The 118,181-nt window shown below is 38.3% G+C and overlaps 1 long non-coding RNA gene across 1 annotated transcript; it reads right to left on the reverse strand.

Moving 5' to 3' along the window:
- Positions 1-22,667: 22,667 nt before the first annotated feature.
- On the reverse strand, positions 22,668-91,121 carry LOC112541863 (uncharacterized). Its single transcript, XR_003085811.2, has 3 exons — positions 90,879-91,121; positions 24,404-24,495; positions 22,668-24,191 (listed from the first exon to the last, which is right to left on the reverse strand). It is a non-coding gene; the product is annotated as an uncharacterized LOC112541863 (long non-coding RNA).
- Between the last annotated feature and the right edge of the window lie 27,060 nt (positions 91,122-118,181).

The raw sequence follows: 118,181 nt of genomic DNA on the forward strand, positions 1-118,181 counted from the left end.
ACACAGCAAGGTGGAGCAGGCTTTGCCAGGTAGACGGGCGGTTGCCTAAGAGAAGCAGGAAGTGACACACCCACTCATTTACTGTGGTGTTGCAGTCAACAAGACAGTTGAGGTTTTTTTTATATTGTGGCAGTGAGAGAGAGAAAAAAGTGGGCTGCTAATTGGAGATTGGACCTAATATTAGTTATCACATTCTTTTCCAGGAAAAATAAAGCAAAATACTGGGACCTATGCTAACATTAGGCATAGCCACTGACCAAGCTTATTCCATAAGCTTTTTTTTTTTTTTTTTTGGTAAAAGCTGTACCCTTGGCAAAACATATTGTCTCACTTGTGTCCTAAACGTAGCACATTTTGACAACACCCATTGCCCCGTGCCTATTAAAAATCTCCCCAGCTGAAAAACAAGAGGCCTCCTTCAAAAAAGTCAATATGGTGGCCATAACAACGCAAGTGAAGGTCTGTCCCCTTTTATACATTTGTTGGAATCTGTGACGCTCTTGGTAAAACTACAAAACATTTTGAAATCACCTAGTTTGATTTGTTGCTTCAGAGTTGATTTCTACTTCGGTTTGTAAATCTGCTTCAATGGGAAGATTCTGTCAAAGTTTAGCTGGACCAAGGCACATTTTCAAAGCTTGGCAGAGTCTTGATCCTTGCCATAGTGCAAACTGTGTTTGATATTTCTCAGTGATGGCAATGCCAGTTAAGGAATTCTATGTATTAAATATATTACTTTCAGACTTTGACAGACAGATTTTTTTTTAAAAAATCACAGTGTCCTTTTAGGTATAGGCCTGAATGTAACCTTTTTAAATATGCTGACAAATGATTAATGATCTTAATAAATATGTAGAACAGGAAAGTTGGAAAGGTTATATGTTAAAATCAATGTTTGCCTATAAATGCAAATACTATACTCACCATAGTGCTGGTTAAGCAACTATGATTGATTCATTAATATTTGCAAATATTTTTACTAATCATATTCAAAACCCACAAATGCCATACACACTGAGTGCAGATTATGAGATAGATAACCAGATTATGAGACTGAGTGGAGAGTGGGCTGTATTTAGACAAGCAACAATCCGGACTGACACTGAAATCCATCATGTGCTGCTGGTTGAATACAGAATAGGATTGAACAGTGCCAGTCCTCACCATCACTCTTTCCTGCAAGTGCAAATGCTAAAAGGATCAGAGCATTAAAATCCTGTTGGTAAGGTTTTTAGTTTTTGATATGAAAATATGCCTCCCAGCCCCACTGTCCACAAATCACAGGAATATTGATGAGTCACCAAAGTACAACAAACTCGCCTTCATAAAGCTAGGGGCTCTAGTGATGACGATGCGATCTTACTTTCAGCAGTACAGATAGTCCCTAGTTTAAGAACAACAACTTCCATTCCCAAGGTCAGTCCTTAAGTCGAATTTGTATGTAAGCTGGAACAGTATTATTATATAAGTAGTATTGTGTAATGAACTCGAATCATTATGTATTTAACTTGAATTTTGCTACAATGGGGTGCATTCTTAACTATGGGTCACCAATGATACCTTGCAGTTGTTTTGTACTTTTCATTTATTTAAGAATAGGTATGAGTCATTCTCTGAGCAACAAATATTAAATACAAACATTATTATTTGTTTGCTTTAGCATATAGCTTTATGGAAAGGCAGCACATATGTCAATTTAATATGGCAGGACTATTAAGATAATACAAAAAGCATGAGAAAAGGATAGAACTTAAATATATACCAAGTCAAATGGCTTATTAGTACTTGAATAATATCAAATGAATTAAAACATTATGACTAAAGCCGGTCCACTGAAAATTGTTTTTAAAAATCCCTAAAATTGAGCATCTGGGTCTAGACGTTGTAGAAATGTGCAAATTATGCAAGTTTTCAGAGTCAGACCATCCTGTCATGACTCCGTTTAGAATTTTCCAAGATGGATTCATAGATCCTTATATCTGCAAAGATTCTTAAAGAGGGAATTCAAGGTCCAATTTCCCACTCTGAGATCAAAAGTTTCCCAGATATCCCCTAAATCCATAATTTCATGTCCATTTTGGGCAATGTCTGTACACTTCTCTCCTTGGTCACCCAACCACCTGGAGTCCATTATGAGAAAGTAGTATATACAGCTTTGATGAATAAATAAATATCCTGCCTTCCTGCTGCTTCCCAGAGTCAGAATTGTGCAGTCAGCCAGGTGCTTTAAGTTTGTGAAGTTAATGGAAAAGGAAACAGAAGGACTCAGGGTGTGTGTACATTAGTCATAGCCATCCAGGAAATTTCAATGAATCAAATGCTCAGGCCAGCTCTTCCCTAGCCAAGAATTCAGAATGTGCTTCATCTATAACTCAACTCTTCCTTCCCTATTATTGAGATTGGAGGGGAACCAGGGTAGCTATGGATTCCAGGCAAGCAGAGTGTTCCTAAACCAAGAGGAAATAGTGGTAAACTGTATATATCTTTCAGAGACTACAAGCAAAAAGCCACTGGATTGACATGTCATGACAGGGAATGGTCCACTAAATTTGGCATCCAGTTTTTTAGATCACTGCATAGCAGGGAGATATTTGATAGAAAGTCTGATGTGATCACTAATCATGATGAAGGGAGCCTTCCTACTGAGCAGAAAGCCTTGAGGAGGCTTTGGCATGGTCTAGCTATTTCTGAAAGAGACATTTAGCTGCTAAAGCTCCTGAAGGAATCAGGACGCTTCTGGGAGACATTGGGAAAACCACTGAGGATGGTAGCCAAAGTTGGCCTCAAAGTGTGACAGCTGGGTGGAGGCATAAACTGTGTTGTTGTTGACTGTTTACTCAAATTCTGCCATGAGTAAAAGGTCAGCCCAACTATATTGCTGGAAGTTAACATAGGAACAAACCTATTGTTCCAAGGTGCCATCTGTCCTCTCAATTTCCCCATCCAAGTGTTGATGGTGGGCTGAGAACAGGTGGAGTTTAACATCCATTATTTGAAATAAGTCTCAGTAGAAGCATGCTGTAAATTGTAGGTCTCTATCATAAATCAGATGGTTGGGCAAGCTATGATTTCTGGAAACATATTAAATAAATGGACAGGCCATTTCAGGGATGGCAGGGAACAACCAAGCCTAATGGAAAAGAACAGTTGTTTTAAACTGCTAGCTGACAGTGACAGAGTTACAGAATCTCTTCCCTCAGGGGAGGAGGCCATTGTGGTGCAACTCTCTCTGCTCTCAAGAAAATGTGGAGGACAATGGCAAACGAGTCTCCTGAAGGACATTCATCCTATCCCTCATGTAAGGGTCCCATTATTTCTGGCTATGAATCTGGCTGGCTAAAGAAGACATTTCTGTTCCAACCTCACAGGGAGAAGGATGTGTCAGATGGATCCTCCAAAATTTCAGTGTGCAGAACAGAATCTGGAAGAGGATAATAAAGTACAAGATATAACAGCCATTCACTGTTCTAGTGGAGAACACCAATCCTGAAATCAAATGTAATTGCTTATTTAGTTGCTTTTGTTCAGAAACTAGTGAAGGCAACAACTTGTTCTTCATTTCAAGTAGAAAAATGTCTTGAGTCAACCTTGCCTAGAGGATATCACTTCCTCCAGCTGGGGACCACTGCTAAGAAGGAAATTGAAGTGTGGTATGTCTTCCTTAGGGATTTTGTGTTTTAAGTCATCTGCCTCTGCTAAAATTCACCTTTTTGGTTTCTGCTGATTGTTTCTGTTTGTCCTCCTGAATCCTGAGTCTGTCCCTAAGGTGTTTGTTAGTCCTCTTATCTTTGTGAAATCTGCAAAATTGATAGTTTAATAATCATATCTTTTGATGCCTCATCCACATTAATTCTAAATACGTTAAACCAAACAGATGTTAGAGCAACCTTGTCACATGCCACCTGACACTTTTTTCCAGCCTGATGCAGAGCCATTAACATGCACACACTTTGCTATGATTATTCAAGCAGCTCTGTTTCCATGTAATGGTAGCACAACTCAGCCTAGATTTTGTTATCTTCTCTACCATAAACCTATGGAAGATTTAGTCAAATGTTTTGTTGAAAGTCAAGATACACCATGTCTACCACATTCCCAAGGTCAACAAAACTAGAATCAATCTATGATTGATGCAACACACAAACTGAGAAATAAACAAACTGATCACTGCATAAAAATAGGAGATCAGATTGGTTTGGCATGGTTTATTCTTAGTAAACCCAGGATGATTCCTGACAAGCAGTGCATTCTTTTCCAGCTGCCCACAAACTGATTCCTTAAGATTAAGCAAATCTGTTCCATAGATTTGCCTAGTATTTGCCTGGAAGGAGTGTGAATTTATTCTCCATGATACCTGAGGGTAGGATAAGAAACAGTGGGTAGAAGCTTTATAGAGGAGATCCAAACTTAAAATAAGGAAGAATTTCCTGACCATTGGTGCTTTGAAGGATCGGAACAACCTACTTCCAGTGAAAGTGCTCCATCACTGGAGGTTTTCATCTGGGATGAGATGAGGATTCCTGTTCTGGGCAAGAGGTGGGACTAGAAGATCTCTAAGGTCCCAAGGTCCAATGACTGATATCAACTTGACAGATTGCAGTTATCCAGGTCTTCTTTTTTCTTGTTTAGAAGATAGGAGCAATATTTGTACTTGCCAGGCCTTTGAATATAAAGGAGTTTATATTAGATCCTCCATGATTTATCAAAGAACTTAAAAAGGCAAGTTCCTTCAAGACTTTTGGATGTAATTGGAACATCCTAAAGCCTTAAATTTGTTCATGGCTACCAGGTGCTCCCCAATAATCTCTTCACTTATCTTGGGTTGCCACTCTCTCTTTTGATCTTAGTTCTGCTTAGTTTAATTTGAATACAGTTCTCTTTTGGGAAAAAGATTAAAGCCTAATAGGTGTTGAGCAGCTCTGCCCTCTCGCTTTCACCTGTTCTATACTACCATCCTCTCCTAGCAGTAAGTACAGTCCTTCTTTTTTATTACTGACATAGGCAAATAAGCTCTTGAAAGCCTAATTCCTTTTGTGCTTTAGCCTTTCTAAGGTCTATTATGCAAGCATTTGTCCTTTGCTGGTACACCTCTATGGTGATTAGAGGCTACTTCCATTTCTTATACCTGTTCTTTGTAACTTTGTGTGTGTGTGTGTGTGTGTGTGTGTGTCCTTGAGTCAGTCTTGACACTTAGTGACTACCTGGACAAGTCCCTGCACTTTTCTTGGCAAGATTTCAGAAGTGGTTTGCCATTGCCTTCTTCTTCCTAGGGTTGAGAGAGAAGGACTGGCCCAAGGTCACCCATCTGACTTTGTGCCTAAGACAGGATTAGGACTCACAGTCTCTTGGTTTCAAGAGAATGCCTTAACCTCTACACTAAACTGGCTTTATTGTAACTCTTAGCTGAGTCAAAGCTCCCTACACGTCCACAGTAGTTAATGTAGATTCACAGAGAATAATTGTTATTAGGTAACAAGTAGAAGGAAAGCCTCCCCCATACAGATCTTGGAATTTAAAAAGTCAAGAAGTTCTCCTGAACAATGTAGAGGGGCCACAGGAAAAGAAAAGAAAAACATGCACAGCACAGTGGACAGATCTACATCTTTCACAGAAATCATCTCCTGACCTTCTAGACAGATTTTCAAGATGATATAAGTGGGGTGGGAGGCAAGAAACTTTCCCTCTGTGAAATTCATAACTTGATCAACTTCAAATTGAAAGCAATTCCACGTTGTGGAGTTATAATATTAGATAGGAACAGAGCCATCAATAGTATCTGGAATCTTACCACAGGGAACAACCACACTAGCTTTTTGAATGTTGTGCTTGTAAGGAATCCCCCGTTCGTCAAGAGAAACTCCCGTGACACAACTGTATCATAAAGAGGTTTACTCAAGCGTAACACAACAGTTACAAACAAAGCCAGGACTGGCTTGGCACATTTCGTGGTACAATTTATAACTCTCCCCTTCCCGCGTTTCGCCCCATCTTCAAGTTACATGTTACGGATTATCGATACCCCGATAATCCCCCTTAATGTTCCAAATGGCAGGTTCAGCCCGTTTTCCATTGTCCCTAGGTTCCTCTGCCCCTCCGGCGTGGTCTTGTTTCCCTGGGGTTCTTTCCGTTGCACGCAAAGCCAGGGTTTTCTCGATTGCATGGTGATTGCCTTCCGCAGCCCACGGCTTTGCCCTTTGTCTCGGTGCGCGCCGCTCATCAGGGTGGATACAATCCATCCACTCTGCGGCCTCCTTGTTAAGTGTGCGCAGGTGGCCCATTCATCCGCCGCGGCTCTCACTTCCTCTTTTTCCCCGGCTTGCGAGCGGTAGAATTGGCTCAGCGCGGCTGGCCGGGTTTCCTAGCAGTGCCGCGCCGGCTGAACCTGACAGTTCTAGGGCTACACAGAAATATACAGGACAAGGTCAAAACTAAATTTGATTTTACTAGTTTAATATATATGCTTCAAATCATCTTTCTGTCACATTTAAATTATATTTTATTAGCAAAGTATGGAGGCAGTCCAGGTTTATCCAAGGTTCATAGCTCAGAAAGTGCAGGTTGTGTACATGCATTCACAGTAGAGAAAGGAAGGGAAAGATTACAGATGCAGACTTTGGTAAATATTTCAGTTTCCTCAATGGAAGACAAGAATTCATTACTAATTTCAATAACTGACTCATTTCTATACACTCAATAAATTCAACACAAATGCCTCAAGGTAATATAATAATAATATAGCTTTGTATACCTGTATATATTTTAATAGCCATTTTATTTAGGGAATAAGGAAGAAGAAAAAAATGTTATCAACATGTAAAAAGGAACCAGTTTTATTTATCTAATGAATGCAATAACTAGATCTTACAAATCTTCGCTAACACACTTGGCTTAATAGTTATACAGTTGAAAGAAGGGGAAAATGAAGGAAAATGATAATCTAAACAAGTTTAAGAAGTTTGGTAGGTACACACACACACACACACACACACACACACATACACATGTGGTATACCAAAAATCAGGCCCCATAGGCCACACACAATATGTATTACCAAGAGAGGCGAATATGTGTAGCTCAGGGTTGAACTATGGAGTCCTTGGGGTTCTCTGAGCTTGATTCTTTTCTTGCAAATGTTTCATTACCCTAGCTGGGTAATGAAACGTTTGCAAGAAAAGAACCAAGCTCAGAGAACCCCAAGGACTCCACAATATGTATTATTAATTAATATTTTTTCAAATACAATGTTACTGTACTTAGGAATGTTTAAAGGTTATACATCAAATGAGTAAGGAAGTTTTTAGAAGAAAATGGCTACTTATTCAAATACTTAATGTCATGTAATATAATTTATAATAAATAAATAATGTATTTATTAGATAATATGTAATAAATTGCCTACAGGGCCTGACTTTTGATACACCATATACCCACACATATACCCACATATATACAAGCATTACTAGAAAGCATTCAGAATTACTGGGGCTTGTTAAAATTAAGTTATCAAGGACCGACTCTTCTCACAGAGCGAAAGAATTGCCCTCCTTTGTTCAGACAAAAGAAAATCAGATCCCTCACATCAAATTTTAATGTCTATCACTTTGTTTTTTAGACTGTGCTGAATCCTAACAGGATTACTATCTGAATTCTATTTTCTAGTAAATGAAGATGGTCAGTGCAAATTCAAAATGACATACAACAGTATTGAATTCTGTAATGATTTTGAAAAGGCCTAATTGTTACACGTGAGGGCATAGCCAACTAGTCCTATTAAGTTCTAATGAAAGTTCTTTATGGAATTTGTACTGCTAGGCAGTGATTCAAATAACCAATAATGAAGGACTGGTATAATTATAGAATACTATTATGCCATAGATGGGAGAAAAAAGAAAAAGAGAAGGACCTTGGATATAGTGCGAAAGTTTTGGAATTAAAAAAAAAAGGGGGTCTGCAAGATCAAAATGGCTGTGTTTGCATGGCACAAACAATTCAGTCATCTCATCCCCAGAAAACAGACTTACTGACCCTTGATGGCTGAGTCTGTCATATGGCATCCATTTTTTAGTCCTCTTAGCTGCCATAAAAGGTGTCCATCCCACTTCCTGTCTTTACTGTTTTTATTTGTTTTTCTATCAGGGAGTAGGATTTTTTTATTTTTTTTTTAATGTTGGTGGTCCACATGGGATTGGCTTGATTCTGAAGGAGATTTTAAGTCTTGTCATTGCTAAAGATTTCAAGTCACTTCAAGCTCCTTTGCAGGGAAAATGCTAGATTTGGGGCTGAATGAGTATCATGCTTGTGAGCTCTGTTACACTCATAGGCATCCATAGGAGGGGGACAAAGGACAAACCATGCATTGTGACATTGCAATGCAATCTCTGGCCTGTATGTACTTGTGTGTGATATCACAAGGCAAGTATAAAAGGATGGAGCTTGCATCATGATGTCATGACACACTTTTCCTTATTTTGGCATCTTCGTGGGGTGCCAATATGCCACTAAGTTCTGTTGGACTTGCTTAAATAGGCTTAAGAAGTTCTGAAAGGCTTTTTTTTTTTCATCCAAAATTTCTATCTGAAAACAGCAATCATCGTTTCAGCAGCTTTGACTTGTCTTTTGTGAATTACAGTCTGCTTCTTATACAGCTTTTAAATATTTGTTTAGCTTTGTAATTTTAACTGCATAATCATATATTGGGATAACAGGTTTTCATATTTTAAGTTTCCTTCCTTTGTTCCTTTTCCCAGGCTAACTACTTTCCGTTTTGTTTTGTTTTTTTAAGTCTTTTAAATTAGCAATCTGTCCACAGATCCTTAGTTAATAATAAATAAATAATAAAATAATAATGTCCTATGACATTTAGTTAAACGGTAAATGAGCCTTCACATTGTATTCCACTTAGCATTCTGGAAAGTAGATGGAAATTTCACACTGATTGCAATGTTGATCATTTATGTTCCAGAACGATGGACCTGACTTTTCAATGAACTTCAGAAGTTGTTTCTTTCCTGTTCTTCAGAGCAGTAACCCCTGAGATTATTTATTTGGCCTTAGTGTTGTCTTGACTATGAATTGCTCCAGAATTCTGTAGCTGCTAAGAATTGTCTTATATTCTCTTCAGGGAGAGAAGTGTCAGTTTGTTGCTGAATTTCAAAAACCAATTGGTTGAATTATGGAAAGCTTACAAGCTGAATCCAGTATCAATCCAAGAAAATAATTACTTGAGAAAGATTCCCAAGAAGAGTGTATGGTATGAACCTTTATCACAAGGGCATTAAACAGTGCTTTTAAGCAGAGGGACCATCATAAGGTCCCTGTTGTTTCTCTTTTTTGCTGGGCAGAGCAACATGGACACACACTGCATTAGATCTATCAACCTGCACCTCCAATATCTCTAGCTGCCCTCTCCTCTCTGCATACCTGCTAGGCTTTTCAGATGAGGCAGTACTGTAGAAGAAGCTACAGAAAACTACAGAAAAAGAATATATAATATTATTTATATAGCTATGCCAAGATTCTGTTGTGAAGGCAAAATGTGACTTGGAGTGCATGTAGACAAGGACATGAGCTCAAAACCTATTGTTTTAAGGTTTCCTAACAGATCGCTCATGTCTGCCCACACATGCCCTGAATCACATTCAATGCTTCGTGTCTGGATCTCAGCATAGCCTTATTATAGATCAGTGTTACTCATATAATTCAAAGTGAAGTCTTAGGTGCAATCCTGGTATTGGGATGAGCTGAGCCCCAATTTATCACTAGATGTCATAAATGGGGACTTGCAGGTGAACCGTTAGTGTTGTATCTGGGAATAAGGAAATGTCATTTCAAAAAAGCGACTGCTGTTTCAGAGATGGCAATGTGCTGAAGGGGCGATCTGTACTTCAATTGGAGAGGATTCTTGGTTCATCCCATTTCCCAGATCCTGGGATCTCATCCAGCATGTTGGCATGATTAGGTAAAAAACCCACATGCAGATCTGCCACTATGTCAGTATTCAAAATCTGAAAGTCAAATAAAATTTCCCAATGTAGCAAGGACAGAAATAGGAGGAAATACAGGTTATTTATTCCTCTTTATTTCTGGGAAGAAGGAATGGATGTGTGTTTAGGCATTGATCTGAAAACAACTACTGACCAGAAATAGTGGTTGACTGGTTGTTGGTGATACTTGTTGGCTGACAGTTCTTTGTGTTTCGCTGTTGGCCAGAAAGGACAAGCACTGACGTTATAAGGACAAGCACCGAAGTTATACACATACAAGGATATGAACACAAGCTCCTGACATATAAATAGATATAATAATAATAATAATAATAGTAGTAGTAGTAGTAATAATAATAATGACTGAGATCAATTTTGGGTGCTTTTTAAACTGAAGTCAGGAGAATTGGGACACAGAAAAACCTAGTCCAAGTTGATTTTGTGTAGGACTGCACTTACTTTTCCATACTTTTAAATTCATGATACCTCTTCTTTCTGGTAGAAAGCCTCATTTTTATGCTTTTTTGCATTACTATAGTGTAGCAATCTCATCTTTATATTGATTTTTTTTCCAGTAACTTCATTTTGGGGCCTCACATAGCCAAACTGCTGCATAATGTGTCTCACATACAAATAGAGCAGACTGGTTGTGATTTGTGACAGCTCTGAAAGAGGTCAGCCATGTCAATTATGGTGTATGTTGTGAGTCTCTGTTTCTTTCAAAAAGAGACCCAAGAATGAAAGAAAAACACAATTTATTATAATGTCAACCTCCTTTCCAAAGCAGTGGGCAGAAATGGACTTGAAAGCCAGGAGCTAATTAATGTGGAGACAAGAAAATATAAAGGTCAGTTAAATCAAAAAGGTGACCTTAGTGTCTCTGCTTCAGTGATAGCTATGACTCTTCTGGGAAAAAGAATATTGTTCCAAACAACATGGCTAGTTGTGTAAATATCAACTAGATTTGAGCCCAATTGCTCTCTTGCTCACAACACCATTGGCTGGCTGTGAAACTGGTGTGGGTTTTTGTTTTTTGTTTTTTGTTTTTTTTAGATCATAGTAAGCTGTAACTCCCATCTCCCCTCATAATAAGCTGGGGTGGAAGTTGTCACTCAGCAACCTCTGGAGAACCAGAGCTATGTGACGAGTTCTCATAGGACAGTTTTCTGTTTAAAAATACACTTTCTGAAAGAACATCAGCCTTCAGGTTGCCTGTTAATGTTTAGCACCTAGAAGAAAGGCTGAGCAAGCAGAAGGGCTAAAGAGTCTTCCCAAGTGGGGTGAGTGGTACTGTGTTTCTATTTAATTTATAATAACCAAGTCAAAAGGCAAAGATGCCCTTGAGTCTAGCTTAGATCCTGTCAACTTCATGGATGTACCTATGTAATTGTCCTGATAACATGTGGTTGGCTGTTGCTTTTCCCAAATTGTTTCTTCAATGCCTAGGCTATACCTGGCATCCCTGGGAATCTCCCCACCACCCAGGTTGTTACAGACAATACGCAACCAGGCAACTTCACCTTCATTTGTGGAGCAGTAGCAGACGAACAAGATTCATCGTTCATTAAATGATCTCCCTTTTGGGATGGTGAAGCTAACACTGCTTTGTGGTTGATCTCAGCTCTCTGCTTTGTTTTTAAATGTGGGCAGTTTTCACTTTGCTTTCTCTTGGGTTAGCGGAATGCTGTACATCTTTGCTAGTCCTACCCACACAACAGGGACCTCAACTTGGCTCTCAGCACTCTGAATATGAGCTCATAGGTGACTCTTGACTCAAGTGCACACTCTTGTGTGTACGTGCTCTGCATTATTTAAAGGTTGCAACAATGAGGGCATAGGTGTGCCCCTGAGGCTTATAGGAAGTAGGCCAAATTTTTCCTTCTTTTGAGATTAGGAGGTGCCATGGCTACAAAAGGCAGATTCTGTATGCCAACCTCTTTCTCTGCAGGCTGCTATCTCTGTGGCATTGTATTTCACTGAGCCAGCCTGGTTCTGCTACTTCAGCTAAGTAACTACCTAACAAGCACAGCAACAACCCAGATACAACTGAGGCCTATCACTGATGAGGAACCCTTCCTAAGAGTCTTGAGCTTGCAAGCCAATATGCCCACATTAACTCTGTGATTAGAAGCAGCAAAGCTCATAACCCCATAAGGCAAGCCAATATTCTTCAGTCCTGCCTAGAAGAGCCTGAGCTTTACCAAACATGCCCTTCCCAACCTGCTAGTCCACTAAAGATTAGGACTTCAGAGAGGGACCAGGTTTGTCACCCCGCTATGCCAGCCCTTCAGGCACTCCCCAAAACATAGTGATCAGAACCAGCATAGCTCACCAGCATACAAGAGCAAGTCAATGGTCATCCTTCAGTGTCACAGCAAGCATGACATCCCAGAAAACAAATGGAAAAGTAGAAAATGTTTTAAACTTTTTTTTTTTTAATGTTGATTTTCAGTTGGGTAGGATGCTTGCTTTATTGCTTTAGTACTGTGTAAACTCTGCACTGGGTAATTTGGAGGCTATTGTGCCATCATTTACTTTGCTTAAAAGGAGACCCGGGAGGTATATTTAAAAATGTGGTAAAATACTGGAAGATATTTACCTGAAACTAGCAGGATAGATTCTGTAAAGAATCTACCAACTCTGTTGTTTTAATCTCATTCTTCCAAAATTGTAAGTTTTGTAAGGATTTTGATTCTTCTCCAATATATTCTATGGATAAATCTTGTTAAATTGAATCTCAAATCAGCTCAGATGCATCTCAGATAAAGGACTTGAGCTGAATCATGCCTTCTTTAAATCTTGAATCCCCTGTATGAATAAAATAATGGCTGATTCATGCAGGTCTAGCAAGATGGTTAATTGCTAGATTCATACAGGTCTAGCAAGTTCAGTTTGGACAAAGAGAACTATTATTTATTTATAACATTTATATCCTTTCTTAGGTCTAAGAACTGAATGTCCTTTTTGGATTAGAGTACTGATAAAATAATCTCTATTATCTATCTATCTATCTATCTATCTATCTATCTATCTATCATCTAATCTTGTGTAAAGGCAATAGAGTAAGGTATTGATAAAAAGAGCAGCGGTTAAGAGAAAGGTTTTGATCAAAAGTTATGTACAAAGATAATATCATGCATGGATCAGTCTAATCAGGTCTGTAACCATATGGCATACAATCATTTAAGGACTGTCTCATTCCAACAAAATGTCTTTTTAAAAATGCAAAACAACTAACCAACCTAAAATTGTTATTGATACATACATTTTTACACGAAACTGTTCTTCATAGATTCCTTCCTTCCCTTGCTCCCTCCCTCCCTCCTTTGTATGCAACTTCCCCAATGTATATTTATTTGAACACAGGTGTGTAGTTGTGCTAAGAAATGATTTCAGATACACATGAGCTAGTGGACATTGTAAATTTCATACTAGGCCTGTATAAAGCTATCATGCTTTGTCTGGATGAGGAAATGTAGTCTGACTAATCAAGGAAGTGCTTCAGTTTGAGAAGTGTACTGCTTTGAATCAGCTCTGGAATTTCATTCTTTTAGAAATGCCAGGGGACTACACAGTGTTGCATAGTCCCATGATATTTCTGAGAGAAGCAATGAGAGAAAGAATATTTCTGTCACCATATGGAGGACTTTTTAAAAAATTTAAAGGAAGAGACAGACCATTTACCACTTCCCAAACAAATGATTTTATTCCCTGTGAAAGAGACAGAAACAAACTTTTTAAAAAAAAGGTAAACTCAAGGAGCAGGATTTGACTCAATTTACATGGCAATATCTAAAAGTAGATATTGTGGACTATTGCTGATGCTGAAAAGACCAAAGTGTCAACACACATGGAACTTAACAACAAATGATGCAGGAAGGGAAGTTAGCTGATTTTGATCAACATCTGAATGAGAGCTGCTCAATACACAATCCTTTTCTTACATTATTTTTTTTGGTAATAATTTTATTAAAGTTTACAAATACAAAGATAAAAGAGTAAAACTAAGAGAAATATAAAAAGTGAGGAAAAGAAAAGAAAAGAAAAGAAAAGAAGAAATATAAAAGTGTCTCCCCCTCCCTCCAGACAAGTATAAACAACTCCCATAACTTAACACTTTCTCTAGTATTTCAATAATAAAAAAATCTCTTCTTGCCATAATTAATCTCTTATCAATAAACAAATTATGAAAACTCATCATTCAGTCCTATTCAGCAAAAGTCCATTAAGAGCTACCAGAAATAATAATGTATATATTTTAAACTTAAGAAAATAAATCTTATCACTTTGTCTAAGAGATAAAGCAAAAGAAATCTTTCTTCAGTTGTAAACAAATCTTTAAAGCATTGTCATTCAGTTCTGGTCATAAAGAAATTCCATTAACAGCTATCAGAAACCACAACATATATATTTTAACCCTGATCAAATAAGTTCATTTTGTAGTCCTTCTATTTACTTTTAAAAAGCTTAGTCTTTAATCCCAACAAATAGTGTCCCACAAGTTTCTTTTCTTTTTCTCTTTGTCTCCTCTCAGAAATAGCTTCAGTAGTTTAACATGTCCCTTTTGTAAGTCCAAAATGAAAAAGCTAGGCAAGTCACTCTTCTGATTTATTATTTGTATGTCCCTTGTAGTTATTAAAACATCAACCAGTTTCCTTTGTAAATCCACTGTGGGATCTTTTTCCATGTCATAGTCTGTCATTTTTAAAACTGTTTTCAAATCCACATCAACTTCTTCTATATCACTCTTGTACTCTGTTGTTTTATCCATTTTCAAATCCCATTTAAATCAGCCTCAGTCTCTATTTTATCCTATAAAATCTGTTCCTCTTCTGTAACCTGTTTAGATCCATTTCTCTAGTGGCAGACAATCTTAAAAGTAATTTCTAAATACATTGTTCCCAGACAGCTTTAATGTCTTCTGTAGTCAAATAATATTGTTTCCATTGTATTAATAGGTCTCTTCTCCTTTAATTGTAATCTTTAGTTCTCTCTGGTTCCCTCTAGTCAACCTTCAAAGTCACCTTTTATCATATGTTCATTCTCCAGTCAGCAAAACCCATGGGAGGATTTCTTACAGTTAATTTAAAAACCTTTATACATTTTTTTATACAATTTTAATCAATCTACAGGAAATATTCCTTCAAGTCCATCTGGTCCCTTAACTTTCCAAAATCAACATTCTAGATGCTTTTTTCTGTTTTCCCCAAATTAATCCCCCCCCATTTAATCTTTAAGCTTACATAAAACTTATTTCATCCTGGATAGAAAGAAGCTCTCCCAGTGTGATGCTACTTGCCCTCTAGAAGGTTCTTAATATTCAAGAGATTGATAATAAGTAATTTTCTAAAGTATTTAAGAGAGGATGTGGGTGAACCCAGTGTCCCTTTGAAGGTGCCAAACCACAGCCAAGGCAAGATGATTTTCACCCAGCTCCCAGAGCTCTCAAACCCGATGGAGATTGCTATTCTATGATCTTTTCATGGGCGAGCCTCTGTATGAAGTAAACTTGTGGGTGATCTTAGTCCTCTCCTTAATCCAGAGATGCATTCCGAGGAGCTGAACAATTCACCGTCTCCTGTTTCCACCACAGCCATCAGCTCCACTTGCATGGAGCTGTCCTCAATCTGCCATTGCTTCCCTGGAAGTCCCTTGATACACAATCCTGAGTAAGGCAACTGGTCATATACATCTCAGCATTTATATAACTGGCAATATCTCCTTAAACTATTGGCAGTCAAAAGGTAATATGCAGCCTTAATTTCTCTTCTTATAGTGATATTGGCACTAATTTTGCTTGTACAAACCAACCATGTATGTATCATTTCATCTTTTCAGTGTTAACTAATTTTGTTACTGGTATATGATAGCCATATTTCCTTTATTGATCTCAAAGTATTGAATTTGCTCTGTTGTTGCTTCCTTGTGCTTACATAGTAATTTCAACAATTACATTTAATCTATATCATTATCTGTACATATTTCTAGACAGTTTTATGAAAAATTTATCTATCTATTTCTCAATATAGAGAGCCAGTTTGGTGTAGTGATTAAGACACTAGGCTCGAAACAGGGACACTGTGAGTTCTAGTCCCATTTTCAGCACAAAGCCATCAGTGTGACCTCGGGCCAGTAATTCTCTCTCAGCCCTAGGAAGCAGGCAATGGCAAATCACTTCTGAAATCTTTCCAAGAAAACTGCAGGGAGATGTCCAGGCAGTCTCCAGGAGTCAATACTGATACAAAGACACAAGGAGAAAAAAAAAAATCTCAGTATACAATGAGGAAGCTATTATTAAATGGTTAATATAGAATGAAATTGCCTTTGAAAGCAATATGTTTAGAAACATGCTTCGATACTAAACATTTCTGACAAACTGAACTGAGTCTCAGGGAAGTTAGAATTTGCATAAATGGTTTGAATTTCCAAAATCTCTAAGTAAACCCTTGGATTTTGAAGATTAATTAGAACCAAAGTCACACAGGAGAGAAGACACTCATTGTTTAGTAATTTAAACATGGCTTGCTTTCTTTTTTTAGTTAATAAGATGACTCTTAGGTATGAATCTATCTTAAACTAAGATATGGATTTAGATATCTGATTCACAGAATTAAAATAGCTTATAAAGACAGCATTTGCTTATTGAAAATGGGGGAAAAGATAATGTCTGGCTTCAAATCTAGGTATTTACTATTCAGGTACAAGTCATAAATACTTCTTTTTGTTCTCATTTGGAAAAAGCAAAACTAAAATTCAAATACATAAATATGTAGAAGGGGATGGATTATAATTCAATTATATTCTATTTTTCTAACTGCACACAATGTATTTAAGTCATCTGGAAGTAGCTGTGCCCAGGCAGCAAGAAAGGCCGAGATATAATAACTTCTATGTGCGCTGAAGGTTGACTTGCACATTAGGAACTATGTTTCCTTCTTTGGCATGATGTTTCTTTCTTTCTGCCTATTCACATCAATAGATACATCTATTGATGTGAATAGGCAAGATGGTCCCTACCATTGCACAGAGTGATGTGGTTGCCCTTGATGCTAGGCAATGTTTGATGACATTGGGGGACATTGGTATTGGGGGACATCAGTTCTCACTGTGACTGTCTTGCATTCTGTAAAGGCTTATACATGCAGCAATGGCAAAATTCTTTTCTACCATTTTTGAGATGCTGATTAAAAAATGTCCCCATAGCCTACTTTTATCATGACACGGTAGGGAGGCCAGTAGTGTTGTAGCTATATGCAGTTCAATACAGGGTAGTTTTAAGGCTGTGATTGGTGGGCTCCTTGCTGTCTTTTCCATACTACTCTCCATCACCAGCAGTTGTTCCCCTGTATGCACCCTGCAGACCCCAAGCATAGGAAACAACAAGCCACAGGAGACTAGACAAGAAGGGGACTAGAGGGGAGTCAGTCCCTCACACTATACATCTTTAAGCTGCTGTATGGCAAAGGCATCTGGAAGCATGTGGAGTGGAGGGGAAAAACTGCTTGTTCCTGAATAGACCACACTTCTTTGACTTGAAAGAGGAGATTCCAAATCAATCTGCACAATGAAGGGAGCAGAAGCCACAAGATCTCCCTTCTACCCTACTGTAAAAGTCCCATGGGGCACTCTCTCAGAAGACTGCTAATCTCTGAAGGCTCCATCTCTATGTATACTAGAATGTTTACATGGGAGGACTTTGGGCAAATAACTGGGTAATCAGGACTAAACACAGAAATTCAGCTTTAGCCTGCCTTAGCAGTCATGAAATAAAGGCAAAATGTTAGAGAAGCATCTTCATGTAGAGATAAGCAGACTGTGTAGATGACCCCTAAGCTAGCTAGCTGTCTTTAATATGGTAGAAGGCTGAGTCCCATCACCAGCGTTAAAGAAAACTGAAATGCCTACTCAGCTTTTGAATATGGACCAGGAGGATATGGACCAGGAGGAAGACTGGTCCATATTCTTGGTCTTCCCTTCAGCCAACAAGATATTCTTAGTGAGCCCTGTGAATAGGAGTTATGATACACAAACCATTTTGTCTGGATTAACCATTGTGTTGTAGGCAAAATTACAACACAGTATTATTTTGCAGGTATAAAATAAGGCAAAATGCAGTAAAATGGAAAGAAGCAATTTCCTGCCATTATTATTGTGCCTTCAATCATGCATATTTTGCTGCTTTACCATTCATGATGTCTTGCAGGCCTGACACTTTTAATATTCTCTTGAAGCATCCAGAGCATCTTTCCTCTATTTGCTTTGCTTTACCAAGAAAAGAAAAAAATCTTTTTTCTCCTTAGCTTGGGAGAGAGGAAATCATAAACTGTACTTATATACTACACAACAATATAAAATAAAACATACTGTGCCAAGAACGCCAGACCATATCTTCTGGGAATAGTCCTGTCACCTTTAGTGGAACTATTACAGAACTGGTGATTTACAAAGAGCTACTTTTCAACTACCCACTTTAAATACTTCATTGGCCAGTCAGTTGGCCTGAACCTTCCAAGTGTATTCTAAACCAAAGTAGCTACACTTTCTTTCCCAGCCACTGATAACAACAAATAGCTAATGTCAAATTGTCAGGACAATGAATTTCGCAAAGCTAACTAAGAGCATATCAAGTTTCTTGATGTGTTGACAGTTTAACCGAGTAATGATTACTGGAACATGTTAACCATATTCACAGCATATAAAAGTGGCTAAGTTGTAGATCTTAAAAGGTAGTAGATGAAAGAAAACTAATTCTACAGAGCAAAAAGCACATCGCTCACAGTGATTAAGGGATAATGACAATCTAATTTTTTTATACAATAGACTAAAATGTACCTAATAATAATAAAACTTAAACTACAAAATCTTCCATTATAGTACAGAAAGTACATCAAGATCTATTGGTAGTATATCAGCAAGCATTTCTGATTCTGAAATATTGAACAATACCTAAACATTGGATTTTTTTTTCTCCCTCCTAAATTATGCTGTACGTGCAGTAGCTCAGATGAAGACTTGTACTTGTCTAGGGTAACCATGAAATATAGTAGGAAACTGTCTGATTCTTGAGCCACCATTTTATTTATGGCTCCAAACATACATATTTTTGTGCCTAGATCTAGTTGGGATTCTAATAAGACAACAAAATAGATTCCAGAATCATGAAGGCTGCCCACAACGAAAACACTCCATAAGACCAGGCACCAGCCCTCTCCTTCTTCCCTAGTCAATACAATTTATAGGTGTCCACCTGTTTTCAAAGCTGGAGGCAGCATATAGCTATGGAGTCCTTGGGGTTCTCTGAGCTTGGTTTCATAATGAAACATTTGCAAGAAAAGAACCAAGCTCAGAGAACCCCAAGGACTCCACAGTTCAACCCTGAGCTACACATATTCACCCCTATTGGTAGCATATAGCTATTGTACTTCATAGCTGTCATTAAGCGAGGACCGTGTGGGTCATTAAGCAAGGACCTCATGTGACTGTGAGTTCTGATTTCCTGCTGGCTTTTCCATTGGCTTTGCTTGTGGGAATCCAGCAGTGAAGGTCACAAATTGCAATCAAGTGACCACGGCTTGATGCAACCATCATCATTGTAAGCTGATTGTCAAGTGCCTGAATTGTGATCACATCACTGCAAGGGTGCTGTGATGGCTGGAAATTTCAGGACAAGTTGTAAGTACCACTTGTTCAGTGCTGTTGCAGATTTGAACGGTCACCGAATGAGTGGTTGTTAACCAAGGACCACCTGTAAACAATTCCTTGTATTCTGTCCCAGAGCCATCCAGGAGTGTGAGTGTGTAGGTCTGTGTGTGTGTGTGTGTGAGAGAGAGAGAGTGTGTGTGTGTTAAGGGGAAGTCAAATGACAAAAGCAGTGTCACACCACCGCAAGGAAAACTTGCATATGCTTTATTATATTGTGTACCACAAGAGGAGTAGAGTTTGTTCCATTTTTGATAAAAGCATTGAATCCTTAAGATCTCTCTGCTCTGTTTCAAAGAGGTTTCCTATCCGTTTTTCTTATGTCCATGTCCCATTCATCCTTTAGGGAGATTTATCTATATTCTAACGTTTTTCATATAGGACTTGTACTTCTCCTTTTGTCATTCTATTTTCACTCTTGTTTCTTTCACTTTTTCCTCCTTAACCTTGCATTTGAAACAAACCTTTTTCCTAAGTAGATAGTCATAATTCTCATTCAAGCCCAATTTCTCATTCTCAGCCATCCATTCATGTCACCATTTATTGCAGGACATTCACCTTGATTTTAATGGGACTCTGTGTGTGTGTGTGTCTGTGTGCATGTGTGTATGTGTTTTGTTTTTAACCAATTTGGAACTTGCTTGCAGTAGCAAGAATTCCAGTAGCTTAGAAATTCAGACATGTTTTTATACATGGTTCCTAAAAAGTGGGAAGCTAAGATTTGAAAACTATCAGAAATGGAATTTAAATTTTAGTTTAAAAAACGAGTTGAGAGAAAGGATGCAGAAAATGTTCTTACCATATGCTTCCCATCTAAAAAAAAAAAAAAAGATTTTATATAATCATTGATAAAATCTAAAGTTCCTCCCAATATTTTAAAGAGAACAGAGGCGGGGGGGGGGGGTAATCTAAATTTTCTCTAACACTTCTCCTAATTTTGCAAATCTTGGATTGTATACAGATGCACACACATGCGCGCGCACACACGTAGTCCACTGTAATTTCTAAATGTATGCATTAAGATTTGTACAACTCTCTTAACTGTGGGAAATGACACTGAGTTAGCATTTGTCTTCTTTTGCTTACCTTGCATCAGAGAATAGAACATTACTTATTTTAAGCATCTGTCTCATTTCTATCTAGCCGTCTTTCCTGTGGAAATTTTTATATTGGGATTTGGGTGGGGCAAGTTAAATGTGGAGGAGAAGGAAAGAACATACATGCATTCAGATATGAACCTGTGATTATGCACACCCTTAGTTAAATTACAAGGTAAGTGCAAAATTGGTAGATACCTGAATACTGCATGCACACATACATCTCACTTATATAAGAGGGTGATAAGAAAACTTCTTCAAAGGCAGACATAGCCAATTAATGATCCAAAAAGGTCCATCCATGGATTCACTTCTTAAGGCTTCATAAAGCCTATATTTTATTATTGCTCTGAGTTTTATATGTTATGCTCTAACAGCTCCTCAGCCTATGTTCTTCTTAGCTGTGAAGCTTTAATTAGATGGTGACCCTGGCTTTATTATGGATTCACTACATCCAGGACGGGGTCATATTTTCTAGTCATTATTTCTTAAAGAGGTGCTATTGGTTTCACCCCCAGTATGGAATCATTTTTCTTGTTTTTGGTTTTGTTTTCTTTTTAACTAATTTGGAACTTGCTTTCAGGAGCAAGAATCCCAGTAACACAGAAACAGAGAGATATGTTTCTATACTCGGTTCTTAAAAAGTGGGAAGCTAAGATTTGAAAAGTATCAGAAATGTCTACATTTAAGAAAGAGTTGAGAGATGGAATGCAGAAAATGTTCTTACCGTATGGCTTCCATTATTGTTTTTTAAATAGATTTTATATAATCATTGATCATATCTGAAGTTTCTCCCAATATTGTGAAGAGACCAGAGGTGGGTGGACAATCTAAATTTTCTCTAACACTTCTCCTAATGTTGCAGATCTAGGACTGTGAAGGTAGGACTGGATGAATCAGCCTGGATAGCCAAGTTTTTCTTGGTCAGCTCTGTAAAGGTACATCTCCCTGTCCCTGAAAGGATTGTGATAACCTGAATTCTTGTGATATTATGCCAAGGAGAGGAAGGCCAGCTTGCCTATTGATTTTGTACTAGCATATAGGAAAAGGGAGCAGCCAGATACTTGGCAAGAATTGTATGATTCCTCTGGAACCCTAATGAGAAACAGGAAACAAATGGGATGCAAATACCCCAATCCCCACAACTTATACTCAGCTTGCACATAACGGTAATTAAATACAATATCACAGAAATACCATCAGTTTCCTATGACCGCTTGCAAGAAACTGAAACTGAATTTTAGATAAGCCCTGTTCCCTCTCAATCGTTTCAGCCCTCATTAGATTTATATTCCACACTATACAGGAGCTCAAGGAGGCATAGACTTTCGCCTCCATTTCCTCCCCCCCACCCCACAACAGCAACATGGTAAGGTAGCTTGGGCAGAAAGAGAGTATCACTCAGGATCTTCCATAGCTGAGGGAGACTAGAACCTGGGTTTCCTTATTTTTAGTCCAACACCTTCAACCTACCTCATGCAGACTCTTGGACTGAGAATGTAGGACTGGCCCAAAATTTCCCAGGGAACCTCTATGGCTTAACCACTTAAGCACTACCTTAACCACTGTTCACACTGGCTCTCCCACATACAAAGTATAGTTAATTAATATACGTATACAGGTAGTTTGTTTTTTATATAAACTCTAAGCCCTTTTGTCTGTACTTTGAGACAATGGCACTGTTTTATTTGTGTCTCATCTACATTTATATAAATGAATAATAACTACTGTAGTCCAGAGAAAGATATTTGTGGAGAAAAGTTACTTCAGGTTTAAAAAGAAATAGATTTGTTTGCTAGAAGGTAGAAACTTTCCAATGAAAGTGGAAATTGTTGAAATCCTTTTCACTATATATTGAAAAGAGGACACAAATGTATACAAACAAAAGTTTAATCATTCATGCTAGCAGCAATGTCATGCTTCTGATCTCCCACCCCCAGCAGCATTTGCTGGGTTCAGTCAAATGTCTAATGCATCTTCAGTAACTAGACACAAAACATAGTAGTACCAAATAAGTTAAAGTATCAAGTTTATTAGATGCATTGTATTAATATTTATCAAGTTCATTAAAATATCAAGTTTTATCACAGCTACTTCTATACATGGTGACAAAAGCAAGTTTAAAATAAACAATGAGAAAAATTCATCAAATGTTTTCCAGGTACACTGCCACTTAAATGGCCAAATCTTTTTGTTTAGCAGGAAAAGGACAATAAATTTAATCATTCTTGTGATCCCTTTTTGAAATATAGATTATAAACCCAATCTATCTCTGAATATTTTTGAGGCAAAACTTGCCAAAAGTCATCCAGATGGATAGACCTATTTTTATCTAAACAGGGAGGGTAGACCAGTCATTAAATTGTGGTCAATACAAATGACAGAATTGGGTGGGGGGGGTTTTTTTTTGTTTTTTTTGTTTTTTTCATTTATCCCAAAGACTGAAAGCTGAATCATTTGAGAAATGGATGGAGAGAATTCATGAAATAGCTTGGGGATCAATGACTATTAATTTAAGAGCAGGACATTTTCTAGAATGAAACAGTTTATGTTGTAATGTGAGATAATTACAATTTTCAACTAACTGACATTTCACACAGCTTGGGGACTATACTAGACAATAACCCTCAGCACCTAATACAACTCTGTTTTTAGCTGAGTCTTTTGTCAATAATCCAGTGGTGTTATATCAGTGGCAAACCCAATATCCTGCAAGCAATTACTTTCTTTGTCATAAAATTCTAAGAGCTATAGAGAAGTACAGTTCACATTAAGTTCACAGAAGACTTGTATCGATATATAAAATCTGCCATGTTGACTTTTCTTCTAATAATGAATTTCAGAGACTAAGAGAAAACATGCAAAATTTCTAGAGCCTTCTTCCATTAAGAATGGTAATTTGGTTAGGGGCTGACTGTCCTCATCCAGGGTTGATCAGCTTGCTGTAGTAGTAGTTTATTAATTGATTGGTCTTATGACCATATCAAAGAAAATAAAGTAAACGTAAGATACAGGTTCTAATTTCAAGGTAAAATAGATAAAAGAAAATGCAATAATAAAACACGTATGTAGTAAATACAAAACATTCAGATAAATGCATCACCTTTACATGGTATCCCAATCAGTCCAATATAACAGGTTCTTAGCTGAACTGCCTTGTCTATAAACTTAGCAGTTCTGCTCACAATGTATACATGAGAGCCCAGGAGGAAATAGGACAATCTGTGATTCAGGTTCCAGTGGGCTGCTCTTTCAAGTAGGGATTTTAAATATCTAGGCCTAAAAGGGGCATGGAGCTGACAGTCAAACAAAACATGAGCAATATCTTCGATGGCTGGGGCACATCCTCTCTTCATATGGCAGGTGATGGAAGCGCCTATATTTGGCCATGGAATCCAGCAACTCAGCTTGCTGTAGTAAAGGGAGATACCGAAAGAAGAAGAATTGCTAAGCCACAATGTGGTTGGTTGGTTTTTGGATAGTGTGACTTATACATAGTTTGTATAGCATGTTACACAAAATCAGTCATTTGTAGCATATCAAGGATGAAGCAAACCATGGATTAAAGCAATACGTGCACCTAGCTTTAATCAGAACAAGGCTGAAAAAAAGGTTGCACTTACATTTTCTATTCACTGATTCTTGCTTTAATTTGTCCTTAATTTACAGATCAAATTTCTGGCTATGCCAATTCTCTTTTTTTCTTTTTTATCACCTAAATACAAAAAATAAAGAAAAAGAATACACAAAATTATAAGGGAAGTGGGGGAGCTAAAAAAAGAAACAAAAACATACAGGATATATATTTACAGACATATATACATCAATAAATGGAAGCCATGATTTGTTACAGTCATTCATAGCTAATCTATATTCATCAATTCTAGAGACCACTGAATAGCTGGATCCATATGCTTGTCTTTCCAATGAAGAACCGCAAGTCTTTTGGCTATGCGGTACAGAAGATCAATTTTCCTTGTCCAGACGTCAACTCCCATGGGATAGAGATAAACTTCAAAAGAATATAGAATCTGAAAATATTAAATCTCAGAGTCAAGTTAATGCATCTGTTGACTTCTTTCCCAAATGGAACAATATCTTTAAATAAAGAAATTATTTTACTGCTTCTCCAGCAACATAAATGCAATGAGGTCATTTCTAAAATATTATTTCCTGTTGAGAAAGAGGTAAACCTATTGAAAATGTTGGGTTTTTTAAGCATCTCTCTCTTTTTTAATTGGTTAAACAAAATGTGTAACCAAAAAAGCAAAAAACAAAGAGAAAGGAAAAATATTGCATATACATACATAACGTTTTTTGGAAAAAAGTAAAGAAAAAAGAAAAAAAAGAAAAATAATTATTAAAAAGGCATTTTGTTAGTCTCCCTCCCCCCTCCCCCGCCCCCCCCCACGGTTGCTACTTTAATATTTTTATATTTTACTTTGGACACTATTACTTATTTCTGTTTGGATATAACATATCTCATTATGTGTTACTTCATGCACCACTCCTCTTTGACATTGCTCAAAATGAATTTGGTGGTACTGCTTAATGGTACTATTGATAGCTCAAAGAAGTTAAGGGGGAAAAAAAAACATGATTGGGGTTTTCTGGTACATGAAGCATCCTTATGGATGAAGAAGTTGTGGAAGTTCTTCCTTGTGGCTGTATAGTTGAAGAAATAATTTGCTGCACCATGTGCTTTATTGAGGAGATCATAAGCTCAGGATTGATAGAAAACATTACATGTATCCATTAAGGTGACAGTCTGGGCTTGTATGGAACATGGGACTATGCTACACCTGAAGATGATGTGGCAACTTCCATTGCCGCAAAACACAGTGACCTGCTTTCCAAATAAAGTCCAAGAATTACATTGAAAGTTTGCTCTACCACTTCCACAGATTGTCCATTGCAGAATCTGGGAACTTCCAACATTAAAGACTCTCTTACCTGATTGAACTGATACACTCACAGGCTAGACTGATAGTATTTATGCAAGTGTGACACAAAGCAAAGATTTTATAGTGACTGTTCCATATTTGCCAAACACCTGTGACAGATGAACAAGGTCACCCTTTGCTGTCTCTCTGAAAAGTTTATAAGTCATAGTAAGCTGTTGTGGTGATTTTATTTTGTTTTGTAATTTTTTTTTTTACCATGAATTCCTTACTCTGTTTGCTGTTCAGTTTTGTGCTATGTTTAAATTGCTCTTATTTTTGTTTTGTGGGGCTTCCAGAGCTTGTGGAATTTATGTGCTGTGCCAGGGGGCTACCCTCCCTTTCCTGCATAAATTCCCTGATGTAATCCCAAAATCCTTCTTTGGAGGATTGGAGGATCTGTGGGAGAAACTGGGATGTGACAAAGACAATTGCAAAGGCAACATAGGGAAACAACAGAGAGCTAGCACAAGATATAAGGCTTCCCCCCCTCCCCGCCATTCACCTGTCACTGTGTACTGATTTATATTTTTGAGGCTGTGATTTGATGTGAAGATGAATTGGTTACATCTCTGAATTGAACCAACTTTCTAAATCACATTGTTGAATTAGATCAAATTGTTAAAATGAATTTATTGTCTCTGAGTTGATCCAATTACTCAATTCTGCATCTGCAGACAGTCTTTTTTCTCCCCCAGTTGAACTGATTTCCCAGTAAGATCATTCAATTTCACTATCTGATTCAGACATCCAAATAGCATCAACACAGATTATATTATTTAATTTTTTAAATCAGATTGATTTGATATCCAAACTGAATTGACATTTTAAATAGGATTGATCCAACCCATACCTTCCTGATATTTAATACTAGCTGAATTAGTTTGAACCAGCACTACTATTTTCTTTGTTGGTATTTTCTTGTTTTACTCTCACTTTTGGAGAAGGAAAAGTAAGAATCCTTCTTTTGCTTTTTGAACTGCTTCTTATCAATCCCTTAATTATACATATCTGATTCTTGCTGTAATAAATTGCTTTCCATCTATTTATGAAATAATTTTCACTGTTTTAAATAGTACTGTAAGAATTTTCATGTTTGTATTTGCATTTTATCAGACAGAAACACCTACCATTTATTTTCTAACTATTTCTAATTGCTTTTCCCCAATGTAAATATATAATGACGATGTGCTACATTTTAATTTTGTTACATCTTTTCCACTTAGATCTTTCTTTGATCTTTCTTCTTGTTTATAATTTAGGTCCTTTGATGAAATACTATTTATCCTTCTTTGTGGTCTATTCATCCATCAATTCTTTTCATCTTATTTTCAGAAATTGACTTTTTATTCAATATATAAACATTATCCTAACAAATATTTCATTTTTTTAAAACACCTGATTCTATATACTATTAAACAAATGGTCATTTCTTCAATGTTCTAAATTTGCTGTTGTTGTTGCTGTTATTATTACAGATAGTCCTCAGGTTACGATCGTTTGTTCAGTGACCAAAGTTACAATGGCACTAAATGAATGGTACTTATGACTGATCCTTGGAGTTCCAGTCATCTCAGCATCCCTGCAGTCACATGACCAAAATCCAGGCACTTGGTGCCTGGCTTATGATTACGATGTCGGAGCAAGCTGTGGTCACGTGATTGTGATTTCTGGCATTCCATGCCAGTTCCCACAAATGAAATCAATGAAGAAGCCAGCAAGAAATTGGAAGTCATGATCACATGAGATCTTTGTTTAATGACCTGCACAGTCCTCAGGTTATGTAGGCAGCTGGAACTGCTGGAATTGCCATCGCTAAGTGAGGTGGTCACATGACATTGTGCTTTATGGCTGCATCGCTTAGCAATAGAAATTCCAGTCCCAATTGCCATCGTAACCCCAGGACTACCTGTATTACTACTACTACTACTACTACTACTACTACTACTATTATTATTATTATTATTATTATTATTATTATGGCATGGAGTCTTGTTTTTCTTTTCATTGCTCAGGTCTTTCAGTTTCATGTACTTCTTTGTATATAATGCAGCCATTCATTCTTATTTTCAGGTAATTTTCCAAAAAATTGGAATCATATTGTTGAATAATGGCTAGATATGCAAGGTTATAGTTTCTAGGGTTAATTGATGAAATTGCTTTGCTGAAATTCTACCCTTTGCTTTGTCTCCTGATGATGATATAAGGCATAATTAAATGTTGACTTGGTGTGTATGTGTGTGTCTACCCTATATGCATTGGAGCTAATTAAAATGTAATTTGCTCACATTCAACTTTGCTTACATTCCGCTGAAAGTAAGCTGCCGGTTCCCATACACCAGTGTTGTCCAAACCTGGCCACTTTAAGATGAGTGGACTTCAACTCCCAGAATTCCCCAGCCAGCATGGCTGGCTGCGGAATTCTGGGAGTTGAAGTCCACTCATCTTAAAGTGGCCAAGTTTGGACAACACTGCCGTACACACATGCCACTTGCTAGAATCCCCTTTGCAGAAGTATGGTGACGTGGTGGGCTTGGAACCTTTCCTCCTGCATGCTTCAAATTTCAAAGCAAGCTTTCTCTGCCATCAAATCAATACGTTTCAAAAGAAAGAAAAAAAGCCAGCAACACAGTACCTTACATATTTACTCTATGAAGTTGAAGGCAGATACCAAAGTTTGAAATTTGTCCTAACTGCTATAATTGCCACTATATTTGATAAAACACAACTGGTCCAAAAGTTAGTCATATATAAAATAAGGAGAATAAATAGACTGCATCCTTACATTAGAGATCAAATCAGCGAAGGTTCAATTTGAACTTAAAATTTAATTTGAAGGATTGGTTTAATGTGATCCAAATTTGCAAATCAAATCATGAGATCAATTCACTTCAAAAACTCTATTCAATCTGGCCTGCATATTAAATCTCTGAATCAGTTCAGAGGCACCCAATTCTGTTAGATGTGAGGAATCAATTGGACATTTCATTTGGGGCATTCATTCCGGGATTTGTTTTAACTGAGTTCTTAATGGCTTTTCAAAAGTTTAAATGAACTCCCACACAATTTTTAAGGTTTGTTTGCTTGTTTATTTATTTATTTGTTTATTTATTTATACTAGGCTTAAATGTGGCCCCTATCACCAACCAGGTTTACATTTCTACCATACATAATAAGGCTAAAATAACAATAGGGTTTTTTTTTCTCTTTCCATTCTCATAGCCTTTAACAGATAATTTTTCTCAGTATTCTTTATTTCATTGCCATAATCCCCTGTTACAAATACAGGTGGGCCTTTCAGTTTGAGAGATTGAGTGGCTTGTCTGAGATTACCTACTGAAATCAAATTCAGTTACATTGCTAAATCAATGACATTTTAGTAGATGCATTAAAGCCATAACCACTGATGATGATCTTAAATTCCATTTGCAGATTTGACATCCATGGCCTGAGGAAGCCAAAGTCTGGAAGCTCAATGCTGTCAATTGTAAGCAAAACTGCCACTTGCAGCAAACTACTTTTTATGCTGTTTGATATATAGATTAATGAGCAATAATTCCCTTGGGGGCTAAATTATTATTTTTTCTTAAATAGTGATCTTGTAAACATTGCCATTGCTTGGTCTAAAATTTCTCGTCACTTATTTTTAAACAAACAAGTAGCATAAGAAACTGTATTTTACCAAGTCAGATTATTTGACAGCTTACTGTAGCCCTGTACTGTTTCCAGTGTTAGGACACAGACAATATTTTCTTGATTTCTGCTACCTGCATCTAATGTTCTGGCTGAAAATGGGCAGGAGCTGAACCGAGACATTCCCCAAGCAAAACGTGGGCTCTACCACTGAACTTTTAGGCATAGATGACAACATAAACAAGATCCAATAGAAGAAACAGAAGGAGTTGCAAGATCTTGACTACACTTTTCAGTAGATCTGTCAGTTAGTTCTGCTGACTGCTGCTTTTTTCCTGAGCTTAATTTGGCTCAGAATCTTAGCAGGGACAGGTCTAGAGAGGACTTGGACAGCAAGCTGCCAGACAGTCCAAGATCTATAGTCTATTTTGGGAAATATACATATATACATACATAACAGAAGGCAGCACTGACAAAGCACATTGCTGCCAGGAAAATTGCATGGATGTGTAGTTTCCAAAAATAAAGCCTGAGGTGAAGGGAACTTTATGTTTGGCTTCTACTGCTTTCCAGCTGAAATAAAGCTTGCAGACCTTGGAGCACTGAGACTAAGAAGCCCTCTTCATAGCCTTGACTTTCCCTAATAGTTCTTTTTTTGGGGGGGGGGGGACTACTTTTCAGTTTTTAAAAATGCACTGGGATAAAGCCTCAAAATGGATATATTCACATTCATTATTATGTTTTCTCTGCTGAGACAATCAGCAGAATGCCATATAAGGAGGTTTCCTCCAGTTTTTGTTGTAAGACATCTGTTAGTTTTCCATTCATCTGTCAGTATAAGTCACAACTGATAAAGTATTAAGTAATAATTTTAATGTTAGCATTAAAGGAAGCCTTTGATATTAATGAATGTCAACCAGTTAATGTGTTAATTTCAACTCTGGCATCATGACGTTGGCAAGTCAAAGGGTTAATAGCTCATATATAAAAGGAAATCTATTGCAATACTAATAGATAATATGTAAATAGATGTTTAATTAGCAGTTAAGTGGTAATGACATCAATTAATCAAAACACTCACCTTAGAACAAACCCAAACAACTAAATTCTGAAGATTAAAAAAAAAACAAAAGACACCCTGAAATCATATTAGTAGGACAAAGTCATGTTTTCACCCCTTTCACTATAGAAGCCCTTTCTTAGTTACCTTCATAGTTTCCTCACAATCAATATTATGGACTTTGATCTAGATCATTTCAAGAATATCTCAGATGCAATTATAAGACTCTGTTACAAAAACAACAGTCTTGCATCAGAAATTAATGTTTTTCAGATAAAACTTTTGGTGGATAAATATTTATTTTTACTGAAAAATATTCAATTGGCATAATAACATATAGTAATAAACATCTATCCAAAGAGAAATAAAGAGAGGAAACAACTCTTTGATATTTTAAAAACTACAGACAATTTATTTCTGACTGCATGTTGAAGCAAGGACAATGTTGCTCAGGGCACTTGCACATCCTGACCACTTCCCCTTCCCAATCTCTCAGAAGCATTTTGAAGAGAATCTGTAATTGTTTTCCAATCTGCTAACTCAAATGACTGAGAACAAGGAACAAAAATCATTGCCCTACCCCAAGCTGCTTGCATTGCAAAAACTCCCTCGTTATAACCCCTACAAATAATAATAATAATAATAATAATAATAATAATAATAATAATAATAATAATAATAATAAATAATTTCCTTGCACTTTCCCCCTGTCCATGTTCATACTTCATAGAGTGTGTGTTTGTCAGGTTGTATGCAAAAATACCCAGAATTTCTTAGAAGGGAGAGCTTGCAAAAATGTCAAGCTGATTTCCACTTGAAAATTCTAAAGCTCAGAAGTGTGGTGAGGCAGATCCTACCCATTACAGACCTTTAAACTTAGTAAATTGTTAGTAAATTATCTACTAGACATTTGTGTTGGAAGTTCTGCGATTGTCTTGATCAGCTGAATATACTTGTCCATGATCAGGCAGGTTTCAAAGCAGGAAAATCAACACAGCTTTGGAATGGTCGTTAAAGGCAGTAGTCTAACCATGTGGTAATAACGGCATGAGTTACTGTAGGTAAGGCTGCAACTTGTAAACCTGCTGAACCTGGGCAAAGACCCCTCTAGTCATAACTTTCATCTGCCACACTAGCAGGAGCTGTGAGTCTAGAAGACCTCCCAGTTGCCATTGCCAACCTGCTCCTTCAGGAGTAAGCCTGCCCATCTAGACCATCGGTGTTGTTGTTGAAGAGTCTCCATGGACAAACACTACTTCCATCTGGTTTAAGTTCAGCTCCAGACTATTCTGCTCTATCCAGCTTCTGACAGCTTCCATGCACCAAGAATCTTCCCTTTTCCCTAGTATGATTATACAACATTGACTGTCATCCATATACTGATGCTACTACATCCTGAACTGGAGTCACTTGGATTGAGATGGGCGGCTATAAAAATTGCATAAATAAATAAATAACCTAATCCAGTGGCTTCGTATAGATGTTAAAAAGAAGGGTCCAACCCCTCTGAAACACCACAAAGCAGGGGCCATTGGACTGACCTCTCATTCCCTCACTACCATTGACTCAACCCACTGAGGAAAGAATGGAACCACAGCAAGGCAGAGCTGCAATCCCCACCCCCGTAAGGCAATCCAGTAAGGTACCATGGTCAATGATATTAAAGACCCCAATACAGCTCATCAGTGTATGATGGAAAAATAATAAAATAAAGCTGGAAATTCTCCCCGACCCTCCCCCTTGCCTCTCCTGCAGCAAACTCCTTACTCCCCCTCCCCCTAGCCTCTCTTTCTGTCCCCCTCCCCTTGCCCCTCCTCCAATCTCTTTTCTCCACTTTCTTCTGCCATTCTTTGCTCATGCAAAACAGGATCAGCTCCAAGCTATTGCATGACCCAAGAGCGACCATGTTCCACTGCCAAAAATAGCCCTCTTAACACCATCATACTGAAACAATGGGAGGGCCATCACTTGCCTGCTTAAGGGTTTGCTGTGGTTCTTATCTCACAATAGAAAAACTATTTATCCCCCATTTAACACCTATCCAAACTTATCCTCGAATCAGATCCCTCAGATTTCCAGCCTCTCAACCTCAAAAATGTATCAATTCTATGCTTTTCTATTGTTCAGGATCCCTCTTTCTTGGAAAGCAGGCACCCAATGATCATTGCAATAAACATGGTTCTTCTCCTCAACGTTGTACTCCTGTGTTTGGCAAAACTTTCACAACAAGTGAAAGCAACCAATGCTGTCTCTCTCCTATACCCAGGAGAACTTCTGCTGAAAAGGATGCAAATGATCTGCTTCATCTGGGGTTCTCCATAGTTGATTATCCATCGCTGTCTCAACCACCTTCCACTTGTTGCTGGTAACCGTCCAGGTCCATTAGATAACTGGAGCAAACAACCTGAATGGGTCTGTGCATCCCACAGAAGTCCTGGGACCAATCAAATTTAGTGAGATCAGGGTATGATTCAGTATAGCAAAGAGGTGATGGAAATTCTCTCCATATCCAGACCATGGAACATTTCCTCAGAGGAAAAATGAAGTCTAATATATGATATACAAAGATATATAAACTTTATGATGATGCAAGATTTTGTGTAGGACGCACATGTGCCAGACACCTGTATAATCCAACCATGGTGATTAAGGAGATAAAACAAGGCTTAAAAACAAACAAACAAATAAACAATTTCATTTTTTGTTTAGTAGTCAATTGCCTTTCTGAATGTATGCAGGAGTTAAACCTAAACACTTCCACCCTGGCAGATCAATATTTTGTTTTATTCTGATGTTATTTTGTAATTGAAACATGTTGTGGTTAGTTGCTTAGGACTCTTGTCCAGCTTTGCAAAGAGGAGCAGTTAGTTATTAACTATCAAAAAAATAGAAGTCATAGTACCAACGTGGTATATAAACAGTCATGACATAAAGTCTATGTGTGAGCGTGTGTATGTGTGTGTGATTTCTAGGCATTATTTCTCAAGCTTTGAGCAGGATAACTGTGTTAATAATCTACTTCCATGGCTCAGAAAACTGCTGCAGCAATTTGAAGATTATTGGATGCAGGAAGAGATGTTTATTCCAGCTGCCATCAAATTATTTGTTGTGAAATCCTTTTCACAATTAATGTGCAAGGTGCAACTAGGACCATATTCCAACTGTAGATCTTTTGAAAAAGGTACAATTAGATTTTTTAAAAAGATTTCTCTTTCTCTCTACCCCTCTCCTCTCTGTCTCTCTCTCTCTGTCTCTCTCTCTCCCCACAAGATCTGTTCCTAATGGGGGTTGGAGGCTACAGACAAGGCTACTCTGAATCAGAACCAAAATATGGCCAATCATCTTATTTGCTTGGATAAGGCTTAACTTGACTCCAACTGGGCTACTTTCATTAAAACCACATTATAATTATAGTATGGTTAGTGGAAGAGTATTATATAAACTACTCTCCTACACAACACCTTGCCTGAGCATCTATTATTCCTTGGATTAGAAAAGGCTAATCAAATAGTGGATTGGGACGCAGAGTCTCAGAATGAATCAGTTGCATCTAAAAGATTTATCAACTCTCTGAAAATCCCCGAGATACTTTCTAGCAGTTTACTTGAATTCACATATCCCAAATATTGATGGGTATTTTCTATAACCTGTTTTAATGCTCTCCCCTTGGCATTTCTAGAGGGCAGACATCATAAGATCCCAGTCCCCCAGAGGTAATACCCAAGTGAATCAGGCAAAACTAAGCCAGTTCTATCTGTGCTTTGATGCTGCAAATTTTATTCTGAATCTTGGTGAAAGTTAATTCAACCATTATTTGTAAAAAAAACATCCAGGCCACTTAGATGAATTTTATAATCAATATTGATTAGATGACAGAAATTCTAGCTGCAATTTTTTTGTTTCTTTAGCTAGAAGAACTTACCAAATTTTTACAGGTTTTGTATTAATTATGTGAATTGACATAATTGACATGTTGATATGATGAACAAGCCAAAGCATTATCCTTCTTACTATCCCACTAGCATTGGGACATGCTTTATGTATTATTTAATTAATTAATTCCATTTCTTTGGGTTACTATTTCTTACTCCTCTTTTGTGCTTTGCATAATATTACTTACCCCAAAAGGGAATAGCATGGTAGGTAGGTATGAATGTAGGAAAAGCTATAGCAAGATACATCTAAGAGTTGTCTTTACCCTAGTTTAACATTTGACATTCACTGTATTTTATATTTTCTTACATTTTATAATATTGAAAGCTGCAGTTATGGAACAGATGGTTAAGACTTACTTTCCCCATTATTATGATAGCTATTCATTCACTGAGGTAGAAAATTATTGTACATCATTCATTTTCATTGTGCGAAGTCATTTCAAGCACATGGACATTATACACACAAGGTATTACAGCAAGAACAGTTAGAGGGCTTGCAGACTGACATTCTGTATTATTTTGTACAGAAGAGTTCCATTAAATATCTTTTCCGCAAAGAAGTATTTGATTTTTAATACTTCCTTTAAGTGTGAAAAAGGCATGTTTTGGCAGATAGGAATCTGAAACAATGATAGTCTGATAAACTTTAGTGTGAAATTTGTCACTTTTTACGATAAACCTTTTCATCAAATATCTTGCAATTCAAAAATATCTTCCAGGCATCTAAAATTCTTTTGTTACCAAACCGTCACACATCCTATGGAAAAACAAAGGCAGTAGTGGCCTTGCACAGGTAAGAGAATAAGCTGCTACATTGTTCATGCACATACAACAATTGGTTTGATATCTGAAGTCATCTCCAGCACATTCTAGTAAAGCAAATTCACATTTCCAGTAACAAATCACACCAAGGATATCATCACAAGGTATTGAGAAATATAGTATGCTTATATTGATGGCTTCATATTGACAGATCATTGCTTATAACAGTTGCCTAAATTATTGCTATCTTTAATTCTATTCTAGGAAATGACAGTACATGGTCTTCCAAGTAAGGCTGAAGTACATCTTCTACCATTCCTTAACCATAACTTTTAACCCTAACCTAACATTTGCTAAGCTCTCTGAAGCTCTATAACAAAACATAACTCAAAGAAGGGCTGCATATTCTCCACTATTGTTTCACACACACACAACCATACACACACACACACACACACACACACACAGATTTACTCATGGAGTTCAATTTCAATAGAACATTAATAAAATGTTGGATGAATTCTTGTATCATATCAAAAATGTTGACAAGCTTTTTTTTTTGGCTGAAAGTAGGTGTGTGCTTCTGAGTGAGGTTCCATGGCAGATTAGATACCTCCGAAGAATTGAAGAATCAATAGGACCACTTATGGGAATAGTTAAACAAATTAATGACAAAGTGGAAATTTTAGAAAGTAAAACAGAAATAATAAATAGAGATCTAGAAAAGGATTTAGACAATCTGACATTACTGGAATTGACCGAAAAATAACTTTGCTTGAGGCTTACAGCAGTTCCAGAGGATTCTGGAGAAGGCACCAGAGAAAAGGTTGTTGAAGCTTTAACAAACTTTTTTATTTGTAATATATGTAATGAAGATGATATGGAGGCAGAAATTAACAAAGTATATAGAATCAACACATGATTTGCAAAATTAAGAAATGTACCAAGGGATATTCTTGTGCACTTTGTCAGGAGGAAGACTAGAGACCATGTTTTGCAGCAGCATTTTATTTTATTTTATTTTTGTTTATTTATATTTCAAATTTAATCACTGCCCATCTCATTCAAAGATCTTACTACCAGACTAAAGATTAACCATGCAGATGTGATTGTACTTAAAGAAATCTTGATCAGAATACTGTGCAAATGAAAAGAGTATTTTTTTTTTTTTGACTGACAAGCTCAAACAGAAAAAGATACCATTTCAGTGGGATAAATTGGAAGGAGCAATATTGACTTTTAAGCAACAGAGGTTTAGACTGAATTCAGTTCAAAAAACAAGAGAATTCCTAGGAAAAAATTAGAGGGAAATTGGAAGAAATGCAAATGGAAGTGACAGAGGGCTCTAAGCAACAGCCACAACAAGAAATTGAAGAGGAAACCACCACATTAGGCACTACAGGTATTGAAGTTTCTAAATTTTTGGTTTAAATATGGATTTTAAATGCCTAATGTGAAATATAAATGGAACAAATGCTCCTCAAAAAAGAATAAAATTATTTCACTACTTAAAAAAATTTAAACAAGATGTAGATTGTTTACAAGAAACACATATGGGGGGGGGGGGGGAAGGATACAAAATACTTGACCTGCAAAAATTTGGGTGAAGAATTTATTTCAGCGGGAGCCAAAAAGAGAAATGGAGTTGTTTTGTATATAAACCCCCAGTTATAGCAAGAAATAGTACTGACTAATGATTATGGTAGATATGTGGGAGTTGAAGCTACTTTGCATGGGACCAAGACTCTGATAATGGGAATTTATACTCCATATGAGGATGAAGTAACATTTCACAAAGGATTTACGGATAAACTAATGGATTTACCATATAAAAATTGGTGTTTAATGGGAGATTGGAATGGAATAATTTGTCCATAAAAAGATATTAAAATGACACAAGGTAAATTACCAATTTTTTTTTTAAATATGAGGGACAATTTAGAGCTTGTAGATGCATGGAAATACAAATATTGTGAATATACTTATTTTTCTGAAAGACATAGACCTTTTTCAAGAATTGATATGTTTTGGATATCTAAGAATTTGGTTACTAGTGTTTACAAAGTGGAGATATTGCCAAAGACCTTTTCAGACCACAACCCAGTGTGTTTAGCATTTAAGAGGAAAATCAGTTACTTTAGATGGAGGTTAAACAAAACATAGCTGCAGAAGGAAACAATAATGGAAGATTGCAGAAAGAAGTTGAAAGAATGTTTTGATAATAATCTTAATAAAGGTACAGACATAAGGATGGTTTGGGATCCAAGTAAAGCTTTTATGAGGAGACATTTTATACAACATAATAGGAAGCTCAAAAAAAAAAAAAAGAGAGACAGAGACAGGAGAAAACACAAGCGATTTAAATGAGATGAAAATGAAAGGAAAAGAATTAAAGAAAAGAAAGACTATTTCAGAATAGAAACTATTCTACTCAGAAACTAAACTACTCAGAAAAGAAAACTATTTCATAACAAATTAAACACTTACAACAGCAATTGTCCATGTTAACAGTAAGGCAAATGGAAGTAAAAATGAACTATGCAAAACAAAAGAATTTTGAATTTGCAAATCAGCCAGGGAAATGGTTGGCATATAAATTGAGGCAAGAAAAGGAGAAAAAAAAATGATATTAAAATAACAAAATGGAAATGTCATAATAACAGATAATTCAAAGATGCAAAAATATTTCATCAGTATTAGTCTAAATTATATAAAGGAGAAGAAGTTTCCCTAGAAAAGGTTGATGAATATTTAAAGAAACATAACTAACCAAAGATCACAGAAAAACAGAAACAATTCATGAATGGACCTATAACAATGAGGGAAGTTTGTGAAGCCATAAAAAGGGCAAAAATAAGGAAAGCACCTGGATCAGATGGTTTACCAGCCTCTTATTATAAACATTTTGAAGATGAATTATTACACCTGTTGCAAAAAAAATGATGAATTCTGTTTTACAGACTAGAAAGATACCAGACAGTTGCATAGAAGCTAATATAGCATTAATACCTAAAGAAAGTCAAGATTTGACTTCACCAGAAAGTTACCATCTGATATCATTATTGAATAAAGACAATAAGTTATTTATGATGATTTTAGCTGAGAGAATCAATGTGGGGTTTTACCCAAAAGACAGTTGAGAGATAATATCAGAAACATATTGGATATTTTGGAATACTTAGAACAACATAATGAAAAAGAAGTTGCATTGATCTTTCAAAAAGGCCTTTGACAATTTGAACTGGACTTCCTTGTTTAAAATTTTGGAAGATATGGACTTTAGTGAGAATTTATTAAATGGGTAAAATCGATTTATACCTCACAAAAGGCACAGATAATTGTAAATGGAGAATTAATAAAACCTTATGAGATACAGAAAGGGACAAGACAAGGATGCTCCTTGTCACCATTGTTATTAATCTTAGCTCTGGAAGTATTTTGATAGAGACATAAGACAAGATGAAAAGATTGATGGAATGAGGATTAAAAAGAAAATATATAAATTATGGGTGTTTGCCAATGAATTGTTGATAATTCTGGAAAATCCTTTGGAACAAATAGAAATATTAATGGAAAAATTAAAGGATTTTGATGCATTGGCTGGATTTAAAATTAACAATGAGAAAACAAAGATGTTAACAAAAAACATGAAGGTGGAAGAGCAAAAAGAATTGATGGAAAAAACTGGTTTTAAGATTGAGAAAAAAGTGAAATACTTGGGTATTACCATGACTAATATGAACTGTATGTTATTTCAGAAAAATTATGTTAAAACATGGAATGAAATTAAGAATATATACTAAGATGGAAGAAATTATAATTGTCATTGTTGGGGAGAATTTCTCTGATAAAAATGAGTGTATGGCCTAGAATTATGTTTTTGTTTCAGACAATACCTATTTTGACAACTGATGTACTATTTAAGCAGAAAGATATATTTAGGTTTGTATGGCAAGGGGAAAAGCCAAGGATTAAATATAAAATCCTCCAAGATGCAAAGGAAAAGGGAGGATTGGGACTGCCTGATTTGAAACTGTATTTTGCAGTGTGCAAAAAGTCAAGATGGTGGCCGGGATGATGTGATTAAAGCTCTGCCTGGTTTTTTGCTTGCTGGTTTGTTTTTGTTTTTTGGTGCGTTGCTGATATGCTGCAGATGTCTCTCGTACATAAGGTGAAAGGAGAATAGGTTCCAGCAGAGGAATGTCTATTGCCTTCCTATTTTCAGTTAGTGCTTTGGGAGCAGACTTACAATATTACACCGTATGCTTATGAGTTTTCTCTGTTCTATCTGTCACTTGCTGACGTTGTCAAGGTAGAGAGAAACCAGAGATCTGGGGCAGGATTGGTCCCAAAGCTTCAGTTCCCCTCATTGCTAGAAGGAAGGATCAGCTGGCAAGAAAACTCTAGCTATTGAGTCTTTGCCCTGAATTGTTGCTCCCAGTCACAGGCAGAGCCTTTTGTAAAGAATGGGGGCAAAGAGGGCGTTTCCATCAGGATCCCACCTGAAGGGACTCCATTCATATTTGAAATGGTCAGATGCATCTACATATGTCATGTGTGGCATTTAAGGGAATCTGCTAAAAATGGTATGCTAAGACTTATTTCGTGTTTCCCCACATACTTCCAGTTGCTAGGCTGTTGACTTCAATGGAGGAAAAATGTTCCAGGATCCTGGATGCAGAAAGAAGAAAATGTTGCTGCGGGGGCTCAGATGTACATTCCCACCTCAGTCTTTTGTAATTATAGAGAGGTCCTATAGACCACAAGAACGGCATAGATGGACCAAGGGAGCTTCATATTCATGTGAAATCCTATCTAGTATTACCATGACAAAGGAGAGAAGAGGGGAGAGAGTCTGTCTTCTGGTGTCTAGTTTTCTGGGAATCCCTGGTGTCTCCATCATTTTATACATATTGCCAATAGCATTTTTGTTGGTTTCGATGATATGTTGTCTCTTGTTTAGGGGCATATAGGCATTAGTGGGACCTCCCTTAATTACTTTATTTGGATTAGCATTGATTTTTATGCATTGGTAATTTAATGTGAAAGTTTCAAAATATATTTTTTTAAAAAGCCTATAGAAATTTAATTCATTATGCCATTCTCTCATCAGAGAGGTGCACCTGACATTTATTTTTTCAAAATAAATTGAAATATATATTTAGGGCTTCAAAAACAATTGCTGTCCTGCAGAGCATTAAAAGGAACATAGAGTCCAGATCATGGAAGTAAATATTCTCTTTAACCTGCACTGATGAGACTCCATTTGGGCAGCACCTTTCAAAAACTAGGGCAAATTGGAGCATATTAGAGGAAGGCTACCAAGATGGTGAGGTCCAGAAATTAAACCCTATGAAGAATGGCTAAAGCATCTGGGAATGTTTAGCCTGTAGAAAAATACGATAGCAGTCTGCAGATATCCGAAGGGCTGTCACACAGAAGAGGGAGTAAACTTATTTTCTATTGCTCCAGAGGGCAAGAGCAGAAATAATGAGTTAAAACTACAAAAAAGGAAGTTCATAGTAAACATCAGGAGGAACTTCCCAACAGTGGAACACGTGATATGGTGAGTTCTTCTTTGCTAGAAGTCTTCAGACAGAGGCTGAGTGGTCATCTGTCAGAGAATTTCTAGTCAATCTGCACAAAACAGGGGGCTGGAGTAGCTGATTTCTAATGTTCCTTCCAATGATTCTTTGAGTCTATGGTCTTTCAGATATCAGAGGGTTCTTGGTTATTTTTATTGGAAAGCCTGATTTGCTTTGAAATAAGATATTTATTTATGAACACTAAGCAATTCCATCTTCCACATCCAAAATTTCTCTCTCTGTTCCTGACCCTTGTATCCTCTTCATTCCACCTTTCCCCTTGCTCCCAACAACTCAATGAAGTTCCTCTCTCAGAACTACACTCCACAGAGCTGATGAACTGGACTGTAATCCAGAATACCTTATGAGACAATAAAATAAGATTGGCTCATTTAGAAGTTTTCACATGTAGCACAGAGTTAAGCTTTTGCTATAAAAGACTCTAGTTGCTATTGTTTTGGCAACATTGTCCTTTCAATTCCAAGCACATACTGATGTCTTTTCAACTCCAAGCACATCTATTTTATTAACCATATTTTTGGTCACTAAATTAATTTTTTCATTTAATTTATTAAATGAAGTTTAATTAATGTTGCATTTAATGCTCTATTATATTTTAATTTTTAGAAGCAATGCTACTCCCATTTCAGGCATAGAAACTAACCAGATGTGGGACTGAATTTTACTTGAATGCTAGCAATGACCAGTAAGTTTTATTATGAGTATCTAAGGGCCATAAGCTAGCTCAGGGACCACAGAGCAAGCTGTGTGGCACACAGCTCAATCCTTCAATGTCCTACTACCTTCCACCCTCATTTCCTGAGGCAGCTGTCTCACTTGGTTAATTATAAGACTGGCCTTGCTGCAAACATGATGGCCTCAGGGCTTACTCTCTCCCTATCACAATTTTTGCAAGCCTTGTCCATAGCTATCACCTCCAAAATAGGCTGCATGATTAATGTAACTTTAAAGTAAACATTCCCTTGACTTGAACTCGATTCCTGGTAACTACACAGACATGTCCATGTAGTTTCCTTGACACAATGAAGAGTGGTTTGCTACTGATTTCTTTGGTGTTATTTTCTTTTCCCACTTTCCCAGTCCAGCCTGTAGCCCTGGAATGTCCTGGAAGTCTTCTATCCAAGTACTAACCAGGTCCAACCTTGCTTAGCTCTCTCTGAAATCAGCCAAAGTCATTTTCCACTTGTCTGGGCTCACATCCTTTGTAATTCACATCAATGGAATAAAAAGAGCAGGCAAATTCTCCATCTCCATGTTAAGGAAAAGGGGGCTCAGAAATAGGGCCTTGCTTCGGGCTCCCCAAAGAGTCTGATTGGAGTGAAGTTTGAAGCCAAGAGTTCCAGTCTCACTGCTCACATTTCAGTAGCTGTATTACAGCACAGCTTGAGAAATAGATGATCAAAAAGGCAGCATTTGATAAAATGTCTGCCAGTAGGGGCAAGGAACAGAAGTCTTGGGGGAGACATTCTCTGAATATATGTTGCAAGAATCACAAATTCAAGAGTAGCTTTGGTAAACAAATATTTACGAGGCAAACGTACCTGTCAAAGAGTACGATTCAGAGCCCGGGCTTTGTGAGAAACAGGCTTATGGGCTCTCAGGTTTAGCTGGGAGTATATGTTTATTTTCATGCTGCATTATTAAAAAAAGAAATGTATGACATATTTGAGAATAGAGATTTATATGTATTTTGAGCCAAATAAAGGGAGTGAACTGTATATCACTGGAATCAATCTGCAGAGCTCTTTTCTGTCAGTCTGCAGGGGCAATATTGTTAGAAAATGCAGCTTTACAGCTAGAATGGGGCATTATGAGAAGAGAGATCTGTGGTTCCCACTGAAAATAATGAGTAATGCTGCCTACTTTGGGAATTTAAAAAGAAATCAAGAGGAAAATACTCTATGCTGACACTGGTGAGCCCAAGTCTCACTGAAGGTCAGACTCTTCAGAGAATTAACTCAGTCCCAACAAAAGCCACCATCTCATCCTTTGATTTCTACTGAATCCTTCAAGTAGTACCAGTGGTGATAAGGAAGCTCTGGCTGCAGTTCTCATTAGGTAGTAGCAGCACAGAACCTTTGGCAACTGGGGGAAATTTAGGACACCTGGGAAATTCAAATTCTCATGCATTCTAGGCTCCACATTAAGTCGTTTCTGAGAAAATTCAGTTGCAAAATGTGTGCAAGAAAACCTGGGAAGAAGCATCAACAGCTAGGGAGTAGAGGTATTATGGTACCTGTACCTCTGATCAGGGAAAGCACAGGGAGTACTCACTTACAGTATATTGCATTGCATAAGGATGCTATTGAGCATTCTGTACTGATTAGATGAACCAGGGAGAAGTCAAAAGCAAGATGTACATCTGAAGTCAGCAGATGGTCAGAAGACATAAACTGGGCCAGTAAAGACCCAAACTAGCACTTGGACCCTCTGAGGCAAGCATGCTCAGGCAAACATTATGGAAAACTGCAAGTAATCCCAGGTGAAAAAAGGAAGATTGTTCAATCAGGAGCTAGATTTAGGATGATGGATAGTTTCCTTAGTTAACTGTCCAATCAGATGGGTTGTACCCATCAGAGTCCTGAAAAGGTACAAAAAGACCAGTTTAAGAAGATGAACAGGCACCATTCGAAACAATACTACAGAACCCAGTTTTTTCTTCCTTCCGCTTATCACTTTACCTGCCTTTGTACTCTTCAGGTTTCTAGATGTACCAGCCACCAAGCTAGATCCTACTATTTATGTTCAGAAATATTTGATCAGTTTCTGTCTTGGTAAAGCTAACATGGATTTTTCCCTTTGTATGTATGTATGTATGTATGTATGTATGTATGTATGTATGTGTAAGTATATATAGAGGGGGGGGAGGGAGAGGGAGAGGGAGAGAGGGAGAGAAACTCAATTTGGATTTTTGAATCTGATCTTTTTCTTCAGATCACCTAAGCCACAATGAAGGCATTGTGGTTTTGAAATGAGCAGCTGCAGAATTCTGAAGAGTTTTCTTGATGGATAAAGTTGTTACCAGATACATATTAGTAAGCCAAAACAGGAATTTTGGCTCTGCCTTAGTGTACTCTGTGTATGCCCTGAGCATTCTGGGCATCACTTTTCAAAAAAACAATGACAAATTATAGCCTGTTCAGAGGAGGGCTATCAAGATAGCAAAAGGTCAAAAGCTAAGACCAATAAGGAATATCTAAACGATCTGGGTGTATTTAGCCTACAGAAGAGAAGACTGAGGGAAACATGTAGCAGTCTTTAAGTATCTGAAGGGTTGTCATATGGAAGAAGGAGTGGCCTTATTCTATTTTTGTAAGAAACTGTGATGCACGGTTCCCAACGAGAGTGACTCCCCTTGGAAATGATGCAGGTTCAAAGGAAAATTCATGTATTGAGAAGTAGTATACAGCTCTAAGGCATTGCTGGAACTAAGACCCACGCACACCAAAACTTGATTTTACCCCTTTCCCATTTCACCTCCCCCTGTCTGTCCCTGATTCTCTCTTGTGCATGTCAACGGTCCCCTCCTGGTCTCACACTGGTACGGCCTCTCCCCTCCCCTTGCAATGGCAGAAACAAAGCAAGCAAACTAGTAGGTTGGTTGATTGATTGTGAGGATTCTGACAATTTTATTATCCAATTTAGAGGAGAAGAAAGAAAGAAAGAAAGAAAGAAAGAAAGAAAGAAAGAAAGGAAGAAAGAAAGGAAGAAAGAAAGGAAGGAAGGAAGGAAGGAAGGAAGGAAGGAAGGAAGGAAGGAAGGAAGGAAGGAAGGAAGGAAGGAAGGAAGGAAGGAAGGAAGGAAGATGATACAACCAACTATAAAATTTAGTTAAAGGGGACTCCATAGCCATCCTATTTCAGAACAACCACATTTTTTGTGATTTCCTGAATGTTATTAGTGTGAGGGCCATATGAAACTCTGGGACACACACACACACATAATTAGGGACACACACACACATCACTTTCAACCGAACACTGAGGCATAAGAGATTCTTTGTAATATACAGTAAATTTAACACCCAGTGAATTTAAAGTAACAGCAAAACTTTACTGGTTGCAAGGTACATTTGCTCTTTCTCTTTCTCTCTCACACACACACTCATCCACACTTACCCACGTTCTTCCCAACTAGGCTGCCAGGCAGTAGCTAGAGGGACGGAAGCCACCAAGTTTGGATCCAAAGATGACTCAGATGACTCAGCTCAGACAATTCAGAGTGGACAGGCTTTGGGACCCCCTTTTATCCCCAAAAGTCCTTGCTTGGTTGATTTACAAGTTGATGGGATTGGGGTGAGGGGGTTTCCATGTGTTCAGGCCCAACTTCTTTTGTCTGGTTCAGTTCCTTTGTTTCCTTAATGACTTGCTTCCTTCTTATCTACCTCCCCGAAGGGATCTCATAGACAAGATTCCTGGCTTTTGTCCTCTCTACCTTTGTGCCTACTTCATCTTTAGGTTATGGCAGCTTCAGCCTAGTCTCACAACTTCCTGAGTGTATGAGCAGTAAAACAGCTACCACATGGAGTAGACAATTCTGTGCTGGAGATTTTCAAACAGAAGCTGGATAGTCACATGTCAGAGATGCTGAAGTGGACATTATGACATATTTAGTTTCTTCTAATTCTCTATGATTCTATGATAAGGTCAAGGGACATCCAGTTTGGGTGGGAAAGTATATGACTCACAAGACTCTTCCAGTGCTTTAGAGATGCACAAAATGTCTGGTATCTGGCATGTCCAACCTAGTTTTGTGGAGTGAAAATTCTCTAAAGAGATAATCAGCTGACAAGTTGCCAATTCCAGGCATTGCAAACTCAAGCCTGTGTGTCTTCCCTTAGAGAATACATTAAAGAATATTAGGTTTGGAGAACATCCCTCCAACACATAACAAAGGCTGTTTTTAACTACTAAGGCTGTGTAAATACTTTATAAGAGACTTTGCAAAGCACTTTAGCACCAATGAAGTACCTTTCCTTGAAGAGCTCAAGTACACATCTTCTCTTAAAGGTTCAGAATTGCTGCTTTAAGGGATTTTTTAGATTGGTTGTTGTGCATCCACAGGAACACTAACCCACTGGAAATGCCAGTGAAGCATATATAGCTGCTTTTCTCCAAAGGTCCTCAAAGCTGCAGCGCTGAGCCATCCAGAGACAGAGCCTCTTAGTGTAGTACTTTGCTTGCAGTAGTGTACTTTGTGTATGTGAAGCATTCTCCTAATGCCTTGTCTATCCTGGCATCACAATAAATACATCTGTTTGATTCAGCTATATACTTTCAGTGCTAAACTAAAAGTAAAATAACACTGAGGGCCAGTCCTACTTTAGGAAGCTTCCAGATATCAATAAAGGATAAATTGTCACCTATTTTTCCTGTCATCATTTGATTTTTCTGGGCGATTTATAAGCATTCTGCTGTTAATTTAATTCACAGCCTCCCTCCCGTTGTGAACTTGGGAAACTTAGGCTAACAGGCATTTTAGGTATACTATAGTAACTTGTGTTAGCTATGATATTAAACTATAGACATTTATTTTAGCATAGAAAAAGAGGATTCAGTGAAACCTTTGAAGTAGGCCAATGCTAGGCTAAAGGGAAGCTGGGAAAATGCTGAAAGCACACAAAGACAAGGGCAAAGAGAGATGAGAATGTAACAGACCAGAATGTCAAAGCCCACAGGGACAATCCGGGAAAAATGCTGAATAACAAACGGCAAGTCAGAAGCAAGAAGGCCTGCAAGATTCTTTTATGAAGTATGCCAAGCTTATGCAATGGGAGAAGATACCCTGGCTGAGTTCTTGGTTGATTATCTCAGAATCTTGAGAATATCTTACTCAAAAGGAAAAAGGACACTAGGTTTAAGACACTTGTCCCCTGGCCCAAGGTAGAGTAGAGAGAATACAAAATAGAAGACAGAAAACCTGGGTTGCCAACTCCACCTGAAAACTTTTCCTGGAGATCCAATCTTCCAATGAACGTGTCTATGTAATACATGCGTGCATGCGTGTGTGTGTCTATACTAGCACTGTACTCCAAAAAAGGTCCAGAAAAAATAAAGATAATTTATATTAATGGAATCAACTACTAATTACAATTAATTGCCTACAAAATATTTACTATATTTTCAAAGTGAATTGATCCTTATCTATTATACCAACTATACTCTCCCACACAGAGAAACATATTTTCACATTCAGAAACCTGCTACTTACATCAATCTGAATACTACTACTACTACTACTACTACTACTACTACTTATTATTATTATTATTATTATTAAAAATTGGGTGGAAATGAGGTGAGGGGAAGAAATAATTTGACAGAAGGAAAAAAAAAGAAACAAAAGAGAGGTAAGTCTGTTTAGTTATTATAAATCATAACAGAGTTGATTGGCCTATACATTTAATAAACCAAAGAGTTAAATCACCAGCCAAACAGCTCCTTACAAGCAACAGCTAATTTCCAGGCTAATCATCAAAGCTGGAAGTACTGCGCCTCCTTATAGTCCAACAGCTTCTTCTAGTTTAATTAGCAAATGTAAAAAACTCAATCTACCAGTTCACAAGGAATCATAAAATATGTGTGAAAGAAACTCTTGTCATTGTTTTGAGTAAATTTGGTCATATCAAGTAGCCCGGACAAACCAAACAACCAATGAAGATACAGCATGACATCTTTCCAAGCACGTGGCCTGTAAAGAAAAATCTTGACTTATTTTCAAGCAGAAATGGATAAACAACAAAACTCAGAAAGCCAACTTAGAAAGGAAGAAGAAGACTGCATCTGCAACCCCAGCCAACTTGGCATCAACCCATATTCTCTGGTGATGTGTGTGTAAATAATTAAATGAATGGAAACAATATGGCTTGATTACTATTTAAGTGTACTCATGCTCATATTTTGTGCCCTTTTATATAGTAGGGCTGTGATCTGGAGTTGAAGAGAAAAAGCTGACTCAGAGCACGCATTGGCATTCCTGTCAATACCCCTTTAAAGAAACTGTGTCTCTTCCTGGAGTAAAAATTGTATCTGTTCTCAGCATTTATCGGGGATGAATTTTTAATGCATTTTATTTTATTTTATTTTATTTTATTTTATTTTATTTTATTTTATTTTATTTTATTTTATGTTTTGTTTTGTTTTGTTTTGTTTATTTTGTACTTTGTTTGATTTTGTTTGATTTATTGTAAGGGGGATGAATATCTCAATGGGAAAGCATCTGTGGGTCACTTCTTTCAAAGGGGTCTCCTGAAACATGGGGAGAGGTAAAAACTGTTGGCAACTGTTCAATTAACATATGCATGTAAAAATGGTACAACATACAGCTACAAAAGACTCTGGATATATTAAAAACAGGGTGGGGAACTTGCCAAGCTTAGGTAAGAAGAAGTTGCAGCGCAAACAGTATCCTGTGACTCACTTGTTTAGTTTCCAACTTCTCTTCCTCATCTGAAAATCCAGTTCCTCATTAAAGGATGTGAGAGGGGAGGGAGAGAGGAACATCTGATCTTCACTGAAATCTCATGTATTTTCAAACAGACAAATGAATTTTTAAAGGATTTGTAAAACCCTCACTTACCAAGGCTTACAAAAATTAGCAAAAGCCTGGCTCACTGTGAGAATTTGGCTTTTCAGATTTTTGCATGTCACAAAATCTGCTCAGAGGATCCCTAGGTGAAGCCAATTTTCAACATGTCTAACAAAACTGTATGAGAAAAGTACAAGACCTGGAGTGCTATTCACAGCAGCCAGCAGCAATGTAAACCCTATAGTTTGAATTCAGAAGCAGCAGGTAAAAATCTTTGCTGGGTGGGATGGATATTTTTACTCTGTTCTTATTAATACAAGAACAATGTCTACCTCTAGCTTAGTTCAAAGTCTATTTTATTCTTTCTACCTTTTGCATTGAATCCGGGACAATTATCTACCTACACTGATTTCAAATAAAGCAGAATGCTATGTGTTCCATTAAGAGGTCGGAAAAGGCCAATATGTATATGCAAGATAAGATTGCACTTATCAAGCAAAGATATTAACAGTTATATTTTTAACTGACATTTTTTTATCTTGGGTTCAGCTATATTTTTCTATATGGATAAAAAAAGGTCTTTCTTGGTCTCTTTCACTGAAAAATATCTAACAGAAAACAGCAGTAGTTGAATGTGCCTGTGGCCTTCACTTGGAATTGAAATGTCAGAAATTGTGCTGTAATGTAGCATTTATCTGTTCAGACACTTCAGAGTATGAAACCTTAGTGGTGTCGTAAGAACGAGATGCTTTAACGTTTGTCACCACAGATTCTTGGAGACAGGAGAGAAATTCTAATGGCATAAAAATATTCCACCAGAGCATCTAAAAAAGAAGTGTGTGTGTGGTGGTGGTAGGGTATCCATCAGTCAAAAAGTGAAGTGAAATGTTCAAGGTCATGGATCATAGAATTGCAGCCTGTTTAAAAGGACTGGATATTTTGTTCTTCTTTATTTTGTTTAGGGGGCATCCAATCATATCCCTCATCAAAAGCTTTTTAGCAAACTTAGTAGCCATAGGAGAAGACAAGAAGTTATCTTGTAGATCAAGAAAACTGAGGGTAGGAAGAAATAGACTAATTGTACAACAGAGAGATCTAATAGTAGTGCAGGGCCTGATTCTGGTAAGTGTGTTCCTGTCCCATCCCATTCCTATGTGGGACACTTATATTTCCCTTTAATCATTAGAGGAGAGATAAGTGGTTGGGATCACAACACTAAAGACTGTGTATGAAAAGTATTAGCAGGACTTGAATAAATAGGCATATCTGCAAAACTTTGTGCCATTTGTCTCATCTCACCAATGAAAGCATCTGTACTGTTTCAATTATGCACACCCAAAAAAACTCATATGACTAAGGCATACCGGTTGAGGCTGAGTTCTTGGGGGGGGGGGGGGAGGGCAAGGTCTGGAATGAGGTGTTACATTATCTAAGAAATTCACAAATGTCTAAATAAGCAGGGAATGTAATGATAGTGGTGCCCTACTGAACCTCGTTCCAGTTATTTGTTCTTGCATGAATTTTAATGCAGCACCTTTTCTGCAGCAATTGCATCATGCTTATAGCATGGGGATTGGCCTTGTGTTGGGAAAGAGATGTCACAAAGCAGGCACCTTTTACAAGAATGTTTTAGTCAACCAGAATATAAATTAACTATTGAAATTATCAAGCAGTTCTAGCTGTTAGGAAATTAAACAACGGTCACTTCCTTATATAAAACATGAACTAAAGGGCTGATTTGCCTTCAGTCTCTTAAAAACAATGTCTAACTGTAATTGAGGCTAAGATGTCACCATTAAAAAAAGGGGAACCCCAGTGTGAAGGAAAAGGTTTAAGATTTAAGAGGTTAAGCATGGAATATATTACTGAAACTAAGAGGTACGATACATATCCAGCGTTAAAATGAAAATCTTGAGTTTAGAGGTGACAAAGGACAAATCCCCTTTGGCCTGTATTCACCTGTTTTTCCATACAGTTCGTGATAATAGAAATAACCTGTTTTGTTTTGTTTTTTCATAATTGCTTCTTGTGGCTCTCATGTGGCTAATGTCAAACCTAGATTATTTTAGGCTAGTCTGGAACAAATTGCTCTTACCTGTTCTTACTTGATCACTATCTAAGGCATTATTTACCTGACATTCAGCAAGTATACAAAGCAGGAAATTGAGTTTTGATGGGTTCTTTAACAGGCTAATCCAGAGCTGATTACAGACAGAAAGGAGACAATTACTTGATAAATCTTTAAATGCTGGCTCAGCTATGCACAAGCTAATATTACTTGTTCTAAATTTCTTTGTGTGTGTATACATCATTATCATCAAGGCATAGCAAAAGATTGGTATCTCTGTGTTTCTCGCTGATGAAAGAAGATACAGTATTACTGTTGCTTTAATCTTCAAAACAGAACTCCCATTGCTGCAGTGGCCACATTGCTCACCCTCCATCGTGAACAAAAGACCCAAGGTTGTTGTATGAAACCTGCTATAAGATAGGAATGCATTATTGTCACAGAACTTCAGTGTATTTTTATTACGTGCTTGTGAATGCTCATTTTTTATTGTCCCATGGCAAAGATTATTATTAAACTGAACAGCGGCACAAACTAACCCATTTTTATGACAAAGAATGTAATAAAGACAGGGAAAAACAACCATTTCCATCCTTGGAGTGACAGTCAGAAGAGACATGCATTCAAAACGGGAATCAGTTAAAGAACAGAACAAAGAAAAACATTGCAATATTAACTCAGTTTCAAGAACAACTCAGCATCACAATCTTGTGATACTTTCCTTAAATGCTGGATTTCTGCTATCCAAGATACTCATATATATTGCACTTTTAGGTGTTTAATGTGGTAGTTCTGATTTTTTTCTCCTAGAATTGCACACCAGTTCAATGCATATAAAGCAATAAAATAGGTTACATATCTAGACTAAGTAGAATTATTTGATGTAGGCCTTCCTCACTGAATGAATATATAATTCAAACATACCTATTGCTCCCACCTCCTGCTTTTCCCACAGCAGCAATCCTATGAGGTGGGTTGGGCTGGGAGAGAGTGACTGGCCCAAAGTCACCACCTTTGTGTTTCATAATAAGTTCATATTAATTTGCAAATGAGCATGACCAAAATAAAAGATATATTTTATGATAAATATGGTAATAAGTGTCACCTCCCCCTTATGAATAACCATAAGAATTTATTTTTGCTTAAAAAAGGAGAAATGTTGAAAAGCCTGGGGGAAAAAATCCTTTTTTCTCTTTTTTTCTTTTTTGCTTTACTATTATCTGAGCCACCTTATTTGAACTCTCCCAAAGCTCTTAAGTGTTAAGTGCAGAGCTCCATCTTTGCAGGCTGACACTCCTTATTACCATGACATTTTAATTCAACCCCCTCAGGCCCGTGCTTGCTAGCTATGCCTTTTCTTAAATTTCTGAAAAGTTTTCATCTTCTTTTTGTGGAAATCAAGGTACCCTTTGTAATATTCTCACTTGGACTAAAACAGGGTAGCCGCACATTGATTTGGATCAGAAGTCAATGGTCAAACTGCAAGAAAACAGCAACAAGCTTTGAGTGAGACATAGTTTCTGAAATAATGACCTCATCTTACATCAGCTTTTCCCCCTATAGCTTAGCAAAGGAAAATAAAACCAATATCTATTGCTCAGATTTTCTAAAGCTTTCATTCTCCATCATTTGGTACATCGCCTCCTCACATCAGAGTTACTAATAAGTGACATTATAGCTTACAGAGCGGGAAATCTTATCGCAGATGTGTTTTTCCTTAGACCTTCTTCTTTAAGCATACAAACATCATGGTGGCAACTAAATCATTCTTCTTCTAATAAATAATTCCTGGTTCCTTGGCTAAGCAGCAATATTTTTGCCTGCATCTTTATGTTTCTTTAAACCATAGTCAAATGCAGCTTTAAAATAACTCACTGCTTAGTTTTCCAACCAAGTCTTAAAAAACTGTCATTGTCTGATCCATTCATGCTTTGTTGTGAATAGACAACAGGATGTTTACAAAGGTATTCATCTAGGACTACCTTTGCCCCCTGTTTTGTTCTTGATCACAACTCTCAGAATCAAGAAGGGGTCAAAGAAAGTCAAGATGGTGGCCACAATCAAAGCCCTATCCCTTTTTTGTGCATGTTGCATAAATGATGCACATACAAAAGGAGCAGGACTTCAATTGTGTAGTCATCTGTGGAGGCCCTGCTCAGAATCTGACCCAGCATGTATGTTCTAGGAACTGGGCAGTGTAGTTTCAATATATTTGGAAGGAAGGCTGGTTTAAATAGCAATGAAATGATGCTGATATAGTCAAGTATTAGACATAAGCATGCACAGTTAAGTTTTGTGATCACTATAATGAAAACCTATGAAAAGCTTTGGCAAAATAGATTAATAATTAAATTCATTTCCAATATTTAGAAATGAGTTAAGGAAACAGAAAGATTAGATAATGGTATTGGTGCTGTAGGGTTTCTCTTTGAGAGAGGTGCCAGAATCTTGCAGCACTGATCCACAGATGTGCCCTCCAAGTTTTGAGCTGCTCTGGACTCTAAATATCTTTCAGTTCCCCCAGTATTAGACCCCCTGTAAGTAGAAGATGTTTGGTACAACATGCCTATTCAAAATGGCAACAGAAATAACGTACTCAGAAATGGGTAAGTTCATCTCTTGAAAAAAACCCAAATGACTTTTTATTTAGTTATGTATTCATTTATTTGCTGATGTTCTATTGATGTTCCAGCTACTACTCTAGAATCTATTTTGGATTTCAGAGTCCCTAGTGCTACAACAAAAGTAATAAAAGACAACTGGCTTCACAGGTGCTTTCTGCAGAATGTGCATTGATAACACTGTGGCAAATCAGTGACTTTGGGTCTAGGAAACATGTGGCAACATGACATGATTGGATCCAAAATCTCCCTCCTTGCTATCCATTCCAGGCATTAAGTAGCACATTATAAAGCAACATCTTTCAACCATCATCAGCCTGTTTCACCAATTTAACCTGAACATGCACTTTTGCAATTTTCCACAGTTTTTCATTTTACCATTAATGTTTATCTAGTTTTCTATGTTAGCTTACTTTAAAAAAAAAAAAAAAACTACATGAAAAATTGTGCTTCTTTTCATGAATATTTTTTTATACAATATTTATTTTTATATGAAATACTGCCCAGTGCATATTTGTGATACATCTTTCTTCCAATGTATCCATTTTGGTATACCTGGGCTACATTTATACAGCATAGCCTGGTTTATTTTCTGTTTCATATCACACATTGACCCATATACTGAGCTAGTGGGCTGGTTTACACATACAGTAAGCCATAAAAAAAAACAAGGTTAATGCTAACCAAAGTATAGCATGTTGTGTAAATTAATCTGACAGGACAAGACCTGACTGAGAGACTGTGTGACACAACCATACTTGAGTTCAAGATTGGCATCACAACAGTTCAAACAGTGAAATATCAAAGTTTGTTTTGCTTTCCATACTTGTAGGAAGGCACAGATTTATAGAAGCTTAGAGTGGGGAAATGACCCCAGAAGTCAACTAGTCCAACCCTTGCTTGGTACAAGATCCACTAAAGCATCTCTGACAGATGACCACCCAACCTCCCTTCAAAGAACTTCTTAAGAACTTAACGTGTCATGAATTAAAATAAATTCATCTTAAAATGCCAAGTAAATTATTTTTCTCTCATCTCTAAGGGTAGGAAAAATTGAAACACTTTGCAGCAAAAATACTTACCCTGAATTCTGAATTGGATTCCCACCCCTCCCCCACAAGAGATCTTGTAGGAGATGACAGCACTAATTGCTTTCATGCAGAAAATCCTTTTGCTTGTTTGAACTGTTCCCAACATTCTAGCATAAAGTGCCTTCACTTGAAGGGAAACAGGAGCACTGTTTTCTATACAGCAATTAAGTTAATTCTACTGTGTGTGTCTGCACAAACACACACAGTCACACACCATAACTTTTAGGCAAGGAGGAGATTGCCCAAAGATTTCAACAACGCAATGATAAGAGTTTAGATTGGCAAACTGCAGGGCTGAAAATCCTGAATTTTAAGGATTGCCAGAGAGGTGTTTTGAAGAATTAAGTAACAAAGCATGAAAAGAAAGTTAACAGGCTGGTTATTTCATTGTGTGCTGTAAAAATATAAAAAGAATGTTGTTGAAGCAAAGACCTTCTCCAGCTGGGGGATTATCTGTCATATTGTAATGAAAAGAATAATCACATTACATTAGTTTTCTTCATGGCAAAGATAGAAACTTTTATTTTTTTTAGTTCAGTAGCATAATTAGAAGGATTCCCACTGTATGCCCTTGACTTTAAACAAAGCCACTGATCACATAAAACAACACAAACAGAGCCCCAGTTTGAGGTTCTGTTTGATCTAAAAGCAGCCGTAATCCCCTCTGGAGTAAAACTGATTTCTTTTACATAAAGGTGCCACAATTGTAATCCTTAGTTTTATTATACTGGAATTAAACAATGAAACCTTAAAGTTATTTCTTCATTCTGCTAAATACATGTTGTTGGCAGGAGCCAGTTACTAAGGACATGTGTACCCCAAATGGCCAGAAGACTATATTCATACTTCTTTAAAAATATTGTGGGTTGTTCTTAAATATTAAATTAAAAGATCTCAGCACTGTGTTTGGTTAATTGCAACTAATGGCAAGCTCCATGAATTGTTTGTGTGCATGTGCGCGTATGTGTGTGCGTTTAAGTATGAACAAAGTTGTTGAGCCATGAATGCCACTTCTCATTTGTCATATTTCCAACTGGCTAACACACCATATGAGAATGTAAAAAATGAGATCAAACCTCCATAATTCATTCATTTATTTGATACTGAACTAAAAAAAAAAAAAAAAGAACTGCCTGACCTAAAAATTGACAAAATTGAATGCATGCTATTTCATGCAGACAGACCAGTTTTGGACTGAGGTCACTCCCTTATTTCCTACAGGGAGTGAATTCTTAGGTGAAACAGAAATAAACACTCTTAAAAATGCTGAAGAAAGAGAGGTAGAAAAGCAAAATGGGTCAGGAAAAGTAAAGAAAATAGCATTAGAGAAGAAGGAATAGAAGTCCACAAGCAAAATGCCACATTGGTTCAAGGGAATATGGGAATTCCCATTGGAGTTCCACCTAGCCAGTCAGAATATGTTATTTGAAGCTGCACTGCAGAAGGATACAAAATGTGCTCTGACACATGTGTCATGTGCCTTAAAAAGAAGAAAATTAAGTGAAATAGAATCTCTGTATGAACAGCCTTGGGGAAGCAGGTGAAAAAAGACAATAATTTTCTCTGAATCAACAGTTCCTGCAGGTAATGTTGATAATAGAATCAGACTTCATGAATCAAATGTTGATTGTGGCAAAAGCAGTGCAAGCCATGTTCTGGCTGTGATCAGGACATAACAGTTGAAGATGGACTGTGCTATCAATGAGGCACCAAAGAGGCAAAGCTGAAGCATCTTTTTGTGCAAAACCAGTTTTCAGTCTAACCAGAAATTAAGTTAGCAATTGATTTATCTTCTGTGAAAGTTAGTGAGAAATAGCAAAACTGCCATCATCCTCTGGCGGGCATAGCATCAATAGTCTGAAGCAAAATGGAAAGGAAGGGAGGGAGGGAGGGAGGGAGGGAGGGAGGGAGGGAGGGAGGGAAGGAAGGTCCCATGAATTCCAAATGTCTTCTTAGAACAAGTAGTGCCAACTTATTATGACAAAGTGAAGGATATATTCAAAATGCCATTTCCATACTAAATTCCTATGTATTCAGAGTGCCAGTTGGAGTTGCCATTACCTTAATCATTTGGGTGCCTATTGGTATACTGCTCTTCCTCCCTGGGGCAGCCCAGCTCAACTAAAGAGAAGAAAAACTTGCAACTGAACAAACCAATTAACTATTTATTTTTCTAGTTAAACCATAAAAAATGAACCAAGTGGTCCTTAAATGCTTTTGAAGAAGTAACAAACAAAAATAAATAAAAGTTCTTGTTTCTCTTCCAATCTTTGTGCAATTTCTGTACTGTAAAATGAAATTGGGAAGAGTGTTCATAAATTTTAAGTGGTGAAATAGGTGGCTTAACAATCTGCAAGCTGAGGCATCAGCTTTACACCTTAACCCGCTCCAACTGCACATTAAAGTCCAAATGTTTGGTGCTGGGGGCCCAAGCGGCCTGCATGTGTTTAATACATGGAAAAGAGGTTCCACCCTGTTTCACTCCAAGTCCCTGCAAGTCTCTACAGAATTTCAGGTACCTGTCTGGCTCTTATTGCCACCTTTATTTAGCATTAGAAACCTCTATTGCATTATCTGTAAGGACATACCTGCTCTATCTGCAAGAAGTAGGGAAAATGAAAACAGAAGTTCGGATGAGGATTGAAATGCTATCCCTAAGTCATTTCAGTCTTTTAAGAGAACGAAACTTTAGGGATATTTAGCTACTAAGCCTTTCACAACTTCAGGGAATGCAGAAGAATACATACATGCATGCATGCATGCATGCATGCATGTGTGTGTATATATATATATATATATATATATATATATATATATATATACACACACACACACACGCACATATATACACACACACGCACATATACACACACACATACACACACATACATACATACATATACACATGCATATACAGTATGTGTGTATACTGCATATGTGTGTGTGTATATACATACATATATACACACACATTCACACACATGCAGATTAAAAACAGTATGGATTAAGTATATGGACACATATTTTTTCCAGAAATTTTTTTTTTAAAGTATTTGCTCAATAGAGCTTCCAGAAAATGTAATCGGTTTGTTCTGATAATGGATAAATAATGAAAATATGGTAAACAATCTAGCATAATATAAGAATTTGTGGTAGATTTAATTGAAAAGGAAGAGCCTGAATGTTCTTCATTGTCTTCTAAACTGTATCACCAACCACCAGTTAGCAGTGTCTGACTTTCTTTGGCTCCTAGAAAGGAAATGCACTGATGAAAAGGGTTAGGAAGGCATGACTTGAGAATATGCTTTTTGTTGACATGTCAATGATTTCAACATTTTCTGCTTGCCAAAGACAAGGTGTCCTTTGGCAAGACAATCTAGTATCATCTAGGAAGCAAATGCTTTCTCTACTTTGCTAGAACCCTTGTTTTCATTCATCAGTTCTACAACACAGAGAGTTGTTAGACCTCTGAGTTCAGTGCTCAAGTAGGCAAACTCAGACATCTGCCATTTAGATATATTCAATTCGTTTTATGGAGGAGGGAAAATGGTACCCCTTTCACAGTACCATATTTGTAGAGCAAAGACTTTTAGGACAACCTTTCCTTAGTGGAACTGGAGAGCTCCCCTCTCCAGCCAATTTTAAGTGAGGAACTTTCCCCATTCAAACAGATGGAACTATTTCCTTCCCTCATTTGTCCCTCTGCTGAAATCCACTCACCAATACCCTGTTCCACCTTATCACAGCAACAATCCTATTACACTACCTGGGACTGAGCCGTATTGAAATCAGTCGGAATTATAGGATTACGCTATTAGTATATGATAGTATTAGAAGAATCTTCAGCAAAAAGGGCCCTGGAGGCCTCCAGACACCATTACTATAGCACTTTCTTTCAAATTTGTCTTGTAATCATAGATAATATGAGTTGAAAATATGAAATGACCTTTAATCTCCTGCTCAGTGCAGGAATCCACTAGATGTCTCCAAAAAGTTGGCATTTATTCCATTTACAAACTTTCACTGAAGGGGAGTTCTGCCATTCTAGGAAGACTATTCCACAGCTTACTGTCTGGTATTCCTCACAATATTCAGCCTGAATCTCCTCTCATTTGTCGATCTTCAGTTTCAAAGGAAAGCAGATCTGTTCCTTCTCACATGTGACAGTCTTTCAGATGATAGTAGTGCAGCCTCTTTCACATTAAGATCAGTTGCAGAACAGGTTAATCTACCTCTCTGTCATCCTTTTCAGGAATGGGGAACATGGAAGGCAGAAGGATAGTGTTGGAGAAGATAGAACCTCGAATTCCCAGGAATGTTTCTGTCTGTAGATGAGGAGAAAAAGCATCCTGCCGTGGGTTTCCTGAACCTGGAAGCAACATTGTATAGCACATCCCAAAAACATGATTTATCTGTCCAGCCTTTCAAATGGGTATGAATAAATATGTTTTCTTCCTTTGTTAGGGAAAGAAAGATGATTAAATGGTGTTCTTGCAAGAAAAATGCTTAAAAGCAAATGAAGGTTTGAATTTATTAATAATAGTAAAAAGCCTAATTATATCTATTCATCATACTTTAGCTTTTAAAAAATGTGACTGAATACCATTTAGATCTGCAATTTCCTTTCAAATATTATATCAGATGTTACAAATATGACTAATTTAACTTACTGAATCTCCTTTAAGCATTAAAAAGCCTATATCCATTCCTATATGTAGGAAGTATTTAGATAGTGTTCCATAATTATTTATATAGGCAACATAAAAATTTCATATGTCTTCTCATATTATTTTTACACACATATTCAAACACTTACCAAGTTAACACGTATGAATTAATTCAAAGACAGAGATTTGACTTGTTTGAAAATCTCTAGTTTAATAGTTTAGAAGATCACTGTATTTCTATAATTCATCTCAAACATCTTTTTTTTCAAATATGAAGACTGAATATTTGTTTTTTTTTAAAGCAAAACAAACAAAAAAAGGAAGAAAAAATGATGAAAGATATAATATCAGTAAATGGACAAAGAAGTTAAAAAAAGTTGTACTGTTAGTGCTTCGTATATCATTGATGAAAAATTAACCATAAAAAACAAAATACATTAACTTATTTTTAACAATAAGGAAAAGGATGTTAAGGATCTTTTTGAATCTCTGGGCTGAGTGCCAAAGTCTGCACTATTTTTCTATTTAAAGATTCCATTTAAAAAAAGGAAAAAGAACAACATCTAAAAACACTGTAAGTAAATGTTTAGTTTCTAACTTCCCCTTTGTGAAACTGACTGATATACAATATTTATAAACATTTATAATGTTCATGTATTTCTGATTTCAGTTCTTTGGTCAATTCTTTTTCCTCTTAAAAGCCATACTCTAAATGCTTAAATCTGACTTGCTGTGTAATGTAAGTCTGAGTTACTGATGGAAACACCACTGTTTCTATTATTTTTCATAGAAAATGATGGAAAAAAAGCAGCACAAAGAAAACCATTGCAAATGCTGAAGGCTGACCACATATCAGGAAAGAAAGCATTTAAATCAGGCCCATGGCACAGAGTGAAAGAATATCTCAAAACATTTAAGGCTGATGGTAAATATGCAGAGACAATGTGCCTCAAAGTTCCCTAGTTTAACCCATTAATTACTTACTGACTTGTTTGTTAGACAAACTTACCTGCGTTATCTGAGTGATACCCAACCTGCACTTGGTTCCTCCAGTTTCATCTTCACAGCTAAGGGCATCTGGAAGTGTGGTGGGTGGTGGTGTTGTATTTAAAAAGGGATAAGGTTTCAAGTGTGTGGCCATGGCTGCCTTCTTGACTTTTTTGATACCCTTCCCTGGGGATGCCCCTACTTACAACAGTTCTATGAGTTTAGTCAAACCAAGGATTAGACTGGGGTTCTGAACGTAGTTTTCCATATCTTAGCCTAATAATCTAACTCCACCCTGGGCTCCCTTCTACCTTTCAGGGACACGATACTAGATATATACTATACTAGATATAAATAGATACTAATACCAATATAGATGTAGAGGTAGATATAGATGTAGATATAGCTATCCAGAATATAATGGTCATGCTATCTGGGTAATTCTAGGAACTGAAAGTCCCCACATCTTGAAGGTTCAGGCTGATGAACCTACACTATGCTGATAACTTCTTGGTGCTTTGAAAAGAAGTGGCAGACTTAATATAGGAAAGCTTAGTGTAGGAATTTGGGGGAGTCTTTGAAGTAGTTGCCCTCATGAGTTGGAACTCTCTTCCAAGTGTGGCTTACAGTAAGTGAATGAATAAAGGGGCTACATGGATTTATTATTATAATTAATATAATCCCTGTTAAATACACAGCCTACATCCATCCTTATATTTAGGAAATATTTAGATAATGTTCCATAATTATTTATATAGATTATGTTATATCAGGAATTATAAGAGATGAGATAGGTGCTTGTTTAAGAAAGTTCCCCAGTCATAGTAACGTTTCTAAACAATTTTTATGGCCACGATGCTAGTGATTATTTTCCTAAAATGTCAAAGAAGTCAAGTGGCTGAAGCAGCAATAGTTGTTACAGGGAAATGCAGGTGCGGAAAAGGCTAGGACTTTATCAGAATAAATTATGGCGATGACACTTCTCATTAGCGAACAGTACATCTCAGCATTTTACTAGACTGAGGAATGCCAGGCTGTAGATATTTGATATGAGTACCATACAAGTTTTAAAAGCGCAGCATATTTCCAAAACCTGTAAGTGGAACAATTCTTCTGAAAACAATTGCTTTCCTTGCCTTCAAATAGCTGCTATAGATTTTTCAGCTATAAAATAGATTACACTGATAATATTAGAAGCCATGAATTAACGCTTTAAGAAAATACTGGTCGGCTCGGAATGCTTCCCTTCTCTTGATCTCACCAGTCACTGTTAATTATGTTTACTGTTTCTGCCTTCAGGTTGTTTGTGTAGAGTCCCTAACCATGTAGAAGGCAGAGGAGCTGAATTGCACATGGATGATGGGAACAACAATAATAATAGGAAGTGAGTCACAACATAAGGACAGTCAGTGTGGTCCTGCTTTTCCCTTCAGTTCCATTCATTTAACAAAATTCTGTGGTAGATGGCAGCATCTAGCCAATCATGGTTGATATCTGAAAGTTAAGGTAGGTTGAACTTGGTTAATGCCACTAGGAAATCTTAGGACTTTACAGCAAAAATCTTTTTTAAAAAATCATTAAAAAGACAGTGCTATACTGATGCCTGCCTGCCCGCCTTCCTTCCTTGACATATCTATGAAGTCTTCAGGAATCAAGCTCAATTCAGTAGAGACTTGACTTAATATATGCTCATAATGTATTTAGTAAATATCTATACAGAAGACTTCAAAAAGAAAGCAGTGGCAAAACAGTTGCTACTGCTGCCAAGTAATGTAAGATCTGAGGCAGATGGTGCAGGAATCAACAGTTCCCAGGCTAGATATGGCTGTTACATAAACACACACAACCACTTGGCTTCAAAGCCACCAAGCACTGTGCCATCTATCCTTTTATTTAGAAGGGCAGAGGGAAGAAGCCTTGAGTTTAAATCAGTATTTTACACTATATCATAGAAAATGAGCAATCAAGTTGCTTATGGTTTTTATTCTTGTCTGCAATGAAGATTCTTATATTTAGCTAGCCACATCTGTAGTCTTCTCCTGAGTCAAATCATGAAGGTGAGCTAAGTGTGACGTAACAGGAGATTTGTTGCCAAAACCAGGTTGGGAATCCTGACAAACAAACCATGTGGATGTCCATCTAATCAACAAGAATTGAGCTCTCCTTAAGAGATTATTTTTTTTAGTCAGTGAACACCCACATGGGTTTATAGTATGGGCTAGGAATTGTGGGAGCTCTAGTCCCATGCAGCTGGAAAGGACCACATTGGACTGGAGTAATACATTGGAATAATATGTGTATCTGTGCAACCCCATTCAGAGAGAAACTATACTGGTGTAGGCATTTGCCAAATAAAAGCTCTTGTCATACATGCCTCAGACCACATAAAAATAAGGAGTTTCCTATCATGTATTAGTGGAAGACTTCTCACTACCACCAGAGTTTTTAAATCAATTAGTTCGGAAGAACGGTTGGAGTAACTGGAAACTAATGGAGAAAGCTTGCTCTTGCACCATTGTCAGCTGAGCAGCAGTGAGAAGGAGGGCAGTGGTAGAAGCTTAGTAGAAGGGTGAGAGCCCACTCTTATATGCTAACAGGTTGCTACAAGTAGAGACAGTAATTTAGGCTGTGACAGGACTAGTGTGTTGGGGACTGGCACTGTGGGAAAGCATGAGGGTTTACTGAGCCACCACTGGAGATCAAATAGATGGACTCCTGATTTTTATACCAGAAGGTGATGGTTGAGTCTGATGGGAAGACCTAAGAGTCTTAAGTCTCACCAGTTAGTTAACTGGAAGATTTTTATATCATATTTGCTGGATAAGAGCTGGGGACAGCTGATTAGGACTCTCACCTCACCTCACCTCACCTCACCTCACCTATACTGACAAAACAGAGTGGGGATTGGGTTTGGGTTGTTTGTTTTGGTTTGGATATTTTGTTTCTGGGTCCTTAGTACTTCAAAGATTTCCTGAGATGATTGGCCAGTTAGAATAAGCAGATTATATTAGACGGAGTTGGCGGGAGTGGTGACACTGCTGTGTGATTGCTTGGGTGAGGCTACCTTTGCAGATGGTGGCTACTACTGGCCATCTGTATGTTGGCAAGGGCATGGGGAATGAAAAAAAGGGAAGGGCAATCAATTTCTTCTGGGAGGAGCTCTTATGGGGACCTGTAACGGGCAGGGGTAGGTATGACAGAGGTGCTGGGTAGGCTTTTGTGGGAGAAGAGGGATCTACATGAGCTGCAGGTCTCTTCTTCTAAGTCATAGACAACACTGAAAGAGCTCATCTTCAAACCTGCACAAGGCAACAAAAGTGGCAAAAAGTCCATTCCTCTCCACACTGGCAGATGACCTTTATTTGTACCTTGGATGAATTCTCTTATTCTTATTCTTAGATTTTTATCCATAAATACGTATATATAGTGGGGGGGAGAGAGAGAGGGAGAGAGAGAGGCACAACTCAAGGTGGTGAACATATTTAATACTCTTGCCTCCTATTTTCCCCACAACAACAACCCTTTGAGGTGGGTTGCGCTGAGAGGGAGGGACTGGCCCAGAATCACCCAGCCGGCTTTCATGCCTAAGAGAGGCCTAGAAGCACTTCAGCAAACTAGCTCTCAATCTCTTGGTACTATTAGACCTCTAGGCAGCGTGAGACCATGACATCTCGCTGGACTGCATTAGGAGTTAGGAGTCAGAGGCACCATGCTGAGTGGGCAGTTGCAGTTTGTAATAGATGGCGGGGGGGGGGGGCATGGTTGTTCCAATACACAGGGTTTGGTGCTTTCCCACATGTTATTTAACATCAGTATCATGCTATTGGGAGAAGTCGTCTGGCAGCTGAGGTTGAGTCATCATCAGAATGTGGATGATAATTGTACATTGCCATCCCTAGCTGCACCAATAATGCTTGGAAAACCTGAACCAATGCCTGGAGACTGTCAAGGCCTGGATAGAGTGAAATAAACTTAGAGTGAATCCCTCTAAGACAAAGTTGTTTTTTGCTCAGTAAATATTAAGGAACTCTAGATGGGGTGATATTCCCACTGAAGGAGATGTTTGATGATTTCAGGTTGCTCTTGGACTCATGGCTACTGCTTTAAGGGAAAGTGGAGGCTGTGGCCGGGGGAGGGAGGCTTTACCCAGCTTTGTGCCAGGTTGCCTTGGCAACAAAATCTCATGCTTTGATCACTACTTTAGAAACAACCCAGAAGCTGCAGCTGGTCCAAAATGCAATATCTAGATTACTGACAAGACAGTCCTATCATAGGGTAATACTCACTGCACTGGTTACGAATAGGCTTCTGGGCCCAATTCAAAATGCTGACCTACAAAGCCCCATATGACACAGCACAAGCTTACATTAGGCACTGTCTTGCCAAGATTGAATCTGTGTGTTTGCATGAAGGCTTGCTTAGAATCTCCACTCAACATGAGGTGAGGAGGAGATGGGCTAGGCAAAGGCCTTCTCTCTTCTGGTCCCTGTAGTTTGGAACTCTTGGCCACCAGAAGGATGAGCAGCCCTTCCCACCTGGCATTTCATAAAGCTGTTAAAAAAACTTCCTTTTAACCAGGATTGAATGTTTCTGGTTGCCATCTGGGAGATTTCTATTACTTGTCTATCTTCCATTTTGTTTTTATTCCATAGTTTTACTCTGCTGTGTGTTGCCCATTGTTAATGGACTAGGACCAGTTGCAAAAATGGTTAAATAAATAAATAAATAAATAAATAAATAAATAAATAAATCCGATATACCTAAGGTGCATCAGCATCTCAGTCTTTAAGGGAAAGACCTTTGTAAGGTGACATCCAAAATAAAAACAACTGGATGTGAAGATGCCAGGATTGTCCAATGCTAAGATTCTAGAAAACCAAGATATATTTAGGCACCTAAAATGAAATGTTTTTGCTATACCAGCAGTGAACACTAGTGAATTAGCACAATTCTAGTGCAAACTCCCTCCAGCCTCCCTCTCCCTGTCCTCTACAGCCACTGGTGACTTTTATCAGTCACATATCTGCAGTATCTGGATTCAGCTGCACAGGAACCGAAACTATGCACCTTAAGCAAAAGCCAGGAGATTTAAAGCACTACCAAAATTCGGTCCTTAGAAATTTCAGGCAGAAATGTGCCCTTTTGAAGAAACTCAATTTTACTACAAAATGGATAGCTAATTCCACTCATTTAATACCCATTAGAGATATACATCTAAAGACATGGTGGTTGTAAATAACACATTTAAAAGCTATATAAGCAGGGAATGGTATATGTATTGGAATGCTTAGGCTGCAAATTTGTTTTCTTAAAAAGGCAGTTTGTACTCTCATCACCCTAGTCCTAGGCAAACAGACAAACAAAGAAATCCATATCCATATGACCTTAACATTTGTAGGATTGAAGCTGTTCTGCCACCCACCCACCCACCCACCTTTAGTTTCTGGTATAGAAAAATGATAAAGAAAAAAGTATGTGCTCCAAGGGGCCATTCATTTTATGAAATGCCTACATTGCAGTTTCCAAAATTACCTTCACCTTCTCTGGGTTGTTCTCCAAACAGCTAAACTAGTTAGCCTGCCTATCACCAACCCCCTCTTCACAGGAGTACGACAGCAGGAAACAGAAGATGAATTCAGTGCTTCAGAATTCAAATCTGTATAAACGTTGAACTGAACAGGTTTAATGGATTTACCACTCCATCACCTTTTAACACTTTTAATCAAAACTCCTCAGTCAGAATATGTCTCTGTGATTAAAAGCTTATTGTTTTAATGTCCATTGTCTACCAGGCTGAATTGTCATAAAATGGTATATACATATGTTTAAAGGGAGAGATTACAGCTTATACTACAGCTGATGTACAGTCTCTTAACTGATTGTTGTGTAATCACATTTAGACATGAACTATATATAAAGTTAAAAAAACCTGCACTTAGTAATAGTTGTGTTAGCGGTCTACTTATTTAACAGAGGAAGCTTTGGGACATATCTTGAAGCATGGCAAGATGCCATACTAGAAGTGTGTCCTGACAGGAATGGAACAGTTTTAGAAAAATGGCATGGGACCTACATGACTTCCCAAGAGCCTGGCAATTGCTTTCATGCTAAGGTGGCGCTTTGAAGTTTTGGAGGATCTCTTTTTCTGAGCAAAGGGGACATTTGGTGCTGAGGAATATTTGTGAAGACTGAGGAAGTAGGAGTTCTGGAAAGTTGAGTAAATCAGCAGGAAATGGAACATAGGGAAGGGAAGAGAAGGAAAAAGTGGCAGAGAAAAAGGACCTGACATACGGTATTGGTAATGGGTGCCACACTGATTGCTGGTGGCATAGTCAACATGATGTAGGTGGTGAGGGATGCACAGACAGAGGCCACTGCTTGTCACTGTAATGCCATTGTTGTAACTTATGTTGGGGCACAAGGTTGATTACCGCAATGCACTCTGCTTGAGGATACTTTTGGATACTACCCTGAAACTGCAGTTGGTGCAAAATGCAGCTGTCCAAATCCTCATGAGTGAGAATAATTTGAGCCACATAACACCTAGACTGTAGGCTTTTAGTACATGTCCAGGTACAGTTCAAAGTGCTGATTTAAACCCTCAAAACCCTACATGTCTTGGATCTCAGAGACCCCCAGAACAGTCTTCTTTAGGTAGAATCAACCCAACAGTATGCTTGTCCTACTGAACATGTGGATAATTTCCCAGACATAGGGGGAGGGGTAGTGACCATTCAGAAAAAGCGTTTCTCTGCAATGAGTGCACCCTGGTTTAAATTTAATTTTATTGCTTTTATGGTATATTACTGTAAACTACCAAGAGTCATAAGATTTGGCAACATATAAGCATTCATTCCTTGAAGACTAGGCAGCTAGTTACAGGAAGATCAGGGTGGCTGCCATTTGGGAACTGGTGGATTGGTGGAGTGGGAAGAGTACAACTAGCTTGCATCCATGTGGCTGTCCTGTTAGAGAGGCTGGGAGTCACTAAGGTTAATTGGAGCCTGGTTGGGTGCTTCAATTTTGTTGTCATCTCCAAGGATATTTCTGAAGCCAGAGGCATAGCTAGGAAGATCTGCTGCCTATTGCAGCCACATATTAGAGGGAAAGTGTAGCTTTCTCTGGAAGAGGTATGAAGAATGGATGTGGACTCCCTTGGAGTAAGAATGCAGGGGAGAAATGGCATCTAGAAAGGGCCTAGTGGGAGTAGAACCTGGGGAGATAAGGAAGCACAAGGGAAGTTGCTGTTGGAACTGGTAGGTGGAAGACTAGGTGATGACTTCACACAAATCAAAACACAATTAAGAAAGTGGCTTAATCAACATAATTAGTATGATTTGCAGATGATATCCTGATGTGTATGATGTCACTTCCCCTTTTTTGGACACCCAGGGGGAGGAATGGAATTTAGTAGGATCCGGGTGTGCAGGTAAGAGTGACTCAGCTAGTTTGCTGGTCCTTCTGGTGGATGCTATAGGTGGAGTTTTAGCATGTTTTAGCATGTTGTGGCAGAAGAGGAATGTCAGCCCATTGACATAGGCCAGGTCAGGAAAGAGACTCTACAAGATTTACTGGAACTTTATTGATATAGGCTATAGTAACAGAATCTTGAAATACTGATTGTGTTTTCCCTCCCTTCCTCTTATATCAAAGAGGGTCAGAGAAGGGGCATCTTAAATTCTTTTCTCATGCTATCTTGTCTTCCCTGCTAACTCCCACTGCATACTTTCTCCAGGGTCATCTCTGTGATTCTCTACAGGAAGATGCCATTGCCCACAAGTGTGTTGATGGCAAGGGGAATATTTCCACAGTTTGGGAGATATTCAGCTGACTGGTCCAGGAGAAGGGGGATTGAGAACTTGGTACTTATCCCTTCTTTTAGCCCAAATGTCTCTTCCTAAGGTCTGGGAGGGCAGATTCCTGAGCACATTAGCCTCAGGCTGCTGTGATGAATGCCAGATCCCTGCCTAATAAGCTACATGAACATGTGTTACTAATTATGCAGTGTGCATAACTAAAATATGCTTGGACAAGGTTGGAGGAGTTGCTCTACCCAAGATTTACCCTCTTGAATTTCAGGTAGTTCAGCAGCCTGAAGGCAGAGGAGGAGAGTTGGTGATGATCCTATGGGAGACCTTTGGAGTGACCAAGAGCTGCTCTCTACAGGAGACTAGGTATGGTATGCTGATGATACTCAACTATACATCTCTACCCAGGGCCAAACTTGAGATGTAATAGATGCCAAGATTTGGAAGTTATGAGAAACTACATCAGACAAAATAGATCTACACTTAATGATAGTAAGATGGAGCCAATGTTCATTCAGAAATCATCTGGCTTTAAATCTACTTCCTGTTCACTCACTCCGGATGCTATTCCACTCCCACTGAAGGAGCAGACTTGGGAGTTCTCTTGGACTCATGGCTACTGCTGGACCAGCAAGTGGAGTCTGTGTCCAGGGGAGCCTTTGCCTTGCTGCAGCTCTTTCTGGTTTGGGAAACCTTACTTACACTGACTTGTCTTCTCAAGTTTAGGCTACTGGGGATTGCCTTTGACAACTATCCAAAAACTGCAGTTGGAACAGAATGAAGCCACCTGCTTGTCCCTTCAGCAGAGTATCTTTATCTTGTAGCCAGTAAGTTTCAGAGTACAGCTCAAAATGCATAAATATCGGATTATATTGCCTATAAATCCTTCAACGGATGGGCTCCTTCTTACCTGAGGGATCATCTTTTCTGCATCCCTTCCTCTAAGCTCAGAGAAGGTGCTTTCGAGTCCCTCTTCCAGAGAAGTCAGATGGGTATGAAACATTGTTACTGAATTGCTTGCTCATAGAGGCTCCCTTGCAGTCTGTCTTCAGGAATGAGTCCATAACCTTCCCTACCTTGGTAGTTGGGCGGCTAATAAATTCTAATAAATAATGCAGCAACAATGGTTTTATTTTGTCAGGCATTTGGGGCATAAGCACCTTACAGTGGTTTCCCCTCCCCCCCCCCGGATTTTTATTCTTCTGATTTGTGGGATTGTATGGGGTCCCTTGGAATGGGTTCTGTAGTTTTATGGGGTTGTGGATGGCTTCATTTGATTTTACACTGCTCAAAGCCTGGCAATTGAAGGCAGATAGGCAAAAAGCAAGCAAATCAATGGCACATGGATTACATTAGTCTTTGGAAAATAACCTTCCCTACCTTGGTATTCCCCAGAAGTGTTAGTCTACAATTCCTAGATAGTGTGGCCAATGCTGGGAGTTATAGACCGTCAGATTTCGAGGATACCAGGTTGGAACAGGAGCTAAGATTCTACCCTAACTTTTTTTTATTTTTAATGCCAATATTGAATTACATGCATCAAATCATAATTACTCTGTATTGATTATAATGCTATTTTAAATGCCTTGCCTTATATTATTATATATATTTTAGTAACATGCTGCATGTACTGTACAACCTCTGATATGAAGCACAATTCTAAAACCAGGTTTTTTTGGTGACTCCCCAGTCAACATGTTCAAACTGCCTAAAGGTTCAATCCTAAACACACTTAAGATGAAATAATTCCCACTGAACATAGTGGGATTTATTTCTGAGTGTCAAACCACTTTGATTAAAATAGCATGAACACTCCTGCCCTGCATTTTACAGGATCATTCTGGGGGGAAAAAACAGAACTTAACACAATTTTACAATTTATCTGAAAGATTAACATTAAGGAATATCACATCATGCAGAATGGGCAAAGCAAGATGTAATCAGTGAGAAAAAAAAACAAAGAAAAAATCAACATGGTCTTCTTTCTGACAATTGCTTTGTAGAAGATACAGCTTATTCTGAGATGAATGTGCATAACATTGTAGCCTATATTCATCTTAACTGAAAAACCAAAATAGGGAAAGTGTTGCTATATAGCAGGTATGTCAAGGTTTTGCGGAGCCTAAGACCTTGGATGTGTTCAAGCAGGAGCTAAACAGCCATCTATGCTTTAATTTGGATTCCTGCACTGAGCAATGGTTTGATCTGAGGGCCTAAACTCCATCCAGCTGTACGACTCCAGAAGTTCCTGGAGTTTCTGAGGACATGCTGGAGGCCACACTCCAAAAAGTAGGTGGGTCTAGTACAAAAAAAGAGATCAAGTCCACAACAAGAGCTAAATGTAATGTACAGTATACTGAACATAGATGAAATTCAGTTAAGCTAATGAAATGCTACTAATACAGTTATTTATTTAAACATTTATTTAAACAGTTTTTAAAAAGTTATAACCGAGCCCTATCCTAATGGAATCAGGAAGGTTAAGGACAGAAAAAAATAAAATAAGTGGAATATACAAGAATCAGACTAATACACATAATTCCTGTTATGACACCCCCAGTCAGTTCAAGCCAAGACACAATGTAAAAGTTCTTATTCACATTGCTTGTGAAATGCAAGGAGGACTAGGATATGTATCTCTGGTAGGAGAGTGTGCCAAGGAGGTCCACAGAGAAAGCCTGTCATCTCATCCATACGCCATGTATCTTACACTGAGTCCTCTCAATAGGACTTCTCTGGATGTCCAGTTTGGATGACCAGATTAAATTCTGACAAGGCATTGCCTGATGTTTCCTGATTCTGTGACATGTAGGTTTCCCAAAAGTAATGAACTGAGCCTAGAAGCCCACAGATGCCCTCCTAGTAACTCTGGCAGTTCAAGCGTTCACTGTTAGAATTATGGCATTGTCTCATCATGGCCCTGACCAATCTAGGGAGCAGTGCATACTCTTGACATGGTTTTCTCAGTTAGATAAGAGGGCAAGCTTTCACTGAAAGTTGAAACTGCTTGTTATTGTGGGATTAGTTCCAAACTCAGCATGGTCTGCTTATGAAACCCACACAGTTCTATCTAGCCCTCAAGAGATTTCTCACTGGTTCAGCAGGGTCTCCAGCTAATGCTCTGGTCAAGTCATGGAAAGCAACTTATTTACCATTGTTTATTTAAAATATGTATGTACCACAATGGACTTTAAAAAAGAAGGTTAAAAAGAATAACTTTGGTGATGGAGAAGACTCCTGAGAATATTGTGGACAGTCAAGAAAACAGACAAATGGATCATTGAACAAATCAACCCAGAGTTCTCACCTGAGGCATAAATGACCAGGGAAGAAGAGGACAACCAGCAGCAAGTTATAGTGGGAATGGGTGCACCATTGAAAGATCTGTAAGAGCAGGTTAGGGACACATTGTGATGGAAAAAATGTGGTCACTAGGAGTTAACAATGACTTGATGGCACATAATGAACCAATCAATCAATATATCACAAGACTGATGGATACCTTTGAATCCTATATTTTTATGTGCTTGTCTGTATGTGCAGAGTTGTGCTTCTTTTCCTGGCACTAATACTTCAATCACTTAACTATTCTTAATTTTTTATAACTATAGTAATATCACTGGAGCACCCAGTTCAACACATCACCTGTCATTCATTAATATTTGTACTGTTGCTCGATCCAAATAAACTGTATTATCTAGCAAGTGTGATCATTAAAAAAAAAAAAAACTCACATGAAGCTGGAAAAAAATGTCCAAACAATTTCTTCTACTTGATGTCTCACATTTTTACATAAAGGATTACAGGGTAATATACAATACACTGGGTTTCCAAACAATGTGTATGCTGGATACAAACCCACACGTCTTAAATCACTGACTACCAAGCTCTCAGCGGTTTAAAATCAAAATCAGAATTAAAATAATTAAAAATTGAACTAAACTATCAAGATATTAAATAAATTGTTCCTTCAGAACATGTTTTGGGACCAAATTCCATAGACAAAATATACAGGTATTCCCTGTTTAAGAACGAGTTCTGTTCCAAGGTCTGTCCTTAAGTTGAATTTGTATGTAAGCTGGAACAGTATTATTATATAATACTGTATAAGTAGTACTGTGTAATGAACTCAAACCATTGTGGTTTGAACCATTGTGTATTTAACTTGAATTTTGCTACAATAGGCTCTGTTCTTAACTACTGTATGGGTTGTCCTTAAACTGGGAGTTCTTAAATTGGGGACTACTTGTATAACCATAGTTCTAACATTTAATAAAGTTAGTTTCTTACCCGTAGAGGGTCAGAAATGGCCTCTTCCAGATCCTCCACCCTTGTGTTTCCTATGTCTGGTGCTTCCTAACATGTACCCAGAGTGAGCAAGTTATTCCTGTTTGGCCACTGCTAAGGCAATAATCAGTTGGGGAGATGACATTTAGGCTATCAAGGGAAAACCTCTTTCTTGGTTCCTGGGGACTCGATAGGCACATCCATGCAGTTTTCTTGGCAATAGTGTTGCCAAGAGCCTCCTGCCCTGAGACATGAATGCCAGCTTCCATGGTGAGATGTATGCTGAGACTCAAGGGAGAGAATAGATATGCTAAGAATGAAGAAAGACAAATTAGCTCATTGGTCCATGAAGGAGATTCTCTGTCAGCAAATCTGGAAAGCATAGGCAGGGGAAGACAATAAAAAAGCACAGTCTAATATAACTACTAATAATTAAACATAAAGAGGCTCTTCAGAAACAGTAAAGGAAATGTAGTTCCCAAACAGCAGTGGGAATAAAATCCCATCACAGAACTAGAAGCTATGTCATAAAGAAATCAAGCCTCAGTTTAAGTAATATTAAGTCTGGAGACTGAGTTGTTTTCTGATTAGATATAAATATTTAAATGATGGGTAGATAGGAAAACATCCAGATTAATTAAAGGGTCAAGGTTTTTTTCCCCAGGACGAACCTTCTGGCTGTAATCAATCAGGCACTTATTAACAGCCTTAATAAATTACTTAGAGCACACATGTTTGCCAATTATGGCTGCATTTCAGTAAATTCTTTGATAAAGAAGATTAAAAAATAAAACCAGAGACCACAAAATGATAGCAAGTAATTAGTAGGAAGACTTCTAAACCAAATTTAACTAGAAGGGAAAACTACAGTGTCAAAAAAAAAAAAAAACTGGTAGAAAATGATTTCAGAATATGAAGATGTGGTTGATGGATGGGGATCATCAATCTGGACTAAGATTTGGACTATGGTCCATCCATTGCTGACCACTTGTTTATAGTCTATAACTAGGCAGATTTATTGTAGCAGCTCCCTTCATCAGAAATGAAGAAATTGTCTTTTAACACATTTTTTAAAAAAGAGAAAAATATAAATTTATAGATTTTTTAAAATTTTTATTACAGCCCAGATACAATCAAAATATCTAATAGAAGTATTACATATCTATCAGGAGGAGGAGGAGGAGGAGGAGGTATAATGGAATCTAAAAATAATTAAGGATAGAGATACTAAAATAAATCAAAATAAACAACTATTATAAGAAATTCCAAACCTAAGTAATGGTGTGGCATATCTTACAGATAGTATCACAAAACTGGGCAACTTGGGAGAATATTTTTGAGTCCTTGTCTAAAAGAAGTAATGTTAAATAGAAATCACACTCCCGGCCTAGAAATTTCCTTAAGATCGGACATATAAGGGTCTGTCTAGAATCCTTATATAGAGAACAGTATAGTAGCATATGGCTTAGCATTTCTATCAAGCCATCACCACACGGGCATAACCGACAGTGCATAGGGGTACCCATAAAGCATCAGAAAGGACTGCTGAGAGCAAAGCATCCAACCTGGCTAAGGTGAAGGTCTTACAAAATTTCAGAATTGTAATGGATGATAAATAGGAGGCTGGAATGAACTCTTTTGGAAGAAAATGATAAATACTGGGGTGTAACACCTTTCTTAAATTTGTTTGGAGATCTATGTATATCCCAAATTTGTTGTTTAAGGGTGGTTAAGGGAAGGACTCTAGCATAATCGAAACCTAATGAGCACAGACTTTCCATAAAGAAGCCCAGCAAGTGAATTGTCTAGGGATTTTTAAAGCCATGATGATTTAAAACGATCTCTAAATACTAACAGGGCTAAATACTAATACTAAAGACTACCATATAAAGAGAAAAATATAAATTTATAGAGTTATTTTATCAGGAAGCTGAAAAATGAAACTGAATGAAACCTGAACATCACAGTTAGACTACAGCAACATGCTTTACCTAGGGCTGCCTTTGAAAACAAACTTAAAACTTTAATTAGTTAGAAATGTCTGCTAACCAATGGTAACAGATTTACCCATATGAATATAAAACCTGTGCTATGCCATCTACACTGGTTATCAATTTGTTTGCAGTTGCAAACAATCCAAACCCCTAGTTGTCAACCTTTAAAGCCCAATCTGGATTGGATTCTGAATAGATTAGAGACTGTATCTCCCTTCAAGATCTGGATTGACCTGAACTGTTTTGCAGGGTGGAATTACGGAGAGTTTCCACTCCATGTAAAGTTAAGGTAATGGGTCCAATGAGAACTATGGTTGTGCTACTGATTAGATATGTGCTAGGCATAATGATAGTAGCTTATCTTTCTGATAGATTATTAGTAGTTGATTGTTCCTGTTTTATTAAATGTATTTCTTTGTTATGTAAACTGCCTTGAATTCCATAGAAGCAGGCAGTCTATAAAACCATGCAATAAATAAAGAAGGAAAGAGATGTTTATCTGAGCTCATCCACATTTATCTCATTTGGTTTGGCTGTGAACATGTTGAAATTAGACCCAGTTTAAGTGAAGGACTTAGAGGATTCAAAGTTACCAGTTCACATCATTTGTGAGGAATTGTCCTCAAAGGAAGTAAGTTTAAAAAGTTCTATTGAAAAGGAAAAAGTTGGAGGCCCAGCAAGAGGAGGGATCACAAGATTAAGCGTGGTGGGTACAGCTGTGCCATAGAACCCATCGCCTTTTTTACATGTGTTGCAATGTACATATAAAAGGACTTCTATCACACAGTCTTACCTGCTGTCTTGATTTTTTAAAACCTTTCCTGTGGACACATCTGAGGCTCAGAGAAGTAATTGGCAGAATCTTGCCAGATCACTTCATTTGCCCTTTGCTCTGATGTCATAACAAATTCCCCCATAGTATCACCTCTCAAAATTGTTAACCTTATTTCACAACCTAAAAGTGCCAAAACACCTTAGAAGTGATCTGAACCTAGCAGAAATGCTAAAGGCCAATGTGGTTTGACAGGACCCAAGCCTATCATTCTTGTTCACATACAGGTAGTCCTCAGGTTACAAAGCAATTAGGACCAGAAACTCCATTGCTAAGTGACACGGTCATAAAGCACAATGTCACATGACTACGTCACTTAGAGATGGCAATTCTGGCAGTCCCGGTTACTGTTGTTAAATGAGGACCACACAGGTCATTAAGTGAGGACCTCAAATGATTATGGCCTCTGACTTCCTGCAGGCTTCCCCCCAAACTTTTCTTGTGGGAAGCCGGCAGGGAATGTTGGAAACTGTGATCATGTGACTGCGGCTCACTACAACGTCATAATCGTGAGCCAGGTGCTGGGCCCTGAGTGCCTGGACCACAGTTATGTGACCATGTGGATGCTACAACAGCCAGAACTCTAAGGAGCCCTTGTCAGCACCATTGTAACTTTGAATGGTCGCTGAATGAATTATCATAACCTGAGGATTACCTGTACCTTGAAGATGGAAGTAGATCCATAATAAACCCAACATCTGAGAAAGGATAGGAAAGGCCCAGCTTTCTTCTGCCCTCTCAGCTTGAGTGGCACCTTGACAGAAAAATTGTAGATTGGATAGTGCAGGTCAGCATCTTGGCAGAGGAGCTGTTACAGGTGCTCCCAGGTTCAGCTTATGGTCACTCACTCATACACACTCACAACAGTTGAGGCACACAGATCTTGTAAGTCCCCCTGGCTTTCTGCCTGGGTTTTCCAGATGGGTGTGGCTGCAACAGACAAGACACACAGCCCTTGGCAAGAGGTGGGAAGTAATTAGGGACACACACACACCTCACTTTCAACCGACCACTGAGGCGCAACAAGTTCTTTGTAATACACAGAGACCCAGTGAATTTAAAGTAACAGCAAAGAATTTACTGGCTATAATGTACATTATTTTATTATTATTATTATTACATTATTATTTTCTCATACATGCACATATTTTCTCATACATGCACATGCTCTTTCTCATACATGCACACATACTCATCCACACTTACCCACATCCTTCTCAACTAGGCTGCCAGGCACTAGCTAGAGGGACAGAAGCCACCAAGTCTGGATCCAAAGATGACTCAAGGAATGGGCAGGTTTCAGGGCCCTTTTTATCCCCAAAAGTTCTTGCTTTGTTGATTCACAAGACTGGCAGCTACTCTTGCCTTGTTAATTTACAAGTCTGGTAGCTGTTGATGGGATGGGGGGGGCGTATTCCATGTGCTCAGGCCCAACTTTCTTTGTCTGGTTCAGGTGACATTTTTTTCCTTTGTTTCCCTAATGACTTGTTTCCTTCTTATCTACCTCCTCAAAAGGATCTTTTAGACAAGATTTGTCCTCTCTGCTTACGTGCCTGCTTCATCTTTTAGTAATGGCAGCTTCAGCCTAGTCTCACAGAGCAAGGGAAGGATGATTAGCATTCTATCAGTACCTAATTCTTCACCAATAGAAAAAATTATCAGTTTCCATGAGAGATCCATTCTGTTGTCTTTACTGATTTAAAAGCAGTCTTTGCCTTGCTCTCCAGACATAGACTTTGGGAGAAATTGTCTGCTTCTCCTATTGACTGATGTGTTTTGCTGCTGATTGGAAAACTACACAAAAAACAGTGTCATGCAGACTTACTATGGTACCTCAAGGTACTTTTTACCTGTAATTCACATTCTCAAAGGGGTGAACCAGGGTTATATTTTGGTGCCTCTGATGAGGCTGCCTTCAGCCTTGGTTTCTTGCTAGCTGTTCACATATTGATTGATTGATTGATTGATTGATTGATTGATTGATTATGTGCCATCAAGTTGGTGTCGATTGTTAGTGAGCACATAGATTTTCTCCAGGAGGATCTGTCCCTAACCTGGTTCCTCAGGTCTTCCAATGGTGGACCCATTTCCACTGTAATGAGTCCATCTACCTTGCTGCTGGTCATCCTATTCTTCTCTTTCCTTCCACCATTCCCAGAACTCACATATCCATGAATCCATGAAAACATTCAAACCAAAAAATTTGTAAGTTGCTTTCCTGGTAGGTAGCTGAGAATATATGTTAATTTAGATTCTTATAGAACATAGTTCGCAAAGGAAAAGATGGACAATATATGTCTTGGTATCAGTATCAAATTCCCCACTGGCATTAGACATGGAGTTTTAAAACAACCTCAGAGAAGGATAAGCACATGCGTGATTATTATTAACTAGAGCTGAAAGTTGGAATTAATAATAAATAGTTAGATAATCTCACTTGTACTTCTGAAATCATGTCCTACCTGAAGAGGAAGGAGTCATTGTTTTCAGTGGAATGTGAAACAATTAGGTGAGTGCTAATCGTACTTGTACAGCTTGAGGCTGAAGAAATGAAACTTCTTTTGCTGTGTTTTAGTGGTAGTTTGAATAAACTGAGGAGGGAAAAAAACTGGAGTGCAGGTTTGCATTATCACTTTCAGTCAAATCTTTCAAACCCTGAGATGGACCTCCATGTTAACAGCTCTTCTCTTTAATTTTAATATTAACCTGCCCAAGGCTTGATAAAAGGTGATTTTAACCTCCCCACATTAAGCAGTAGTTCTCTTTCTGGTTTTTCATATGCTCTCTATGCAGCAATCTCCTCCCTGTCATTAGTGGGATTGAGAAGGGGCCTTCTCAACTAGTCATCAGTTAGAAATGAAAGTGGTTGTCTTCTCCACTGTTAGCCAGTGGAATTAATGGCTTTTGCACTGCTGTATTATTTCAATCTTTAATCATATCCTCCCTGTTACCTAAAGCAAGAAGCACTGTATGTTATTCATACATTTTGGCCCATTGTATTTATTGTAATTTAAAAGAGCTACATTGTTGGGTGAACGTTTGTCAGTATCAGTTAATGCATTACAATTAGTTGTGTTTGGGCTGTGTGTGATTCTTCAATTATTTCTACTAGAACACAGCACTTCCAAGCCTTGGCAACCTGGAACCGACAGCACAGGGATGTCATCACCAGAGTCCATAAACTTTCAAATGCAGTTCTGAGCTTTGCCAGCCATAATGGCAATAACCACATTCCTGCTGCAACAGAAAACATTCAGAGCTCAGGTCATTAGCCACCTGCTGTGAGATAAGCAGACTTGTTGTTACTGTGGCTTAACCTCTGTGGAGGCAGCCCAGCCTAAATTTTTGAGACCTGTGCTGTGAGTTTCTCACTATATATCAAATTCCCTTCTAAGACTGGAGTCTGGTCAAGTTCCCCTGAAGACTCCTGTGTGGATTTGTCATTTGAAGTATTGTATTAAATTGCTTGAATTTGCAGGACAACTTTATGTTCTCATGGAAGACATATACAGCCTTTCCCTCATTCACTGGGGCCAAGATGGAAGCTGATACTGGTATGATGAATTTGGCATGGAACCTCAATTGCATTGTAGTTTATTTTATGTCTTCTGTATTGTTAGCCTCCCAGAGTCACTAGGCTGAGATGGATGGCCTAAATAAATAAATAAATCCACCCACCCATCCATCCTGGACTATCTGACTTTGCTCAGTACTGAAAAAAAACTTGTTCTGGCTGAAATAAAGGATCCTCACTTAGCAGTGATATCAAGCATGACCTAAGCAAAACCCCATTACTGTACGGGGAGGATTTGTTTGGGAGACAATTCTCTCATCCGGCATGTTTAGCAAACATCTCTTATCTGTGCCTCAGGAAAAAATTTACCGTCACTCACTATACAGTTGTTATTTATATTTATTATAGTTGCCCACTCCAAAAGACTCTTTGTTGTTTGCCATCTTTGTTAGAAGGGAGATTCAGTAACAAAGCTGTACAAAGGAGTTGTTTGTCCCTGTACACTGGCACATATAGAAAGACTCTTCCATGTACTTCTGTGCTGTCCTTTCTATTCAGTTCAATTGACATCTCTATTTAATATCTAATTGTTTAACAAACTCGGTAACACTGATCCTTTCTATGTGCCTTTCTGTCTATAAACTGGTTATGTTTTTTGCTTCTTCGTTTTTTCAATATGTCTGTTTTGGAATTGGAGCACAACATTGAATAAAAATTTGCTTTCTATCTAATTCATAGTCCCTATTTATTTTATAACAATGAAAGAAGAATAATGGCCCTACATTCCATGAAGCAGAATAAAAAGTTCTATTTCAAATTCAGCCCTTTGGTCCATCTAGTTCAGCAAAACTACTGGTAACAATCCTCCAGATTTTAAATAGAGATTTGCCTTGGCTCTGTTACAAGATGCTAGGGATTCAATCTAGTGTTTATTCATTTGTTTGCAATGTCTGGTCCTTACCACAGAACTTGGGCTCTTCTATGCTGGAAAGACCTGCTTTATTAAAATGCTGCCAGTGAAGGACACTTCATGGCTATTCATTTGGAAAGAGGAGTGTGGAATAGCTCTAGCATACACCTTTGCCAGAACAAGTCCAATCCAAACATAGGCCTAGGGCTCATCCACACATCCCACTTGCCCCAGTGCAAAGACGCCCCTATAACCATTTGTCAAGGACATGAACACACAACATCATCCTCAACCTGCCTCTGGCTCACCAAGAGGACTGCTTTGACTGTGTTTACTTGCTCTGCTTCAAAAGTGGCATTTTCTGCCAGTAAGCAATGCCGTGTAGTCTGCCTGCAGAGTTTCATTTCCTTGTAGCTGATACTGGTATACCAATGACCAGCATACATTGTTGTAGCACACTCCTTCTCCAGTCACTGGCAGCTGCCATGTTTCTTGGGTTGCTGGATTGCATGTCTTCCTTCAGGAGGAACTTTTTCACAAAAGTTTGTCCATGTTTTGTTTTGGGAGGCATGCTTCAGGCCTTACAAGGATTCTTTATATATCTGAAAACACTGGAGTTCTGGAAGAAGGAAGATGGGCAAAAAGAAACATGTCTTCTTGGCACATATGGCCTCTGGGGTTTGGTGGCTAAAAACAGAATGTTACATCCTGTCAGTCTGCAAAAGATTTCTAGCCAGGGTAATTAATGCCCTTAGTAGGGAGAATAGTAGAAATACCTACACACATGCAGTAATGAGTAAAGAAAGAGTTAAGCTAGTAATGACCAGCAGGGAAAGAGCTATACTAGTGATATATGACTACAAACATAAATCAGATCTACACATTACTGTTTTACTGCTGTTTATCAGAAGGGAGAGAGGGAGGCAGGAGAATCCAGCAGAAATTGGTAAATGCTGCTTGACTTTAAAAAATCTACAACCTACCAAAGGTTGTGGGCACACTTGGTGTTAGTAGGTGGGTCTAGGAAGATTCCACCACTGAAACCTTTCACACTTCTACTGAATTATCTAAAGCAGTTTGTCATCCTTGGGATCTTTAAGATGTGTGGACTTCAAAATGTATGGACTTTAAAATGGACCTTAAGATGGACTTTAAGGTGGACTTTAAACTTTAAGATGTATGGATGAGAAGACAGCAACAGACAGCAAATGCCACCTCTGCAAAGAAGCTGAAGAAACAATAGACCACCTAATTAGCTGCTGCAAGAAGATTGCACAGACTGACTATAATAGGCAAGGGCATCACATAGTAGCAACAACGGTGCATTGGAATATCTGCAAGAAATACCATTTGCCTGCAGGCAAGAACTGGTGGGACCACAAAACAGACAAAATAATAGAAAATGAAGAAGCTAAAGTGCTCTGGGACTTTAGAATTTAAACAGACAAGTATCTGCCACATAACACCCCAGACTTAACAATTGTTGATAAGAAAGACAAAAAAGTCTGGATAGTGGCAATACCTGGAGACAGCAGAAGAGAAGAGAAAGAACTGGAGAAAATCACAAAACGTAAAGACCTGCAAATAGAAGTAGAAAGACTACGGCAAAAGAACGTAAAGATAGTAACAATAGGTGCCTTAGGTGCAAACCCAAAACATCTGGCACAGCATTTGAACACCATCAGCACTGACAAAATCACCATCATCAATTGCAAAAGGCACCTTTACTTGGAACAGCTTACATTTTGTGACAATACTTTAACACCTTCAAACAACATCTGCCTATGTCAGGTCCTTGGGAAGGACTTGATAGGTGGATACAAATGCCAAATCCAGTCTAAACATCTGGCTGACTGTGCAATCAACAATAATTTATACTCCCATGTTATGATAATTTACTATAACAAAAATATTGTGCAAGTTATGATTAGAAACGGGGTTGCAAACTATGATTTGGCCTAATGAGTTTGGAAAAATTCAGGCTTTTGAAAGACACTTTACATTTCCCCTCAAGTGAAACATTAAGCACTACCCAGAATTTTGATATATAAAGTAATAAAACTTATTGGAACTGGGGACTCGTAGGAACTTTGATAAGACCCAAGACATGTTTCTATTTAATGTTTTAGGCAATTCCATTTTTATTTAAAGATAAGATGCTTTTGAAATGAGCAAAAAATAATTGCAAAGTATGATCAGAAAGAATAGTGAAGGGTTAGAACATAGGCTGTTTCCAAACACTCTTTGCAATTTCAGAAAGTGCATGGGGGACAGGGGAGAAAAGTACACATAAAGGATGCTTGTTTTGCCTCACTCTGAGATTAATTGGGAAGAGCAGGCAGCCCACAGATGTTGCCTGGCCACAGAACTTTGTTTCACTCTAGACAGTAGATGATTGCTCTGCCTTCCTTACTTCCTTCCCTCTCTCCCTCCTTCCTTCCCTCCCTCTCTCTCTCTCCCTCCCTCTCTTCCTAGATATTGTTTTCCTAACAATACCGTCTTGCGGAGGAGGTAAAAAAATCAAGATGGCAGCTATGCCCATGTGATCAAAGCCCTGCTCCCTTTTTGCATTCATCAAATGCAAAGCATGTAAAAATGGGGCTTTGATTGCACAACTTTGGCTCCCACCTTGACTTTTTTGACTCCCTTTGTGGACTCCCCTGCATATAGTGTAAGTAGACCGAACAACAATTTCAGAATTAAGATTATTTTATTCTTATATTAAGGAATTACTTTTACCTTTGTTTTTTCCTTAACTGTAAAAAGAATGGCCAGGGACATCAACCATGGAGGAATACGTTTATCTAAAAGAAAACAGCTTCAGATAAATAGCAAGTATTTTTAACTTGTATTTAACAGTGTAGGCCCAATCTGGCTAAAGTTAAGAACAACCATATGATTTCAGCAGGAGGAAGGAGTAAATGCTTAATTGTTCTCCACTAAAACTGCTGGGACATTATAGTTTTAACAGATGATTTTGTCTGTTCACCACACACACATTTAACAGTTTGGCTTTATTCACCCAATCCAGCCTTGGACTCCTGAGAGCAAAGCTTCCCATGCTAAAATTTGTTCTGAAGTGCTGAGAGGTAACTTTTAACCTCTGACTGTAAGGAAAAAAAGGGAGGGGGGGAAGGAGGTCTGTGATCTTTCCTAGTTGGATTATATTAGCACAAACCAAGGTTGGGCTTTTTATGTGTGAGATGTTCCATCTAGCAACTGAGCCAATATTTTGTCTGTACTGTATATGACCGCATGATTATTCCTCAGTCTTTCTCATAAGGAAAGGAAATGTTTTCAAGTCATAAGAACCAATTGAAGTTCTACATTTGTCTTTCTTTGGTGGCCAAACAGACTTTTGCCTCCTGGGTGTTCTTTAGAAACTAGTGGAAGTACAAAAAAGCTTTATACCATTATAGGTTTGTTAGCCTTTAAGGGCTACAACTTTCCTTGCGGGGGTTTTGGGTCTTATTTTTCTTCCTTTCTCTTGCTGCTAAAGAAGCTAATACAGCACCCCCTTTGAAAATAAATCTGTTCCTGTTTTCTTAGAAATAATTGCATTTTTTAAAAAAAAATCATGTGAAAATGCTTTTCAACTGAAGAGATACTGCTCATAGCTCCATTGAATGTTCCACCTGAACATAGCTATTCTAATGGCAAATGCTCATTGTATGAAGCCAAGTCCATCTGGAAGAGTTAGAGCAGTGTTTCTCAACCTTGGGAACTTTAAGATGTGTGGACGTCAACTCCCAGAATTCCCCAGCTGGCTGGGGAATTCTGGGAGTTGCCGTCCACACATCTTAAAGTTCCCAGGTTGAGAAACACTGAGTTAGAGAATCCTTTGGACCCTTCAGCTTTGTGCATTTGTGATGAAAGATCAAAGCCAGGCTTTTCAGTCTAGCAGCTTCTGTCAAGAGATGTCCATTTCCTCAAGACAGTGATTGAACCACCTACAAGGTTTCCCATGCTAAAATGTGTTCTGAAGTGCTGAGAGGTAACTTTTAACCTCTGACTGTGAGAAAAAAAAGGGAGGGAGGGAGGGAGGGAGGTCTGTGATCCCACCCCAAATATAGTTCACTCAAAGTTGGTAATACTTCAACGCCTATTTGTTTTTCATATTGATAGCCAATGGATAGTTATTTGCCATTTCATTCCCTAACAGTCCAAGAAAATGTAGTGGAAAAGGTGCCAGCACTCTAGGTATGATGTATTCACTAAACTTATCCTTTATCTATAACTCTGTTTTACAGTACTCAGATCTGATTACAACCTAGCCTAAAAGAAACACAATCATCTTCCAAGTGAGCTTAAGAAAATGCAGCATATATTTACCGATCAAATACTGGGGAGTTCCTGAACTCATAACAATGAGTAAGCATCACATTGTTCTCTTTCAAAGCCCACAAGCAGAAGTATCCTCAAGATATGGTCAAAAAAGTCAAGATGGTGGGAGGTCAAAAACAGGCAGAGCTTTGATTGCACTATCACAGCTGACAACATGACTGTTTCTTAAACGTATCCTCAGATATCTCATAACCATGAATTTCCTCCAAGTTTTTTTTCCAGTTCAAACGACTTCTGTGTGAAAGTAATAGTGTGCCAGGGGCCGAAGCTGACAATTTTCATGAATGTATTTATATCTCAGTTTTTTGTTTGTTATTTGGAAAAATATGTTGGGAACTTTGTAGAGCTGCAAAAGAGGTGATGGAAATAAACTCCCAACCTCATATTCAGCTGTCTCTACTCCATCACTACATCCACTCAAGTACAGTACAGATTGTCCCCGGGTTAAGAACTACTGGGTTACAGATGACCCATAGTTAAGAACAGAGCCTACTGTAGCAAGATTTGAGTTAAATATACAATGTTTCAAGTTAAATACACAATGGTTCAAGTTAATTACACAATGCTGCTTATACAGTATTATACAATAATACTGTTCTGGCTTGCATACAAATTTGACTTAAGGACAGACCTTGGGAATGGAACTTGTTCTTAAACTGGGGGCTACCTGTATCATGTACAAGCTCTGGTTTGCCATCCTAAATGTTAGATTTGGAGGAACCCTTTGACCTCTGAAACAGACGCCTGAGCTTCTGCTGTGGTCCAATCTGACTCAGATTTAACTAAGCTGTTTTCTGAGTTGAAAAGATATAAACTTGTAGGGGGAGGCTTATTCTAAAACATGGGTCACCATAGTGGAACAAAATAAATTATTTCTTCACATCATTTCTACGCAACTTAATGAGATTTTTTTTTAAGATCTGACAATGAATCGGGTATTTCATTTAAAACACCAGATGAGGAATTTTATTGATATATTTATCTGCATCAGCAAGTAGTTCCATAAGTAGTTGTTATTTGTTCAGTGAGTAGTTCTGCTCTGGGTGTGCATTTTCCACATCGTACATTTATACATCACAATAGTTAATATTCAAGAGCTCAATTGAAATGCGTGATGATTAGAACAGAACATACTTGTGGGGCAAGAAAATGATCTTTCGAAGGAGGAGGAGGAGGAGGAGGAGGAGGAGGAATGATTTTGTTTTCAAAGATATTCTGCCTCGTGCATGATCACCCTACTCTCATGACAGCAAAGAGATATTTTGTGGGCTGTTGAAATAAATGAGTCATAGGCTGGGGAGAAGAGGGTTTGTGGGCTAAAAAGAATGAGAACTGCATCTGCGTTGTGAATGGTGGTAATGGAAAATTACTTCAAACATTTCCATATGAAATTGACCCCATCAGCTGTTCAGAAAAGGAAGTTGGTAGCTAGATATAGAATGGCTAAAAGCTGATTAGCTTTTAAAAACATGCTGATGCCTGCAACTCCAGCTGTATCTATAGCCATCAGGTCCTTTCTGAGCAGCAGTTGGGGGGAAGTGTCTAACATGGGGAAGAGGAATATGGAATTCATGAAGTAGTAAACAGAGTGGGGCTGATTCACTTTTCATTTGTCCAAAACGAAAGCTGAAAGCTCAAAAAGGAAATCAAAGGACACATTATATATATACATTGGAGGGGAGAAGTTTATCTATCTTTAGTGGCATGCAGGAGTGTCCAAAGGATATGGCCAAAAAAGTCAAAATCGTAGCCACAATGGTGCAATCAAAGCTCCACCTGTTTTTTTATGTGTAAAATAATAAAAGTTTTAAAATGGTGGCTCCAGTCTGATCAAGAAAGTCAAAGCAACAATAGCAATGGGCTGTGTGGCCTAAAGGACCTGTTTTTGAAGGTCAGGTCAGTTGCTGGAAAATAATCTACAGCTGGGTGAAATTACTGGTTTGGTTGAGAGATTTACTCTGTGATGCAGCAGGTTATGGGTGGAAAGTGGGAAGATGGTATGGGCAGGAACCCATGTCACTGACAAAAGGCTCTAAACTACAGTCTGGCAGTTCTGAGTTCTTCCTAGCATGTCTGGTTAAACACAACAGTGTTAGCGTATCATCCATCCCATTGTTCAGCAATTTGTCTTCCTTAATTAGGGGTGATCTCTGATTGGCAATGGATTATCCTAGACTTCTTGTTCTGGAGAACTTAAATATTGAGGGCACTCACTCTGGAGTGTTTTAGGATTTCATGTCCAGCACAGCAACCGTGGATCTGTCCCAAGTTGTACCTGCTTCCGTGCATGCAGCACAGCTCACAATGTAAACTGTTCTGCTAGATCTTGTGAACTGAAGTACTGGTTATAACATTATTTTCAAAGACATATCACTCTCTGATAAGTTTGACATTGATGGCAGCTATAAACCTCTGCAGGAGTGGAGGACCAGCTAAAATGGTTCAGTATAGCCAAACTGCAAAACAGAGAGAGATCCTGGGGGGTTAACATGATCTCTTAATTTAACCTTAGTTTGCCAGCCAGCTGAGAGCAAGGAAGTACACTGGCAGACAAGTTGGACCACAAGTAGAGGGACAGCTTGTTTAAAAAATACAATTCTCCCAAATCTTTCAGTACCTTTCAGTACTATTGACATGGTATCTTTCTAGGTCATCTGCTGGGGTTGACCTTGGGGACATTGTTTTGCAGTAGTTCCAGTCCTTCCATTTTGGAGGTATCCAGAAAGTGGTGCTGGTGGACTACTGTTTGTCATCTATGGTGTCCCACAGGGTTTTGCTTCTCTTCTGTGCTATTTAATGCCTACGTGAAATTGCTAGATGATGACACTGAGCTCTCTTGTTCCTTACCATCCAATTCCAAGGATACTTCCTGGGAAAGCACCTTTGACTTGGTAATGGGTTTGACAAGGAATAACAAGTGGGAACTAAACCCTGACAAGGCAGAAGTACTCCAGAATGGGTGAGAAGAAACGCATTGAGGTGAAACCTGTTTTAAATGATGTTGTCCACCCCCAACCCCAAAAGAGCAGGTTTGCAGTCTGGGAGCGATCCTTTGCTCCTAGTGGTCACTGGATTTGCAGCAAGTAACCTTCTGAACCAGTTGGAACTAACAATAGGTACCTCATCCTGTCTCACCTGCTAAGATCCCGCCACTTTACATGGGGCTGCCCTTGAAAAGAGTCTGGAAATTCAGCTGGTACTAAATGTGATGGTTAGCCTGCTAACGAAACCAAGGTACAAGGATCCTACAATGCCTGCCATGAAAGATCTGTACAGGTCACCAGCTGCTTACTGGGCACAGTTTAAAGTGTTGGTGTTGCCTTTTAAAACCCTAAATGGCTTACAGCCTGATGATGAGAGGGACTGGTTCTCCTGCTATAAACCTACCAAGTTACTTACATCAGTAGGAGAAGTCCTTGTATAAAGAGAAGAGTAGGATATAAATTAAATAAAATTGCTTTGGTTATTCCCTGCAGTGACACAAACATGGAATCAGGGCCAGTGTATTTAAGATCATGTTCCCTGCCTTTGAATATATATGACTGTGATGGGATGCAGAGATACATGACACCTGCAGTAACCCTAAACCCAGTTTTCCACTGATTTAATTATACATTAAAATATAATATGCATTAAAAAGAAAGAGACACACAAGCACTGAGAATTATAATGAACCACATGGACCTTTTAACCTTCCCACCCATCCCCAAATGCAAGACTGGCAGTCTTTTTAAAATAACTGTGTTTAGGATTTGGGTAGGAGCAAGGAGATATATGGGTTCCCTAATAGTAACAATTGCCACTGAGGACATGCTGTGAAAATTCAGAATGAGAAGGGTGACTGTGGAGCACAGATTATTGAACTTTAATTTTTAAATGAGCTTAGACATCTGTGAAATTTAAACCCCACAGCCAACAATTTATGTGACACCGTGTTAAAAAGGGAACAAAGCTTTGACATGCAAATTCTGAATCTTACATTGCACCAGAGCAGCTAACCTTGTGAACAACCTTCATGCACACACTCACACTCACTCCACACACACACTCTTCTGCCTGATGCCTCCCATATGGATCTATTCCTCCTCTCCCCTTTCTAATTAAATAGGCAGGACTTCTTAGTTCATTTTCTACCAAGACTGATAAAAACGTAGGCGAGGCCTGTTATTAACCTCCCGCATACTTTTATCATTCATATTTTCTCCTTTGAGATAAGCAGCTACATTGTATGAATTGATCTTTGCAAACAGGATGTTATTACGCATGCACGCGCGCACGCACACGCACACACATAGATGGCATTGCAAATGTCAGCCTATTACTGATTCATTAAAGTCAGGTTGTGATATTTCTGAATTTGATGTTATTAACCTTCTGTAGAGTTAACAGTCATAGATTAGACATTTATTCATTTCCAGACTTCTGTTTATTCTTCAGTATAGGCTTATATACTCATAAAAATGAGGTTACATTAGATAAACTTTGCACTTAGTATTAACAAGGGTAAGGCAGTCACATTTTTATGTGAGAAAGAGCTTTAAACAGATGCAACTATTCTGATTTTAAAACTTGATGATTGCTACTGAAAAGAATGGCAGTCTTAATTGATGACAAGTCTCTGTCACCCAAATGAACATGTGTCATATAATTATTCCATTCTAAATAAAAATCCCTAAAGATTATTTTTTAAATCATATCATCACTGATTCATCCATTCCTAATTTTAATTTAAATAACATCATACAAGTTGCATTAAATATATTTTTCTGAAGACTGTGACAGCAAATGATGCAGACTTTAAAGTGGAAAAATTACTTGCAACTCAGAGACACCAAATGATCAAGGAACAAATCTGTAATTTGCTATTACAAATTCAATTGGTGCAATTAAATGATTCATTTATTGATTCTTGCTGCCCAAATCATTGTAGAATATCAACTTTCTATTTTTTTTCCAAAAAAAATAAGGTCTTCCCATCCAATGGCTGGTGTGGGTCTTCCGGGCTGTGTGGCCGTGTTCTTGAAGTTTTGTTTCCTAACGTTTCGCCAGCGAAACGTTAGGAAACAAAACTTCAAGAACACAGCCACACAGCCCGGAAGACCCACACCAGCCATCGTATGCCGGCCGTGAAAGCCTTCGACAATACATCTTCCCATCCACTTGCTACTTTCTGTGGAGAGATATTGAGTTCTGGTTTTTTGATTATCAGATTTTGATTTTCTTGGGCAGAGCAGCCAGATATTTTTGTAAGTAACCAAGTATAACTCTCCTAATATGCTGTTACATGTATATTTATCAGAATAATGGCACCAGATGGGACCAATAAGTTATCAGTTTTGACCTAACTCTCAATGACAACAATTTCCATCATTTTCAAAAATGGCAAAAAGGATGGAGAGGTAGGATATACAGTAATGATTTTTATCAGAAAGGGACAAGAAGTGAAAATAGTTTGCAAGGGATGGTTGGAAGCAGGCAGAAAGTTCCAAAGGCTTAGTTGGGGAAATTAAGATGAAAACTGTAAAAGTCTACATAGAACTAAGCCCTGTCAATCTCAATGGGACTCCTCCTATGCAGATGGACTGGAAAAATGTGGCATTTTGCAGCATTAGTTTTTCTTCACGTTGCTGGGTTCATCTCACAAAGTTTTGGCTGAATCAGGGTAACTCTCCAGCTCTGATTTCAAGGTTGGTTCTTACTGGTTTGGCATAGATTAATCTAAGGGAAGGGAGGGGGGAAGGGAGAGAGGGAGATATCTATGGATAAGGGATGCTTACCCATCCAATGAACTAAATTGGAGTCCAGTTTCCCAGCTTATCTTGATGCAATACAGACCTCTGGCCTCAGGATTTCACATTTGTTTTTACTTGCTTCAGTATTGCTAAGAGGAATTTGGAAGTAAGCCAGAAGCTGTCAGCTTGAAGGTTGCATGAACACGATAAGCACACCTAGGGCTGAATAAGTTTATTCAGAACAACTCCTCATGGGTCATGGGTTGTTCTTACCCGCCCTGATATTGCATGGGGTAAGACTATCACCTGTTTCTGCCATATGCCACTGGCACCAGGGTAGCCCATTGGAAAATAGAGAACCTGTGGAGTTTCAGATGCTGCCAAACTGTAGCTCCCAGCGTCTCAGTTAGGTGAAGGTGTTAGAAACTGAAGTTCAGAAAGAGTTTCACAATCCAGGTCTAGATCTGGTTGTAGTTCTTCCATCATGGCTAATGCTATCAAGTTCTTCTCAGTTAAGCCCCAGGCCAGCTATGAAAATCAGATTTTCATAGAATAGAGAGGCAAAAAGTAAATCCATTGTGTGGACACTATAGGAGGAGAGACATGTTAGCTTATGGTAGCAAAAAATCAGGAGTTTGGTACCACCTTTTCCAACTAACAAATTTTACTGAAAGCCACATGCTTATACCTTTGACTAAATTTTTTTTGTCAGAAAAGGTGCTGCCAGACTCCTTCCGGTTGATATGGGTGATGGATATGGCAAAAGTCTTTGCCAGAGATACATAACTTTAAGCTTCACAACTGCATGTGAACACCACTACTATTAAGATCTTGGATCTGGCTTCTAGAGCTCTTCCCCAAACTGCCAGTTTTGCAAATTGCCATTTTTAATGTAGTAGATGGACAACCTCCCTCTATCATATACATGGAGAACAACCGATTAAATGAAGTCAAAGAGTTTTTGTCCTAATCACAGTTGTATTTTGGAATGCAATCCTTGCCCTCTCCCAAAATTATTCAGCCCAGGGCTATGTCATAGGCTAATACAATCCTATAATGTATTCAAAAGCACAATCCTTTGCCTACTGTAATTATTCTGAAATGAGCTCCATTGCATTAGTGAGGTTCCCTTGAAGCCAATGTGGCTAGCACACTTTAAGCACTCTAATATGTTACATAACTGTTAAGTATTTATCAATTACAATAGCTAGAACAAGAGTTGCCCAAGTTGATGAATTCCATTTATCAATGTACATATTTTCAAATCTTCTCTCCACTCAGTGAATATATTATAAAATATACGTATATTATGTTACATGTTTTCAATTTGTATACTCCACAGAGAACCTAAGTGGCTCAGCAGTCTAGAAATGTGATCAACCAATCAAGCAAACCAAAAGAAAAAAAAAATGAGTTAAATCAATCCTGGTTACAAAATAGATAAACATTCATATACTAAGATAAGACAGTATCACTACAGATCAGTACAAGTTTAATCTGTTATGTAAGGGCAAGAGAGAAAGGAGTCAACCAAACTTCTTGAGAAGGATTTCCCTATACATAGGATTCTCATCTTAGAAGCAGAACACACTCCAGTGCCACAGATGATGACATTGGGCAAGTTCATATGGGAGACAGAAGGCTGCTCAAAAGATTTTTTTTTTTTTTACAGCATTACATTACCCATGTTCTCCTTTCATTATCACCTAAATGCCAAACAATGATAAGTCCAAGCAAAAGTTCATGTGGAGTCAGATGTATTTTTAAAAAATCCACTAACCTTTTATTCTGGCTATCCCTTCATTGCGATTTGAAGGTCATATTTTCCAGCTAAGCTCTGTGCTACTCTTTTCATGTTTATATTTGTACTACACATTGATTCTGTAAAAACCAAACTGGAAATCTCTGGAGAGCACACGTCTTGTGAGTTACGCAGCTTTTGCAGCTTGTGCTAGCTATGAAGCCAGAAACAAAAATGGCTTGTCTCCCGGAAGACTGCTGCAATCACCAATGCTGTTGATTGTGGCCCTGGTGACACACCAGAAAACAAAGCTGTAATGAGTCTGTGTCCAATGGACTACTACTGAAAACAAAGAGAAGGACTGCAGGGAGGAAAGTTTGAGAGGGGAAGGGGAGGAGTGAGAAAAATCCATTAAAATACACCAACACACAAACATGAAAGAATGACTTGCAAGTTGGTGTAATGGAAGAGATTTATGAACCTACCAGGAAAGGTGTATTACAATTAAACTATAAGTAATACCCTAAATTACAAGTAAATATCCAGCAAAAAAGTTGTCAAAGGTAAAACACCATCTATTTTTGATAATTACATTGTAAACATCTCTCACTATATTGCATTGCTGAGCTGAAATCTACTGGATATGCTTAGTATGCGAGAGACTATGCTATACATATACAGTGGTATCTTACTATTTGTGATTGCACCTGAATTAGGATCATGGTTTTCATGGAATTTATTGTTTTATTATTGGATATAAAGAATCAAATTCAGCTAAACCCACAAAACTATGGCCATAGGTACAGTAGTTGGACTCTGAGAATCTTCAGAGAAGTGAATTGGTTTGAAGGAGGTTCAGTCAAACCACCTCTTGAAACTGATTGTTGAATTGAATGGTGTGCCTTCAGATCACTTCAAAACTTTGGAAGTAATTCAATCCACTTTCTGACTTTGTTAAGTCTCAAACATTTTTATAGCTTTTCTTCAATATTTAAAAGGGGATTGAGTGCTGTGATCCATCCTCTGATGTCGACATAAGCAGCCAGACAGAGAGTTTTACCATCTCTCCAGAGTCTTCCTTTGGAGTTGGGTGGCTAATGAATTCAAAATAACACCCACCAGAACAGCAATAATAATTTCATTTTATTGAAATCTTCCTAATTTACTGTATTTGTCATAACACAACAGCATAGCTTTTAGCCTTTAAACCTCACTGTAACCTAGAAAGCCAATGTGGTACAGTGCTTACAGTGTTAGGCTAGGTATAGGGAGACCCAGATTCTAATCTATCCTGAGTTACAGAAGCTGAGGATGGGTGAGACACATTCTTGCAAATCAGCTGGACTGTTGTGATGATGCAATGGGTGGAAATCCCCATGGAAGACACTTGACCTCCTGAAGCAAAGTGATACAGAAACTTAAAATAATAAAATATAAATGTATCACGTGGGATTTTTTTAAAAAATCAAGATTTTAATTTTGTTTATCTAAACAATTTGTACAGTATGCTGTCTCAATCACAAAAATAACTCTCGATGACTTTTTGCAAATGGTTGTTGTTGTTGTTTAGTCGTTAAGTCGTATCCGACTCTTCATGACCCCATGAACCATATTGCGCCAGGCCTTCCTGTCCTTCACTGCCTCCCTGAGTTTGCTCAGTTTCATGCTCATTGCTTCAGTGATGCTGTCTAACCATCTCATCCTCTGCCATCCTCTTCTCCTTTTGCCTTCAATCTTTCCCAGCATCAGGGTCTTCTCCAAAGAGATCTCTCTTCGCATTAGGTGACCAAAGTATCTGAGCTTGAGCTTCATTATCGATCCTTCCAATGAGCAATCAGGGTTGATTTCCTTTAAGATTGACTGGTTTGACCTCCAAGCAGTCCAGGGGACTCTCAAGAGTCTTCTCCAGCACCACAGTTCAAAGACATCAATTCTTCGGCGCTCAGCCTTCTTTATGGTCCAGCTCTCACAGCCATACATTACTACTGGAAAAACCATAGCTTTGACTATGCGGATCTTTGTCGGCAAGGTGACGTCTCTGCTTTTTAATATGCTATCTAGGCTTGCCATAGCTTTCCTCCCAAGGAGCAAGCGTCTTTTAATTTCATGGCTGCAGTCTCCGTCTGCGGTGATCTTGGAGCCCAAATAAATGAAGTCTGTTACTGCTTCCATTTCTACCCCTTCTATTTGCCAGGAATTGATGGGTCCAGATGCCATGATCTTAGTTTTTTTAATGTTGAGTTTCAAGCCAGCTTTTGCACTCTCCTCTTTCACCCTCATCAAGAGGCTCTTTAGTTCTTCTTCACTTTCTGCCATGGGGGTGGTATCGTCCGCATATCTGAGGTTGTTGATGATTCTCCCTGCAATCTTAATTCCGGCTTGTGATTCTTCCAGCCTGGCATTTCTCATGATGTACTCTGCATATAGGTTAAATAAGCAGGGTGACAGTATACAGCCTTGTCATACACCTTTCCCTATTTTGAACCAATCGGTTGTTCCATGATCGGTTCTAACTGTTGCTTCTTGGCCCGCATACAGATTTCTCAGGAGACAGGTAAGGTGGTCTGGTACTCCCATCTCTTTAAGAACTTGCCACAGTTTGTTGTGATCCACACAATCAAAGGCTTTTGCATAGTCAATGAAGCAGAAGTAGATATTTTTCTGGAACTCTCGTGCTTTCTCCATGATCCAGCGAATGTTGGCGATTTGATCTCTAGTTCCTCTGCCTCTTCGAAACCCAGCTTGTACATCCGGTAGTTCTCGGTTCATGTATTGCTGAAGCCTAGCTTGTAGGATTTTGAGCATAACCTTGCTAGCATGTGAAATGAGTGCAATTGTGCGATAGTTTGAGCATTCTTTGGCGTTGCCCTTCTTTGGAATTGGAACATAAACTGACCTTTTCCAATCCCGTGGCCACTGTTGCGTTTTCCAAACTTGCTGGCATATTGAGTGCAGCACTTTAACAGCATCATCTTTTAGTATTTTAAATAACTCAGCTGGAATACTGTCATCTCCACTAGCTTTGTTGTTAGCAATGCTTCCTAAGGCCCACTTGACTTCACTCTCTAGGATGTCTGGCTCAAGGTCAGTGACCACACCAGCATGGACATCAGGGACATTAAGATCTTTCTTGTATAGTTCTTCTGTGTATTCTTGCCACCTCTTCTTAATCTCTTCTGCTTCTGTTAGGTCCCTGCCTTTTTTGTACTTTATCATGCCCATCTTTGAACTAAACGTTCCTTTCATATGTCCAATTTTCTTGTAGAGATCTCTAGTCTTCCCCATTCTATTGTTTTCCTCGATTTCTTTGCATTGTTCATTTAAGAAGGCCTTCTTATCTCTCCTTGCTATTCTCTGGAAATCTGCATTCAGCTGCTTATATCTTTCCCTTTCACCCTTGCTTTTCACATTCCTTCTTTCCACAGCTATTTGTAAAGCCTCATCAGACAGCCATTTTGCTTTCTTGCATTTCTTTTTCTTTGGGATGGTTTTAGTTGCTGCCTCCTGTACAATGTTACGGACCTCCGTCCATAGTTCTTCAGGCACTCTGTCTACCAAATCTAATCCTCTAAATCTATTCATCACCTTCACTGTGTACTCATAAGGAATATGATCTAAGTCATACCTGAGTGGTCTAGTGGTTTTCCCTACATTCTTCAATTTAAGCCTAAACTTTGCAGTAAGAAGCTCATGATCTGAGCCACAGTCAGCTCCTGGTCTTGTTTTTGCTGTCTGTATAGAGCTTCTCCATCTTTGGCTGCAAAGTATATAATCAATCTGGTTTCGGTATTGACCATCTGGTGATGTCCATGTGTAGAGTCGTCTCTTGTGTTGTTGGAAAAGAGTGTTTGCTATGACTAGCTTGTTCTCTTGACAGAACTCTATTAGCCTTTGCCCTGCTTCATTTTGTGCTCCAAGGCCAAACTTGCCTGTTATTCCAATTACTCCTTGACTTCCTACTTTAGCATTCCAATCCCCTATGATGAAAAGGACATCTTTTTGGTGCTAGTTCTAGAAGGTGTTGTAGGTCTTCATAGAAGCGGTCAACTTCAGCTTCTTCAGCATCAGTGGTTGGGGCATAGACTTGGATGACTGTGATATTGAATGGTTTGCCTTGGATACGCACTGAGATCATTCTGTCGTTTTTGAGGTTGTACCCCATTACTGCCTTTCCCACTCTCTTATTGACTATGAGTGCAACTCCATTTCTTCAAAGAGTTTCTTGCCCACAGTAGTAGATATAATGGTCACCCGAATTAAATTCACCCATTCCCGTCCATTTCAGTTCGCTGATTCCCAAGATGTCGATGTTCAATCTTGTCATCTCATGTTTGACCACATCCAGCTTGCCTCGGTTCATAGATCTTACATTCCAGGTACCTATACAATATTGTTCTTTACAGCATCGGACCTTCTTTTCGCTTCCAGATACATCCACAGCTGAACGTCCTTTCGGCTTTGGCCCAGCTGCTTCACTCTTTCTGGAGGTACTTGGAATTGCCCTCCGCTCTTCCCCAGTAGCATATTGGACACCTTCCGACCTGAGGGGCTTATCTTCCGGCGTCATATCTTTTAGCCTTTTAACATTGTCCATGGGGTTTTCTTGGCAAGGATACTGGAGTGGGTTGCCATTTCCTTCTCCAGTGGACCACATTTTGTCAGAACTCTCTGTCATGACCTGTCCGTCTTGGGTGGCCCTGCACGGTATAGCTCATGGCTTCACTGAGTTACGCAAGCCCCTTCGCCACAACAAGGCAGTGATCCATGAAGGGGTTTTACAAATGGTAGGCTCTATTAATTAGTTCCCCATTTCTCTCTCCCTTGACAAATAATTCTGAGATAATTCTGAGAATCAAATAATGATAAATAATAAAATGGGTATGTTTTATTTGGCAGGGAAAACTATAGGTTCCTTTTAAACCATACTGTCATTTTTTATTGTTTGTGTAATTTCTTGCATATGCCTAGAGGACTCAGTTTCAAAAGATATCCACTCTGCCATGGGTGGTCTATAAAAAATAAAAACATAGTATTTAAAATACTTAATCAAAATATAATATTTAAAATACTTAATCAAAATGAAATTTGCAAAACCTATTCGGCCCAAAGGACTCTTGAAAAGGGGAAACAGTTGGTAGAGCATATGGCAAAAAAGATCGCCAAAAAAAGGAGGAAAAGAATCAGCATATGTTTAAAATGTGTTTTAATTGTTGTACAGAGCCCAGAGTCACTTTGTGTGAGATGGGCGGCTATATAAATGTGATGTATAAATAAATAAATAAAATAAATATGTACATAATATATGTACATTAAATTTACAGCATATTTTTTTAAAAAAGATACCATAGAAATATACTGTATCCAGCCCTAATGCTGGCCCCGCAATCTCTGACCAGTAAAGTCTCTCTGGAAAAAGGAGAGATCATGAGATCACCCGCCTGCATTCCAAACAGCTGCTTCTCGTGAATGGACTGCAGGGACTGAGGCTTTTGCAGCTGGCTTGTGATTGAGCAGCTGGGAGTCGAGGAATTCCAATCAAGCTCACAGCTGTAATACAGCCTATATAGGCATAAGGCTAAAACATATGAACCTTTATTGAAATTTGAAACAGAAGAAGTAGGCTGATAAAGTAGGCTAAACATTTTGGTTATAATATATAGATGGAACAATGGGAAAATATATGAGAACGAAATTTACACTACGTTATAATCTTGAAGAGAATTTTTATAAAATGATGTACCATTGGTATATGTCACCAGAGAAATTGTCTAGAATGTATAAAGGCACTTCAAATTTATGCTGGAAATGTGAACAACAAGAAGAGACATTCTATCATGCTTGGTGGACGTGTAAAAAAGCTAGAAAATTCTGGATTCAAATACACACACTGATTCAGAGGATTTTAAAGATTAATATACAATTGAGACCAGAGGTTTTTCTTTTGGGATTGATGGACAAACAGTTGGAAAGAAGTTATGGAACTTTGTTTTTGTACATGATAACTGCAGTGAGGTTATTGTATGCACGAAGATGGAAAGATTCAGCACCAGCTACAATGAAGGAATGATCGGTGAAGATGATGGAATTTGCTGAGATGGCTAAATTGACTTCTTTGATCAGAGAAAAGACAATATCTATGTTTATTGCTGCCTGAAGACCCCTTATGGACTTTTTGCAGGAAACAGAAAAAAATGAACTTACGATTTATGGTTTTGATTATTAGACAGGATAGATTATAGAAAGAAGAGAGTTATGTTGTAACCATAGAGTAAGAGGTAAATTTATAATTGTACTTATAACTGCTGTAAAGAAGATTGGAAGCTACTTCTTTGTAACTTTTTTCTTTCTTTTCTATTTTTCTTTTACTTTTTTCCTCTTTCTTGCACTTTTAGTTTTCTCTTTGATTTCTTTCTTTTTCTTTTCTTTTCCTTACTTTATATTAGTTTGTATTAGTTTTTAATCTTCCTTTTTTAAAAAATAACTTTAATAAAATTATGTAAAAATAAAAAAGGAATGCACTATATCCAGCTGGTGCATTACTGGAGCTGTTTCCTAAAATTTGCTTCAAACAAGGTGAAAGCACAAGGTTAACTTTGTTCTCAAGTGACATAAGAGAAGAATTATGAGGAAGCCCCAAACTGTTTAATGACCCATGATGCTTCACAAGATGACAGAGCCCTTGTCAGCTCTGTGGCTGCTTTGCTCATGAACTGTAACACAAGAAAGTCTCCTTCCTTAAGAAAAGCTTTTGAAAAAAATAAAACGATCAATTTAACTTAATTTAATCCTCTTTCAGTTCTTAGTAGCCTCTCCTAATGTACCTTGAATTTTGCTTTGCCCACAGAAGATGGCACCATTTAGCTGACTTTGGGTGATCTCCCAAAAACTAGTAGGATTGGGTCTGGTAAACTCAGGATTGTAAAGTGGACAGGAAAGTTGGAAAAATGTCCCAGAAGAGCAATACCAAATTACTTGCATTTTGTTGCTCCCACCCTCCCAAAAACTACGTAGTCAAAAATCAAGGTCAATTCAAGTGAGTCTTTATGTTTAAAACAGGCCCATTACATCTGGCTATAAGAAACTCTTCTGAGGGTTAGTATGAAAAGCTTTATTTTAGGGAATGGGGCTTTAGATATGTATACATAAACCAATGTTGCCAAGACCTGTAGTTAAGCGTGATATTAAAAAGTATAAGCAGAGACTTCAAAATCAAATTATTTAGATTATTATGTTTCTTTGCTGGAAACATTTAATGCTTTCAGTAGGGGGAGGGGAGGAGAAGAAATTTGGCAAAAGTACCTAAGCCACAAAATATATATTGCCAATGTACTGTGTGCTTTCTTCCTTGTTTTACCTAGTTTAAAAAAAAAAAAATCCTGGAGACTACCCACTTCCAAAACTATATAAAACTGATTAAATAGCAGTGTCTCTCTTCAACACATTCTTTGCCCTGAAGCTTGAAGCTAATTCTACTGTTTTATAGTTTTTATAATACATAACAATTGTGTCACGGATCCCCTTGCAGTATAGAATTCTGACTCTGGTTTCAAAAAGGGAGTAATTTTTGTTACATTTGCAGATAAGGAGAAATGTGCTGTGGCTGAATAGATGCTTTAAATAATCAAACATTTCTTTTGTTACAAGTTATAATGTTTTCTTGATATATCTGAAATATTTGAAAGCACATTTGCATTACAAAGTGCTGTTAAGTGTTCATCTCTGAAGACACTCTTGTTAAACAGAATTATTTCTGCGTGTGTTTGTAACCTCATACATTTGGAGAATGTGGGCTTTTAAAGGGCTTGTCACAAAGAGCTAAAGGTTCAGCTGAGTGTTGCTTTAGTAAAATGATGTTTGATAGGGAATCCTGATGTTCCAATGGTCCTATTTGTATGGACTTTGCAAGATGAGATTTTGAACAACTAATATTTCGACCCTGATTGATTCCCATTCAATTTTAAAAATCCTCAGTGACCTCACTCATCATACAATGACATAATCTGTTTCTCTGTGATTAAGTTTAGCCTGTTGCATCAACCCAGCCATTCTGATTTGTTGATGGCTTAACACATCCAGCAACAGTCCTTATTCAACAAGACGCTGATAAAACAAATTATTGCTTACTATAAAGTATGAAACCAGCAAATGTAAGATCAAATTTGCCCAATTATTTTTTTAATATAATTGTATTGAAAGTTTTAAAAACAAGAGTAAAATTAATACTAACTAAAATAAAGCAAGAAGAAAAAAAGAAAAAGGAAGAAACAAAAGAGAAAGCTAAAGTGAAAAAAGAAAAAGAAATGTAGCAGACAAATAGAAAAGAAAGAAAAAAGTTATAAAGAAGTGGCTTCCGATCTTCTTTACAGCAGTTAAAAGTACAATTGTAAATTTACCTCTTTCTCTAAAGATTCATTGTGTCTCTCTTCTTTTTATAATCTATCCTATTTAATTGTCAAAACCATAGATCATAAATTCATTTTTTTCTGTTTTATGCAAAAAGTCCATACGGTCTTTCCAGTCAGAAAATTGTCCAATTATTTTAGATATGATTATTCATAAATTTGAGCTGCAGTATGTGGATAACCACTAGATGACAACAGTTAGAATTTTTCATGTGTCTTTGCTGCTCTCTAATGGTTAGCTGGATTTTTGCAACCCAGATAACACCACATGACTATCTGCACTCAAATGTTTTCTTGAGATTTAGAGGACACAGAGGTTTGTTGAAGGGCAATAAACTTATATGAATAACCTGAGCATCCTTTCTGTCTCTGCAGCAATGTGTTTCTAGCTTCCAGATAGGAGGTAAATTTTGCCATCTGCTTTGTTTTATAGATACATTATCCAGAGCCATCAAGATATCAAGCATATCAAAGCATATTAACAAGCCATAAAATGTTTGTTATAGTGATTGGCCCAAAGATCAACATTTCAATATTTTTAACAACAAAGCAGAAGTAGAAACACTGACATTTTCAGGATATTAAACAAATTATTTTTCTATACACATTGCTATTGTAGGATTCTTTGTGTGTGTGTGTGTGTTTTAAAGGTGTTGGCAGGTACTATTGAAATTGTGTGAAGTATGCTGGATGTTTTTTAAAGTTCAAGTTCAAGAGTGGAATTACCATCAGCCACCTCCTCTACATGACATCAAGCTGTATGCTAAGAGTGAATGAGACACTGATTCACCAATCCACCTGACATTGTGAGGACATTGGGATGTCATTCAGACTGGAGAAGTGTGGTTAGATGGTAGTAAACAGAGGGATGGTAGTTAAGACTGATGGAGTAGAACTACAGTGGGCCACATAGCAGACATACAGACCAGCTGCAAATATCTTAGTATCCCAGAGTCTCATGGGGACCACGATGGAGAGGCAAGGAAGACAGCAACATGCAAGTACCCCCAAATGATAAGACATGTCCTGAAGAGCCAGCTCAATGGGAAGAACACCATCAACACACACTCCCTGCCAGTCATCAGCGACCCTGCTGATATAGTGAGCTGACCAAAGGACAACATGGAGGCTGCTGACGTGAAGATCCTAACTAAGAAAGGCCAGATCACAAAGGAAGAACAGTGGCGGATGAAAAGCAGTGGACCCATCCTCCCATGCTTCTATGGACGACCAAAAATACACAAGCCTGACATACCACTCTGACCAATTGTATCTTTACCAGGGACTCCAACTTACAACATAGCGAAAGAACTTACAAAAAAGCTTGGACGCCTCACAGAGAACAGTGAATATTCTATCAACTCCTCACTACAGTGCCTCCAGAAAATCAAAGATGTGCACATAGATGAAGATGAAATTATGGTCTCATTTGATGTCACAACACTCTTCACGTCCATAAACCCAGAACTAGCATAATGCATCCATGAGCACCAACTAGCAGTCAGAAGACATGATGAAAATTCCTTAATCTCACAACACATGGACAGACTCAACCACAGTTTTAACTGGGAAACTGTCAGCGTTTTAGACCAAGCCAAATCCAAATATGCAAGAGAATTCTTGGAAGCCTGTTATTCAGACAAGGCAGCAATTAACAGACACATAGAGATAAACAGCATCTACATACTATTCAAAAGAGACAAAAGACCAGAAGATCACCTCACCAGCATTCAATCACCAGCAATCATCACCCAGATAAGCAAAGGTTACCACCAGGCACACAATCAAACAGTAAACATATGCTAATCAATGAACTACCAGAAGAGCAAAACAGAACCCCCACCCCCACCAGCACTGGCAAGGCAGGCCACAGCAGATAAATAGAGAGCAAACCTCATCCCATTTTAGCACTGAAGATGTTACCTAGCTGGGTAATGAAACGTTTGCAAGAAAAGAACCAAGCTCAGAGAACCCCAAGGACTCCACAGTTCAACCCTGAGCTATGTAAGGTTTACCCCGTTCAGCTCCCAAGAAACTCTCGTGACACGTGGGTTCAACAAAGAAGTTTACTAGAGTGTAACGTAGGTAGATACAGACAAAGCCAGGGTTGGCTTGGCATAGCTTACATGGTATTTTATAGTTTCCCCGTTCCCGCGTTTTGCCCCGTTGCTTAGTTACAGATTACCCACAGTAATCCCCCCTCGCCCAAATGGCAGATTCAGTCCCATTCTTTTGTCTTCTTGATTGCCCTCTATTGGTTGTGTTGTTGTTGTCTTTGTTGGATTTTCCTGTTGCGCGTGAAGCCGGGTGTTCTCAATCGTGCACTGATTGCTGCACTTCCCTTTGTCTGGAGTGCTTAAGGGGAGCCAGAGGCAATACAATGTATCCGCTTGCAGTTGGAGTTAAGCGCCGCCACCTGTTGCCAATCAGTTTGCGGTTTGAACTTCCCCTTTTTTGCTGCTAGCGCCTGGGGCGGTGAAATTGACTAGGTGAAACTGAGCAGCTGCACAGCGGCATTCACCGTGCCGCGCCAGCTGAATCTGACAAGCTACACATATTCGCCTCCATTGCTCCTCACAATGTATGGAGGTTCTACCCCAAGTCCAACACCCAGAGACTGTACACCAGCTGAAAAGAGGGGGGGTGGGGTGAGTGTCAAAGCCACTGTCCTGGACAAAACCCAGAGCATCCAGGAATACATCAGTAAGATGGCACCCAAAGATGAGCTACTGAGAGAATGCCTGAGGCAACAGCAGACATGGGAGGAAGTTCAAGTGGAGGAAGTACCATGCCAAGACAAGCCCCTCCATGGGATGTACCATCAACAGATAGCTGAGGTGGCTGACATTGGGAAATCCTACCAGTGGCTGGAAAGGACTGGACTAAAAGGCAACACTGAGGCACTGATCATAGCAGCACAAGAACAGGCACTAAACACCAGATCCATAGAAGCAGGGCTCTACCACACTATACAGGACTCAAGCTGCAGATGGGGCAGAGAGACCTCAGAGACAGTCCAACACATAGTGGCAGGGTGTAAGATGCAGACAGGAAAAGCATATACTGAATGGCACAACCAAGTAGCTGGCATTGTGTACAGGAAAATCTGCACAGTGTATGGGGTACACTCTCCGAAGTCCAGATGGGAGATTCCACAGAAGGCTGTGGAGAATAACAGGGCTAAGATCCTGTGGGACTTCCAGATCCAGACGGACAGGCAGGTACTGGCCAATCAACCAGACATTGCGGTAGTAGACAAGGGTAGAAGACAGTGGTAGTGATAGATGTAGCAGTGCCAAGTGACAGCAACATCAGGAAGAAGGAGCATGAGAAGCTGGAGAAGTACCAGGGCCTGAAGGAGGAAATAGAGAGGATGTGGAAAGTAAAGGCTAAAGTGGTCCCAGTGGTGATAGGAGCACTCGGGGCTTTGACTCCTAAGCTGGGAGAGTGGCTCCAGCAGATCCCAGGAACAACATCAGCGCTCTCTGTGCAGAAGAGTGCAGTGCTAGGAACAACTAAGATACTGCGCAGAACCTTCAAACTCCCAGGCCTCTGGTAGAAAACCTGAGATTGAGGAAGACACTTACCACCCATAGGGGTGAGGGGAGATTTTTTTTAAAAAAAAATCTGTGCAGTACTTTGACCTGTGATTTGAAGCACAAGCAAAATTAATCACTGTTAAGAAGGGGAATAGAAATTAAAGGCAAGGCCCTTGTTGTTTACTTTCCCAACTTATAAAACTTTCCCCAAATTATTTATTATTTGCTTATTTATTTTTTTATTTATTCTACAGCATATTTAACCTGCCCCAGTCCCAAAGGACTCTGGGCAGTCAATAGCAAAACTAAGAAAAGAAATCTACTAAAATAACCCCTAATACGTTAAATTCCTATTAAATAATATATATGTCATTAAATAATATGTATTGAATAAGATCCTCCCCTTATACTTCTTTAAAGCTCTTTTGATAGTATTAGGACATCGTTGACATTTAAATTTTTAGCTGTTAGAAGTTTTTACCTCTCAGGGGAACGCCCATAATATCTACTTTTTAAATCTTGGTATGAGCCTGAGGGCAACATATCCAGCCAAGGATGAAATAATTTCATTTCCATACTGTTTTCAGTCTTCTGCACTTTCAGGGCCCAAACTGTGGAATCATCTGCACTGATTTCATTGTGAATTATTCTTCAGTAGTTCCCAATGAAATTGGTGAAGGCAATCCCTACATTTGGGTCCATATACAGCTTACAACGTTATAAGAAGTAAGTTCCATTGGATTCTGTAGCACTTATATTTAGGAAGTGTGTTTATGTTTGTAGCCTGAGACAGTGTGCTTTTCCACTGAGACCTTTAGGAATGAGGAACTTGACTTCTGGTGGGGAGCCAAATCTGAGAACCGAAAGTATTCCCAAGACCCTTTGTAACTAGAAGGTTGCATAGTGAAAGGGAGGAAGAATGCAGTGAAAAGCAGAAAAAAGGAGAAAGGATTTTCTCAGCTCCAACCATAATTCTGGGACATCAGGACTTCTTCTGGTTTTGGGGTGACATTCTGAGGGAAGGGCCAATCGATTAATGGTCTCTCTGCTTTTTGCTCATATACGTTTTCTGTAAGGAAAATGCGAGGAGAGGGTATCCATAGCATTTAAGTGGACACTGCTGTCAACTTTTAGGAAAGTAATAGCTGAGGAGGCAAAATAGAAAAAAGGTTATAAAGAAAAGGCTTTGTTGTTATTATCATGTTAATTATTTATTGGCCTATCAGGCGATAGAAGGCAGGAGTAGAGGGCTGCTTGCCTATCTACTCGTTTCAAAAGGTTGGAGAGATATCTTTTCCTAACATGGAGCTGCACTCCCTTTGAACCGGGGCCTCCAGTCTTTTCTGACAGGTCTGGAGAGGCTAAAGATGGGGAGCAAATCTATTACCATTTATTTTTCAAGTAAAATAGCATGATCCTACAAGACAGAACCCAGCGGGGCATGTTTGAGTCTGCAAACACCTTTCTAAAAATATCTGGAGATTTTAAGAAGTGTCTGTCTTCAGGGAAAGTTGCATACAAAAATATGTTTATTAGAGAAAATTAAGTATGAAAACAATTGCAGGTGGGCATTGAAATCTCAGAAGCTTTTTCCTTTTTCAGTGATTAAGAAGCTGCCTTCATTGGGCAACTTCTTTTAGGAAAGTCAGCAACAAACTGGAATGTGTCCAGAGGACAGGACACAAAACCCTACGAGGAATGGTTAGACACGTTGTATACGCTAAGCCTGGAAAAGAGCAGGATGTGGGGAGTTGTTATACCTGACTTTGAATATGACATGCTGTCATGCAGGAGGCAGAGCATTGTTCAGAATTGTTTCAGAATACAGGACAGAAAACCATGAATTTAAACTACAAGGAAATGGATTTCGGGTGGACAGCAGGAAAAACGTCCTAATGATAGGAGCTGTTCAACAGTAGGAGACTCTTATTGATGTCATGGAATGTGTCTATGAAGGGGGAGTTTGGTGTGATGGAATGCAGTAGAGATCCAGGTTCTCAGGAAGGAGGGAGCACAGTCCGGGGGGGGAACGCAGTCCAGAGCAGGAACAGAAGAAGAGACTTAAGATAGCCACTCTCTAGTTTCTCCCAGAGTATATCTATTAGGTTAGCATAGTACAGATTTAGTCTGGCAAGATTCTGTCTATATGATGTAAGCAATAAAGAACTGAACTTGGCTGGATTGTTTCCCTGTTGTTCTTGGGCTGGGCCTGACATTTAGGTGTTTAAACAGAGGGAGGACGGACTTCTGTCAGGGATGCAGTAGTGGTGGAATCTTGCATTGGGCAGAGGACTGGGCCTTACATTCTATGTTGTTATGAAAAATCATAAATTCTACATGATCTCTGCAGTCCTTGTCCAGCATACAAAGAAAGTTCAGTAAAGTAAACCACTTAAAAGATTATTGCTTTAGCTCAGTAATTTCAGCAAAAAAAAAAAAAAAAAAAGTAACATTTGATTGATTGGTAAACAGGTCGAGGCCTTTCAGCTTTTCTGAGGACTATGATTTTTTTAAAAAAAGATTTGCTTATGTACATTATTATAATGGAGGTGAGAGTGGGGGTGCTATTATGACAGCTTGCATATTATGTATAATCTTGCCTTTCAGAGTTTGACAATTCAGTTTCAAATGAATTCTAGTTCATAAGAATTACATTATGAAACAAAAACAAAAACAAACCAGCAACAAAGAACTATAGAAGAAAAAAGGGAATTGTTGAAATAACAACCTTGTTACTTCACTTCATAAAGTATGTTTAATAATCTAGTGTAGCAGAATTGTAAAGAATTCCAAGATTCAAACAATATAATGTTTTCAATCTGAAATCTATTTGAAAAATTACAATAACTGATTAACTAAATAAAACACTACAGGAAAGTATGTGTATAGAGCATTTTAAAAGAGTAGGTTATAGGAACACATGACATAACAATACAATTGATTCAATGGTATAGTGGTCAAATTATGTTTTAGGGAACACTTCACTTTATCAAAAGCTTTTCAGTGAGTTCTCATAAAGCCAGTTAACAATAATAAAGAAATTTTGCTAAAATGTATCTATTGATTATCTTTGGAACCATACAACTGTGGATATATACATATGAGGTTGTCCTAGTGCCCATCACTTTATGCAGAGTGAGAATGAGGACCAATAATGTGATCAGGAACCCTAAAATAAACCCATCATCCTCTGAAATGCAGAAGATCTTCTCAGCTTTTGCTAGGTTAAGACCTCAGTTCCTTGCTTCTTCTCCCCTAGATGGTCTATGTCATGAATGAAATTTCAGTTCTATTAGAAGAAAACCCCAAATATCACAGCTTCTTCAACTGTTTACAAACAAGGCTTGGGCTCACCAGGTTGTTACAATGTAAAATATCTGTGCATTCTTTCAATTACCTAATAGCCTTTCTAATTATTGCTGTTATTAGTAATGTATTTAGTGTCAGCCATGTACTTTTCATAAGTTTTAGCATGATGGACACCTGATTCAAAGCCACACACTAGGAGCCATGATGATGATGATGATGTTTATACTGAAGTGACTAAAATCAAAGTCCAACTTACAGTAACCCCTTAATTCTCTGAAGAGGATCAGAGCTGCTGTTTCAATCACAAAAGGAAATATCTCTTCAATGGATTTCTACTAAGAGGACAGAATCCAGAGCGCCAGAGATGCTGGCATCAAAAAGAGATATTAGCATAATGCCTTGTGTAAGGATCGCCGCATTTAACACTGAATAAAAACTTCATGAGACACAGGCTCAGATGAAAGTTACTCTACTCAGGTGTAATGCGTAATGGTTACAGACAAAGCCAGGATTGGCTTGGTGCAGTTACATACAGTGGTTTTATAGGGTTCCCCCCCTTGACCAGGAGTTACCCCATGTTCCCACCCTTTACCCCATTTCCCTGCGTTACTTAGTTCGTCAGCGGTGTTCTTCCCTCGCCTTAATGGCAGATTCAGCTGGGTTTCTTTGTCTCCCTGATTGCTGCCCTTTGTTTGTGTGATCGTTGTGTTCATTGGGCTTTTCTTCTGCTGACCAAGCCAGGGCTCCTTGATTGCTTGCCGATTGCTACTGAATTGTTGTGCTTCCGAGCTGTTGGGGTTGGCAGTGCCTGGGGCATTCGAGGGAAGCTGGTTTTGCTACAAAGTATCTGTTTCTGCCCTGAGTTAATTGCCCCCAACTGCCGGCAATTAACTTGCGGTTAGTCCTGTTTCCCCTTCCCTGGCCACTTGCGTCTGAGGCAGTGAAATTGACTAGGGGTGGTGAAACTGAACAGTGGTGTTGACCATGCTGTGCCAGCTGAATCTGACCCCTTGGATATAAGGCTAAACATGTGCCCAGCAGAAAAATCTACCATTTAGGCTGTCAGAATGCCTGAAATAGGCCTGAACCAGGAGTGGAACCAAAGAGGAACGTATTCAGACCACATCCCATTTCATTGCAATTTGTGCTGTGTTCATTTCATTGGCATCAATGGGTAGCTTGGTCTCTAGCTGCCTTCATGCAATGATGTATATAAGAGGTCACTTAAGGCTCATGAGACTTCCTTCCCAAGTTGTCCCTATAGCATGGTTTCTTCTCGTATCACAAAAGCAGCATGAGTACTTTGCTAATCAAGTTCACCCCGCCAAAATGCCGACATTTCCAGGGCAAGATTTATGCCTTCCATATGGTCTAAGCTTCTTCCATCTGATGAGGAGGCATCATCCTGAATCTCTTCCCCTGTTGCAAAGGTAGCACAAACAGGAGAAAACATCACAAGCAGCTACAGAAGGATATTAACTAAAAGAGACAATATTGTTTGGCACTGGTTAAAATCAGCACAGAGTGGCATTTTTCTCATGTAAGAGCTGGTAAAATAACCAGCCATTAAGACTCAAAACAGAAATAGGCTGAATGAATGTACCTTTTTTTTTCTTTTCTTTCTTTTCTTCTTTTTTTGCTGTGAAAGGTCAGAGCTGAGCAGGAAAAGCACCTGATGACTTGGTACATTAGACAGATGCAAACAAAGCAGGAAAAAACAGAGGCTCAGCTCTGCAAAGTTCATAGCCTCTTAAGTCATATCTGAGGCAAGATAGTATAGATGGATAAAATCCTCTGTTGACAGATCATCTAAGAAGGAACATTTTTTTCTACATTAAACTCTAAGTGTCTCAGGCCTGGAATCATATGGCCAATCTTTTGTTTGGAAGGACAAGACAAGTACCTTTAATTTTACAGCTTACAAAGAACAAGGTCAACATCAGTTTTACAAACCCATTGGCAAACAACAGCAATGAACCAAAACATATATAGGTGTGATCTCACCCCGCTCTAGTCACCAGGGTGCTTTGTGTAGCACAAACCTGTGCTGGAGGACCAAGATAGGTACAGTAGAGCAACAAGCTGATTTCTGGAAGGGGAAGTCTATTGTTAATCACCAACCAGCACAAAAATGTACCAGTCCCATGTATGAGATCCCTTATATTGCCTTTACTAAGCCAAGGCAGCATTTGATTTGATCCCTAGATTCAAGCTCTGTGAGTAATTCTCTGCCCCTTCTACTGATTGACGTCTGTTATTGGTGATTATTAAATTACATGAAAACAGTGTTATGGAGGTTCAGTGTATTTGTCACATATAATCTGTGCTAACAAGGGGGTTGAATAGAGTTGTGTTCTGGCATTCCTTTTTTAAGACACTCGGTCAAGTACTGACCAAACACTAGCTTCACCCAGCTATATCTATTCCTGGACAAAGGCAGCCTGTCCACAGTCAACTTCCTATGTAGATTGCCGGAACCCATCCTTTATGGGTCTTCCCTTGAAGATAACTTGGAAGTTGCAGCTACCACAGAATGTGGTAAAGAGGCTGTTATCTGGAATGTACTCCAACACTTTACTGGTTAAATGTCAGGGTCCGAAACGGAAATCTCCTAAGAGACTTTGAAACTTAAAGGAACATGGCTTGAATGCTAAGAGTTCAGTGTTCCCATGTCTGGAGAAGCACAGTACCATGACTTTGGAATGCTTTTTCCTGGAGGCCAGACTGGCACCAACATTACTGAGTGTCAAGCAGAAATACAACCTCTTTCAAGAGTCATCTGGTGGGTATCCCAGGAAGGATCCAGAAAAGCTAACATTATTTGTGTACAGAAGTAGCTTATGACAAGTGGCATGCCATAGACAGAGATTCTTTCTGGGCATGAGTCCATGTGCCATCTGACAGGGATGCACAATACCTTCAGTAGGCTTCATTATAGTCTATCAGTAGAAGGATAATCCAGCCTTGTCCACACAGCTTGCTGTGAACTTAACTTTGTTTCCTGACCTCAAGGTCACGAGGCCAGCTCAAGGACCACAGCTAGCTACCTTTATATTCAGGAAGACATGGTAAGTTTAGAGTCAGTCTGAATGAAATTCCATCAATTAATCAAATCACACCTTTGAATTACATCATCAAACTGAATAATTTAATTCAGATCAAATCTGGTTCTGTGGGCACAAACATTTTTCCAAATCAAGTTAAAACTTCAAATCAAATTGACCTACTTCAACCATTTTACATTGCAAAACCAAATCTAATCAAATCACAGATTCATACTGGATTTTGGCCCCAGTTAGTACTTTCTTCTCTGATTCATGAGAACATTAGAAGCACCCAGAATAGCCTTTCCTCCTATCTTCTCCACCTTCTCCCTTTTCTTGGACAAAAATCTCTCCCTTTTCTTTATACTGTATGAATGTGACCTTTTCTGTCAATGTTAGCACTAATCAGAATTGATAAACACAGACAGCAATGGATTTGCTAACTCTAGCTTGATCTAATTATGGTTATCATGAACATTAGTGTAGCTGTAACTCTGCCCTAGTCAGCTCCAAATAAAGAAAGGAAGAGTTCATGCTTTGAAGACTATAGAGGAATAAGGGACAGAAAAGTAATTCCTTACAGCAATTTTCTAAAAACACAGTATTCTGAAGGTACTCATTATGCACAGGAATTGGTACTAAACCACTTTGAACAACCAGTTGCCTGAAAGCTCTTTCACGCTTTCCTCAGAAAGAGACTTCTGAGGAAACACAGCCACAAATGCACACAAACTTGCTGTTCTCTGTCCTAATTCACTGGGTAAAAAGGATAATTTCTTTGGTTCTGCCTTTAGGGGTATAAGCAGCTGTTAAAGAAATTTGCAGATAGAAAGACCAAACAGCATGGTGCTTAGCAATCCACACATTACTGATGGAGATTTTTCTTGACATTTTAGAAATATGGAAGAATTTGAAAACAATAGAAGAAAGGAGGAGGGAAAGACAGACCAACAAAATAAAGCTAGTAAAGAGGGAAACAAGGGTTGACTATTTTGTCTTTCTTTTTACAGTTCAATTAATGCATGTTAATCATAGAAATTAACGTTCTATTAATTTGTTCCCTGGGCAAGCGAATGAAACAGCTGCTCCCTTTGAAAAAGTACTTTACATAGTAAATATCCTGCAGGCAATCCACAGGGCAATGGTATAAAAAGCCTAGAAGAACCTGAATGCATTATTTGCATTAAGAGAGAGAAAGGGAAATTCCTGCGTCTATAGAAACTAAAATCTTCCTAATGCTAAGAAAAACTATATTTTTTAGATTTGGATTTAATACTTCCTAAATCTTTTATCTCCCCTCTGTGTTGGCATACATGATGGGTGCTCCTTTCCCCCTAACCTTTAGTCCATTCTTATAAGGTCAATATTCCTAATTTAAAGTGAAACTGCCATGCAAAAAAGCAAAATGCTCCTTCTTGCTCATGCACACGTGCATGCACACAGACACACGTGCATGCACACAGACACACAGTCACAGACACATGCAACCAGGAGGGGCCTCTTTGTACCATACGTTGTCTTTTGTATCCTCTCCATTCAATATCTGAGGTCATGATCCCTGTCTGACAGAGGAAATGGCTGGATTTGTCAGGAATGGGGCATTTTCATGTAATGCTATATCAAAATCTGCCTTCTCACTTCCCCAAAGTTTTCTTCCTTTTTTCTACTTGCTATTTATGGTGCTTTAGAATTTCTTTGGAAGTTGGAAAATAGATGTTTTCTATCACATGTCTCTCCATCCCTCTTTTCCTGATCTGAAAAAGTCCTGTGGAGTAGAGTTCCCTCATGATACCTTCCTTTAAGATTTAATTGAAGATGGAATCCACCTCCTGTTGGTGAGATCATTGATTCATGAAAAAGGACACTTGGCCATAGAATTATAGTTGGAAGGTTCCTTGGAGGACACCTAGTCCAACCTCCTGCTCAGTGCAGGATCCATTTCTGACAGATAACCACCCAGCCTCTGATGAAAGACCTCTAGTGCAGGAGAACACATCACTGAATAGGGCAGCCTATTCTACAATCAGGAAGCTCCTTCCGGTAGCCAACCTGAACTGGCTTCTCTTTCTGGTTCTTCCCTCTGGGGCAATAGAGAATAAATCCATTCTCTCTTCTTTATGACAGACCTTCAGATATTTGATGACAGCTATCATATGACTTCTCAGTTGTCTTTTCTGTAGACTAAAGTTACCTAGATCCTTTAAGGGCTTGGTTTCTAAAACTTTCACTATCTTGGTAGTCTTTCTCTGAATTTGCTTCAACTTGTGACTGTTTGTGTGTCTGTTTTTAACAGTGGCACCCTAAACTTTTTGCAGTACTACAAATTGGATCTGACCAGGGCAAAGTAGAATGGGAAAATTACTTTCTGTGATCTGAATTCTGTGAACCTATTAATGCACCCAAAAATACCATTTGCCATTTTAGCCACATCACGCTTCTGGCTCATGTTTACCTTGTGGTCAACAAGGGCTTTAGATTCCTTTCACATTTGCTACTGCCAAGCCAGGTCTTTCTTTATACTTATCCTTATATCCTCCTAACTCAGATGCGGAATATTCCATGTCCCCTTATTTAATTCCATTCTGTTCATTTCAGCTCAACACACAACCCTGTGTTGTTCCCTTTTTCATTAACCACCTTCCAAACTTTGAGAATTTTCAGACTCCTCAAGTTCCTCATTGATAAAAATGCAGAAATCACAGGACCCAGGACAGAACCCTTTGCCGTGATACTTCTTTGATACTTTGATACTTCTCTCCAAGCTGAAGTGGAACTATTAATGAACACTTTTTGACTGTGGTCATTCAACCAACTGGTACTTTTAACGGTAATATCATCTAGCTCATATTTTTTTCCATTTTATTGAGGAGTATATCATGATTCACTCTGTCAAAGGCTTTGATGAAGTCCACTATGTCCATGGCATTCTCCTGATTTATTAAGCTAGTATTTCACTCTTTCAAAGAAGAACAAGTTAGTCAGAGTTTTTCATAGGCCTAACTGAGCAGTCTTGTTTTTTACATCAAGTTGTGGGGGTAGCTGCTCTCAGGGACCAATGCTGAGAAGCTTCAGCTCTTGTGTAACAGTAAATCTAAGAGAGTAGAGTGGATATAAAAATAAGACAATAAAAGTAGTTGGTTTATTTAGGCAGTTTCAGTAATCAGTTGTCTATCTCAGGCACACAAATTTACAGACAATTCACCTAGATCACTTCCTGTTTCTCATTGTTGTAGACATTATTGGCTCTTTGTTGCTGTTATCAAGCTGCTCTTGTCTTCTTTTGGTCATTCAGAGTTCATTATGGCTTTATTTTTGTTCTTTCTTTGGTTGTTTCTATAGGAAGAAGTCTGATACCATTTGTTTGTGACAAACCAATGCTGTTTCCATTAATTGTACCCTGCTTATTCATGCTGCTTGATAACATGTTTGACACCCTTGCCCAAACAGATATTCAGCTGACAGATCCATAGTTTCCTAGATCCTTCTCCTTCACATTATTGAAAGGGATGACAGTTGCTCTCATTCAGTGTTCTGGGACTTCACTTGTCCTCTAGAAATTCTCAAAGATTAGCAAGAGCACACCTGTGATCACCTCCACTAATTCTTTTTATACCCTGAAATGTAATCCATCTGGCCTTGGATACTTGAATTCATTTAAGATAGCTAAGTCCTCTCTTATCCTTTGTTTGTTTTTTTAAATAAGAACTTTATTCAGTTATAAAAAGCATACAGATAAAAGCAAACCTTTGTCTATGCTAAACTGTTCCTCTAGTAGCAGAACAATGACCAGCTAGAGTTTCATTTCCCTTTTGGAAGAAGACAGATGCAAAACAGGAGTTCTGCCTTCTTGTCATCACCCACTACTGATTCCACCACTTTCTCCTCGCAATAGACCTGTGTTTGGTATCCTAATGAGACTCAGCTCATTCTGGGCTTTAGCCTTTCTGACACAGTTCCTACTGTGTCTGGAGACAACAGGTATCTGTTTTTGATTATGTCCCCCTCCTTCCATTTCCTGTACATGTCCTTCTTTCTTTTCACTATTTAGACCTCTGAATGTATCTTTCAGTTCCTATTATTATTATTATTATTATTATTATTATTATTATTATTATTATTATTATTATTATTATTATTATTTCCATTTGTGGGTAAGTATTTGCAATTGCATCTTCAGTATTTCATTTGTAGGATTTCCCATTCTTTCTGAACACTTTTCTCTTTCAGGAAGCCATGGATCTGATCCACTTTCCATCGGAGTTCATCAAAATGTGTACTTCTGAAGTCCAGTATGACGCTTCTCAGTTCTTCCTCTGGTTATCAAAAAATTAATGATAACATTCATATTCCCCCAAGGTGCTAGTCACTTCCTTCTTCAACCAGTTCTTCCCTGTTGGTGAGAATTGTTTTTACCATGTAAGGTAGTTGCAAGAACACAATGCACATCCAATGAGAATGTTCCTGATGTATACAATTTGGGAAGGGGGTGATTTTGAAAAAAAAAAGAAATGGAAGTAATGCCAGGTTTATGGAATGCTCTCCCCAAGGACATCAACCTGCCTCTTCACATTGCATTAACAAGCCACTGGAATTGGCTGTTTTTCCTAGAAAATCTTATTGCTATTGGAATTCAATTACACCATTTTATTAGCTGCTGTGCTATTTTTATTTTTCTAATGGGATTATGCCTACAAGCTGTTGCTTTATTATCTGCATCTGCAGGGTTTTATTATGTCCTTATGTTTCCATTTTGATATGTTGATAATTTGTCTTCTTATGTTAATTGTGGTTAGCAACTTAGGCTGCTTAGTGAAGATAAAGCAGGATATAAATTGCATGCATGGGACAGCCATTATTTATTTGGCTGAAGAAAGATAACCAAAGTAGAATAATCATCTAAATTATAGCAGATATTTCACTGGATAAAAGCATCATGGTTTAGTTGGCTGAATCTAATTGCTGTGATGTAATGAAATTAGATCACCAGAAGTAACAATTCAGTCATCTAAAAATAAAAGAAATATAATTGGGCAAACAACAACCAATTTAAAACAAACCAATGCAAAATAACTTTATAACCAAACAATGTTAAAATAATGCAATACAAAGGTTGCAGGGGGTGGGGCAAGGAGGCACCAAATTAAAAAATCACATGTATGTTGGTCTGTCCTAACATCATGGGGAAAGAGCCAGGTCTTAAAGGCCTTTCAGAAGGCCAAGAGGGTCACAACCCTCCAAATCTCAGAGGGGGAGTTGTTCCATAGGGCAGGTACTGTGGCAAAGAAAGCGCACTTTCTCAGTCCCACAAGATGACACTCTAACAGAGGACATCTGAAGCATGGCCACCCTGTCAGATCTACTGGAATGGACAGAAACCCTCAGAGATAGAAGGTGCTGTAGGTAATCTGGCCCTGTGCCATGCAGGGTTATCAAGGTGATAATCAGCTTCTTGAATTACACCCAGAAGCATACTGGAAGCTAGTGCAGCTTGTGCAACAGCAGTGTCACATGGTCAAACCTTGGCGTTCTGCACCAGTTGAAGCTTCTATGTTCTTCTCTATGTTTTAATGACTTTTTGCATGTGCTCCATGACCTTGAAGGCGAGGAGTTGTTGATTATATAATTGATATTTTTGCCCTAGAATGTCTGGCTCTAGGCTTGATTCTCACATATATTCCCATCTTACCACTTATAGAAGTATCCACATAGTGTCATCAGTCATGACAGAGGGGTGCTTTCTTCTAAAATTTTTAGATATGGCAGTTGTTTGTTATATTAAAAACATAGAAAAGATGAAGGAAGAAAGAGGTCAGTGTAGGTTATCTTTAAAATCTGTCATTCAGGTTAGTGAATCAGAACACATCTTCTATTCTACTAGTGCTGTGATTGGTGTTTTTATTCATTTCATTCAGTATTGTCAGTATTCACTGGTTCACCTTCCTAACCCTAAGCAGCGCTATCAGAATCAAGCCTGGGATTTTCTACCTCCCAATAACTACCCAAACAAGTAGGGCTATAAAACTTCTCCAAAGTAAAGTATTTTCTAGTACTTCTTGATTTCCATTATGATCATCATACTATAAATATTGAACACATCCTTTCTTCCTGAACAATAATTCAGGCTGAAATTATGCCTACAGATCTAACTGGGCTACTTAGAACTCCTGATCTGCAGGAATTGGAAGAGACTTCAGTGAAGATTTTTCATCTTTCAAACTCTTCTTATCCCTGCAGGTAATTTTCATTTATTTCAGGCCAGTCCTAAACTCTAACTTTGTAGAAAGATTCTTGCCAATCTATCCTGTACAGCAGAAAGCAATGTTGTTTTCCACAATTCTTCTTGGCATCATGTCAAGAAATTTATACAGTATTGACCAAGATGCAAGCATAGTCAGCTTACTTATTAAATCCACTAATTAGGTATTCCTTGGAGAATCATCACTTTGAAGACTGTCATAGAGCTGCTCTGTTTAATTTGTCAGAATGGAGAGGATCACAGTTCAAGGTGGCAAATGATGTTCAATGGAAAAGAGAGTAAGTTTCTCTGGAGGGTGGTGACCCTCTTAAAAAATATAATTTGGCATTCCTAAATAGCAGGTTTTGTAGTAGACATTCATGGAGAATGCACATCTAAGTAATGCCCAGAGCAAATCATTTTTATTTTTATTTTTTTATAGTGTTGTTGCAATACCAGATGTTTGCTATCTTCCTTTATAAGATATTTATGCAGGAGTTCATTGTTTGCCTTTTGAACGTATCACCATATTTTCGTATATTTCTTTGTAACTGCTCCTCTGCATGCTTAAAACACTAAAGAAGAAGATTATGCTCTAACTATGAAGCCACACACAAAATCTCTGTATATTCTCCTGATATATATATATATATTTCTTTAACTGAAGTTCACAGTGAGTCTTCAGACCGGTTTTTAAAGACTTCCTCCAGATTTCAAGCAGCATGTTAGGGATACTCAAGGAACTTGATTGTTTTTTTAAAAAAAAAATTCTCTCTTTTGACACCTACCAGGAACATGGCATGACAGCTAACAGGAATATGCTGTGTGCTCCCACCTCTATAATCCAACTTCCTGTAGTTTTTCTTTTTCTTTTCCCTGACATGCGGGTAACTTCTGCAGGACATAGAATCTCCTCAAAATAATTGGAGTGCTTCAGTAATCTTTGGGTGACTTGCAACTCATTATTCAGCCATATGAAGAACAAGTCTGGGTAAAGGACATTGTATCTCTCAAGGGATCTGCTGCTGTAGTGGCTGATATTTCCCATCTAGTCATGACTAAGCATCTATTGCATAATTTATGAGTGAATTAGAATTTAAAGAAACAGTTGCATTACTACGTTGTTACGGTACTATGGAGATTTTAGTCATGAGGGTCAACTGACATTATTTCTTATGCTTACTTCTGAGTAATCCATCTCTCCTTGTTTTTGAATAGGCTTGGATTCTAGCTTTCCATCCAAAAGTACTGTTCATGATTTTTTCGGAGTAGATTTGGTTTTAGGATGCTATTATGCTTTAGAGGCTGTCAATCATTCTTCAGTTGTGCTAATGTGCTGGGAACATAATGGATGTTGGAAATTTGATTAAAAGGTAGTAAATTGTCCAGTGTTTAGTTTATCCCTTCATTGTCATCTTGGAGGCATCTGGATTTTCTTCCACAGGCATCAACATCTTTTTGGCCTTTTATATGAAAGAGAAACTTACACTGCACACAGTGTTATTAACTGCACAAATAATTGCTCCATTCTTCTTGAAAGTTTATTATTTTTCAGAATACAAAACCTGTTCTATATTTATGAGAAGTAGGGAATTGGCAATCATCCAGTGAAAAATTATAATTTTCTATATATAATGTCTTTTTGAGCAGAATATTTATTAGCATCTGATTAGATTAATGAACACAGTCTCATTATTCCCCATGCTTCTCTTACTTTTTCAGTCAGAAAAGGTTCACGTATTAACAAATGCAGGCAGAGGCTACTGCACTGTGCTGTTTGATTCAGAATAATTGTTAGAAAAGAATGGTGTGGAGCATAGAAGCTGTTTCTGGATTATTTCTATTCTACAAGCTTCTGTTCTGAATGTCACATGACTTCCATCAAACCAGGGGATACAGTTCTCTCTTGCCACATTTGGTAACGCACAGTATTCCCATGAGGTAATGACTGTGGCTTCCTTGGAGCGGATAGCTTCATCCTCTCTGCTCTTGCTTGATTTCAGACACATTAAATTTGCAGACACTGAAATCTCGATCAGGCAGCTACTGTCATGCTCTCTCTGTTTTCCCAGGTGGTATTTGACAGCAGAGGAACATGAGGGGCTTACAACCGCTTCAGTGTATGACATAGGGCTGTAATTCACAGAATAAATTCTGTTAAAAATAGTTTTTACTTTCCCTTCCTTATTTGTTTGGGATGCAAGTCAAGCCCATGTCTCCACTGTGCTTTCTGGAATCTTCCACAAGGGCTTTGCTATTATAGATGCTAATGACCTTCTGTGAAGACCAGTGGACAATTTAGTGAAGGAAGCAAAAAAAAACACAAAACTTTCTGGAGGGCTCTCTTGCTCTAAATACCCCTAAAGGCAGGCAAGATTTGATCAATGGCATGGAATATGGAAAAGATCAGGGCTTTACCACATCTTTCTATCCCATAGTCGAGAGAGAGTCAAAAAGGACACAGTGGAAACTTAGGACCAAACTGGATCATTTGTGATTAGAGGACAGATTAACTCCCTCCTCCAAGGATAATAAATGATAAATGGGGAAGTACTTATGCAACTGTTTCAATTTCAGTGTCTGATCATACACACAGACACTATTTGTACAGAAGATTATTGACTCTCCCTATCAATACCATTGAAGGCAGAGCATCCAAGTGTACCAGAGTGCTCTCTTGTGTGAGGGCAAAAGTCTGTGGTAAAAATATTTGGGGTTAGTTAAAGACAGATACATGAACTTCTGGTAGCACAAATGTGAGGGGTTCAGTCAGTCCCTTTGTACATAAAGATCTAAGATTGTACAGTATCAAG

The sequence above is a fragment of the Python bivittatus genome, unplaced genomic scaffold, assembly GCF_059951505.1.
Source record: "Python bivittatus isolate LINGU-HERP-01145 unplaced genomic scaffold, Pbiv_v1 ctg000060_np1212, whole genome shotgun sequence".
NCBI classification, from domain to species: domain Eukaryota; kingdom Metazoa; phylum Chordata; class Lepidosauria; order Squamata; family Pythonidae; genus Python; species Python bivittatus.